The 105,156-nt window shown below is 42.2% G+C and overlaps 3 protein-coding genes and 1 pseudogene across 3 annotated transcripts; 1 reads left to right on the top strand and 3 right to left on the bottom strand.

Annotated features, from left to right (window-relative positions):
* Positions 1–26,488: 26,488 nt before the first annotated feature.
* Positions 26,489–45,682, bottom strand: LOC134490171 (adhesion G protein-coupled receptor L3-like; annotated as a pseudogene).
* On the top strand, positions 45,661–57,739 carry PPP2CB (protein phosphatase 2 catalytic subunit beta). The gene is made up of 7 exons (XM_063294788.1): positions 45,661–46,024; positions 51,067–51,276; positions 51,438–51,611; positions 53,943–54,032; positions 54,239–54,400; positions 55,696–55,814; positions 57,112–57,739. Exons 1-7 carry the CDS (start codon positions 45,923–45,925, stop codon positions 57,182–57,184), a joined length of 930 nt encoding a protein of 309 aa, XP_063150858.1. The 5' UTR covers positions 45,661–45,922; the 3' UTR covers positions 57,185–57,739.
* Positions 57,740–59,383: 1,644 nt separating this feature from the next.
* On the bottom strand, positions 59,384–77,338 carry GSR (glutathione-disulfide reductase). Its single transcript, XM_063294787.1, has 13 exons — positions 77,077–77,338; positions 70,977–71,003; positions 69,276–69,364; positions 68,158–68,227; positions 67,155–67,302; positions 66,839–66,893; positions 65,181–65,280; positions 64,260–64,346; positions 62,526–62,687; positions 61,340–61,451; positions 61,029–61,160; positions 60,043–60,176; positions 59,384–59,596 (listed from the first exon to the last, which is right to left on the bottom strand). The coding sequence occupies exons 1-13, from the start codon at positions 77,299–77,301 to the stop codon at positions 59,447–59,449; spliced, it is 1,491 nt and encodes a 496-aa protein (XP_063150857.1). The 5' UTR covers positions 77,302–77,338; the 3' UTR covers positions 59,384–59,446.
* Positions 77,339–82,655: 5,317 nt separating this feature from the next.
* CST7 (cystatin F) lies at positions 82,656–87,879 on the bottom strand. The gene is made up of 4 exons (XM_063296682.1): positions 87,759–87,879; positions 85,999–86,180; positions 84,579–84,698; positions 82,656–82,762 (listed from the first exon to the last, which is right to left on the bottom strand). Exons 1-4 carry the CDS (start codon positions 87,826–87,828, stop codon positions 82,685–82,687), a joined length of 450 nt encoding a protein of 149 aa, XP_063152752.1. The 5' UTR covers positions 87,829–87,879; the 3' UTR covers positions 82,656–82,684.
* Between the last annotated feature and the right edge of the window lie 17,277 nt (positions 87,880–105,156).

Raw genomic sequence — 105,156 nt, 5'->3', positions numbered from 1 at the left:
TTTAAACAGCAGAGGTTCTGATTGGTTTCTATCCAGAAGGCGGGGGAATTTCTAGAAAAATTCAAAGGAGAATTGGAGGAGATTCAAATGGAGGTGTCAGAGGAGGCGACACAAAAACTCTTAGCAGGTGCAACAGGAAACGGAAGGGGATGATACTGAACTAGGCGCTACAGGTATCGATGTTTCTAAATTTTTGGCTTGATTGTGGAGTACAAATGTTTAAGGTGGAAGATAAATGGAGCAAATGCTCCTCAAAAGAGGGGAAAAATCATTATTTGAAAAAATTAAAACAAGATTTAATTCGCCTACAAGAGACACATATTAGAATAAAGGGTAATAAAAGATTTGATTCATAAAAATTTGGGTGAAGAAACTATTTCAGCAGGAACAAAAAAAGAGAAAAGAAATGGAGTTGCTTTATATATGAATCCCCAACTAAAAGCAGAGCTTCTACTGACTGATGACTATGGTAGGTGGTAGGATGGAAGTTACTTTGCATGGGACTAAGACTTCAATACTAGGAATTTGTGCCCCAAATGAAGACCAAGGATTGTTTTCCAAATGACCTATGGAGAGATTAATAGGTTTTTCTTAAGAAAATTGGTGATTGCAACGGCGTGATCTCCCCAGAACTGGACCGAGCTTCTGAGGAAAACATTAAAACCCCTCAAGGGAAATTACCAGAAGTTTTCTTTGATCTGATGGACAGTTTAGGGCCGGTTGATATATGGAGACAGAAAAATGGTAATTCAAGAGAGTATACTTACTTTTCTGAAAGACATAGATCCTTTTCAAGAATAGACATGATTTGGATTTCAAAGAACTTGACTCCTAAGGTTTCTAAAGTAGAGATATTACCAGAGACTTTTTTGGATCATAATCCTGTGAGTTTGGTTTATAAAAGGAAATCTAATTCTTTCAGATGGAGACTGAATGAACTGTTGCTACAGAAAGAAGCAATAGTGGAGGATTGTTCAAAGTAATTAAAAGGATGTTTTGAAAATAATAATGTGCCCTGGATAAAGGCACTGATTTAAGAATGGTTTGGGATGCAAGAAAAGCTTTTATTAGAGGTTATTTTCTACAACAGAATAGTTGACTCAAAAAGAAGAGTCAAGAGGAAACACAAACTCTTTTGGGTGAAAGAAAGAGAAAAGAAGAAGAACTAAAGAAATTTCCAGAGAAGATAAGTATCTCTCCACAAATTAAGCTTTTACAACGACAAAAGGAAGAGCCATCTCGCTGGAGAAAATAGATGAATATCTAAAGAAACAAAATGTACTGAGGATTACAGAGGGACAGAGACAGATTATGAATGGACCTATAACAGTAAGGGAAGTTTCTGGAGCTATAAAGAAAGATTAAACTAGGAAAGGTGCCTGGAGCAGATGGGTTAGCGGGTTCTTATTACAAATGTTTTGAGGATGAACTTTTACAACCTTTACAAAACAGGATGACTTCTATGTTACAGGGAGGAAAAGTGCCAGAGAGTTGGAAAGAGGCCAGTATAGCACTAATACCTAAAGAGGGACAAGATTTGACTTTAACAAGAAACTCTAGGCCAATATCATTATTGAATAATGACTACAAGTTGTTGACAACCATTTTAGCTGTCAGGCTGAAAATAGTTTTGCAAGAATTTATTCATGAGGATCCATGTGGGTTTTTACCTAAAAGCAGTTAAAGGACAATGTTAGAAATATCTTGGACATTTTGGGACATTCAAAGCAACATAATGAAGAACAAGCCGCACTGATTTTCTTAGATGAAGAAAATTGCCGTTTAACACTTTGAAATGAGCTTTCTCGTTCAAGGTTTTGGAAGACACGAATTTTGGAGTGAACTATCAAATGGGTAAGAACGATTTATACACCAATTCAGAGGATTTTAAAGATTAACCTACAATTGAAACCAGAGGTTTTTCTCTTGAGATTGATGGACAAAGAGTTGAAAAAAGTCATGGAACTTTGCTTTTATCATGATAACTGCAGCAAGACTGTTGTATGCACAAAAATGGAAAGATGTGGCACTACCCACAATGGAAGAATGGTTGGTGAAGATGATGGAACTTGCTGAGATGGCTAAATTGACGTCTTTGATCAGAAAAAAGGCAATATCTACGTTTATTGCGGACGGGAAACGTCTTATAGCCTGTTTGCCTGAAACAGAAAAAAAGGAACTTACGATTTATGGTTTTGATGATTCGACAGAATAGAATATAGAAAGAAGAGAGCTATGTTGTAACCATAAAGTAAGAGGTAAATCTATAATTGTATTGATAACTGCTGTAAAGAAGATCAGAAGCTCCTTTGTATCTTTTTTCTTTCTTTTCTATTTTTCTTCTACTTTTTTTCCTTTCTTTTTCCTTTCTTTTTTCCTTTCCTTTTAGCTTTCTCTTTGATTTCTTCTTTTCTTTTTCTTACTTTTTCTTAGTTTGTATTAGTTTTTATCTTCTTTTTAAAAAACCTTTAATAAAATTATACAAAAAAAGAAAAAAAAAGGACTACTTCCACTGGAACCCCAGAGGGCAGGAGGGATAGAAAGAGCTTTCTATTCCTCCTGCCATCTATGGCAACCTATGGCCCCCAAAGATCCCTTTTCCTGCGTCTTGCAAATTAGCTTTTTAGCTGAGCAATTTTGCTGTCTTCCACCAACCTCCTTGCAAACACTGGGCTGACCCTCCCTCCTTCTGTTTTCCTCTCTTTTGTCCCACTATTATTGCAAAAATAAAGTATTTCTTTAAAAGATAGCAGCACCGCCTTGGTTTTCTGCTTCGCATTGCAGGATTCCTGTAGACAGACTTGGTGGGCCTCCCAGATGCAGTTGAATCAAGGCACTGTCCCACCTGATCCTGTGTGGATCAGACCTCGCCTCGAATATCGAATTAGCTGGGCTGCAAAGGCTGCAACAGAAAGGCCACCAAGAGAGTCGGCCACAGGGCTGCCCGGCCACTCCTGGCGCCAAGAGAGCCCCCATCCTTGTGGAGGTTCAAAAGTGGCCGTTGAGGCGGTTTCCCCGGTTGCCGAGGGAACGAGGTTCCGAGCCCGCCTACACAGCCGCCAGCTGGGGCCCGGGCTGCTCTCTCCCTCTCTGGACTCTCCCGCTGGCTAGCAGGCACTCCCTGAGCCTCTCCCGCTGGGGGCCTCTCCTCGCGCTCTTGCCTAGAAACTCAGGCACCCCGAGTGTGGCGTGGAGCTGATAAAAAACTTGGTCCCTGAATTTGGGAGAGAGACTAACTTTGCAAAGTGGCTTTTTGCCTACCCGAAAAGACGAATCACACAGTAATTCCTTTCAAGTCCTTTTCTAGGGCACAGAAACAAATGATACATACATTTGGTATATGTGATACGTCAGAAAGCAAGTAACCAAACAATAAAAACATTGATTACATGTGAGAATTGAACAATAGGAAACAGATTCTAGATAACATTCCATAAGTGGCAAAAGGGGGGGGGTTGTCAAACCCTGGTATCCAAGGCAAACAGAACCCTTGAGTTCCAAGTAAGGCTCTCACCTGGCACTTGAAAGCGTTCCCTTCAAAGTCAGGCACCCCGAGTGGCGTGGAGCTGAAGACCTAGTCCCTGAATTTGGGAGAGAAACTACTTAACCTTTGGAAAGGTGGCTTTCTTCCTACCCGAAAACACGAATCAGAAATGTATTTCAGGCAAAAGCAAAAAGCCCTTATTAAGGGGGATCAAACCCTTTTATAGGGCATGGAAACAAATGATACCTACGTTCAGTATATGTGATATGTCATAAAGCAAGTAATCCAATAGTGAAAGACATTGATTACTTGTGAGACTTGAGCAATAGGAAACATTGATTCGAGATGACATCCCACAAGTGGCAAAGTTACAAGTTACATCACTCCCTTTCCCAGCCAGGTTTGCGTCTTTAAAACTTGCAAGTGTGTTCAAGGACTTTTAGAATATGCTCCCTATTGTGGTACCTGGAATTTTTAGGCTTCATTATTAGCTTTTTAGGAAAGGTGATACTGGCATTTCTAACATGGCAGTCTAGGCCTCTTTTCTAACTGTAGGAGAACATGTTTTTTCTTCTGGGCCAAGGCCATTTCTTCTGGTACGTGAGAACTTGCCTTTTCAGCAACTAAACAATAGGGAGTGTATTCTGGAAGTCCTTGAATACACTTGCAAGTTTCAAAAGATACAAACCCTGCTGGGAAAGGGAGTGATGTAACTTGTAAATTGATTTTTGTTGACTTACAACTTTCTCTCCAATGGCTTCTTTTCAGGCCACATTTTTTTACAAGAAAAGGAGACTACCGGAACTTTGCCCCAGGGACCATTTCCATCTAACTACTGCCGCAACACAGCAGCTGCCAACTGGAACTTCACTCCACCACCACCACCACCACCGCCTCCAAGGCAGGAGCTTCTTGTTAACTCTGTACCAGAAGAGTGTATGGGAAGGGAAGGAAACGGTTAATGGAGCTGCAATTTTGCCTATTGAACATTCTGATAGAGGTGAGCCTTATGCTATATTGCAAATTGAAGGGGAAAACTTGCAGGTGTTTGCCTGATGCAGAGCTTCTTGTTTTTTGTTGACCCTGCACCGGGGGAAAGCTGATTTTGAACTGCAAAGCCTGGGAAGGGTAATTGAAATGGGGGGAAAGGGGTTTGATGTTGAGAAATCTGTGCATTAACAACACTGTTGGTACATTGTTTTTAAAGTATGCCTTTCTTTCACCTGACAAGTTTGTAAAAAAAAGAGAGAGAGAGAGAGAGAGCCGCCATCCACTGTATTCTAGGTGGTCCAAACTTTTCCTTACCATCGGAGTTATCTGTCACCTTTTCTTTACATTGCTAGTAGAGCCTTTTCGATTATCTCCTCAACTTGCAGATGTTCCTGAATCACTCTAGGGTTGGTCCTCTACTGATGTTCCATTAAAAAAAAAACAACCCTGCTGAAGCCTACCACAGAGACCCAAAGACTTGACTCTTTAGTTCCACAGAATAGGATCACAAGGCTTCACCAGCCAAGCTAGTTTTGCTTGCCTGAAGTGGCTTGCATGGACTATATTATACCTCCTGGCACAAGAGAACGTTTCCCTACCAGAGTGGATGCCCTTCTTCGATTGCCACTGCCTTCTATCAAGTGCCAGGTGAGAACCTTAGTTGGAACTCTAGGGTTCTGTAGGCCTTGGATACCAGCGTTTGACAGACTGACTAAACTTTTTTTTTTTACCCTGACTGCCAGAGAGGGGCCTGTAGCCCCCTGTTCTGTATAGCTGGGCCCTGTTGCTCGTGGTGCAGTAGGATACCTGAGAGCTTTGGCTGCTACTGTCCTACCAGCTCAAATATCAAAAGACGAGTTATGGGTTTTCAATTAACTGTTTGTTGTTCCTCATGAGGTTGCTGAACTCAAGCCTTTGCCCATCAGCGTTTGGCCGCTTATGAAGCAGACCTTCTAGCTGCTCCAGATGTGACTTTAAAGCAGTGCACGACTTTGAATCCTGCAACTCTGCTTCCTGAGACTACAGATGAAGGAAGTTACCAATATGACTGTTTGCAGACCACAGCCTGGTAGAGAAACCTTGCTCAGATCTTACAAAGGTGTCCCTACAGAATCCTCTCTTTGAACTCTTTTTGGATGGGTCTTCCTTTTCGGTTGACGGAGTCCATTTAACAGGGGCGGCAATTTTATTTATTTATTTTCATCTGCTGGGCGGAACCCTTGCCACCTTCTTTGGGGGCCCAAGCAGCTGAACTTACTGCCTTAATTCAAGCTTGTTGTATTGCCAGAGACAAAACTGTTAATATCTTCACCTTTGCAAAGGTTAAGTTCTTTCTGTCCCTAATTCAAGGGATAGGTCTTCAGCTGCGGGCCAAACTCGGGGTGCCTGAGTTTACAGGCAGCAATTGTTTAGTTGCTGAAAAGGCAAGTTCTCACATACCCAAAGAAATGGCCTTGGCCCAGAGGAAAACATGTTTTCCTAAAGTTAGAAAAGAGGCTTAGACTGCCATTGTTAGAAATGCTAATATCACCTTTTTAAAAAAACTATAATGAAGCCTACAAATTCCAGACAACAGCGCCACCCACCTCTTTCCCTGCAGGGCCATCCAGCCTCTGCTATGGCGCTACACAGGCACTTCAGAGTGAGCTCTCGACCACCAAAAAACGGGCAGTGGGGCGGGGGGAGTCACGGGCCCCGACTCTCTCTCCCTGGGTCAGGTCTCTTTCTCTACCTTCAGAAGGTAGACCACAGAAGGAAATTTGGGGGACCAACAAGAACACTGTGGGGGAGCTCCTCCTAATCTTTTTCAAGGTGACAAGATTGTCCCTGAAGGCACCAAGATGTGCTCCGCCATGGTTGAGAGAATGATGGTTCCCTTCATCTCCCAGAGCTCAAACCCACGAGAAACTGCTGTCCTGAGGTCTCCTCGCAAGGAGCAGCCATCCTGAGCAGAAGTGGGTGAGCTCCCATCCTCTCCTTATCCAGAGAGGTTCCGAGGGACTGGACTGCTCGCTGGTCCTTTGTGCCCTGTCCCAGCCCATGGAAATCACTGACACACAGGGGAGTTTGATATATTTATTAAAAAGGTTTTTAAACAGCTCTCTAGTGGCAAAAAGGTTTGACCAAACAATCATAGTCCCTCACGCCCAAAGTATCCAGCTGACAAAAGCACAACCAGCATAAATTAGAGGCAAGAGAGAGTTCAAGCCGTAACAAGGTACTAGAGGGTCAAACAAAGGTGGTATGAGGGTCCAGGGTCACGACTTGAGAAGGCAGGCTAAGCAGCTGAAGAACACAGCGGTGAGGAAAACGGAGAGTTGTCTCCAGGGGATCTGTGAGGTGCGCGGCTCCCCTTACATAGGGGCAGTGTGACCCAGATTTGCTCATTTGGCAGGGTGGGGTTCTTTCTGGCCTTTGCATTGGGGGAGGTGTTAGCTCTGCCTCTTCGACTTCTGAGGCCAGCAATAACCGCTTTCCCGGTTGTTAGGAAATGCTGCTTTCCCTGCCTGCGGCTCTTTCAGCTGAATCCCCTCAGGCCAATGACTCTCCTGTAGGTTGAGGCCTGGGCTTCTCTGGGTACCGTCTATGGAACAGTGGTGTGAGGCAGAGAGCATGAACATCACTGATATTTTCCCAGGAACGCTCCTCTGGTCCATAGCCCTTCCAATCCACCAGATACTGGGGGCGGCCCCAGTGGAGCCGGGAGTCCAGAATGTGGGCTACCGCATATTCAGGTTCCTCTTCCACCATGATGGGGTGGGGCCAGTGTAGAGGAACAATGAGAATTGGAAGGTGCAGCAGGAACCAACAAAGAACGATGGAATACAGGATGAACATGCAAACCGGAGGGAAACTTGAGCCAGAAAGCAACTGGGTTGATGACAGTTTCCACTTGGAATGGTCCCAGGAAGCAGTGATCCAATTTCTTTGATGGGCGACGGATAGCAAGGTGCTTAGATGAGACCCACACTATGTCCCCCAGGGCTATCGGTAGACCTGCCTGACGACAATGATTGGCAAAGCATTTATAATTATCCTTGGCCTTTTGTAACCAATTTTGGAGAACTTGGTGAATTGCTTGTAGTTCCTGCAAGAGCTGATCCGAGGCTGGAACAGAAGAAGCTGGTGAAGTCAGTGGAAAGGATCGGGGGTGGAAGCTATAGTTAGCCATGAATGGCACCATTTGGCTGGAGGTGAGCGTTATCATAAGCAAACTCTGCCTCTGCCCAGTTGTCTTGCTGGTAGAGATAACAAAACATTTGACATATTGCTGCACAATCCCATTCATCCGATCCATCTGTCCATCTGACTCCAGTGATGCGCAGAACATCAGTAGATCTGAACCCCTAGACCTTAGAACGGTTCTTGCCAAAACTTAGCAGTGAATTGTGGGCCACGATCTGAAACCATGGTCAGGTAAACCACGTAAACGGTAGATACAGTTAGTCCTCGCTTAATGACCATTCAAAGTTATGACAGCCTTGGAGAGGGTGCTTAACATGCCCATAAAGTACTTCTGGCCATTGTAAAAGGTCACACACATATCCTGTGGTCACGTGACTGCATTTTGAGTGCTTGGCAAGGGGCTCGCGTTTCCAACCAGTTGCCAAGCGCCCCGTGATCATGTGATTGCCATTTTCAAACCTCTCTGCCGGCTTCCACAGAAAGTCAATGGAGAAGCTGGTAGGGAAGATTCGAAAAGTAAGGGGCGGAAGGGAGGGGAAACCCTTTGGCGGGCTACAGGAACAGAGCTCAAATCCTCAAGATTTGAGTTTCATTCCTGCAGCCTCACAAAGGATTTCCCATACGTGCATGGAGGGGAGGAAAAAGCCTTCGGCAGGCTGCAAGTAGTCATTATACATCCTGAGCTCCCCTGATTTTTTCTTGACAGACAAGACCAGAGCAGTTGCAGGTGAGGAAGAAGGCCTTGTAAACCTCCTCTTCAGATTTTTCTCAATTAAGTCCTGCAACGTTGCTAATTCTGGCTCTGAAAGTGGGTAAATTCAGGCTACTGGAAGCTTGGCACCAGGAACCAGGTCAATGGGGCAATCAATCTCTGGGCATTTTTGGCGGCAAGTTGATCCATGCTGATTTCCGTTGCCACTTGGCCGGTAGTTAATTACTCTCCCGAGGTGATTGGGAGGTCATCTTCCAAGGAATCTGAGCTGGTCGTGACACTTCAGTCTTAGTCGCCGTCGTCTCTGCTCTTTTGGAGATGTCTCAACTCGCCGTTCTTCACCCAGAAGCTCACTCATATCAGCTGTTCTGATCACTAGAAAGATGGCAAGAGACAAATGAGGGGAAGAGCCATCACAGGCGGTCCCTGTGTCTGTTTGTCACTGGGCCAATTGTTCGTTAAATGACTCTCTCTCTCTTGTGCTTTTCTCTCTTCAAGATTCAGTTTATATAGAAACTTTTCTACCTGCATGTTTTTTTAAAATAAAATCTAATTTTTATTTCAAGTACAAAGAGTACCGGTTAGTGTTCATTGATAGCGGGACTAAGCAAGCTATCTACATTCTATATAGCTATATTACTTAAATTTTTAATGGGTGGTTCTGCTACTTAATTACTCAGTATTCTTTTACACTCTCTTTACGGTCAGGAGGATATCCTCTTACAAGTGTTCCTGCTCAATTCAGTTTTACAACATGAGGGCTCCTGAGTGGGAAGCAGATGAGATTTCTTATTTGCCCATAATGATTCCCGTTGACTATTCGACATGCTGAATACCTCTTTTATACAAAACAGGAAAATCAGAAGTGCGCAGCTTCTTCTGGGCAGGTGACCAAAGCTGCCGTCCTCTCTTCTCCATGGCTCACAGCTTGCTGCATCTGGTCTCCGGGCCTTTGCCTGCTCTGGCCTGGGTCCTTCTCCATTCAAAACCATCCCAACCAGCGATACGAATGAAAGGTGCTCTAAATATGCGAGGGAGAAAGGGCTCTGTGTGAGCAGGGAGAGAGGAAATGGTCCCTGGGTCTTCTCACATGAACCTGCGTGATCTCTCCTGCCCACTGGGAAGGGGGTAAGGGCACTCATTGTCCCAAGGCGGGTGGATTTGCTCCTCAGCTCCAGACCTGCCTCCCAACGGACTGACATAGAGAGCAGCACTGATTTTGCTTCCTTCTCCATGCTTAGCAGTATTTCAACACCAGCTGGCTGAGTTTTACATTTTTACTCTTTGTTCACTGATGAAGAAACAGAATGGACCAAGCACACGAAATAACCTAAGCGACATGGTCAGAAGTAGCATTTCACTATGTCTTGAATAACTTTAACCCATCAACAGCCATGTTAGGGTAAACGTTACTACGGGGAACGTAAAGACCCCACCGGCCAAGTCCAGCGGCGGATTTTTTTGAAAGATTTCCTTTTATCCCACCTTTATGATTTTTATAAATAACTCAAGGTGGGGAACATACCTAATACTCCATCCTCCTCCTATTTTACCCACAACAATCCTGTAAGGTGAGTTGGGCTGAGAGAGAGTGACTGGCCCCAGGTCACCCAGCTGGCTTTCATGCCTAAGGCGAGATTAGAACTCACCACCCCCTGGTTTCCATCCAATTCCGTTAACCACTAGACCAAACTGGCTCTGGGCAAAATTCCTTCCCAGTCCTGTCAACGGGCAACTGACTTTTCTCCATTGTGAGGGGATGGTATGGTACCCTAGCTGTCTTTCTCTCTGGTGCTGCAAGATGTTCCCTGGTGTGGGAAAAAGGGCTCCAATTCCTGAAATGACAGAGATATCAGGCAGTTGGTTTCTCTGCTCGCAGGCCTTGCCTCAACTTCACTGGGAGGAAGCCCATCAGTGGACATTCCTCCCTTCATGGGAAGGTCCTCTGCTTTTGGCCCCCACCCTCACAAAGCAGACTCAGGCCATGGCAAGTCCCCTCCCATCAGAGGAAAACCCTGGCCCTCTTCCCCTGCTCTCCCTCCATTGGCCTCCATGCTACACCTGGGGAAGCTGTTACCCAGTTTCCCTCACCGGTCCGTCAGGCGGAAAGGCTGTCATATTCAGGGGGGTATCGTGGCCGCCTACAGCCTGCCACCAAGCGCCGGAGGGCAGCCACCAGCCCATCTTGGGAGTGGAGGGAGAAGGCCTTTTCCACCAAACGTTTCGTTCTCTGAGCGACTCGCCTGACTGCAGGGTCCTGGTCACCCAGAAGCTTTTCCAGATCTGCAAAGACAACAGTTAGACCAGGGCGTCAAAATGCATCCTGCTTAATACCTCTTTCCCTTCTTTCCTTTCTTCCTTCCTTCTCCATGCTGTGAACCCAAAGGTGTTTCTCTTATCACTTTGCACAGGCATTACTTACAAGCAAGGTAGATGGGAAGCGTCCCTTCAGTGAGGAGGCTGCCATTCAGATGAAGCAGGTCACCTATAGTGGAAAGGAGGGAGCAAAACACACCACTGTCTCTTTCAAAGCCCGCTTCTCCACTTAATGCAGCCGTAACTCCAGAATTCCCCACGCCTTTGATCACGGGGAAACAAGAAGCTTAGCAAGAGGACTCCAGGCTCATGCCTCGCCGGGCCTAAAGGAAGGTCCATGGCCCAAACAGGCCAGTGGCTCTATGAAAGACTGTAGGGGGTGTGCTTTTTTGGCTGGAACGTGGCTTTCCCTGAGCAGGAGAAACCCTGAATCTGGGGGATGAGACCTCCCGCCTGATTGCCCACAAAGAGCCTTCTCTTTCCATTACCAATGAACATAACAGCCGTTCTCCTCACTGAAGCCTGCTTGCTCTTACAGTATGAAAGGCAGGTGAGCACCTCCATCTCCAACTGCCCCTCCGAGAAGGAGAACCGAATCTAGGAGAAGAGGCAAAAAAGGCAGAGATGGGATATCGCCAAGGGCTGCATGCACCATCCATGATCTCACCTCTAGAGGAGAACAGGAAACAGAGAAGGGCTCTTACCAGACGCTTGGCGATTTGATGAAGAAGCTCCTGCAGGCTGTAAGTCCCCCCCACCTGGAGGGTGCCCTCAACGTCCCAGCGGAGAGCCTCTGCCAGGTGCTGTAGTGTATCCTTTGCTGCCTTCAAAACAAGAGGAGAGAAAAAAGCTGGTGCTGTTCCTCTACTGCTTTCCTCAAGTGAGTCAGCTAGCCAAGCTGCAACCCTCTTTTCCCAGGCAAGCTGGGCCCTCACCTTTGCCAGCTCCTTCTCAAGATCTTCCATGTGCATCAGCACCGCAATGAGGGTGTGGATGGCTGCTGTCCCCTCAAGATCTTTCCGGTGCTACAGAAGAGGCCAGACGTATTTCAAGGCTGCCCATCAAATGGTTGCCGCCTCCTAGGACAGACCAAGGAAAAGGCTGTTTTTCCTTGCCCTGCAAGGAATGGGTCCCATGGAGCCTCCCAGTTAAGGTTTCCATTGACTTTTTACTCCTCTTCCAAGGAAGGAGGAGCTGAGGACTCACGTGGTGGAAGAGCGAGCGATACTGGGCAGCCAAGGAGGCATTCAGCGACGTCCAAACATCCTCCTGTGTCTGGAGGCCGAGCTGCTCCGCCAAGCCCAAGAACTGCAAGATGATGATTTGGCTGGAACTGCAGAGCCCACCGAGGATGGCATGACAGAGCTCCTCAGGGGTCATCATCTGCAGAGAAAATGGGACATTCGAAAACTCTCCTCCAATGAAAGAGAGAAGAGAAACCTAACCCTAAGAAAGCACGCTGGCTAAATCTGTCCAGGCCAGCAACATTATTGCTGTACAATAATGGTCTTTCTTCTTCCTTGCAGCCATTGGCCACCAAATGGGAGTTGCTGCATCTGTGTGAGTTTGTCCCTCCACCCCACCCCAAGGGTGTTCTGGAAAAACACAAGGGCCAGATTCCATTTTCTTTCTTTTCCTTAAAGCTTCAGGACAGACCTCTGGGAGAAGCAAGGCACCCAAGCTGGGAGCACTATGTGCTTGAGAGCTTTTTTTCCAGGGGTCTATGCAACACCCGGGCTATCCCAGAAGAGGACTTGCTGGGCCAGAAGGGCATTGCTAAACCAGAACTTCTGCTTGGTTCTGTGAAGGGAAAAGGGGGAGGAACCCGGAGGCCCAAGAAGGAGAAGGAGGTTTCTCCTTCCCAGTGCCGGATGTTGATGTTCATAAGAGAGGATTTGAGGTTCTCAGTTTCAGATTGTTGAATGAGGGCTGGCCATACTGACTAAGGGAGGCAACTCAAGGTCCAGGGCATCTGGCAACCAGTTTGGAAAGAAAATTGCACCAAGTGGCAGGTGCAACTGTCCTCGGTTTACCCACATGGAGCTTTCACTGGAAAGAGGAGTGGAGAGGACACTTTGCTCTCTCTTTGCCATCCCCTTTTGCAAACCCATCGGTGAGCTAAATTCCAGCCTTGCAGAGTTCCCCATCTATCTCGGCTGGTTGAAACCACCAGGCCTCTGGCAGCACTGGGCAATGCAAAGCAGCAGAAGGAGGATGAAGGAGAAACAGAGGGAGCAGGAATACGCTTCCAGAGCGTGTCCATGAATATCACCCTGGCCTCCACCACTGTTCCATCTGCTGACCTATCTTCAATCCCGCAGAGAGGCCATTGCAAGAGTGAGGAGCTGGTCACAACTTACTGATGGGGTGGAGACCTCCTCTATCGTGTAGAGCCCCTGCCTCGTCTATCCCGCCCCTCACATACATTTCTCATAGCCTTTTTTCTGTGGGACGGCACTGCAGCCGCCTTCTTGGGGGCTTCAGAATCCCTCAGTGAGAGCAGGTACCTTGCCGAATCGAGAATGGACTCCAGATCTTCCAGGCTCTGGGTCCTGGAGACCCCCTGGACTTCCATCGAATCCTGAAAATGACATTTGTTCATGTTAAACCATAAATCCAAAGCTCTCTGCGTCCCAATAGGATGGCTATCTTGGAAGTTCCAGCAAATCCAGCACACCTCAGTTGCATGTGAATTAATATGCAAATTAGGTTGTCCCACAATGCAACTCTGAGGAAGCTCTTTGTTGCCACTCCCGCTTCCTCTTTCTCTCTTCCTTCCTCTCCACCAGAAGCAAGCACACGGATGTGTGCTGCTCTCCTCCATTCTGGGCACCGTGTGGTGGGCCTGGAATTCCCCTTTCTTCCACACAGCTCTTGGCAGCTGTAGGGCTGAGAGTTTAGGGCAAAACTCAGTCTTTTTGAAAGAAAAGAAGAACAAAGGAACTTCATCTTTTCCACCAAGATGGATGTAACAAAGCAACAATAAAGTCAGTCAGATTCTTTTTACTTCTTAACCCAATATGTCTGAGCGTGTGATTCGAATTAAGATTCGGGTGGCGTGCCTACTCATGGTATGATAAAGTTAAAGTTAACAAGGATTTTAAAGATCATTTTGCTAGGAGTGCCATACTGAGAATCTGGAATAAATGTAAGGGTGAAGGAACCGTCTGTCGTCTCTGGTGGACTTGAAAGAAGGCTAAAAAGTTCTGGGATCAAATATGTATCACTCTTCGAAAGATCCTTGAGGTTAATATACAGAAAAACCCAGAAGTGTTTCTTCTGAGCTTGATGGAGAAGGAGTTAGAGAAACAACATGGAGTTTTGCTTTTATACATGATTAAGGCTGCAAGACTTTTTAAAAATTGACTTTGGAAAGATCCACAAATACCTACCGTTGAAGACTGGATTGTTAAATTAAAGGACTTGGCTCAAATGGCTAAACTAACAGCACTAATAAGGGAACACTCTGTTTCTGGATTTATATCTATTTGGCGACCGCTTGCTTGTGGTAAAAAAAGTGAAATTTTGTTCTTGGGCTTTAGCGATTAAACGGTTTGTTTTAGTCGAAGTAATGTTACTATGGTTTAACTAATGGTAACAGATTATATTTGTAAATTTAGGATATTTGTTTGTTTGTTTATTTCATAGCTTTCTGGTCAATTAGCTTAATTCTGGTTGAACCTTTCTATTGTTAATCAGCCATTTTTGTCAATTTTTCAGGATGGGCTTAGAGGATAGGGCATGAAAATCCTGCAGAGCATTCCCAATAATATTTCTTTGCAGGCTGGAAGGCTGTGTTGAGAGAGAGTTGCTCCCTGTTCATTTAAGGCCAAAGCTTGGGCTGCTGAAGACCCTCCCTGGATGATTTCTCAGACCAGCCCTAGCAGGCCATGCCATGCAAAAGCCTCATGCTCCAAGGACTTGCACGCAGATTGGCTGCACCTGTAAATGCTTAGAACGTTTAAAACAAGTAATTGCCCCTGAAATAGGGTCCACTTTAGAGTAATCTGTTTTTGATGCTTTCTTTCTTTGATGCTTTCGTTTTTTCTTTTTAGACACTGGCTTAGGCCCCGAGGGACCTACATGTCCATACTGAGAATTAACCAATTCTCCCAGGGCCAAAACAGCCACCCGTTCACATGAAGAGAGTCTCATGATGCCGGGCAACAGTGGCCAAATGCAGAAAACGATAAAGGACTCAAGGGGAAGCATCCTCCCAGTAGCCCTGCAAAAACAGACAGCCTCACTGGGCACAAAGCACCGACTTGTTAGCAGGGGGCAAAAATCTGAGGGGGAGAGACAGTGCATCCTTAAGAAGGAGATGAGACTAAAGAGAATTCTGTGCTCCCTGTTGGAGGAATCCATTTCACGTGCCACTTTTCCACTGCCCTCCTCTTACATTGCATTGATGCTCTTTACAGAAAGTGCCTGTGTTTGTAAGCAAAATGGTAACAATTTGGCACAATTTGGGACCATCTCAAGATATGAAGAAATTCCCTTCCAGAAAGGGGAAAAAGTGGGAAGAAATGCCCCCAATAGAGCTCGCTTAGTGGGCCCAGAATGCTGCCTGACTGTTAGGGGACAACCAGAAACGAGATGGAGGACAGAGTATTTGGAATCCCGATCAGAAGTCCTCTGCAGCGTAGCAGTTTACCATTTGCATTTGTTCTGCCCAGTTCCAAACTCAGGTCGTTGGCTCCTCCACTCTAAAGAAAATTGGGTAACAAAAATAAAAATAAAAATCAAGGGTTGGTTCCTCGGTACTAGGGAAATTTCCAAGAAATGTGGGAATTTGTAAATTGGCACACACACACACACACACACACAAACACACATACACATGCTCTCTCGAATTATCTTGGATTATATTGAAAATTAACAGAGGGATATTGCACCGGTTTATGATGGCAAATAAATCAATTATTTTAAAAGTGCAACTTTGGAAGGATACCCATTCTCTGTCAATACCTATAAACTCATGTCATGATTGTCTCAGTGAAGCCAATTCAGTGGCCTGCTAGAACCACTGAAATGGAGCAGAGCTTAACACAGCTTAGAAGCTGGGACAGAAAAAGAGAATTATCTTAGATAGCTTCAACGAGCATGCCAGAGAAACACAGGTTATTGCTCTTACACATTCAGCCCTCCCAAGCATAAAGAATCACACGCTTAGACACATTAGGTTGAGCTAAGTAAAGTAATTTCTTACTGACTTTATTGTTGCTTCTGCTACATCCATCTTGGTGGAAAAGATGAAGTTCCTTTGCTCTTCTTCCCTTTCTAAATTACATAGTTTGCCCTAAACTCTCAGCCCTACAGCTGCCAAGAGGTATGTGAAAGAAAGGGGCAGAATCCCTCATCAAGGCCCAAGCACATGGTCCTGATGAAGAGAGCAGCATCCATGCTGCTCTCCTTGGGTGGAGAAAAGGAAAAGAGAAAAATAGGAGGTGGGAGTGGCAACAAACTGCTTCCTCAGAGTTGCATTTTGGGCAACTTAATTTACATGTTAATGAGGCGTGCTGGATTTGCCAAAACTTCCAACACTCAAATCCTGCATGAATCATGCCTACACAAGATTTAATTCACTTCGAAGGCCTTGATAGACATCCTTTGCAAATGGCTTTGTCAGGATGTCAGCGATCATGTTCTCTGGGGGACAATACTCCAAATGTATTAGTCCTGTCTCCTGTGCCTCTCTAATCGCGTGGTAACGAATAGCCATGTACTTCGTCTGCCCTCCCACCCTCTTTGAGAGAGAGATCCTTACACAGCTTTGGTTGTCCTCAAAGACTCTTATTGGAGCAGGAACAATAACCCCCAGGTCCTCAAGGAGATACTTGAGCCATCCTACTTCTGTGCATGTCTCAGCCGCTGAGGCATACTCCGCTTGAGTAGTTGAGCGTGCCAATATAGTCGGCTTGCGACCAGCCCAGCTCACGGCCCCTCCCCCAAACAGAAACACATTCCCACTAGTGGATTTGTGGTCAGCTGCATCTTCTGCCCAGTCTGCATCAGTGTGCCCCACTAGTTCAGGAGAATCAGCTGCTGGCAGCTTAAGCTTCAGGTCTGCAGTCCCCTTCAGGTATCTTGCCACCCGCTTAACGCCTGTCCAGGCCCTTTGGGTGGGTGCGCTGGTTTTTCTGCAGAGGATCCCCACTGCAGTTGAAATATCTGGCCTTGCTGTGGTTGACAGCTATAACAGCTTCCCCATGGCCTCTCTGTAGCCATTGTTCTGAGGCAACAGTTCACTAGTGTCCTTGACTTTGTGAAAGTCTGTTTTAATTGAAGTTGGCATTAGTTTTGCATCTTCCAGCCCCAGACTCTCCAATAACTCTAGAATCTTTTGCCTCTGACTAAGGAGAAAACTTCCATCCTCCTCTCCGTCAGTTTGTATCCCCAAGTAGTAGCTCGCCTTCTCAAGGCGTTTCACCTCTACTTCTTTGTTCAAATTGGATACAATTTCATCAATGTCCCTTTGATCCTCATAACAGAGAATCAAATCATCCACAAATGTCAGAATGAACACATCTCTGCCATTGTTGTGTCGTGTGTAAAGGCAGGGATCAGCCTTGCCCGGAGTGAAACCTTGCTTTATTAGCATCTGGTTTAATTTCACATTCCAGGCCCTTGCTGCTTGTTTCAGCCCATAGATCCCCTTCTGAAGCTTACACACTAAATGCTGGTTCTTTGGATCAGTGAACCCTTCAGGTCGTTGCATATACAACTCCTCCTGAATTTCCCCATGCAAGAATGCTGTTTTAATGTCTATATGTTCCACTTGCATGTTTCTGTTTGCTGCTAGACTTAAAAGAAGTCGAATTGTTGTGTGGGTCCCAACAGGTGCAAAAGTTTGGTCATAATCTTCCCCATACTTTTGCGAATAGCCCTTGGCTACCAGTCTAGCTTTGTATCTTTGGACTTCTCCCTTCTCATTCTGTTTGGCCTTAAAGACCCATTTGCAACCAATTGCCTTGTTGCCAATAGGTAACTTTGTGAGTGTCCAAGTGTTGTTGTGTTGCAGAGCCTCAAACTCTTCTTGAGCTGCTTTCCTCCACTTACTTGCTTCAACTGGCGGGAGCTGTTGCACCTCCTTCCATGATGCAGGCTCTTTCGGTGATGCCAAGGTAGGACAGTCGCTTGGCTGGAACTTCCTTGTTGGGTTGCGATGAGCGCCTCAGGTCCAGAACAGCACTCAGGTCTGGATGACCCTGCATCTCTACCCCTTCTGTTCCTCCTGGCTCCTCATCATCTGACTCAGGCGGAGTCTCCGTCTCGATGTCCTCTCTCTGGGCTTGCCTGCTCACTGCGTCTGGAAATACTGGGTAAGGTACTTTGAACAAGTCACCATCACCCCCCCCCTTCTGCAGTGCTATTGGTTAGAGGACTTTTGTTTGGCTCTGTTCCATCTGCTGGTGATCTACTCTGTAGGTAAGTGACTGTCATTGCTACTTCCCCCCATCTGTTACCCCCAACAGATGCCTGAATTGGCCCACACAGCTCAGGGTAGATCTGCTCCAGGGGCTGCTTGGAGCACCTGCTGCTTTGTTTTGGAATTGCAGGCCTTGTGGCCTTTCCCTGCATGCAGGCTTGGCGCTTTGCATCAGTCTTACCACAGTCCTTGCTTGCCAATCCATTTTTCTTCACCTGAATCCCTGCATTGAAATCGTCTGTCCCAGGAAGTGGCGCTGTTGTCCTCCCTTCCTCGGTGACTAGCCACGCATGCCATGTCTGGCCTCTCACAATTGAGAAAAGTCAAACCTTGATCTAGAAATCCTGCTAAAAAGACACCTTTTTGATCCATTATTTCGCATCTGTCACCTTTAAATCGAAGGGTATGCCCCTTCTTCATGAGGGCAGATGCGCTAATCAGGTTCATTTTCAGTCCTGGAACATACAGAACGTTAGTTGCAATTATATTTCTCTGCGTGGTCCCATTTCCACACCTTAGGGGAGCGTGCCCCTCCCCTTCTACTGGGATTGTCCTTCCATCAGCCAAACCGATTTCTTCCTTTGAACTTGGGTGCAGTTCAATAAAGAAAGAAGGATCATTAATTATGTGCATACAATGATGACTGAACTTTGGAAATATGCTCATCAATATCTCCATCTGGTTGCAGCTTTGCGTTGGATAACTATCTCACCAAATTAACAACTTGGGAGTCTCCTCCTTCCCCAAAGAGTTTGAACAATTCCTCCATCATTCCTTTTGCAGTTTCTCTGTGCTGATCTGCATCAAGATTGATCCACCAAGGAACTCATAATTAGTCCTTGCAGTTTCAGGTTACCAGCTGCCCAGTTTGCATAGTTTTCTGAATCTAGATTGGGAGGATCTTCCCTTAAAATATTATACAGATTCAGAATCTTTGCCTGCCTCTCCACCCAAATTCTCCAGGGATAAAACTCTCCTTGTTTGAGTTTAAAAATCAATGGATTGTAAGGCAGCACACTGGCCATCTCTGTCTCAGCAAAAAGGATTTAAAAATCGCTTCAAAAAGAAAAAAATCTTCACTTTATGCTTAAGGCCGTTTTCTTTTCTTTTTGTGTAAGATAACTCCTCAGTAGCTAGACTAAGTATTCTCTCAAAAACAACAGTGTTCATGCAAAAACAAAAGAAGCCCCAAAATAAAATTTCTCTTTCTGAAAAAGCCTGGGCCCATTACCTGATGAAGCCAATGTAGTGGCTGCTAGAACCACTGAAATGGAGCAGAGCTTATAACACAGCTGAGAAGCTGGCACAGAAAAAAGAAAATTATCTTAGATAGCTTCAGTGAGCATGCCAGAGAAACACAGGCTATTATCTTACACACTCAGCCCTCCCAAGCATAAAGAAGTACACGCTTAGACAGATTAGGTTAAGATAAGTAAAAGAATGTCTTCCTGACTTTATTGTTGCTTGTGTTGCATCCATCTTGGTGGAAAAGATGAAGTTCCTTTGTTCTTCTTCTCTTTCTAAATACATAGTTTGCCCTAAACTCTCAGCCCTACAGCTGCCAAGAGCAGCGTGGAAGAAAGGGGCTGAATTCTTCATCAAGGCCCGAGCACATGGCCCTGATGAAGAGAGCAACATCCATGCTGCCTGCTTGATCAGTGGAAGAAAGGGAAAGAGAGAGACAGGAAGTGGGAGTGGCAACAACTCAATTTATGTGCTAATTCACATGCTAATGAGGCATTCTGGATTCGCCAAGACTTCCAACATTTGCCCCCTCTCAGGGCTTGTCATACGCATTCCTGCTGGCCTTTTCCACGTGTTCAGTATACACAGATAATCTGAAGACCTGAATAAGATTTATCTAAGTATGAGTTTAATGCTGGAACACAGAATGTTAGAGCCTCATCGAAGAAAGGGGAGGACAGGGATGTGATGATAGAGTTTCAAAGCTGGAATGGAAAGTAGCAATTCTTTTTTTAAAGAAGTGGAGAGCAGGAAGCTAGAAGAAACTGCAGAGGAACAAAGTAACTGGTCTGCTGGAGCCCTGGTAGCACTGGTAGGGATGAAGGTTAGAAGATGTTTGCCTGAGTTTAAAAACAATCCCCTTTCCCTCTGCTACGTGGGGATCTTTTCAAAAGAAAGCAAAAAGAAGCTATCCATTTGCCCATTTTTCTGAACCCCTCCTACATCGCTATATAGCAATATATAGGTTTAGAACTATATTTAGGCTTCAGACTGCCAGCCAATCTTAAACCTGCTTATAGTAAGATGTAGTGTGGCAGGGAAAGGCCTAGGGCAGGGATGGACATGTGTCCATTCCTTGCAGAACTACCTTTGCGCATCCCTAATGATCGACCAGGTTAGCGAGGTTTGCTGGAGTTGTCGTTCAGCAAGATCTAGGCTTAAAGACAGTGTGGAGACAGAAGTTTACCAGCATCCTTCTTATAAGGAATATACGTGTTCAGCTAACTGTGTAAGCTGTAAATATCACAGAAGATAATGGCTTCCTTGCCTCAAGAGCTCCAAGGCTCTCCTGGGGGATACGGATGCCTAAGAATAAGTTGGAATGTGGGGGGCTGACAAGTACATGACAGGTATAAGTTGGAAGATGGTACAAATGGAAGATAAGGGAAGGAACTACAAACCAGAACCCGCAGAAGCCGGTAGAAGATAATACAAGAATGCAAGCATGCGCACATGAGGGATATCTTGTCCGAAAGTAACCTGGCAAGTAATTATACTGTTAAAATTCCCTCCCACCATGAGATAATTCCCCACCTTAGGGAGGGCCCAAGGTGGAATTTTACACCCAAAGGAGGGGAGGACTCCCAAAATGGTGATGGGTGTAGATGTAGTGTATAGTTAACACAGATAACACCAATGTATGTATGCCTATGTACCTTGTGACAGAAATTGTCCAATAATCATTTTATGCTTGTAACTGTATCTTATAGACAATGGCATAAAAGATGCTGTCTACTAACACAAAGGGCTCTCCTTTTCAGAGGAGAGACCCCCTTGTTACTTGAGCGCTCAAATAAAAGGGTTATCCTATTTCTCGCTTGGTGTGTTTATTGGGACCCATACCAGGTTTAAGGGACTCCGGTCCTAAGCCGTGATTGCGGCCCTTCAACAGAAAGGAAAAAAGTGTAATTGTGCCCCCCCAGCCGCCGAGTTCCTAGTTTCCTGCCCTGAGTGGAATCCTGAGCAATAGCAATTCTAAATGGTTGGCATAGATTGCAACACTTTTGTTTACAAAGACCACTTATCACTTGAATAATTATGTTACTAAGGTGTTTTGAGAAGACTCTGCCCCTAATTTACGCTTCTGGCTCCTGGATATCTAATATACAGTAACAAGGCTTTGACTGTATGTTTGGAAGGTGGTGTCTGTGCAGGCAGACGTTTCAGGAGGTGCGGCCAAATAATCCAACAAATCAGAGAGGGGGGAGTCTTAAGGTTCTGTCTTTGGTTGTGAGCTTTACGTTCAGCGTTTAAGCCCTGCAGAGTCAACGAAACGGCTCTCCCTCCACCCAGGCCAGTGTTTCTCGACCTTGGCAGCTTTAGGACCCGCGGACTTCAACTCCCAGCATGGCTGGCTGGGGAATTCTAGCCCTGGAAGCCCATGCGTCTTAAAGATGCCAAGGTTGAGAAACTCTGACCGAGAGTTTGGTAGCCCGGTTGAGCCCTGTGAGTTTCTGAAGTGCCCCCCAGAGCTGAGTCGCATACTCCTTGATACTTGTAGATCTTTCAGGTAGCTTCCTGACTGGGCTTAACTCGCACAGAGGGACCTTCCTTGCCATAGAAGGTGCAATGGCTGCTTCACCTGCTGCCTTATCGAAACCTTACCCCTGCGTGCACGACAGGAGAGCGGAACACCTTCTGTTGGTCACGTCTGCGGCTGAAGGGGAGCCAGATGAATGATCGACGATGGATTGGGTCTGCACAGAGCTGAGCGGTTGCGGACATTTGCACACTTGCGTGGGAAGAGAACACGGGAAAAAGAGAAAGACGACAACAGGCGGCGGTTCTCTGGAAATCCCTGCTGCTGGTATTAGTGCACCGAGGTAAGAAAAACGCAGTAATAAAAGAACTGTCCTTAGCACCAGACCATCATCACTGATGAGCATTTCTGCACTGTGCATTGTTTGGGAGACGGGAGTGGTGGACAAATGTCATTTCCCTCCACACACTGATCCAGTCTTGATTGTCACCTGCACAGGGCTGGAAGACAAGGATATGGAAAATATTGGTTGGCTTCCATGCAGGTTCAGGGAAAGGTTACCTGAGATGTTCCTAAAAGCTGGAAGAATGTACACAACACTCACAAAAGTGATGGATTCTATTGGTCACATCTCATTTCCTGAGATGCCCTCTTTTATTTTCTTTCCTTATTCTAACCGTTTCCTAATCGAGCTACCTAAAAGTAATTAACGTATGTGTCTCAATAAATCAACTTCAGATAGAACTGGTGGATTTTAATTTTATTTTGCAAAATCCTGCAAGCAAGTATCAACAAAAGAGCACTTTGGTTGGGGCTGTATGGAATAGCAACGGGATTTTATCCACGTCTCTCCAAAGGATACAATTCAGCACAGCTACTGGATCTTCTCCTGAAATTTAGAGGGCTTTATTAATGATTAAAGCCTGTTAAAGTAACCGAGAGTAATATTGCCTTTCCAGGGAATTAACAAGGACCAAGCAGTAAAACGAGAACAAAAGATCCAGGAGAGACTGCAAATGTGTTTGTGTTACTGTTTCACAAAACAGGCCCATTATGTGAATGCCATCAGTGCAAATAATGTGCCCTTCATAGTAGCGTCAACCAAGGAAGAGTTGGAGCATCCTTGAAGCAGCTGCTACTTCTGTTTCAAGGAATTCATCAAATACTCCTGAAAATGGAAATAATGTAAGCGTTGGGATTTCTCTTGGGATTATGATAGGGAGAAGAGAATTAAGCAAATCTCAAAGCTGTTCAAGCAGCCCCTTGCTCTGTAGACAACGTCCAAGCCAGTTCTGGTATTCTGAATGGCTTTAACAGAAAGACTTGCTTAATTCCAACTCTGTCACCTGCGAGTATCATAAGGGCTGTTGTAGTTGTCCACAACTACCAACATTAATTCTACCAGCCATTAACTCTAGGAGTGCCTGCAGCTTAGGCTGACCATACGTCCTGTTTTGAATGGGACAATCCCGTTTTTTTAACATTTCCAGACCATAAGGAAGGCTGAGAGAAGGAAGATAGATGCTTTTGAACTGTGGTGTTGGAGGAAAATTCTGAGAGTGCCTTGGACTGCAAGAAGATCAAACCAGTCCATCCTCCAGGAAATAAAGCCAGACTGCTCACTTGAGGGAATGATATTAAAGGCCAAACTGAAATACTTTGGCCACATAATGAGAAGACAGGAAACCCTGGAGAAGATGCTGATGCTAGGGAGAGTGGAGGGCAAAGGAAGAGGGGCCGACCAAGGGCAAGATGGATGGATGATATTCTAGAGGTGACAGACCCGTCCCTGGGGGAGCTGGGGGTGTTGACGACCAACAGGAAGCTCTGGCGTGGGCTGGTCCATGAAGTCACAAAGAGTTGGAAGCGACTAAACAAATAAACAACAACAACCCGTCGTTTTAATATAAATGTCCATTTTGTCCCGTTTTCTTAAAAACCTTACTTAAAAATTTGAAAGTTCCCGCGAACCTGTCAGAATGCAGTCTGACTTTGAGTGGAAGGAGGGGGAGCTCAGCAGAAACATCTGGAAAAAAGCCACAGAGCTCAACCTGTCGGGAAACCTAAAAAGAAAAAAACAGGATCAGCTGATAGGCGGTGATAAAAGGGTGAGCTGATTGGCTCCTGTCTTGAAACGGCTGGAAGAAAAGAACGTAAAAGCACAGCTGGAGGAGGAACGGCTTGTCGAGGTCAACCGTTCACTAGACTCTCCAGCCCAGCCTTGCCTCTCGCAAACGAAGGAATCCAATGATTCCCAGCCCAAGAAAACCGGCAAGTTCCTGCCTGCTGATCCAGCCCGTTGCCCAGCCCTGCCCCGTTTTGCCATCCCAGTGTCCCGTTTTTGTCTCAAGGAAATATGGTCAGCCTACTACAGCACTCACACAACATCAATAGTGGAACTAAGCGCCTTCGGTTATCTGTTGGGATTACCTCTTCAAAATGTCTACATAGACATACGTAAAAGGTGTCCAGGGACTGCATTCGTGCCACTGTGTGATGGGCTGGTATGATCTACAGAGACCTATCAAACAGCCAAAGCTACATACTGTATAAATATGGTATAAAATGTATGAAATGAAAAATTAGCTCCTCTTTTTAGCTAAAGCTAAAGTCAGCATGTCCCCAGCTAAACGCCGGCTCCTTCCTTTTTATGCCTGCCCCCAAACTCTAGATACCTAGTTTATTTCCTTCTCTACATCAGTCTGTGCTGAATAATCCCTTCATTTGTATAGCTGCCTTCAGCACTAAAAGAACTGATATTCTTTTGCTAAAGATGGAAAGGGAGATAAATCAGAAGAGACTGATTGTACAGGACATATAAACAGTGCCTTCTAAATCTTAATCAATTGTTTACTGGTTGGCAAACAAATTCCACTGTTACAACTAATATTAGAAATGAGGTCATTCAACTGGGTGACCATACAAAATGGATAATAATAATAATAATAATGTAAAATCTGTGCTGCTAATTTACCTCTGGGGAAGGTCTACATCACTTTAAATCTTGTCCAATAAATACATTTCCTGTTAGGAAAAATAATGGAAGGGTTTGTATATTTTTTACCACTTCAAAATAGGCTTTTTAAAATATCTTTGCTATGAAGCAGTCAGTTTTTCAAACCATTGCAGTGAAAGTTCATAGCCTGGAGTTAGATTTTGTCCCCTGTAAAGGCATTATGTTCATTGCAGAAGTCCCATTATGAAATCCTGACTACTGGAGGAGGACATAAGGCCTAGGGGAAGGGGCTGATGGCCACAAAGGCTGCTGCATCTCATCAGTTGTGCCCTGGAAACATACGGGTCAAGCTTCTAATCTGAGAAAAGAAACTGTTGGCAAATTTGTAGATACTGTAGTAGAAACAGAGTATATTTTGCGTGTGTGTGTATGTGCATTTATATATGTTGCATATACTGTATATATAATTATAGATATACAGTACACACACATACATACACACATACACATACCCCAAGTGTGATATCACATAACCAATAAGTAAATGAGAGAGAAAAAAATGGCCAAATAAAGGATACATGAAAAAAAAATGTTTCTATTGGTAGACAAACTTGCAAGACCAGCACAGCAGAAAAAGTTTTATTTTTCCATCACATTAACAGGGACGCAAGTCCTGGTGAGTAAACTATATGTGCAGTGATAGTATCTGTACATTACATAGGAATTGTCCCATTTTTTCTGCCATTAGAATTATCATCAGTTAATACAGAAAACATAAAAATACACCATGTAGCATACCATTACCAACTTTCCTTCTATTTCATTAGATTTTGTTTACTCCACAGTTCAGTGAGCTTTGGCTAAATTAAGTGGTGAGAGACACACATACAGAAATAAACCCAAACAAAAAATAAAAAAACAAAACCCCCAAACTATTATTTAGTAGTAGTATAACTTTATTGATTAGTCAGTTGACCATATCAAACCAAACTGTTATGTGATACAGATTCAGAATAAACGGCTTTGCTATTTTTGCTTCGGTTTTGTGCAGCACTCCAGTTTAGATGCATCGCTAGTAGTTTCAAATGCATGTTTGGCCTTTTGTAAATCAGGTCCTTGGTACTAAGAAGACAGCACCCAAAAATGCTTAAACAAATACAGTATAATGTGAGAAGGCCACACAGTGGACCATTTCCTGTTGTATCCCTTTCATTAGCATATGGTCTCTCTGATGTGAAGCCAGTGTATGTGTTCAGTGAGGGGGAACAAGAGGCAGTTAGCCTTTTTCCTGGGTGGGCCTATAAATTCCATCTCCTGGGTGGGCCTATAAATTCCATCTCCTGGATGGGCCTATAAATTCCATCTCCTGGGTGGGCCTATAAATTCCATCTCCTGGGTGGGCCTATAAATTCCATCTCCTGGGTGGGCCTATAAATTCCATCTCCTGGGTGGGCCTATAAATTCCATCTCCTGGGTGGGCCTATAAATTCCATCTCCTGGGTGGGCCTATAAATTCCATCTCCTGGGTGGGCCTATAAATTTCATTAAAACAGTTATGAGAACTGTTGGCTGTTTAGAACAATATGGAGTAGGGGAACACACAATATTACCACTGCTTGGATTTAAATCCAGACAATAATCCATATGTTGAATAGCAAGTATTTGTTTTATTAAAAAGTTTACTTAGTGTTCTACAGATTAGTGACCAAGTGAGCTGGTCCTTTTAAGGTTTCTTCTGTCAGGGTCCCATCCCTGTTTGGTGGAACTATAAATCCATCACTACTGCCCTGTCCCAACTGATAATAAGTGTGTAACTGTTGGATAATAAGTGTGGAGCCCAGGTTTGGCATACTCTTGTAGTATATATCATCGCCATCGCCACCTTTAGTTGATGGGGGATCGGTCTGAGTGCTGCTGGTGACAGTTTCTGAGCCTGGCATGCTGGCCAGAGCAGGCATACTAGCATAAAGAGAATTCCTATTTGATCTTCTGTGTGCTCATTCGTTAGCAAGGGGAAAAAATGTTCACTGTTGTCTTGTGGAATCCGTCTTTTGCTATAACAGTGAGGCTGGTGGTTCTCTGCAGAATATGCCCTTGGGAGTAACAGTGGAGCATCTGATTCCTCATGAATGAGTTCTAAGCCCAGGTCCTCTTCCTGGTTAAACAAGATGATGTCATCGAGAACAATGGCATCATCGTCACTCCCACTGCCAAGATTATTGACAAATTTGTTCATCAGATTCCTACTTTGTTCATTAGAATACTCGTGTTTGTTCAGGTAGGAAGGTATATAGTTGGAAGTCAGTTCTTTCAGAATCTTTTTCTCTACGGCAGTCTTGCTGTGGTTATAGCTATGGTCAATTATTTGCACACACTTGCTCAAGTACTCACTGCCAGCAATGCTGTAGCTATTGCCGTGATTACCATTCAGTGGTAGAATATCCATGACACTTGTATCCCTGGCATCGTTCAGTAGCCCCTCTGAAAAATATCACACAAGAAAATTTGATTTGTACCAAAAAGTATTTGTATGTAGTCTTGATCTACATGGCTACTGTCCTACCAAACAATAATATACTGCTCATTGCAATATACAGTAACCGTGTAAAAGAGGGAATACAGAGAAAGGAAATTGAAAGAAATTATATAGGGTTTCAAGACATGGAAAAATATAGATTCAAATCTTATCCATTCATTATTATTTCAATTTATAAATTGTTTTTCTAATAGTACACCCAAGATGACTAAAAAGTCAACATGTAAAGTACAAACAGTTGAAATCCAATTTTAAAAACCCCAAATTATTACTACCTGAACTCAAAAGGCCTGGCTGAAGAGAAAGAGCTTGATTCCTTTCTTGTAGGCTAAAAGAATGGGAACTAAAAGCAATTGACACAAGACAAAATATTTTGCTCTATGCTCAACAAATGGGGCTTTGAAAACAGTGGCCTTCCTTGCTGATATCAATGTCTGGACAGTTTCATACCGAGAAAGACAGTCCTTCAGATAGTCTTGCCCTAAGCTCTTTAGAGATAAAACCAACAATTTTAACTGTGCTCAGAAAACAACTGGCAACTACAGGTCTTTCAAGAAGGCCTAAGTTAATTCTAGGGCTTTGCATGCTTTGAAATAAACAGGACCATAAGCCTAGCACTGCTTTAAGACTTCTGTGCAGATCTGCAGAATGTAACTCATGAAAGCAGCTATATCATTTTCCAGGCTCGTGCTGAAGTTTTGTTACTGCTACTGTTAAATTATTAAATCACCCAAAGATCTATCAGAAGATCCAGACTTACTTTCTTTCCATTCACAAATTAAGGCATACAAAATTCCTAAGTATTATGAACTATCACATAAGGGCATTCCCTTAAATGCCAAACAGGTAAAATGCCAAGAAACCTGTCATTGGATGTTCCACAATTTTTGTTTTAGAACAGGGCAGGGATGTGCCAATGGGTGAGAGAGAGGATGAGACTTGGGAGGTAGCACTGAGAGGAGTGATTTTAATTCTTCCTCTCATATGATTTTTCTGAATGAAATAATACTGCCCCTGCTAACTAATTTATATTCTGGAATAGCTTCTTATGTCTTCTCTTTAAACACTTATGTGTACTACTATAATTCTGAGGAACACAGAGAATGTTTTCCCACTGTCCCTTTCACCATATTCCATACTTTGCTATTGCTACAATCTTGACATGTTAATGAATACAACAAAACCTACCTATACAGCTTTATCACCCAGATAATATAGTTGAAAAATTAAAATAATAATAAAATGAGCATCTATGACCATATCAACAGGCTGAAATCAACAGGCTGAAATACTTGGTTGGTGTAGTCAGGATGATAATTCAAATCATTCCCAGCTAAACTGTTCCTTTAATTTACATTTGTACTCCAAATCAACTCAAATTGATTCATCTTCAGTTAATTGCCCATTTCAATCATGCTCCTAAATAGCAGCCTTTCGATCCATTATTTCATTTGTATTTACAAATCAGAAATAAAAAAGAAATAGAATGCGCCTAATTTTGGGTGGATGGCCGATTCTCTGATAAGGTAGCTAAGGCAATCTTTGTTTTTACTGAATTAATGTAAAGGCATTGGAGAAGACAACCAGCGCCCAACAATTCCTTCCCAACAGCAGTGGTCCAAAACAGCTTACCATCTTTAAAGCTGTTTTTGATGCGAGGAAAATCCTCTACTTTTCCTGCTACTGGTGGTCCTTATTCTCCCTCCTGGGCAAATTTCCCAGTGGCTAGTCCTCTAGCTTCAGCAAAGGATTGTTATCTTGTCGTGGTGCTGGAGCTTGAGCACTTCAATGACGCCATGAGCTAAACCATGAAGGGCCACCCAAGACAGGAAGGTCATGACAGAGAGGTCAGACTAAATGCAATCCCTGGGGAAGGTAATGGCAACCCACCCCAGTATTCTTGCCGTGAAAACTAAATGGATCAGTACAACCAGAGATATGTCGGTATACCATCGGAAGATGAGACTCCCAGGTCAGAAGATAGTCAAAATGCTACTGGGGAGGAACAGAGGATGAGTTCAACTAGCCTCAGACGTGATGACGCAGCTAGCTCAAAGCCGAAAGGACGGCTAGCAGCCGACGGTGCTGGTGGTGAACGGCGAATCCGATCTTCTAAGGATCAACACACCATTGGAACCTGGAATGTAAGATCTATGAGCCAGGGCAAATTGGATGTGGTTATTGGTGAGATGTCAAGATTAAAGATAGACATTTTGGGTGTCAGTGAACTGAAATGGACTGGAATGGGCCACTTCACATCAGATGACCACCAGATCTACTACTGTGGACAAGAGGACCACAGAAGAAATGGAGTAGCCTTCATAATTAATAGTAAAGTGACTAAAGCAGTGCTTGGATACAATCCAAAAAATGATACAATGATCTCAATTTGAATTCAGGGCAAGCCATCTAACATCACAATGATCCAAATATATGCCCCAACCACAGATGCTGAAGAAGCTGAAGTAGATCAGTTCTATGAGGATCTGCAGCACCTACTGGACAACACACCTAAAAGAGATGTTTTTTTCCTCACAGGAGACTGGAATGCTAAGGTGGGCAGTCAAATGACACATGGAATTACAGGTAAGCATGGCCTGGGAGAACAAAACGAAGCAGGACACAGGCTGATAGAATTTTGCCAAGACAACTCAATGTGCATAAAAAACACCCTCTTCCAGCAACCTAAGAGACGGCTTTATACATGGACTTCAGATGGACAACACCAAAATCAGATTGACTACATCCTTTGCAGCCAAAGGTGGCGGACATCTATACAGTTGGTAAAAACAAGACCTGGAGCTGACTGTAGTTCAGATCACGAACTTCTTCTTGCACAATTTAGGATCAGACTAAAGAGATCAGGGAAGACCCACAGATCAGCTAGATATGAGCTCACTAATATTCCTAAGGAATATGCAGTGGAGGTGAAGAATAGATTTAAGGGACTGGATTTAGTAGATAGGGTCCCGGAAGAACTCTGGACAGAAGTTTGCAACATTGTTCAGGAAGCGGCAACAAAATACATCCCAAAGAAAGAGAAAACCAGCAAGGCAAAATGGCTGTCTGCTGAGCCCAAGAAAGAAAGAAAGCAAAAGGCAACAGTGATAGGGGGAGATATGCCCAATTAAATGCAAAATTCCAGAGGTTAGCCAGAAGAGATAAGGAATTATTTTTAAACAAGCAATGCGTGGAAGTGGAAGAAGACAATAGAATAGGAAGGACAAGAGACCACTTCCAGAAAATTAGAAACATCGGAGGTAAATTCCAGGCCAAAATGGGTATGATCAAAAACAAAGATGGCAAGGACCTAACAGAAGAAGAAGAGATCAAGAAAAGGTGGCAAGAATATACAGAAGACCTGTATAGGAAGGATAACAATATCGGGGATAGCTTTGACAGTGTGGTCAGTGAGTTAGAGCCAGACATTGTGAACCGTGAGGCTGAATGGGCCTTAAGCATTGCTAATAACAAGGCAGCAGGAGACAACGGTATCCCAGCTGAACTGTTCAAAATTTTGCAAGATGATGCTGTCAAGGTAATGCATGCGATATGCCAGCAGATTTGGAAAACACAAGAATGGCCATCAGATTGGAAAATATCAACTTATATCCCCATACCAAAAAAGGGGAACACTAAAGAATGTTCAAACTATCAAATAGTGGCACTCATTTCACATGCCAGTAAGGTAATGTTCAAGATCCTGCAAGGTAGAGTCCAACAATTCATGGAGCGAGAATTGCCAGATGTACAAGCTGGGTTTAGAAAAGGCAGAGGAACTAGGGACCAAATTGCCAATATCCGCTGGATAATGGAAAAAGCCAGGGAGTTTCAGAAAAACATCTATTTCTGTTTTATTGACTATTCTAAAGCCTTTGACTGTGTGGACCATAACAAATTGTGGCAAGTTCTTAGCGGTATGAGGATACCAAGTCATCTTGTCTGCCACCTGAGGAATCTGTATAACGACCAAGTAGCAATGGTAAGAACAGACCACGGAACAACAGACTGGTTTAAGATTGGGCAAGGAGTACGTTAAGGTTGAATGCTTTCACCCTACCTATTCAACTTGTACGCAGAACACATCATGCGATGTGCTGGGCTTGAAGAATCCAAGGCTGGGGTTAAAATCGCTGGAAGAAATATTAACAATCTTAGATATGCAGATGATACCACTCTGATGGCTGAAAGCGAAGAGGAACTGAGGAGCCTTATGATGAAGGTGAAAGACGAAAGTGCGGAAACTGGCTTGCAGTTAAACCTCAAAAAAACCAAGATTATGGCAACCAGCTTGATTGATAACTGGCAAATAGAGGGAGAAAACATAGAGGCAGTGACAGACTTTGTATTTCTAGGTGCAAAGATTACTGCAGACGCTGACTGCAGCCAGGAAATCAGAAGACGCTTAATTCTTGGGAGGAGAGCAATGAACAATCACGATAAAATAGTTAAGAGCAGAGACATCACACTGACAACAAAGGTCCACATAGTTAAAGCAATGGTGTTCCCCGTAGTAACATATGGCTGCGAGAGCTGGACCATAAGGAAGGCTGAGAGAAGGAAGATAGATGCTTTTGAACTGTGGTGTTGGAGGAAAATTCTGAGAGTGCCTTGGACTGCAAGAAGATCAAACCAGTCCATCCTCCAGGAAATAAAGCCAGACTGCTCACTTGAGGGAATGATATTAAAGGCAAAACTGAAATACTTTGGCCACATAATGAGAAGACAGGACACCCTGCAGAAGATGCTGATGCTAGGGAGAGTGGAAGGCAAAAGGAAGAGGGGCCGACCAAGGGCAAGATGGATAGATGATATTCTAGAGGTGACGGACTCAACCCTGGGGGAGCTGGGGGTGTTGACGACCGACAGGAAGCTCTGGCGTGGGCTGGTCCATGAAGTCACAAAGAGTCAGAAGCAACTGAACGAATAAACAAAAACAACAGTCCTCTAGCTATTGTTTGGAAGGGTCTCCAGATCAGACCAGTGCGAGGTGCCACAGGGATACGCTTCCTAGGACAATGATTTTAATGAGGACAGTCAAGGCAGGGAGGCAAGCCTCTTTTACACCTTAGCAGTCAGGGTAATAACTGCTCTGGGCTGACATTTGGCCAGCTGTTCTACTCAGCTCTTTGAAGTGGCTGCCTTATTTCACCGAGCTATAGGGCTGGGCCTGCCTTCCAAACTACCCTGGTGTGAAAAACATCTTTTGGGTGCATGCAGTTCCCTATTGTTATGGTTGCCCAACCCAAATACTCAGACTCACAAGAAGGTGCTAAATGAAATCTGATTTATTAGGGATCTTAGGACAAATACAGAGAAAGCTGAGAATGAGCAAAAGCGCGCCAAATACAAACTTAAAACCCTCGTTGCAAACATACCCCGCCTCCCTACCAGCAGAACCGCCCGTCCCAGGTGCTGGCAACCGTCAGAACTGCTAGCCTGGGAAAGTAACCTTGAGCACAAGAGATAATCCAAATACATTCCAAAATCACAGCCAAGAGATAAACCCCTCTCATCCTCCCGTGAAAGATGAAACACGCATCCAGCTAATGACATGCGAAACGTTATGATGTATCAAAGACATTGAAACGGCGAACATGACATACCGCCTCCCCAAAAACAACCTTAGGGACCCGGTTTAGTGGGGTAAGCAGAATGGAAATGGGTAACAAGGACAGGAGAAGCCACGTCAGAGGCAGCGACCCATTCTGGATGAGGGAAATGCTTCCAACGAACTAAATATTGCAGAGTATTGCGAAGGCGTCTAGAATCCAAAATTTCTTTAACTTCAAAGTGTTGCTGACCATCAATCATGATGGGGGTTGGAGGTGGAGGTTGATCATGCCATCGGTCAGAACGAATACTTGGTTTGAGCAAGCTGCAATGAAAAACAGGATGTAAGCGGTTCAGATTATGTGGCAAGTCAAGTTTAAAAGTCACAGGGTTAATTTGAGCGGTAACAGGGAAAGGACCCACAAACTTAGGCGCCAACTTCTTGGAAGGTTGCGAGGACTTAATAAACTTAGTCGATAGATAGACCAGGTCACCGACTTGAAAAGCAGGATGAGGGGCACGTGTCTGATCAGCATAGCGTTTGTAATCCGATTGGGCGTCAGCCAAAGCCCTTTGAATCACCGGCCAAGAGTCTGCTAGTTGTGTCGACCAATCTCCTGGCGAGGTCGACCCTCCCGAAGGTTGCGGCAGCTCCGGGATGGGCACAAAGTCCCTGCCGTGTGCAACGCGAAATGGGGTTTGACCGGTGCTTTGATGAACAGCATTGTTGTAGGCAACTTCAGCAAACGGAAGGAATTCAACCCAGTTGTCCTGCTGATAGTTTACAAAAGCCCGCAGGTATTGCTCCAGCGTAGAGTTTAAAGCCTCTGTGGCCCCATCCGTCTGTGGATGCCACGCCGTGGACAGGGCTTGTTTAGTTCCCAAAAGTTTGAGGAACACCCGCCAAAATTGGGAGGTGAACTGTGTGCCCCTGTCCGAAATCAAGCGAGAGGGACATCCGTGTAGGCGGTACACGTGTACTAAGAAAAGACGGGCCAACTGGCGGGCAGAAGGAATTGACACGCATGGGATGAAATGGCCTTGTTTAGAGAAATAGTCTTTGACAACCCAAATCACTGTTTTGTGCTGGCTGGGTGGTAACTCTACAATAAAGTCCATAGAAATCTCATCCCAAGGGCAAGCTGGGCTAGCCACAGGTTGCAGGAGTCCCTGATGTTTACCTCCCTTGCGCTTTGACATAGCGCAGACAGAACAGGAGGCGACATACTCCTTGACATCTTTGTGCAGGGTGGGCCATCAGAACTGCTGCCGAACAAGGTGCAAAGTTTTTACAAACCCAAAATGTCCCGCCACCTTGTCATCGTGTGCACGGAGCAGCACATCTTTTCGCAACTTCTCAGGGACATAGAGACGGTTAGATTTCCAAGCAAAACCGCGGTCAAAAGTAACATTGTCTTTATTTGTGAGCAACCAAGTATCAGTTTTCAACTCCTTTAGAAACTTTTGTTGCAACTGGGAAGGAATTGACAAAGCGCTCGGCGGTCCGGAGTCCGCAGCGATTGGCTGCTGCGCCCGCGTTTGGCTGCACGTCACAGCCAGCATACCCAACTGTGGCGTTGTCCACAGAGTGCTGACCACTTCCGGTGCCACACAAGAGTCCTGGGGTTGCTATGACAGTGCGTCAGCCAAGAAATTCTTTTTCCCTGGAATAAACTTCAACTGAAAATTAAATTGATTGAAGAACTGAGCCCAATGGACTTGTTTCGGGCTCAATTTGCAAGGGGTGCTGAGGGCTTCTAAGTTCTTATGGTCCGTCCACACCTCGAAAGGGTGATTTGCCCCCTCCAATAAATGTCGCCAAGATTCTAACGCAGCTTTCACTGCGAATGCCTCCTTCTCCCACACATGCCAACGCCTCTCAGTCTCAGAGAACTTGCGGGACAGGTAGGCACATGGCTTGAGGCACCCTGCCCCATCAGCTTGCATCAATAATGCCCCAATGGAATAATCGGAGGCATCAGCCTGAACCACAAAAGGTTTAGAGGGGTCAGGGTGTTGTAAAATTGGCTCTTTGGTAAAAGACGCCTTTAGCTGCTCAAACGCCGCTTGACAGGCCGGCGTCCACCGAAGCAGCGCCCCTGGATTCTTTACTCTTCGAGTATCCCCCAGTCCTTTAGTTCGAAGTAATTCCGTTAGTGGCAAGGCAATTTCCGCGAACCCCCTTATGAATAACCTGTAGTAATTACTGAACCCCAGGAAACTTTGGAGTTGCCTGCAGGTGCGGGGTCTTTCCCACTCCACGATAGCCTGGACCTTGGCAGGATCCATTTCAATGCCCTTATCTGAAATTCTATATCCCAGATAGTCAATTTGCGTTTGGTGAAAGGCACATTTAGACAGTTTGGCATACAATTCAGCTTTCCTGAGCTTGCAAAGCACCTTTTTTACCAAAGATACATGTTCCTCCATAGTTTCAGTATAAATCAATACATCATCCAAATACACCAATACCCCTTTAAACAGATGTTCATGGAGTACCTCATTGATCAATTGCACAAACACCCCAGGGGCCCCAGCCAAACCAAAAGGCAACACCTTATACTGGAATGCACCCAACGGGCAATTGAATGCCGTTTTCCACTCATCGCCCTCCTTGATGCGTACACGGTAATAGGCTTCTCTCAAATCAAGTTTGGAGAAGATTTTTCCTTTGGCCAGATGTGACATGTCTTTGATCAAAGGCAAAGGATATTTATTGGAAACGGAGACTGCATTTAGCCCCCGGAAATCTGTACAGAGTCTTAATGTCCCATCCTTCTTTGGGCGAAAGAGGACCGGTGCCCCCACCGGTGAGTTAGCTGGCTCGATAAACCCACGAGCCAAGTTTTTGTCCACAAAGTCCCTAAGCAAAGTTAATTCCTTTTGCGTCATGGAGTAGATTTTTGGCTTAGGCAATTGAGTGTTGGGCACCAGCTCAATGGCACAATCCATTTTCTGATGAGGGGGCAGTTGATCCTCTTCCTTTTCTCCAAACACATCAGCAAACATCTGGTAGTCCACCGGCAGGCCCTCCAGAGGAGGGGCCGGGCAATGCGGAGTCACAGCTGCCGCTACCCCCACCACCTCCTCTGGGGTATCCCTCCCCTCCAGTGCTTGATAAAATCTGTCCTTAAAGGTGATAGTTCGATAAACCCAGTTTATTTGGGGATTCTGCTGGACCAACCAGGGCACTCCCAAAACCACCAAGGGACCCCCCACCGGAGCTACCACAAATGACAACCCTTCCCGATGGCTGCCCAGCTGCAAAGCCACCAATCCCGTAAAATGGGTGACCAGTTTGCCACCTGCCATGGACCCATCCAACTGCGTAAAGGCGATGGGCCGTTGCAAGGGGAATGTGGGTAGCTCTAGAGCCGCTACCACATAGGGGTGCATCAAACACCTGGAACACCCCGAATCAATCATAGCCCACACCTCTACGGTCTTGGATCGGGAGCCCAACTTTAACTTCACCGTGAGAATACGGTAACTGCCACTCACCAAGGTAGGCTCGCGCCCTTCTTCCACCACCTGCCCTGCGGCGCCCTTTAAAGCAGGTGGCTGCCGTTTCCCGCTGGCTGCAATAATTCTGGCTCCCCCTCGTCTTCATAGAACGGCACGCTGTCTCCCTCACTTTCGGCCACCGCGGCTTTCAGTTTCCTCGGCAGGGAAGGGGACTTCGCCGTCGTCTTCCCTGGGCGTTCTTCACCCTTCGCCTTCGGACATGCCGCCGCTCGATGCCCCTCCTTACCACATCGCAGACACTGTCCCTTCGCATACCGCCTCTCTCTCTCCTCTTCCCAGGGTCTTTGCCCGGGCCGTCCCCCGGTGCTCGCCGGGCAACTGGGTTTCACCTCTTGCCCCGACTTCGCTGTCCTCCGCTGGGCGAATACCTCATGTGCGTGCTCAGCCCTTCCCGCGAGCTGGATCCACTCATACAAAGTGTACGGGTCGTCCCGTCCCAAGGACCAGCGCAGCACCTCTGTATTCAGGCCATCCTTGAACAGCTCGATGATGGTGGCTTGGGACCAGTCATCCACCTTTCCGGACAGCGCCTTAAACTCCAGTGCATAATCAGCCATGGATCTCGACCCTTGCTTGAGGTCCTTCAGGGCACACTTCGCCCTCTCTTTCGCCAAGGGATCCTCAAAGTGCTGCCTTAGAGCCCAAAGGAACTCGTTGAATTTCTCCAGTTCGGGCGCTTCTGACTGGCACATCTGTACATACCAGTCTGCCGCCCTCCCTTTCAGCTTGGTAGTAATGGTGATGATCTTAGCTTTTTCTGAGCGAAAAAGCGACCCCCATTCCTCCATGTATGCCTTGGCATTTGTCAGGAAAAATGAGAGTTTTGTCAGATCCCCATCGAATTTGACAGGGAAGTCCCTCAGCCCGACGGGCTGTGCCCTCCCACCGAGGGCTCGGTGGGTTCCACTTCCCTGGCCGGCCGCCGCTCGGGAGCTGGTGGCGTCCGTACGGGCGGCGACGCTAATTCCACTCGGACAGCCGGTTCCCCTTCCCGCGGACGTGCTGCCCTTCTCCGCTCCGGGGACTGCCCATGGGATGAAGGGGTCGAATGCCGTTGGCTTGACCCTTCTCGGGTTTCCTTCAACGAACTCAGGTCCAGACTCATCTGTTTCAGGATCGTTTCTAACAAGTCCATTTTAGACTCTAAGACCCGGATACGGTCCGGAGTAGGAGAACCCTCTTTCGGCTGCACCTGTAGGGGACAACGGGTACCTCTGTCTCCAGGATGGGCCCCCCACGACCGAGACATCCCCCCGAGTTTCATCCCAGGTGACCAGCTCACCCGGGGTGGTTACGGTAGTCTCCGGCGCAGTTTTCATGCCTCCGGCTTCACCCTCTGACCCAGAACTCGCCTCTTCCAGGATCGCTGAGAGCTCCCCCAGTTGGGGAGGTCTGTCGGGGCGCATCACGGTCGAGTCCGGTTCCCTTTCACTCGACTCCCCACTTTCCAGTAGCATGATATCGGGTTCGGTCATCGCTGGCACTCTCCCTCACAGGGTTGGACAAACTTGCCTTCTCCTGGACAGGGGCCAGCGGAATTTGGATTTTAGGATTCTCAGCTTTATGTAATGGTTGCCCAACCCAAATACTCAGACTCACAAGAAGGTGCTAAATGAAATCTGATTTATTAGGGATCTTAGGACAAATACAGAGAAAGCTGAGAATGAGCAAAAGCGCGCCAAATACAAACTTAAAACCCTCGTTGCAAACATACCCCGCCTCCCTACCAGCAGAACCGCCCGTCCCAGGTGCTGGCAACCGTCAGAACTGCTAGCCTGGGAAAGTAACCTTGAGCACAAGAGATAACCCAAATACATTCCAGAATCACAGCCAAGAGATAAACCCCTCTCATCCTCCCGTGAAAGATGAAACACGCATCCAGCTAATGACATGCGAAACGTTACGATGTATCAAAGACATTGAAACGGCGAACATGACACCTATCCAGGCTGTTTAGGAAAGAAGGCTTCCAGGCACTTCTTAGTAAGCATGCAGAGGATTAGATAGTCCTAAATCCAGCCAGTGGCAGCCTGTGGCTGATCTGGTCTGGGCTCAGAAGTTATGCAAGGCTAGCCCAGTTAGTAGTTGGATGGGAAGCTATGAGGAGGGAACACCAGGGCTAGATAGGGAAATCAAAAAACATCCAGAAGAAGGCAATGGCAACCCACTTCAGTATCACTGCCAAGAAAACTATATGGATGATTCCATGTAGCAATTTAGAGTCAAGCTCAAAGTGAGTGCACTTTGGTAGGTAGTCCTGGGATTATGATGGCAATTGGGACTGGGATTGCTGTTGCTAAATAATACAGTCATAAAGTGTGATGTCACATGACCACATCACTTAGTGATGGCAATCCCAGCAGTCCCAGTTACCATCATAACCCCAGGACCACATGGGTTGTTAACCAAGGACCTCACATGATGACCTGGGAAGAGGTGGAAATCTTAGGCAAGCAGGCCGGCAGGCTAGAGCTGCAGATAAGACCTATGGGTGGGTGGGTGCTGCAGGCAGGCACTATGGAGCATGGGTGAGTGTGCGGGTGCTGTTGGTTGGTGCTATGGAGTGCAGGCAGGTGCGCGAGTGCCATAGGCAGGCAGGCAAAAAAGTGGCAGGAGCAACTTGTGACCACGTGCTGGCCTCCTCATTGACTTTATGGGAAACTGGCAGGGAAGGTTGCAAAGAGTGATCACGTGACTGCAGGACACTGCAACTGTCATAATTGTGAGCCAGTTTCCAAGTGCCCGAATCGCAATCATGTGACTGCAGGGATGCTGCGATAGCTGCAACTTTGTGGACCAGTCATAAGTCCCCCTTGTTCAGTATCATTGTAAATGGTTGCTGAACAAGAGGTTGTAACCTGAGGACTACCTGTAGTCTTTGTGTTTGATCATAAAAAACGTTTTGGAAGAAAGCAGTGGGCAACTACTTCTATGACACTGCCAAGAAAACTGCATGGAAATGTCTGTGAAGGACCTGAACTTGACTTGAGGGAAGCTTTCATTTTTCTGTCAGTCAACCCAACTGCAGGATATTTCCAGGAGGAATTCCAAGGATACATGCGAGATGCCATCACTTGGAGGTAAGTCTCAATGGACTGAACAGAATATGCATACATAAAATTTTCCCAAAGCTCTTCTTGTAGCACTTTTGAATGATTCAGGCTCCTACTCCCGTGCTCCCTTCTCTAGAGAGTACAGCTTGGGCTTTCAGGTGCAGTCTGCGGCCATTCTGTGGCCTGCCTTTTGTGGCTAAGAGTGAGGTGAGTTAAGGCCCAGCAGTTCAGTCATGCTGCCAGAAATTCTTCTGCAGCCATACTCCTTTTGGGGCCAGAGACCTATTTTTTTTAAATTTCTTAGCAGCAGCAGCAGCAACTAGGATGGAGGTTGGTGTTAATGTTTTCTACTACAGATTAAGGTTACTATGGTAACTAATCATTTTGACCAGGTGAAGAGGTTGAATTCAACTGTCCCCTTTTCGAATGTTAATTTTTGCACCTGGGGGGAACAACTTGCCTGGACTTGTTTTAGTTTCTGTTTCCCTTCTGTGTAGGCATGTAGAGTAGAGTTAAGCAGCTCTCACTGAGAGCCTGAAAGAATGCAGAAGCTTTTAAATATGTTTTGTTTTCTGTAAATAAAATTATTTTTATAGAAATGCCTGGTGTGTGACTTTTCTGATCTCTCCTGGGCCAAAGGTTTTCCTAGCAATCTGCCAACAGGTTATGGGCCCAGTGAACAGCCCAGTAAGCCCAGTAAAACCCAGAGAGAATAGAGAGATCAGCTCCACACCTCATGCACAATTTAAAGGCAGGTAGCAAAGACCTGTGAAGATTTTCTTTGGAGCCACCTGGAGATTTTCCAGCAACTGCCGGTCTACAGGACAAAGAAGCCAGCTGAGGTGACTTGCAAAAGAAGGAAGAAGCCATGGCTACCTCCCAGCCCTCAGCGATGCCTCTGGAGCGCCTATCAGAGACCAACTATTTGAATTGGGCCCTGAAGATGGAGATGTATCTTCGCAGAGAGAATCTTTGGCTGCCAATTGGTGAGCAAATCCCCCAAAATCCCAGTGCTGAATGGCTGAGACAGGATGAGCGGGCTAGAGTTGAGGACAATCAGCTAGTCCACGTGCGAGGTATGCAGTCTGAAAAGCAACTTTGGGACGCTTTAAGAGACTTGTATGTAAAGGCAACAGCAGGGAGTAAAGTTACCCTGACAAAAAAGCTGTACAAAGCCTACCTTGCAGAAGGAGATAGCCTTCCTGAGCACCTGCATTATATTCAGCAGCTGTTTGTTGAGTTGCAGGAGAGAGGGATGGAGTTTACACCTCTCACAAAATCCTATATCCTCCTGTCCTCACTGAATGAAACGTGGGACACGCTGATTTGTACCCTGGAGGCTATGCCTGAAGCAGACCTCACCCCATCGTATGTTACACAGCGCTTACTTGCTGAATGGGAGAAGAGAGAGGAAAGATCCCCCCCATCTCTTCTGGAAAGCTGCAAGACCAGAAAACAAGGGAAAACAAGGGAAAGGAACCTGAGGCCACAGCGCTAGCCAGCCAGCGATGCTTCACTTGTGGTTCAGCTGGACATTTGCAAAGAGACTGTGCCATGAGACCCAAGAGTAGAAAGACAGAGAAGAAGAACACAAGGGCAACACAAAAGAAGGCTCTTCAGACAACCCAAATTGCACAGGTTGCTGAGAAGGGTAATTCTGATGTATGGGTGTTAGGTTCTGGGGCCAGTTGTCATTTATGTAATTGTAAAAGCTCTTTTGTGTCACTGTCTAAAACTGAAAGACAAAGTGTCTCTTTGGCTGATGGGTCTGTGACCAAAATTATGGGACAAGGTGACTTGTATTTATCCTGCTTGGGAGAAACTGTAAAAGGTATGCAACCCCCTGGCTATGAAAAAGGGGAGAATCTAGTCTGTGAACTGCAAAAGTCAGTCTATGGGTTAAAACAAGCTGCTAGATCCTGGAACCAAAAATTAGATGAAAAACTGCAGAATTTTGGTTTTGAAAAGGAAAAGCAGATCCATGTGTATATATGAAGAAAGACAGACAAGGCTGTATGTATCTGTGCATTTATGTTGATGATTTGCTGCTGTTCACACCAACAACAAAAAAACAAAGGCTTGATTTTGAAGCCTGCATGAAAAGTCATTTCACATTAAAAAGCCTTGGAATTATAACAACCTAGGTTTAGAAATACACAGGAAGAAGGATGGTAGCTTTCTGTTAAACCAAAGGGGAGATAATGTTAAAATAATGTGAATGGAAAGACAGAATTGTCAAAGAAAATTGGTTTGCATCTTATTCTGTAGTATAAAAAGGGGAGTGTTAATGTTTTCTACTACAGATTAAGGTTACTATGGTAACTAATCGTTTTGGCCGGGTGAAGAGGTTGAATTCAACTGTCCCCTTTTCGAATGTTAATTTTTGCACCTGGGGGGAGCAACTTGCCTGGACTTGTTTTAGTTTCTGTTTCCCTTCTGTGTAGGCATGTAGAGTTGAGTTAAGCAGCTCTCACTGAGAGCCTGAAAGAATGCAGAAGCTTTTAAATATGTTTTGTTTTCTGTAAATAAAATTATTTTTATAGAAATGCCTGGTGTGTGACTTTTCTGATCTCTCCTGGGCCAAAGGCTTTCCTAGCGATCTGCCAACAGTTGGGATATGGAAGTGGAATGCTAATATAATATCATGCAAGTGAGCAGAATTGTTAGTTTCAGGACACTGGGGGTTAATGGGAATCCTGTTCTGGTGGTATGATTCTGGGGCACGAGAAGAGTTTGCCTCCTGCAGATGTGGCTACTCCATCACTGGCAATTTTTGAGGAAAGATTGGAGAGTCATTTGTCCAGGATGGTCTGAGGATTCCTACACTGGGCAGGGGGTTGAACAAGAAGATCTCTAAACTCCCTTCCAGCCCTATGATTCTAAGATCACAAAGAGGGCCTTAAGCTGTATGTGGTCAGGTGCCATAGGCTGCCCACCCAAAGACATCTGGAAACCCTCAGTCCAGACAGAGAGTTCCAGGAGATAAACTGCTAAGGTTGGTCCTTGCCATCTCCTCTAGTGTCCCTGGTTCCTCCCTGCAATACTTGCAATACTGAGCTGCAATCCACCATGCTGGGAAGCCAGACGCAGAGAAAAAGAATTACCATGGAATCATGGGGAAAATCCTGCACCCTCCCCCAATAAAATGATTCTGGAAACAGGAATGTTTAGAGGGCATTCTGACAGCATGCTGGCTGAACTATCTTTAAAACAAAATGAAAAGTCCACCATCCAATTTGGCTTGTGTTGGCAAGGGCTATAAAAATGGCCAGCAATTCAACTGAGACCCAGTGGGATTGAGCATCACATGAAGTTCTATTATCTTTGTTAGTCTGAAAATATACCAGGAATTTGTAAAGTATGCCCAACCCTGCTATTTAACAGCAGTCATTTTGAGCAGTGTCCTTAAGATGCTTATGACACAATTATTTATCTGATAAGTTTGAGTCAGGTGTGGCTCTGCATGATCAGAGTGAATGGTGATCTTGCTGAATGGGCTGGATTCTGGTAGAAGATTCTGGAGGAGGATGGTTCCAAGATCCTAAGACTGAATCAGTTCTGGAGCCTCTGGAGTCTTCTTTCCTTATTGAAAACAACCATCCTGCTTCAGACCTGTGCGCCTGTGGCATCCTGCAGCGAGTCCCTCTTGCTCCTTGCCCTGCATTCAGACCCCTGGTTTGACTCATGGACCAATTTATGGAACTCTCTGGCTCTAGTCTTGACTTCTGGACTGCTTTGGACTACTCTCTTGTCTCTGCCTCTAAATGCCTCCTGCTAGCAGTCTCTGAACTACTCAAGTACAAGATACAGCAGCTAAACGCTTTGATCTCATCAAGCTTTAAGTACTCTCTGTTGAAATATTTGTCTTATCACTAGTTACTGTTAAAGGGTCTACAACAATGCCACAAAGACTCTGAGACTTGTCATTACTCTGCTTTCTGGTTACATTGGCTTGCATAGGACAATTAGAAAGTGCTGGTGTTATATCTCACTTATAGTCAATCAGTCTTTTGTTACCCATTGAGACATGAGGTCTTTCCATTTGGTTTGCTCTGCGGCTCATGAACAGCCAAGAACAGTCATCTTTAGACTGCAGGAGATGTAGCCTTGGTCAATGGTTGGTCCTTTGATAACCTCCGGGCTTTATTGAGTACAATATAGCCAACTTTTGCATAAGCATTTTCATGTGCAAACACCTTTCACTCTTCACATGCTCAGCAGAATCCCAACATCAACTGATCAAGGAGCCTAAGTGGGGAAGAAACCACCTGCAGTTTCAGAGGTACATGTGCTGTTTGCCCTATCAGCTTCCTGCCCAATTTCCCTTTTCACAGCAATCCTTTTCCTCCTGCCTTAGCTGTGTCCCTGCCTTTCTTTCTTTGTACTGTTCAAGGGGAAAGTGGCAAGAGTAAATGCAAAAGGATTAGTTTGTTAAACATGCCTGAGAAGGTGGTTGGCAGAGTTCTAACTGAAAGAGTACAGAGGTGACAATGAGTCAATGAGACAATGACAAAGAAAAAAATTGGGAAGCGCAGCGTGGCTTATGCTAGGCAGAGGGTATTCAGCAGATTTTTGCTCTTAAGAGGTCATTCAGAAATACATGAATATGAGACAGAAGGCCTAATATACGTTATTTTTAGAGAAAGTGTATGATAAACCAGACAGGCATAAAATATGGAATGTTTTGCACCAACAAAGACTGGATTTGGCATTTTTATCCACCCATCGAGTCCTTCCCAAGGACCTGGGATGATGATAATGATTATATACACAACAATGTGAAATCACAGCTGCCCGTTCTTTAGCTGATGTTGGCTTTCATTAGCACTGAGTTCTTTCGAAGAACCTAGGATGTCATAATGTATCAGCGTAGTATATGTGCAGATCCAAAAAAGTGTGGCCTTTTGTAATTGACAGATGGAAATTTTGTCAATATGCAGATTTTCTAGGTGCCTTCCAAGATTTTTTGGCATGGCACCCAGTGTGCCAATAACCACTGGGACCATCATAGCTGGTTTATGCTATTTTATCTTTCAACTTCGATTTTCAGATCTTGATACTTTGTGATTTTCTCCAATTCTTTATCTTCTATTCTACTATCCCCTGGTATTGCCACATCAATTATCCACACTTTCTTCTTCTCAACCACAGTTAAACCTGGTGTGTTATGTGCCAAGACTTTATCAGTTTGTATTTGAAAATCCCACAATATTTTAATCTGCTCATTTTCGACTTTTTCAACTATACATTCCCACCAATTTTTCATTACTGGCCCATGATAATTTTTACAGATGTTCCAGTGAATCATTCTGGCGACTGTGTTATGTCGTTCATAATGTTTGTGTGTTCTTGCATGAGCTGAGTATATGATCTACTGTTTCTTCTGCTTCTTTGCACCATTTGCACTTTGATTTGGTGATTTTTCACTTCTGGCCTTGATTGCATTAGTTTCAATAGCTTGCTCTTGAGCGGCCAAAATCAAGCCTTCGGTTTCTTTTTTTAATGTCCCCATTGTAAACCATTGCCAGGTTTTATCTTTATCCACTTTCCACTCCATCTTTTGTAGAAATTGACCATGTAATCTTTTCCTTGCCAGCATTTGATTCCTGATTTTATTACATTTTTTCGATATTCATGTTTTGTTTCCAGTACATTCACGAAGTTCCAATTTTTAACTTACATCAGTGCTTGTTTTTGGCAGCCTTTTACATAATCAGCCAAGGCATGCCCTCCTCCCCCTCCCTGGACTGAGAAATGATTCTTGCATGGGAATGACTTTCTTCCGCAACAGTTTTCAGGGTTTCCTCTCTTGTGATCCTCAAAGCAATTTACAGAAGACGTTAATGAAGGAGTTGTAATCTATCTATATCAGTGTTTCTCAACTTGGGGAATTCTGGGAGTTGAAGTCCACCCGTCTTAAAGTTGCCAAGGTCGAGAAACACTGATCTTGATGAAAGCTTCTAGCCGCCCTTCACTGATCTCGAAAAGGGTAGCAGAGAAGGACCCCTTAGTATCTGAACTACCACACACCGGATGCTGCAGCCTCAGTTCCGACCTCGGAAAACTTCACCGACATCTCCTTTCGCCGACCAGGACCGGCGCTTTGTTCGAAGGTTCTGCAAGAGTTCAACCTCCTGCTCGAAGGGGGCGCTAACCACCCTTTTGACGTGAGGCGTGAAGCGGAAGTGCGCAATGCCGTGACCATCGGCGTCCGCCATTACACGGCGCCGGAGAGAGAAGAGGGGAGGCCTGGGTTCTCGCGCGCCCTGTCGAGACGGGCGGTTGGGCCTGTGCCCGTTGGTCCCTACCCCTTTCCTGCCTTCCGCGCGTAGGCGGCCTTCTCTTCCCCTCCGTCTCCCTCTTGCTGCTTTTGGGCCGCCCCGAAGCACGCCGCCCTGGCTGCGCCGCCCAGCGCTCTCTTTCCTCAAAACTGAGCTGGCGGCAGGCGGCGGGCCGGCATGGAGGACAAGAGCTTTACCAAGGAGTTGGACCAATGGATCGAGCAGCTCAACGAGTGCAAGCAGCTGAGCGAGAGCCAAGTTCGGAGCCTTTGCGAGAAGGTGTGTAACGTATGTAATGCGGAAACGGGCTCTTGGTTGGGGTGTGCTCCAGAAGGCTCTGGGTCCTCGCTCGGCGCAGTCCGAAAAACGTCTGTGGGAGTAAGGGAAGGGTGGAAAATTAAAAGAGGCTGAGAATTACTTCATAAAAGACGTCGGTTTCTTTCTTCCTGCTAGTAACCCAGGGACATTGTAGGACAGGCCCTGGCAGCCAAGGCAACAGTTTCAAGAATTCTGAGACAATGTTCAGGACAGTGCGGTTTTATTAAGAAAGGTCTTGCCTTCGTGATATAAATAGAAGCTTAGAGGACAGCCTAAGAATCATTCTCAGACGGTACTTTATCCTCTGCTGTTAATTCCTTGAAAAAATGCATACTTTGTATCCGTTGTCTTCCTGAGAATGTTTTGTATCCTCGTTGTTCTTAGAATCTTGCTCCTGGGATCTTGTCTATGACCAGCAAAGATAAGACAATGAGGAGTCTTAAATTTCTGTTTTGCCAGTCAGTTGACGTGTATGGATGGAGAGTCAAGGTCAGGCAGGATAAAATTGAAAAACTGTGGAATGATCTCCATGATCCATGGTATAGAAAACAAAATACATAAAATTGGATGGGATAGATCCCTCAAATGTAGCTGTGGCACCTCAGAATGTCATTTATCTACTCTCACTTGTTCACTTTTTATTTCAGGTTTATAAACAGTCCTGATATTTGTTGGAGGAAAATAAATAGAACACTGTCATGGGACTTCCTGCATCATAATAAAATAATGAGTATCCTGGAAGAGTTTAACATTATTTTTAATTAAATTTGGACTTAGGAAACAGCTTATGAAAAATTAATGATCATGCTAGCCTCTCAAATAGATTTGGAAAAATACATGTTGATTTTTCTTGCCTCTAGATTACTTCTCTTCCTTTTGTTCTTTACAGCCTATATGCAAAACACTGAAGATTCACAAAGTGAAATTTGTTTAAACATACAATGCTTATTTTCACAAACTCTGAACACCACAGTATATGTTATATTTATAGATAGAGCTACTGAAAGATTATCAAGGTACAGTGGTTGTGTACTCTGTGGCCTTCAGTGATCCAGTCACCTTCATTTGTGTAACACTCTCTCCTATCAAGATAAGGCATATGCATGATATACAGTGCATTTGAAGGTTTTTTTATTCAAAACTATACTCCTTGTAGTTCCCAATGGTAAATAAAACTCGTTTTTACTGAGGTGTCAACCAGTGTGGCTTTCACCTTTCTAGTTTTGAATTAAATGAGTGCTCCTTGAATTTTTTCAACAGAAAGTGCTAGAGTATAGCAGAGGGTTATATGCATATATCTGACTTTCCCCTATCTGGCACAGCTGTGAGGAGATGAAAAATATACAGTTTTAAACTAATTGGATTCTCCCTAAGTTTGAACATAATAAGGCAGTCTGGTTTATGATTTGTTCAGACAGATCAGGATCAAAATATGTCTTATATTAACAGTCTATAAACTAAATTTCTTAAGAATTCCCTGAGATGAGCTGTAGCTTGGACATGTATTTAGTTTAGAAGTCAACTTGAAAGCTTTGAATTTCTTCATATTTTTATTAGAGGTGGGAGAAACATGATTCTGCAGCTAGACTGGCCTTTTTTCTTGATGCTCCTCTCAGGTTCTGTATACACACAGTTGCTTAAAGCTGCTGTCCTGAATATCCTTGCTATGGAATAGCCTGATGTGGCTTGAAGAGGCTCATTTTTGGTTAAGATGCCAGTCCTTCAACAATGACATCCTAATTTTATTTTACAACAACAAATCTGGTTATTTTCAGCCTCTGGCTTTAAAAAAGTTTCTTATACCCAGAAGCTGTCATTGGGAATATTGTTTGTTCCTAATAAAGAATGTCACAATTGACCCTAGACTATCCCTAGGACCTTACAGACTACCTCTTTTTGCTGGAGCTTGTGTTCCAAGACATAAACCTGAAACTGAGAAATGAAGCGTAATTTACATGGGCCTCTTTGTAACAGAGCAAGCCATATTGAAGCTGGAAGCCTCAATGGTGGCATTCCCATCATTTAAATGTGGAAATATTTGGAAGTTGGTGGTTGCTAGTTTGAGTCTTCATAAATGCAGCAGTTGTTCCCTTGCTCCCAAAGAAGGAATGAATATGAGCTAGTGATAGTTGAAATAGAAACATGTAGACTTTCAAGTTATGCAGATTGTTTTCTATGTAGCTTAAAGCTTATGTATTTCCATGTGATCTGGTTGGGCCAATATTTGAAAATTTTATTTGTTTGTTTGTTTATTAATTAGATTTATATTACCGCCCCTCTCCCCCAATGGGGGACTCTGGGCAGTTTACAATAAAAATGATAATAAAAACATCTAAGCCTCAGTCACAATTTTAAAAACATAAATAAGATAATAAATACTAAATCCAAGGGGAGATGGAATCCGGATCCATAGGCATACTATGGCACCAACCATCCCCAGGTGGAGTTGTTACCCTCCTCATCCCAAGCAAGGCGGCAGAACCAAGTCTTCAATTTCTTCCGGAATTCTGGGAGCGAGGAAACCCGTCTCAACTCTGGGGGCATGATATTCCAAAGGGTGGGCACTGCTGCAGAGAAGGCCCACCTCCTGGACCCCACTAGATGAAATTCCTTTGTTGATGGGGTCCGTAGCATGCCCTCTCTGCCTGACCGGGTGGGGCGGGTCGATGTTATGGGGATGAGATGGTCCCTCAAGTAGCCTAGTCCCATCCCATGCTTTAAAGGTGATAACCAACACCTTGAATTGGATCTGAAAATCCCTAATTTTTTGTACCTGTTTTCTTTTTGCAGTATTGGAGCAGTGTTTTTAGCCATTTCTAGCAAAACAGTAACCAAAAATGCTGCTGATACAGGCTAACAGTGCTAACATGATGCCTTTATCAATTCTGTTGTTAATGAGATTGAATTTCACATATATTATCATCTTTTAAGAATTATTTTTTAGATTGCTATATGAGTATAAAATAGATGTATTAATATTTTAAAATTATTCTGTAGTATTCAAGTGGCACTTTGCATACTTTGCATACTTTGACCCAGGGATCTCCAATTTTTTCATGCCAGTGGCATATTTAGATGTTGAAAGCATAATCAGTCACAACATATTCATTTATCAGAAAGTTAAACAGGTGAAGTAATACAGTACCACCCTCCCTAACAATTGAGGATGCTCTCTACCACCTTAGTTTGCTTCTGTCTTTTGCTGGGGCAGGTAGATATATTCCAAACAGGTTCGGCTGTAGGCCCGTATTATTTTTATTTTCTAACAATGTCTCTGCCCAGAAGCAATCTTGGAAATAATTTGTGTTTAAGATTGGCATTTTGTATACTCACTTCCTGTTTGTGTAGGTATGCATTTTGAAAGTAAGCAACCTAAAACAAAAAAACTAAAATCAGGTAAGGAAGGATCAGCAGAGTTATCCAATGGCATATAGGCACTTCCATATACTGATAGGGTTACCTACCAAATATGCATGAAATGTGCAAGTAAAAGTCATATAGCATTCATCCTAATTACTGATTATAGTTAGAACAAAACATTTATTATTTTGTCCTAGACTGCTGTCTTTCATAATGGCAACTGCATAGAATCAGTACTAAGTTCTCAATTTGATACAAGCTTTTTGGAAGGATTGAGGATTGAATGAAGCCCCTTCTGGTATATTCTATTACATGGAAAACTATTTCAGCATAGCTTTGGGAGTTAACAAAGTAAACAAAAATCAATGATTATTTAAAACTATGTTTAAATTAAATTGGATTTTTAAAATTTTAGATTGGCTTTTATCTTTAAAAATTAAATCATTAATACTATGGCATATTTCTCATTCTAAGTATAGATGTATTAAATCATTAATAGATATTTCCTGCATATATAGAGTTCCTTGCCAGTCACATGGGCATTCATTTTAGATTTCCAGTCATAAATTTCAGAGATGGAGGAGAACCATTTCCACAATAAATAGTTACTAGTTTTGTTTGAAAAAAATGTTTCTATTTAATTTGTATAAATCATTAGTTAAGCACTTGAAATAGAGTTCCTTTAGTTGTGAAACCAGTTTTTCACAAGAGGTTAGACAATGCTTTCATCATTTAATATTAATTAATTAAAAATAAGTCATCACCTGAGATAAGTCCTAATTGTAGAATTTTAAGGATATAATGATGTGAAGACTTTCTGATAAGAATTGATACATCTTGAAAATTAAAAACAAACAAGAACAACTCAGGGAATTGCTACATTTGCAAATATATGTAACATTTAAGATTTATTCAACAGAAGTATACTATATTGATGAATGTGTAACTTGGTTCTTTCTATTTCTAAATAATACTATGTAGTATTTCTAAATTAAGAAAAGTAAAAATTACATACAGTATAATGATAACTCTAGATACTATACTGAGTTGTTTAAGTAATATATGTAGAGCTATCAGTAGCTTATTAGATTTATAAATCATAGATTTTTAAATCCAGTAAACCAATCCACCCTGGATTTTATTGCTGCCAGAAGATGTGGTTGGGGGAAAAAGTTCTAATTCCTAAAAGTTTTTTATCTTTTAAAAGATACCATTGGTAAAAGATACCATCTGTTAGATTTTTTTTTAAACTGTTCCAGCCAATGTTTAATTTTTGTCTTCAGTCTTTCTAGCCTGCTGCCAGTGAAGTTCAGCTTTGTATATACATTTATAACTAAGAACCTTCCCTGAGTTTTTTTTTTTTTAAATGTGCTGACTTTCATTCTTGTAATTGTATTAGACTGTCATAATTGCCAGTTACAGATAAGAAAATGAGATTGGAGGGAAACTAGTTGTTGGTGAGTAAAATTATAGATGAGGCTGAGCAGGATTTTGAATCTCTATCTCTGTAACATGAATTCACAGGAATATTCTAACATTTTTGTTAGAGGAATTTTCCTTGAAGCTTATGATTTAGATGCAAATAAAATTTAGGCAGGTTTCCCAACTGATCAGCTGTTTGTTTGTCTTTTTCCCTTGTTTAGGCTAAAGAGATACTAACAAAAGAATCAAATGTTCAGGAGGTTCGTTGCCCTGTCACAGTGTGTGGGGATGTTCATGGGCAATTCCACGATCTTATGGAGCTTTTTAGAATTGGTGGGAAATCGCCAGATACAAACTATCTATTCATGGGAGATTATGTTGACAGAGGCTACTACTCAGTGGAAACTGTGACACTTCTTGTGGCATTAAAGGTAAGTTTGTAAAATTGAGGTTATTAAAAGCCTATCCATAGTGTATGTTTTAGATTGGGATTTTTAGTATATATTATGTACAAATACGAAAGCATACAACTTGGAGTTAAATGATATAACTGATTAATGGATTATTAAGTCTGTTCATTCTCTGTGGTTAGGTACGCTACCCAGAACGCATTACAATTCTAAGAGGCAACCATGAAAGCAGACAAATTACACAAGTATATGGCTTTTATGATGAATGTCTACGGAAATATGGAAATGCCAATGTTTGGAAATATTTCACAGATCTGTTTGATTATCTTCCTCTTACAGCTCTAGTAGATGGACAGGTAAGCAATGGAATACAGCTGTGTGGTCTCATTAGGTTTTATTAAATGAAGTTTGATCATTTGATAAAATAATATTTACATAATTATATTTGCGTAATAAATTAGAATCTGGTATGCTCTTTTTTGTTGCTGTTGGAAATCTTTCTGAAGAATAATGCAGGTGTGTGAAGGCTAGTATAACAATTGTCTAATGGTAGCATAACTGCCTAACATGGTGCCTCAAATTTTATGTCCTCAATTCAGGTTATTAAATGAAAATGCCTGTGTACACATACACTGTGTGCACAATTATTAGGCAAGTGAGTATTTTGACCATACCATCATTTTTATGCATATTTTCCACCTCCAAGCTGTATAAACCTGAATGCTTATTGCATATAAGCTTATCAGGTGATGTGTATTTGTGTAATGAGGGAGAGTGTGGCCTAAGGAGATCAACACCCTATATCAAGGTGTGCATAATTATTAGGCAGCTTCTTTTCCTCTTGCAAAATGGGCCAAAAAAGAGATTTAACTGACTCTGAAAAGTCAAAAATTGTAAAAAGTCTTTCAGGGGGATGCAGCACTCTTGAAATTGCTAAGATATTGGGGCGTGACCACAGAACCATCAAACATTTTGTTTTAAATAGGCAACAGGGTCGCAAGAAACATGTTGAGAAAAAAAGATACGAATTAACTGCCAAAGATTGGAGAAGAATCGAACATGAAGCTACCAGGAACCCATTATCCTCCAGTGCTGTCATATTCCAGAACTGCAACCTACCTGGAGTGCCCAGAAGTACAAGGTTCACTGTTCAGCGCTCAGAGACATGGCCAAGGTAAGGAAGGCTGAAACTTGACCACCACTGAACAAGACACACAAGTTGAAACGGCAAGACTGGGCCAAGAAATATCTGAAGTTTTCAAAGGTTTTATGGACTGATGAGATGAGAGTGACTCTTGAACGGCCAGATGGATGGACCCGTGGCTGGATCAGTAACAGGCACAGAGCTCCACTTCGACTCAGACGCCAGCAAGGTGGAGGTGGGGCACCAGTATGGGCTGGTATTATTAAAGATGAGCTAGTTGGACCTTTTCAGGTTGAAGATGGACTCAGAATCAGCTCCCAAACCTACTGCCAGTTTTTAGAAGACACTTTCTTCAAGCAGTGGTACAGGAAAAAGTCTGCATCTTTCAAGAAGACCATGATGTTTCTGCAGGACAATGCTCCATCGCATGCATTGAAGTACTCCACTCCGTGGCTAGCCAGGAAAGGCCTCAAAGATGAAAGAGCAATGACATGGCCCCCTTCCTCACCTGACCTAAACCCTATTGAGAACTTGTGGGCCCTTCTCAAACGGGAGATGTACGGTGAAGGAAAACAGTACACCCCTCTGAACAGCGTCTGGGAGTCTCTGGTTGCTGCTGCACAAAAAGTTGATCGTCAACAGATCAAGAAACTGACAGACTCCACGAATGGAAGGCTTATGACTGTTACTGCAAAGCAGGGTGGCTATGTTGGTCACCGATTTTTTGTTTGAAATGTCAGAAATGTTTATTTGTAAATTTTGAGTTGTTTGTTTATTATTCTCACTTTAACAGATGAAAATAAACGAGTGAGATGGGGGAATTTTCGTTTTTCATTTAGTTGCATAATAATTCTGCACACTAATAGTTGCCCAATAATTGTGCACACATAGATATGCTCCTAAGAAAGCCAAAACCTCACTTTTACTTTCTTAAATATTCAGGTTTGAGGTTTATTAACATTTTGGATTGACCGAGAACATTGTAGTTGTTCAATAATGAAATTCATCCTCAAAAATACAACTTGCCTAATAATTGTGCACGCAGTGTATACAATACATTTATCCATAATAAAGGGTAAACATTCAGAAAACCCTATAGTTCTAGATAAGGCATAACTTCTAAAATACTTAATCTAAAAAAATCAAATGTGTTGTTAGAGTAGCTTAAACATTTGAATACCCAGAAGCTATACTAGTTTACTGTATTGTCTGAACCTGAACAGTTATGATTAAATGTAACTATGATTAGTGGAAAAAAGTAAATGTTATGAATTTCAAAAGGCAGTATCTATTAAGATAAGCTACAATTATCCAGGTTTGAACGACATTATCCAGGTTTGAACAACTTGACATTGAGATTCAGATAATCTAAATCAAAAGTGAAAATTGCCATCATCTTTCATATTGGCATGCCAGGGAGAAGGAAGGCTGCCCAGAGTCACACACTCTGAATTGGGTGGCCTTAAAAATCAGTCAATCAATTAGAAGAGTTTTAAGACAGACATTGCCTGCATATGTATAATTTGGTCTTCTCTCTTATTAGATCTTCTGTCTCCATGGAGGTCTTTCTCCTTCTATAGATACACTGGATCATATTAGAGCACTTGATCGTTTACAGGAAGTTCCACATGAGGTAATATTATTGAAAATGACTTAAGTTTTTATGGAGATTAGGATATTTTTCCATTGCTCAAGAACTTGAATTGCAGAGTGTTAAAGCAAATTATCAAGTTTTTAGAATTGAAGAAAGTAAATTTAACTTATAACAGCTACTACTGTTCCCATTTATTGGAGTTATATACATATGTACAAACTTCTTTTTTCCCCACTTTTAAATAGGGTCCAATGTGTGATCTATTATGGTCAGATCCAGATGATCGTGGTGGCTGGGGGATTTCTCCACGTGGTGCAGGTTACACATTTGGTCAGGATATTTCTGAAACATTTAACCATGCCAATGGACTTACATTGGTGTCCCGGGCTCATCAACTTGTAATGGAGGTAAAATTATGTTGTACCAATCAGTTGAGGATTAAGATAATAATAAGTGCCTTACTCTTTTGGAAAGTTTACATGAAGGATGTGCAGTTATTTGAATCTGAAATGGGAGAGGTGTTTCATATCTGGCATAGTTGCACTAACTGTACCTATCAGCAATCATGCTTTTTCTTAGTCTTGCATGGTAGGTATGTATTCCCAGGTAAATACATGTCACAGCAGTCACACCATGTCATTGCCTCTTCAATGCCTCCTGAACTGAAAGTTTTGCATATTTTTGTGGTACTATGCATTGCTGTGCAAGACCAGGGAAAGATGCAGTTTCTTTAAAGTTCTGCTGACTGGTACAGTGAGCACATCCACATCTCATTGGAGGTACTTACCTGTCTTTGGATATATAGTCTCAGTATAATTGCTTTTTTCCAGTAGGCAAAAGTAAGTCAGTGCAATCTGTATATGAGCAAATTTCAACTAATGTATTAATCCAGGCTCCTCTTCAGACCTTGTAAATCCATTCATCAGTCACTCCTGCAATATCTCTGCAATTGTTACTGGCTTTATATTTTACCAGTTTGAATGGACAAGTCTCACGTTTACAGACAGCTTTTAAATGAGTGAATCGGAGTTTTTTTGTTGTTGTTGTTAAAGACGGATAGTGTTTAGTACTTCATAATACAAACAGGTCAAAGGGTTATGATATTAATCACAGGACCTAAAGATAATGTTTTAAAGAATTTTGTCGAAGACATAAACACTTCAGATTTTTATCTCAGAGTGCATTAAGCTCACTGTTAATGTCTTACAGGTAGTCCTTGCTTAATGACCGTTAGTTTAACGACTGTCCAAAGTTACAACAGCCTTGGAAAAAGTGCCTTACAACCTGTACTCATGACCATTGCAAAACATTGCACCACCCCTGCAGTCATGTGATCGCAATTCAGGCACTTGGCAGCTGGCTCACATTTACGACCAGTTGCAGTGTCCTGCAGTCATGTGACTGCGATTTGCAACCCTTTTTGCCAGTTTCTGGCAAAAAAAACATCCATTGGGGAAGCTGGATTCACTTAACAGCCATCATAAAAATGGTCATAAAATTGAGTTCGGTCATGTGGTGATTCACTTAACGACCACATTGCTTAACCAGTTTTCTGGCCCCTCTTGTGATCGTTAAGTGAGAACTACCTGAATTACATTTCAGTGAAAAATATGTGCAAAAGATAAAGCAAGGTCTTTTATTGGTTATCTCTTAGTTAAGTCGTGTATCTTGTTTAATTAAAACTGTTTTTCCCCTATTACAGGGCTACAACTGGTGCCATGATCGAAATGTAGTCACCATTTTCAGTGCACCTAATTATTGTTACCGCTGTGGAAATCAGGCTGCTATCATGGAACTAGATGACACTTTAAAGTATTCCTTGTAAGAACCTTCAGTTTTAACAAAATGTATTTTAACAGAAAAATAGAGAGAGTAATTTCTCTAAACTAACCCAACAGGTTGTAATTTTTGCTAAGCCACAGACAGAGAAAAATCAAACCAAATGAACTAAGGTAAACACTAACCAATCTTAGCATGGCATGTGCACCAATAGTTGCTAGGCCTTAACTAAACTAGTTGAACATTTTATGTGAACACAGTTTGTGAAAGACTGGATAGAATTGAAAAACAACTAAAAGCTGCTGTTACTTTCACATAGTTTTGATTAGGCAAGGCAACCTTATTAGAACAGGACTTACTAATTTTAGAGTTATGTAAAAATAAAAAGTCATTTTTAATTTTTAATGGTACCTTTTGTTGCAGTTAGTACAAAATATTTTATGATTGTATTACCAATCAATGCTTCTGTTAATGCATGGTATTTAGTCCTGTAACGAGTAGCTAAAAATATAGCAGGCTAGAGAACCTACAAGCAAGCTGTATGTATCCCCTCCCCCCAGCATCCCAAGCTCATGTCTCTGAAATTCAGTGGTAAAATAGCTGGATTTCAGCCTTTTTTTTTTTTTTTCCCCCAAGGATCTAGGTCAGGGTTTCTCAGCCAGGGTTCCATGGAAGCCTAGGGTTCTGTGAGAGGTTAGTAGGGGTTCCCTGGGAGATCTCAACTTATTTAAAAAATTATTTCAACTTTGGGCAACTTCACATTCAAGAGGTAGTAACTTTCATTCTTTATGTTTAGTTTAAGAACACTGTTAGTGCATATATACAGGCCTACACATGAAACAAATATAATCATTTTGTAACTTGCGGCCAATATTTGAGACTGCATGTGCAGGGGTTCCCCTTGGCCTGAAAAATATTTCAGGGGTTCCTCCAGGGTCAAAAGGTTGAGAAAGGCTGATCTAGGTGATTGATTTTAGGTTTGGAATGGAAAGAGCTGTCTCTGAGTTGCCATCTGTTTCCAACCCACCCAAAAACCCTGTCTGCTCAAAAACTGATAAAAAAAAAATCTCATGTCAGCATCACTGGATGGCTTCTCACACTCCTCCAGAAAACTCCTCCTCCTCCAACATTGCCCATTTGTGGCATAGCACTTTTTTACTTAAAAAAAAACTGTTAAACCTATTTTGACTTGATGATATGCATGTAGATTACATAAACTAGTATTATATTCACTCCATATCCTTCAGCAAGCTGTTGAGAATAGCATAGAAACGAGTTTTTATATTAATAATGTACATCAGTTAAAAGTAAAGGAAGTGGTTTTGTTTTCTTTCCACAGCCTTCAGTTTGATCCAGCACCTCGCCGTGGAGAACCTCACGTTACTCGGCGTACCCCAGACTACTTCCTATAAACATCTCAGCCTGGCCTTCAGCAGTACTAGTATACTTGGCTTTTTTTTAAAGCAACAATTATTTGATAAGTTGAGGTCTGTCCTAAAGCCTCTTTATGGACCAAACTGTGCCAGAATGAGGATGAGCAGTTTTGAGCACAACGTGAGACTGACTTCACACCCTAAACCTTTATCAGTCAATCCAACAGCCAGTTTGCCTGCTGTAACTGTAGTAACTGGACTGTTCAGTGAGAAAAGGTAACTAATTTCTCCCTTTCTTGCTTATATGTACATTTTAGCTGTAGTGTTCAACTGGCATGTATTAACATTTTGAAGTTTAATGAAAATGTACAAACTAATGTCCCTCTTAAGCCTCTTGCCCTCTATTTTATTGACATAAGTAACTTAACTGGAGAAAAAAATCTCTTGGGAGTATATTGTCATAAGCTTTCTTTCCATTTAAAATAGGTCACTGTTCTGTGTTAATTCCTCTTTTTCTGTATATTTGTCATGAAAGTGCTTGCATCTTATTGATGTATTTGAACAAATAAACCCGCAGATCATTATTCCAAACAGTTGGATATGCTGAACTGGAATAATTTATCTGTCTGTGTTTCTCTTGAGCATGCACACAAATAATTACCTGCCTCATTGCATAAGATGATCAGGTGACAGATTATGACTGGAAGTTGAAAGAGCTGGGCCTGATATTACCACTCTAAGGATGTGTTTGTATGACAAACTTCACTGGAAACCTTAGTTAGTACATAGAATTCTTCAACTAAATTTTCAGGCCTACTATTTAAGCGAAATCCAAAATGTCCACTGCCTTGTATTGTTTTAACCCAAAATATGATGTATTTAAGTTTGGTAAATGTAATCCAAGAGAGTAAAGACTTCAGATTTAAACTAGTACATTTAAAACAGTAAGCTTGAAATCCCAAGTTATAAAACTGCTTTAAAGTAAGGGGCAAAATGATGCTATGGATTTACCAAGGAGTCTAACCGAACATAAAATGCAGAGAGCCTAATCCTCTTAACAGGAACACAAGTGTAGTGAGAGCTCATGCATCCCACTTAATTTAGTATTTGTGAAAATGCAATGAGACAAATTCCTAGAATAGTGTTCATTAGTCACATTATCTCATAATGAAACACCTGTGTGCAAGTGTATTTTAGAATTAACATTCTGAATTAAATATTTTGTAGAAGTGAATAAATATCATCTTACCAATTGTTGATTCAGAAATGCAATATGAATATATAGTTGAATGTATCACCTAGGATGCAGCCATCTCCCTACTCCACCTTTTTCAATTTTCATAATTTTGAGAGATTAATACTGCTTAATAAGTTATGTCTGAATGGGAACTCTTACCACTATGCTTTACAGAATGTGATATTAATTCTAGAATTTACTTTTTGTGATGAAAAGCTTGTTCCCTAACTTGTAGTTGCAAATATCTATATATTGGTAATTCCTGTTAGAAACAAATCAAAAGAATAGCTGTAGGAGAGTACATGAAATAGCCTGTATATTGGATTTTAATATGATGAGGGGACAGGACAAATTAAGCAAAACTAAGGTGGTTTAGAGTTTCACAGAATATGGATTAATACCGTAGTCCTCTTGCTACTCTTGTGGGCTAAGTCCTACACTAGTTATACTTGCACTTCCCAATAGGCAGGAAGTGGCACTTTCACAGTCCAGAGGCTCATTAAACTGAAATGCTAATTATTACAGTGCTTGAGATTGTAGCACTTCCACCGTTTGTTCCTACATTGCCCCAAGATGGGTTTCCTTCCATTTTACTCTTCTTAGATTTTACTTCCCTCTGAGGTTAAGTGTGAAGATTGCGTGATAGTTTGCTACTCCAGCTCGTTTTACCATTCGCAAAGTCTCAATAGGCGGCAACATCTGACTACTTTTGTCTGAGCTCAGAGGCTAAGCAGGGCTGAGTCTGGCCAGTACTTGGATGGGAGACCACTGGGAAACACCAAAACAGTAGGCTATACTGGGAACTTGAGAACAACATGCCAGAAAGCAATGGCAGATCACTTCTATATTGATGCCAGGATCACTACATGAATATGAATATGTCCAAAATGTCACAATCAAGCTCAACTAAGGATACTTTTTAAAATTTGAAATTTTTTAAAAGTATAATATAAATTATATCCATGTATATAAACCGCAAAACAGCAAAATGAAAACATGTCTTGATCTGCATGATTTTATCAAAAATGGTACTTCTTTCACAGTGAGAAAAGATTATGTACAGTTTAACGAAGTGTAACAAGTTCTTCTGCAGAAGTTGGATGAATAGCCACAGTCTGATCAAAGTCGGCCTTTGTTGCTCCCATTTTGACAGCTACTGCAAACCCTTGGAGCATTTCATCACATCCCAAACCTTGCATGTGAAGTCCTACCACCTTGAAACAAAAGAGTCATAAACAGGTTAAGGACGTGGCTTCAAAAGGGCAGTTTTTTCATACTTCGCAGTTGTTCCTGTCTTTCTAGACTAGGAGCGATATTTTGTATACATAACAAGGTTTTTGTGTGTTGCTCTGTCATTTTGGTAATTTTATACAAAATCTTGATGCATCATGCCTAGAGGAGTATTAAACACTGTACCTCACTATAAATGCTTCACACATTGAGTAAATATTGGTTTGATGTGGGTTCAGTTTAGTGAGTTGTGAGCGCCTAGCCAGTTATAGTTTATTCAAGAAACAACAGTTCAGTGTGATGTATCAACTCAGCTATGTTAAGTAACACTGGTAACCCCTCTTCCTGTCTCACTTCTTTACCTTGAATAGAATATACCTGAAAAGCATTTTTAACATATAGCAACTTCACTTCTCCCTGCTTTACCTACCTTTTCCTGCTTAGTGGCACACACCAGTTTCATCACACATTTTGTTTTCCTTTCCGTTATTGCATGGTATATTGGGACAAAGGAAGTTAAATAAATTTTCACATTCTCTCTTCCATATGCATTTATGGCCTCCGCTGGAACAAAATCATATGACATCAGATGTATTTGAATACAGGGGAGAAAAAAGCAAAGAATGTCATGCAGTTGTCTTTCTGACAGCAGTACCTAATCATATACTACATCTCAAAAGGTCTAAATACTGACAGGTTTGGGGATAGGTGAGCTGGTCTCCTTCATATGTAGCCCAATCAAGCACCTCAGTGGTTCTAATTATGAAAGGACTTGTCCAAAAGCATTTGGAGATCATTAGGTTACCAATTCAGGGTTTATTACATGTGTCACCTCTTAGGGTTGGAAGTATTTGATGTGTATTTTAATTTTAAAAAATAATCCAAGTAAGCTTGACATCAGTTTGTAACTTGGGGTTCTGAACTCCTATGAATACAGACTAAATATAAGCGTACTTTATTCATACTGCCCATTGGATTTAAAAAAAATGTTTGAACAATAAAACTGATAGCATGATGAATAAGTGTTCTAAACTTGGGAATTCTTTCAAATATAATAAAGAGAAGCAGAGGGAATGTGTGATCATTCCCAGGCCATAGTCTACTTTATATTACAGTATCAGAGGTAGGAGGGACCTGTGCATCTACAGCATTAGTGATAGAAATTCTGCTTATATATGCTTGTTTATATCAACATCTTGTTAATATAAAAATTCAGAGCATATACATCCTTACCAAGCCACTCTTGTAGAAAATGTCACCAAAAAAAAAAGTGGGAACCTACTACTCTCCAGTCACTGTTCAATACAATTCCAATCTATCACTAGATCCATAGATAATAGGGGTATTTCATGTTATTAACAGTTTCACTTGTATTTCTCTCTCTCATTTTTCAAAGAGTAAGAAACAAGATCCTACCTTCTGTTAGTCCCACTGTTCCAATAGGTGGATGACTGAAAACCACAGTAGGAATGTTGGTATAGTCAAGTTTGAAATCTTTTTTATTTTCAAAAAGCCTATGTGCCAGTTTCCTTCCAGCTGCAATTGCAACTGAAAAATGCAATATTTATTGTCAGAATAATTCATTTAATAGGTTTTATTACAGAGCACTAATATATAGTCAAACCATACTTCCCATGTCTTCACAGCCCTTCCTCACCCACTTCGCTTTGTTCTGTTTCAGAATCCCAAATTCACGCATTTGATACAGTCCTTAAAAAAATGGTTACCTGGTGTGAGGAGTGCTTTCCCACATACATCTCCAACAGCATAGGTCCCCTTTCTGCTGGTATTTTGGAACTCATCAACAATAATATGACCTTTCTTGTCTACCTTAATATTCTGATAGTAAGAAGAAAAATTAAAATCAAAGCTGGCATCCTGAGAAATACCTCCAAGACAAAGATTGAACAGTATGCTATCTAAATTATGCAACCTTTTAGTGCCCACATACAAGGAAGGAAGGAAATTATTTCAAACAGTAAGCAAGCACTCAGCCAATGCTTAAGGTTAAGAGCTTTGAAAAAGCAGATTTCCATAACCATTTTTCATGCAATCTAAACTTATCTAAGCAATATGAACAAACATGTAGCTTCTTGTTAGTTGCCGTTGAGTCATTTATGACTCATGGTGACGCTAAGTATAACAGAGTGAAGTGCTGTTTGGTCTTGTGCCATATGCTTGACTGTTCCAATGTTTGCATCCATTGTTGCGGTAATTATCAATCCATCACACTGAAGGTCTTCCTCTTTTCCGCTGGCCCTCGACTTTACCAAACATGATGTCCTTTCCAAGCGATCAGTCTTTCCTGACGATGTACCCAAAGTATGAGAGTCTAAGCCTAGTTATCTTCGCCTCTAGGGAACATTCTGGTTGTATTTCTTCTAAAACTGATTTGTTTGTTCTTCTGGCAGTCCATGGTATTTTCAATAATCTTCGCCAACACCACGATTCGAATGCATCAATTCTTCTATGTTCCTTTTTTAATGTCCAACTTTCACAGGCATATGTGGCAATTGAGAAGACCATGGCGTGAGTCAGACAAACCTTTGCTTTTAAACTGACATCTTTACTTCTGAAAACTTTAGATAGGTCTTTGATGGCAGATTTTCCGATATGGGGCACAGGTGGGCAACTGGGCCATGAACCATCAGCAGCCTCTGCCCCCTCTCCATATTTTAGTATGCCACCCAGTTACCTCATTTGCTGCATCATTTGTTCTCTGTGGCAGGAAAAAATAGGGAATAGCAAGTAACAGCAAAGTAAGGAGAAACAATAGCATTCCATTCTCTCCCATGACTACTATCTACCTCCAGCTGACCCTAACTACCACATGCCAACTGCAATATAGTCTGGATTATGAATGCCATGCACAAAATATTCCGTATAGTGTCAAGAAACAAAATTCCCACTTACTAATTGGTCAAGGTTTAGCTCCTCAGTATTGGGCTTTCTACCAATGGCCCACAAGAGACAATCAACATTCTCAATAGTGTTCACGGTGGGTTTTTGATTAGGAGGAGAGGATGTGACAGTTATTGCCAAGAGTCCTGAAGCTGATTTTGTAACTGATTGGATCTGTTGAGAAACAAGATTACTGAAAAATGCTAGAGCAAGATGACACAACAAATTGTTCAGGAGGAGTTAAAAATAAAAGCCCTGGTTTCTTCAAAAACACCCTTCTCGTTTAATGTCTGTGTTTTGTTGAGTACATACACAGTATGGTTAGAATTAGGCTGTATGCAGTAATGATGTCTATTTTGTTGAGAGACTCCACTTGTATGTGAAGAAAAAGAGCAGATGTAAAGGCAACTTCTGCTGAAGTCCAAAAAGCCAGAAGGAAACCAGCTATGTTTACTGTGGTCAGATGAGGCTTAAATATCCTGCATTGCTCTAGTGATGAATTACTTGTTTCTGCCTTCTCTCTTATAGCAGTATTATACACATGTTCAAAGAAGAAAGCTAAGTGCAGTTTCTCAAACTTATGTATTACATTGTTTTCAAGATAAAGCAATAGAGCACAACAAAATGGAAGCTTCCAATTAAAGTTGGAATCATTTAGCTGCAGTTTAAGAAAAGATTATGCATACTCGAGGTATTCCTCGAGTTATGACTCCTCAGTTATGGTGGTGCTGAACAAATGGTAGTTACGCCCAGTCCCTGAAGTTATGGCCGCTGCAGCATCCCCATGGTCAAGTGATCAAAATTCAGGAGCTTGGCAGCCCACCCATACTTACAACAGCAGAGGTGCTTCAACTACCCCCATCCGCCTATCTCTCCCCCATTTCTGCCCTTTTGACTGCCCTGCGCACAGCTGCCCATGCCAGCCTGCTGGCCATACCAACCACCCAGCCCACCACCCATGCCACCCTGTACACGCTGGCCCTGCCACTTCTGCTGGCCTTGCCACCTTGCGCTCGCTGGCCCTGCCACCCCTGCGGGCATTGTCGGTCCTGCCACCCAGTCTTCCTGTCCCCAGCTGACCTTCACCATCATCTTCCTGCCACTGCTGACGAGGTGCACCTGGTCTGGCCCTTCACGAGGCAGCTGCTGGCTGTGCCAGGCCTTCTTTCCGAGGCCGTGCCCACCCCTTGTCCAAATTGCATGTGGCCTTCTCACAAGGTTGGAAGGCAGGCACACGAAAGGAGGACCCAGCCAGGGCCTTCTTTCATACTGGTACAGCTAGGGCCTTCTTTCACATGCCTACCTTCCAAAACCTCGCAAGAAGGCCGCGTGCAATTTGGATCTGGAGGTGGCAAGACCGGCAGGGATGGCAGGGCCAGCATAGGCAATGGAGTGCAAGGTGGCCAAAGAAGTACAGATGGGGGGAGGGAAGGTGGGGGGGAAGTTGAAGAGGAGGCAGTCCCTTACCTTACCAAGGCTTGGGGCTGGGAAGGACCAAGCCCGGAATGGCTTGGATCAGGGTGGGTCCTTGGCTAACAACAGGTAGGATTCAGTTAACAACAGCAACTGGGACTGCCGGGATTGCCATCACTAAGCGATGTGGTCATGTGATGTCATGCTTTACAACTGCATCGCTTAGCGATGGCAATTCCAGTCCCAACTGCCGTCATAACTCAAGGACAATCTGTACATGAAAATTCATAATTAATCATTACAACTGGGCACAGAAGAGAAAGCAGTAATTACCTTGGAATGTTTCCAGACTTCTATTCCACTATGTTCCAATTCCTGAGTGCAGTTTGAACTGATCATTGAATCAAAATTTCTCAGCACCTGCATGGAAAAAAATATTTTATCAGACTGCAGGTAAAGTCTTTACTTTGTCACTGATTAACTCTAGTATAACAGAACATCTAAGTCATAAACCTCACAAACCTGAACTCCCAAATACAAATTTCTCTCAAATTTATCACTCCACAATTAAACTGACAACTGCTACAGAGTTACTGCAAAAGTTACAGAGAATTAGTATCACACATGTGTAATTCAAATTTCATAATCTCAATGTAAGACTGAATAATTTAACCTAAGAACACACAGTGATTTTTATGCCTAAATACAGATTTGAGATTAAATTCGCCTCACATCTATACTCAAGTGTTCTAGCTGCTATACCATACTGGATTGTACAATCAGAAATATGCCACAGACTTCAATTTAAAGGAAAGACAATGTGAAGAGGAAGAGATGGAGAGAGTGAAAATGTGTATTGGAACAAATAGTAAACATACAGATATACATAGCTGGGCAAGAACATAATTAGCAAATGCTTCTGAGTTTCCAAACTCAGAAGGTTTTAAAAGGTTTTAAAAGGAGGTTTAATTCTAGACTATAGTCAAAAGTGAAAAAATAACTAATAGGTTTTAAAGATTTTTGTCAGATTATCAACACTTTTAAAAAATTAAATCAAATTTTTTAAGCATCTGTGTATGCTAAAAAAACAAGGAAAGAGTGGGTAATGCAGTCTGTGAATGATCTGCTACTGATGTAAATATGGACACAAACTCTGCCTTTTTGTGAGGTAGTATTTTGCATGTGCATCTCTAGTTCCAACATGAAGTACTTTTTACTGTCACTTAGGAAGGCGAACAAGCGTGTGCCCCTTACCTCATTATAACGTATCAATAAGGATGTCTTGGAGCCTAAAGCTGAAAGAATACCAGCTAATTCAACAGCTATATATCCAGCACCAACAACAACACTACGCCTAAGAGAAAGAAAATGGATTATAAGCCATATCAATCAAGTGCATGCTCTCTTCCACAAATTTACTCTTTGAAATATATGTTAGCCACTGTAGGAAATCTGTACTTCTCCATATGCTGTTGGATTCAAATCCCATCATTCTTTGACCATTTACTATGCTGCGTGGGCCTAATGAAAGCAGTTAATTCAATAATCCCTTTAATGCTTTTTACCATGAATGTTCGTTTTGAATTGTGCTCCCCCAAGAATCTTTTGATTGCAATGGTACAGAAATCTAACAAATATCTAAAGGGCTACAGCTTTTCCCATCCAATTTATAACCTAAGCTATTAGATTTTGTGGAGAAGGGTCTTCACTTAGCTTTGATTAAATCAGAAAGGTTAAACAGAAGTGGTTTAATCAATGAAATACAGTCGGGCTGAATATCAGTGTACATGTGTCTTGTCAAGATTTAACAGTCCCATACATTTTTCTCAGAAAAATAGTTTTACTAAGTTCAGTGTAAGTATGATTGCATATTTACAGTACATCCTTCAACCTAGTCCTACAATTGTTAAATTAATAGAAGCTGCAAGTGTTTAATATTGGCTGATCAGGTTCTTGGTTTGATATTTTAATCTAGCTGACTAAACCTGATGAGGTACAGGCTCATCTGTACACCCACCTGGATGTATGTTTAAGAACTCCTGCCTCCACATCATCTTTCACCTTGCCTTAGGAGCAAGGCCAATACAGTTGCTGCCCTGAAAAGTAATGCCAGTTACTTTTCAGGCAGTGTTTGATCTTCTGCAGTGAGAAAAAAAGGCCTTGCAGAGGGAGAAGCCATGGCAAACTCTGAATTTAACAGGAGGAGGAAAAATGATAGGAGGGTTGCTCTCCACAGTGCTTTCAGCAGAATAAAAAACTAGCTGCCTGCTGCTTTTTCCCAGACCAGAAGCCATCATGTACATCAGTGTTTCTCAACCTTAGCAACTTTAAGATGTAAGGACTTATAAATAAATAAAATGCTGGCTGGGGAATTCTGGGAGTTGAATTCCCCAGCCAGCATTTTATTTATTTATTAAACAAATCTATATGGCCGCCCAACTCACACACGGTGACTCCAGGTGGCTTACAGAATTAAAAACTATAAAAACACAAAACACACCCCATGGCGGCAGCAAACGCATTCAAATCAACCACTGTTTTCCCTCCAATTTCCCCAGAGCAAACAGCACTTTCCTGCCAGGTCCCACTGTGTCAACTTCATCCTACCTCAGCAGTGGGCTAGAAATGAAATAGAGGCTCCACTATGAAGATCTGCCCTCTGCAAAAGGTAAAGGTGAGGAGGGTATGTGATGAGCCCTGTACCTGGGCTGGTAAGATGCCATACAGGACCTTTAATCTGAAAATTGGGACAATTACCACAGCCTTGTAGCAACGCTGGCTTGCTGTCTACATCTCTTGGTAGGGAATGAAAGATTGGAATATAATAATCCCTAGATGTTTTACAAAATAATCTTCACTGCAATGTGGCAAATTGAGAGTACTTAAAATGCTCAGAATTCATTGCAACTTACTTAGGCAACTCTTCAAGTTCAAAGAAGCCATCACTAGTGATTCCCAAGTTGGCTCCTGCAAAGCAATGAGACATTATCTTCAATATTCATTTTAGCTTTATATATAAATAGATGTACTGTAACTTGCACAAACATTCACTTTTTCTGACAGGTTATTCTCTAATTATTTTTTAAAGTATACTACTAAAACAGCACAAATGAAATATTACAAGGCAATTATGTACTACTGAATCTTTGGCAATGCTAAGGAAAATATGTCAACTCAGCTGCACCCTCTTTCTTAAAAATAGGGCAAACAGCATCATAGAAGCCATACCTGGTATCTCACTTTCACTGGGAATTGCAGGCCGTCCACCAGTAGCAACCAGTATGTGAGGTGCTCTGTATTTTTTGCCATCAACTTCAATTGTAGGTTCAGGATCAGATAGAAATGATGCATGGCCATGAATGGTCTCCACGTGGTCCTAGCAAAACCAATTTTTGATTTAAAAATTAAATCAAGTTATATACTAGAGAAGGGCATCTTACAACAGAGTGTAATGTGGGCCAGTACATGATATATTTAAATAATTGAGTCTTTTGGGCCATTCAAAATGAATTTTTGATAAATTTCAAAAACAGAAGAGTGGAATAAAAGATATTATTTATACTTGGGATTAATCTCACTCCCACATTTTCTTGACAAGAACTAAGGATCTCTAACATGTAATCCTTAGACCTCACAGAAGCAAACTACACAATTCACAGGATGACTAGTCAAGACCATGAAAATTAGAGATTAGAAATGTAGACTACCTGCAATGAATAAAGTGTGTACCACACAAGTGATCTGGACAGGATTCTTTTTCCCAGGAGAGGGGTGGGGGTTTATCTATTCATCCATCCATCCATCCATCCATCCATCCATCAAATTTATCACCGCCCATCTCCCCAGAAAAGGGACTTTGGGCGGTTTACAATAAAACAACGGTTGTCTTTTCTCTTTAACCATATTGTACCTACTTTACATTTATGCTACTGTTTTCATGTGTTTCCCATCTTTAAACAATGGGAAACTGAAATCTGGTTGTGCAGTTGAAGAGCGCTCTTAGGGGTCCAAGTTACTTAACAGTCTTTCATGCAATTTGGGATTGTTAAAAGGCACGTTTTACCCAATGACTTGCTCTGAATCTTTTTTTAAAATCGGCATGTACCTCAGTGCAAATAAACAAATGAATCAACACAAGGTTTCCTTTTTTCAGCCTGTGAAACTTGTGAAGGGTTTACAGAAGAAGGGGGTTTAAAATTGGTTGAAGTGAAAAATAAGGCCATTTACAAACCTTATTCAAATTATTTTGATAGATCTCATTCAGTTTCTTCACATAAGCATCGCGCTTTGCTTTAATTGTTCTACAATAAAAAGAGTTTTATTAGACTCATATCCTGCTTCTCCCCCAGAAGTAAACATACCCCCCAAAAGCAAACCTGTTGGGCAGGTTGGGCTGATCGTCAACCACCAACCCAAGTACCCAGTGAACTTCCACAGCTGAGCATAAACCTGAACCCGGGTCTCCCAAGCCTTACTCCAGTGGTTCTACCTCACTGGCTTAAAGATTTACATCTCAGACATCTCTCTCTCTTTCCACAGACCAGATTAAAACGCACCGTTGTTTAACATAATGGGTAAATCCATTACAAAAGCTTCCCAGTAGAGGGATTGTTTTTGTATTTTGCCATTCTGTATGCTCCAAATCTGCATAGGTAGCTTTTTTCTAAGTAATAAACGCAGATATAATGCAGAAAATTATCAGTCCTGTTTCAGAATTTAAAAACAAGATTTCCTTGCAGTGAAGATGTTTATGCCATCCAATAGTTCATGATACCATCATACAATAGAACATTTGTTTGCTATGGCTAAAACAGCATTTCAGGCAGTACAAACTGCGTGTCTTAGAACATCACACATTTTTAGCGCATAATACAGGGAACACTACTGTCAGAGCAACTACCACCATTATATGAACTATTAGCAGGCTTAGAATTAAGTTCTGAACATGTACTGTTTAGATTTTTCACATCAGTCCCAGTCCAATCATAATTTCTTATAAGAATTTAAGAATAAAGCTGCACAGATAACTCAAAAAATCAAAGAGATTCTTTAGAGAATAAAAACAATGTCACTGTATCAAACCATATAGCCTTTAAGTTATGAACACTAGGTAGTACGTAACCAGTTTTGGCCATAACTGAGATTCTTCAGACCTGGAATCCCATAGATAAAATCTGGATATGTACAGTATGTCTGAAAAGTCCTTATTATATAGGACAAAATCAGTCATGTACTGCCTCCTGGAGGTCATTTTAACTGACATTGTAGTTTTCACTGTTGTTTCAAATTAGGAACCATCCTATCCATTTATTTTACATAAGAGGTATTCCAAATTTTAGGTCAACTTACTGCCAATTAAACTTCACATCAGCTATTTTAAAACCATAATCCATATGATCATGGATGAATTCAGAGTGGACAGCAGTATTCCACATCACCTGTTTCGAAAGAGGACATCCAGAGTTTAATATAAAAATATATGAACAAATAAATACAAATAATTATTATTTTATGCCACACAAAGTCACTACTTTTATTTTGCAGGGAGGGAGAAGTGTAAACTTTGAAGTTCCTGTTCTGAGACAGTGGACTGGACAGATCAGGGCTCATAACTCATGACTGCCATGACACATGTAATTCAGTAGTTACCCTACATATTGTGGCCTACAAAGAAGCAAGCTCCTTGCTTTGTAGTCATTGGAGGAGAGCAAAACAGTCATCTTTTTTCAATATACCCGGCAGGCCAAACCATATGTGGCTGGCACACTGTTTAGTTGGGCCTATTGGAACACATACAGGCCTGGCCAACCAGCTTACCAGCTCCCTGCATCTTGGAGGAAGAGGAGGAGGAAATATTTGATACCATTTTTTAAGTCCAGCCTGATGAAAGGAACTAGAAAGCAATCAACTTCTTTCAAGAACCCAGCAAACAACATATCTTCTATTCTGACCAGTGTAAGTCACCTTAACTATTCCAACTAACATTTCCTCTTCTAGTCCGTCTATGAGACTGATCTCTTTCTCATATTGGCCAAATACAGTTGGGGGGGGATTCATGTTTAGTATGAAATTAGGTGTGTTTCGTCAGCAGCCAACAGAAAGAAAGGCCTCATCCAGCACTAACAGGTGTTCCAAAAGGATGGAACAGACAATTCCCATTTATCAATTTTGCTGCAGCTGTTCCAAAGCTGCAAAGGTAAAATGGGATGGTGGAATCAAATCAGATTTTTAAAATTGGTATCAATTTTAAATTGGTAAGATCATCTACCAATCTAAGTTCTTTTAAATCTTATTCTTATCATCTGTCATTTTAGTACAATAATTTCATGCAATTTGGATTATGTTAGATATGTCAGACTTCCATATGAAAAAGGAGATATATTTAATCAATTATATTTTCTTTCCAACAATAAATAACATTGTTCCATGTATCTGCTCATCAAACCAGGACTATTAAAAAGGAAAACAGCTATGGAAAAAATGCAGTAGTAAGTATGTTTCATGACAAGAACCATATCCATCCCTTCCTTGAATCTTGAGACAAAAAGTTATGAGGTAAGCAAAGGAAGAGGTACTTTTTATGATCTGGTATTTTTATTATATATTTTGGTAAAGCAGAGTAAAACAGCAACACTATTCTTCAGATAAGTTGCACTACAATTATCTTGCTCCCCAAGCAACATGGCCAACATCTGCTAGAAGTATTGTTTTGCATTCCAAATCAAAGATGGACATACCCATCCATCAACAATTTAAAAGCATATTTTAGCAGTTTTTGAGGATTAGTGCCCACTTTCATGTTTTTATTATTTATTTGTTTTTATTAAACATCTTTCAATGGTACCACAATCAAAACAACTCTCAGACTCACTGCCTCATATCAAAACAGCCCTACAATACTAGGGAGAAAAAAAAGGTGGCAACATCACATCAGATCAGGGGAAGTTCTCTGAAACAGCCTGGTCTTCAAGCATTTCCAAAAGATCAGCAAAGAGGTTCAATGAATTTTTTAAAAATTAGCAAATTCACAGCACACATAAATTCCTTTACCTTTTTAGGTACACATCCAACATTCACCTAAAAAGGAAAAAAGATATATTTACTGTAAACATCAAATACCAGCACTTTTAATATAAACAAATGTTTATATAAATGTGCCAATGTTACTTATAGACGAACATCCAACTGTCACGGCACAAGTAGCCAGATTCTGCACAGCTGCTATGAAGATATGTCAGATTATCATTGGAAAAATGTAGTAATGTACCCCTTGCAATAACTTTGTGGTCTATATATCACACTTTATATATATTTTACTCTTTTTATCACTCTTTTCAATATTTTACATAACATTTATATTTATATCTGATAGAATATTAGTCATGATAATGCAGATTAATAAGATTGTTTTTAAATTTGATTAAGGGGCTCATTTACATTGTGATCTAAACATATTTTAACGTTTAATTGGAACTTGTAAATTTAAATTTAAAATTATTTTAAATCAGCTGGCTCATATTTTAAGGCTAAGGCTAACGTGTATATCTTTATAGAATTGTATCTTGTACTGGTCAGTGACTGTTAATAAAACTGAACTAATATAAACAAGTACAGTATTTAGAAACTATCTATGAACACACTGAAACCTTACTAATATAGGATTATTTTTATTTTCTTAGTATCAGCAAAATGTGCATTATCTTGATGGATCATGTAGTATGCTTATGGTATATTTCAAGAAGGGATCGTATTACACTATACACTGAAACCTGCCTTGGATGCCCAATATTAGGGATGGAGGGAACATTTTATTTTCACTGCAACAAGGTCCACAGAAATAAATTGAGTGAACCAAAGAATTTATTTTTTTATTTATTTTATTTATTTATCAAATTTCGCCACTGCCCATCTCCCCCTGAGAGGGACTCTCCCAATTTCATTGGGAATAGGAAAAATCTTCTAAGAAAACACTTGCATCCTGCATCTCATTAGCTTAAGAGCATTTCTTAATCATGATGTAACATTATAACATCTTTGAAGCAAATTTCATTATTTAGTTAGGTAGATATTGGGCTGGTCAGTATCTGGATGAGGTCTGCATGAGTACCCAATCTTTCTAAGTACCTATAAATAAATAGTTTACATCTGATTAAAGTTTGCATGAAAAAGCACATTTTATCTTGCACTTTGAAAACAAAGATTCCCTGAGAGATTTTCCTGCCCCTTGGTTTCTTCTTAAAGAGAATCCTTACTAGTTCTCAATGCAAGCCATTTTATAACCCAGTCAACAAATGCAGCTGACACTTCCATTGATTCCATCAGCACTAAATTAAGGGCATTCAGAATTTACTGTCTTTAGTGGATATTTCATTCTAGTTAAATCGTTTCCAAGTTGGACTCCTCCAGATGTTTCAATAGCTGCTTGACTGATTACATGCCAACAAGCTGGCGTGGACTCTTAGCAATCACATAGATCATCTCCAGGATGAGCTTTCCCCAATCTGGAGACCTGGTCCTTCAGGTCTTCCAACGGCATACCCACTGCTGCTGCCATCAAGTCCATCCACCTTGCTGCTAATCATCCTCTTCTTTTTCCTTCCACCTTTCCCAACATTATGTAGTTTCAACACTACAACTCCCAGAATTCCCAGCAAACATGGCCAAAGGATGGGAGCTACAGGTATTGCAGCCTCACAACTTTTGAAGGGTTATTAAACTGGGGAAGGCTGCTCTGTTTAATGACAGATAACATTTTAGAGTTAAATTCTTTGAACATATATTCTAAACTTGGCTCCTTATTAGCCCCTTTCACTGGAATTTTATTCACTCATATTTTGCATCCTTGCATCATTAGCAAATCACCAACTTTAGTATTGTCTACCCATTCCCTTCACAACTGATTTGACATTTTTCTTCAACAGACCACAACTTTAATGCCAGTTTCTCAAATAACAGTGCCAAGCCACATATTAAATGTTAAGACTGTTAAGCTTTTTAAATTAATAAGTTCCTCTTCAGGCACAATCTATTGCCACATCTTAAAAGTTTAGACTGTTAAACTTTTCAAATTAGTAAGTTCCTCTTCGGGCACAATCTATTTTATTTCTTTCTATTCAGCATGGTGGAGGACTAACGATTAATTATCTCATAAGTTAGAGGTAGCTATCGTTCCAATTAGGAAAAAATAAAGTTTAACACTTGGGGACATTCTATTAACACTGATACTGAAGAGCTTGTTACAATCAGAAAAGAATCCATGAATTATAATGCAGTGTTGTTGTTGTTTATTCCTTTAGTCGCTTCCGACTCTTCGTGACTTCATGGACCAGCCCACGCCAGAGCTTCCTGTCGGTCGTCGACACCCCCAGCACCCCCAGGGACAAGTCCGTCACCTCTAGAATATCATCCATCCATCTTGCCCTTGGTCGGCCCCTCTTCCTTTTGCCTTCCACTCTCCCTAGCATCAGCATCTTCTCCAGGGTGTCCTGTCTTCTCATTGTGTGGCCAAAGTATTTCAGTTTTGCCTTTAATATCATTCCCTCAAGTGAGCAGTCTGGCTTTATTTCCTGGAGGATGGACTGGTTTGATCTTCTTGCAGTCCAAGGCACTCTCAGAATTTTCCTCCAACACCACAGTTCAAAAGCATCGATTTTCCTTCACTCAGCCTTCCTTATGGTCCAGCTCTCGCAGCCATATGTTACTACGGGGAACACCATTGCTTTAACTATGCGGGCCCTTGTTGTCAGTGTGATGTCTCTGCTCTTAACTATTTTATCGAGATTTGTCATTGCTCTTCTCCCAAGGATTAAGCGTCTTCTGATTTCCTGACTGCAGTCAGCATCTGCAGTAATCTTTGCACCTAGGAATACAAAGTCTTTCACTGCTTCTACATTTTCTCCCTCTATTTGCCAGTTATCAATCAAGCTGGTTGCCATAATCTTGGTTTTTTTGAGGTTTAGCTGCAAGCCAGCTTTTGCACTTTCTTCTTTCACCTTCATCATAAGGCTCCTCAGTTCCTCTTCACTTTCAGCCATCAAAGTGGTATCATCTGCATATCTGAGATTGTTAATGTTTCTTCCAGAGATTTTAACTCCAGCCTTGGATTCCTCAAGCCCAGCTTGTCGCATGATGTGTTCTGCATACAAGTTGAATAGGTAGGGTGAGAGTATACAGCCCTGCCGTACTCCTTTCCCAATCTTAAACCAGTCCGTTGTTCCATGGTCTGTTCTTACTGTTGCTACTTGGTCGTTATACAGATTCTTCAGGAGGCAAACAAGATGACTTGGTATCCCCATACCACTAAGAACTTGCCACAATTTGTTATGGTCCACACAGTCAAAGGCTTTAGAATAGTCAATAAAACAGAAATAGATGTTTTTCTGAAATTCCCTGGCTTTTTCCATTATCCAGCGGATATTGGCAATTTGGTCTCTAGTTCCTCTGCCTTTTCTAAACCCAGCTTGTACATCTGGCAATTCTCGCTCCATGAACTGCTGAAGTCTACCTTGAAGGATCTTGAGCATTAGCTTACTGGCATGTGAAATGAGTGCCACTGTTCGATAGTTTGAACATTCTTTAGTGTTTCCCTTTTTTGGTATGGGGATATAAGTTGATATTTTCCAATCTGATGGCCATTCTTGTGTTTTCCAAATTTGCTGGCATATAGCATGCATTACCTTGACAGCATCATCTTGTAAGATTTTGAACAGTTCAGCTGGGATGCCATCATCTCCTGCTGCCTTGTTATTAGCAATGCTTCTTAAGGCCCATTCAACCTCACTCTTCAGGATGTCTGGCTCTAGCTCACTGACCACACCGTCAAAGCTATCCCCGATATTGTTATCCTTCCTATACAGGTCTTCTGTATATTCTTGCCACCTTTTCTTGATCTCTTCTTCTTCTGTTAGGTCCTTGCCATCTTTGTTTTTGATCATACCCATTTTGGCCTGGAATTTACCTCTGATGTTTCTAATTTTCTGGAAGAGGTCTCTTGTCCTTCCTATTCTATTGTCTTCTTCCACTTCCGCACATTGCTTGTTTAAAAATAATTCCTTATCTCTTCTGGCTAACCTCTGGAATTTTGCATTTAATTGGGCATATCTCCCCCTATCACTGTTGCCTTTTGCTTTCCTTCTTTCTTGGGCTACTTCTAGTGTCTCAGCAGACAGTCATTTTGCCTTCTTGGTTTTCTCTTTCTTTAGGACATATTTTGTTGCCGCCTCCTGAACAATGCTGCGAACTTCTGTCCAGAGTTCTTCCAGGACCCTATCTACTAAGTCCAGTCCCTTAAATCTATTCTTCACCTCCACTGCATATTCCTTAGGAATATTAGTGAGCTCATATCTAGCTGATCTGTGGGTCTTCCCTAATCTCTTTAGCCTGATCCTAAATTGTGCAAGAAGAAGTTCGTGATCTGAACTACAGTCAGCTCCAGGTCTTGTTTTTACCGACTGTACAGATGTCCGCCACCTTTGGCTGCAAAGGATGTAGTCAATCTGATTTTGGTGTTGTCCATCTGGTGAAGTCCATGTATAAAGCCGTCTCTTAGATTGTTGGAAGAGAGTGTTTGTTATGCAGAGTGAATTGTCTTGGCAAAATTCTATCAGCCTATGTCCTGCTTCGTTTTGTTCTCCCAGGCCATGCTTACCTGTAATTCCAGGTATCATTTGACTGCCCACCTTAGCATTCCAGTCTCCTGTGATGAAAATAACATCTCTTTTAGGTGTGTTGTCCAGTAGGTGCTGCAGATCCTCATAGAACTGCGCTACTTCAGCTTCTTCAGCATTTGTGGTTGGGGCGTATATTTGGATCACTGTGATGCTAGATGGCTTGCCATGAATTCGAATTGAGATCATTCTGTCGTTTTTTGGATTATATCCAAGCACTGCTTTAGCCACTTTACTATTAATTATGAAGGCTACTCCATTTCTTCTGTGGTCCTCTTGTCCACAGTAGTAGATCTGGTGGTCATTTGATGTGAAGTGGCCCATTCCAGTCCATTTCAGTTCACTGACGCCCAAAATGTCTATCTTTAATCTTGACATCTCACCAATAACCACATCCAATTTGCCCTGGCTCATAGATCTTACATTCCAGGTTCCAATGGTGTGTTGATCCTTAGAACATCGGATTCGCCGTTCACCACCAGCACCATCAGCTGCTAGCCGTCCTTTTGGCTTTGAGCTAGCTGTGTCATCACGTCTGGGGCTAGTTGAACTCATCCTCTGTTCCTCCTCAGTAGCATTTTGACCATCTTCCGACCTGGGGGTCTCATCTTCCGATGGTATACCGACATATCTCTGGTTGTACTGATCCATTTAGTTTTCATGGCAAGAATACTGGGGTGGGTTGCCATTACCTTCCCCAGGGATCGCATTTAGTCTGACCTCTCTGTCATGACCTTCCTGTCTTGGGTGGCCCTTCACGGTTTAGCTCATGGCATCATTGAGGTGCTCAAGCTCCAGCACCACGACAAGGTAACGATCCTTTGCTGAAGATAATGCAGTGTTATATTCCTTTAAAGAAATCCCCATGGACATTGAAGAGGTAAGTAAGAAATGTAAAATTAAGGCATCCAGTACTTCCTCCTTCAGTAATAGAAGGGTAAAGCCACACCAGCCAGGCAGAGGAGAGAAAGGGAAAGAGCAAAGCACTTCCTGAAATTTCAGTGAAAAGTGAACTGGCATACAAGCGCTGGATCTACTGAGCCACATTCTGCTTGCCTTCTCTTGAGGGAAAGAAGAAAAAAGCATGTCAGATGCAAGACGAACTGATATGATATAGGCAGGGAGTTGCCGCAACATAATCTTACCCCGGGGGTAACAGAACCCAATTGTATTCACACGCTAAAACGAAGGCTGGGTTTCCTACAGCAAGCTGAATCGCAGACCCACCATCGTCTAGCGTAGCGTGTTGAGCAAACCTAGAGCCTCAGAACAGTTCATGAAGACCAAATAAATGATGGTGTCAGAGTTTCTGCCCTGCCCACCCCCACCGGTTTGTGGGAGAAGAAGTAAACTGCTACGCCCTCGGTCTCTTGCGGAACTCACTGCAGGCATAAGCGTGTTCACCAGGTCCCCCAAGAGTGAGCTCGCATCCGCTGGCAGCCCCCGCTTCCTCTCCCCACTCCCACGCTCCGCTCTCGACTCACGCAGGTGCCTCCAAGCCGTCCTCTTTCAACCACAGCAGCCCGGGCTCCCAGCTGCGCGGCGCGCCGGGCACTGGCCAACCCGCCCGAGCCGCCCCCCAGCACCAGATAGTCAAAGGTGGTGACCGACGAGGAAGAGGCTCGGAGCTGAGCCATGGCGGCGGCGGCGCGGCGGGGAGGGCAGAAGGCAGCTGGGCTGAAAGCAAAACGCGGGCGCGGCAACCGCATCCCGCCCCTTCCCTCGCCCGCATCGAAAGGGTTAACTTTCCCACCCTCGGTTGTGTCACGACTTACGCTACCTCGAGACGGGCAAAACTCTTCCAGCCTCTCTGATTGGCTGCGTCATCAGTCAGTCTCCAGCCGACGTGAAGAGAGAAACAAGCTCCGTCTCGGAAGGAGGCGGGCATACAGTTGCTCCCTCGCTGGTCCCGCCCGCGAGGGGTTGTAGTGCTGCTGCTTTCAGGCTTCAGCTGCTTGCCCAACGCTGTAATGTGGTTGGGTGGGTGCAAGGATAAGCACTCTTTTCAAAGGAAGCTCCTAACCGGAAATGCTTGCTTAAGGTCCTCCTCTTCCGATAGCCGGGCGTTGAACTGAACAGAAGGAGCGAAATTACCTGCTGCCGGTGAGGAAAGCTGATCAAAAGGAGCCGTACATGTTGTGCAAGCGCAGAAAGTTGAGTCAACTACCCGCCCGGGTCGGGCAAACACAGCATAATAGTTACTTTGTATACTACCTTTGATCTTAGCCGAGAGGCTGGAAATCGTCTTATTTTTTTCAGCTCTCCCCATTCATCTGGATAGTCTTTGCCGACGACCTCATCCTCATCAATTCTATGCTGGCTGTTACATACTCCAATTTTCTCAATTAGCAAGAGGTTTTAAGTTGGATAAGGCTTTCTTTTGGAGGTGAGATTTGTGAAGGCTTTTGTAGTGTTTATGTACAAATACAGCACAGATGATGGCATGCAGAATGAACAGTCCAGGGAGCAAGCAGATTTATTTCCAGGAGAGATGCCACCCAGGTTGAAGTGTTCTCTGCCCCTTCACTCCAAAAGAAGAGTGCACTTCCTTCTACTTAAAAGCCTTTTGGATTACATTTGTTTTGTTTTAAACCAGTCACCTGTCCTGATTCCCAAAATTGCAGGGGAAATTTTATTTATTTATCGTATTTATATAGCTACCCATCTCACATAAAAGTGACTCTGGGTGGCCTCCAACAAAATGTCCAGTGAGCTTTATTTATTCATTGGAATTACATTAGATTTATATTCTGCCTTTTGTTCAGAATCTCAAGGGAGCATATTTAGTGCTTGCTCCTATTTTTCTCTGCAACAACTCTGTGAGGTAGGTTGGGCTGAGGGAGGGGGATTGCACTGTCTTCCATTTATAACCCTAACCCATATTTTCCAATCACTTTGGTTTTTTCCCCTTACATCAGTTAAAGGAAAGACAGAATTGCATTGCTAGCTTTGGTTTACCTGGATCTCCCTTTGTTCTATAATACTGTTTTTCATTTTTTGTGGCTGCAACACTCTATACAAGGCACTTCTGCTAAAGGTTTCAGTGAATCAATACCAACCAGTGATGGAGCATGAGGAGGCCGTGTGAAATTACCATAATGAGCTCTGCACATTGCACATTAGGCAGATTGTGTGGAAGTAACCAATTGCACAATGCCTTTTGTCAGGTAATACTAGGAGCCATCCAGTGAATCTTCCCATTTTTAATACGAAGGAATGGTAAAAAATGACTTCTCAAATTACAGTCACATTCTAAGTGTGTTTTAGGAAACCATACTCCTCAGTTTCCAATCTAAATATGTTTTCCTTGGCCTGAGTGCTCATTGAGAAATTATTCACCATCTATTCTAAGCCACCAAGCGGGTAGCAAAAGTCTTGATTACAGAAATGCATTCCAAATATAGTATAGGCCCCTTTTGGGTGTATCCAGTTGAGAATGCAGTCACACAATGTTTCAGGTGTTGTGATTGTAGTTGAAGCTCCTTCCTCAGGGACTCTAGGAATATCTGTATCAGAAGTTCTTGGTGCCTTCTCCTAGGCTCTGCAGTTCTCTGTCATGAAAAGCCAGGCTATTCCCATAGCAGAAGTCACTTGTTCTTCTGCTGCTTGTGACCTCAGAAGAGGGAATCTATTAATGTGGCTTAGACAGACTGCTATTTCTGGGTCAGCCTCCAAATTAGGAACACTCTCTTGAAGATCAGTGTAATGGTTGCCTAATCCCAAATACTCAGTCTCACAAGCCAGGGCTTAAAGATAACTGATTTATTAAAGGAATAGTATGCAAATACAGAGAAAGCTGAGAATGAGCAAAAGCGCGCCAAATACAAACTTAAAAGCCTTGCGTCCAAAGCGGTCCCGCCCCCAATGCTCCTTAGCAACCACCCCCCTCCCAGGTGCTAGCAACCGTTACATGCGCCTGGGAAAATAACCTTGAAAAGAGTCAGTAACTCAAACATACATTCCGAAGTACAAGATAAAGAACACAGCAGAAATGGAAAATACCCGCAAACGTGCAAGCATGTAATATACGAGTTAGAGGTTTGACAGGTTTGACATGAGAAATGTTACGATGTTAACAGAACATTGAAATGATGAACATGACAATCAGGAAATCCTAATCTTGGAAGCTCTCCAAAAGCATAACAGTGGCGGGTAGGGCTCCAAATCCAATGGCTCCTGAGCTGAATTCTTTACAAAAAGTGGCAGAGAAAGAACTTCTACTTCATTTCTCCGGACTGTGCTGCATTATGCTTCACTGCACCTTCTGGAATACATCCAGCTTGTTGATGAATTAGACTTCAAATGCTATTATTTGTACACTGTATTGTTATGTACAATATTTACATTTTATTTATGAGAACCAGTTTGGTATAGTAGTTAAAGGCACTGGACTAGAAACCAGGAGACTGTGAGTTCTAGTCCTGCTTTAGGCACAAAGCCAGCTTGGTGACCTTGGGCCGGTCCCTCCCTCTCAGCCCAAACCACTTCTGGAAAACTTGTCAAGAAAACTACAGAAACTAGACCATAGAGTTGGCTGGGGAATTCTGGGAGTTGAAGTCCACACATCTTAAAGTTGCCAAGGTTGAGAAACACTGAGATAGATATGTACTTTAGAAATAGAATGGAAAATGTCACTAATTCACCTTTGTATAAATGAGCTTATGTGGGTTTTTAGAATTACACAATGACCAGCCAGCCATTTAACTGCAGCTGTTAAACATACAAGCAATTCAAAACAGATTTTTTTAGTTCTCTGTTAAAATATTTGTCCCTTTTTGGATTTTCTAGTGTTTTTTACATCTTTGCCATTGTTGGATGACTTTGTTTTTGAAATAAATGGAATAACTACCAAACTTTGCTTGTTCATTCAGACTCCATTTATGTATCAGTAGGATCCTGCGAGTTAAACCGCTGAGCTGCTGAGCTTGCCGATCGAAAGGTCGGCGGTTCGAATCCGCGTGGCGGGGTGAGCTCCCGTTGCTAGTCCCAGCTCCTGCACACCAAGCAGTTCGAAAACATGCAAATGTGAGTAGATTAATTGGTACCGCTTCGGCGGGAAGGTAACGGCGTTCCGTGAGTCATGCCGGCCACATGACCACGGACGGGTCCTTACGGACAACGCCGGCTCCAAGGCTTAGAAACGGAGATGAGCACCGCCCCCTAGAGTCGGACACGACTGGACTTTACGTCAAGGGAAACCTTTACCTTTACCTTTAGGATCCACACGAAGCTCTCTAATAACATTTAGCGGCAAAGATTTGCAATTTTTTTTTAAAGGGCAATTTCTTTTTTGCAGAACTATATAGATAACAATTACTAGGCAAGCAATGTTGGAATTGTTAGCAAATCAGTATGCCTCAATTAGCATATAAATTTTGTTCTCAGGATTCAACTCTCTCCATGCTTGTTAGAGGAAGCTGTTTGTTGCCACTCCCACTTCCTCTCCTCTTCTTCCTTCTTCACCATCAGGAGCTAAGCACACAGCTGTTTGCTGCTCCATATCTCTGGGCGCCATGCGGTGGGCCTGGAATTCCCCTTTTCTTCCATGCAGCTCTTAGCAGCTATAGGGCTACGGGTGAACCAAGTATAGGTAAAGAACAGAAGAAACAAGGAATGTTGTTTTGCACCAAAGATGAATGTAACTGGACCAAAGAATAAAGTCAGTAAGACTCTTTTTCAATTTACTTTTGAACCTACTCTGTCTAAGCGTGTGATTCTTTATGCTTGGGAGGGCTAAGTATGTAAGATCAATAACCTGTGTTTCTCTGACATGCTAATTGAAGCTATTTTAAGATAATATTCTTTTTCTGTGTGCAGCTTCTCAGCTGGTTCTAGCAGGCCACTAATGGCTTCAAGCAAATGTCTTCTTGGCTTCTTAATCAGTGAACTTAATCAGATTGTTGCATACATTGAAGACAGAAGAATCTTAAACCATATGTAACTATAGAGAACAGGATCTGATGAGTGTGTCTCCACTAATTAAATTGTGAACACTACAGAGTTGGAAAACAAGGGGTTGCAGAGAAGTTTTTTATTGTTAAATTTAGTTAGATAATATTTTATTCACTATTTTTTTTCCAAATAGTAGTAGAAACTACTACTACTTGACACAGCATTCTAATTATGTTGCTAGCTATAGCTAGATAAAAAGCATGGAAAAGTGACAGTAACATTAAGTCTTAGCAGCAGACTCATCTGCCTCCCCCATTCTTAGATCCTAGTCTAAACACATAGCATTACAATTTGCAGGAACCCCAGCTTTAGACATGCTGACTGGGAATTGTGGGAAGTTGTAGTCACAACACATCAGGAAAACACAATTTGAGAGAAGGTTGACCCATGGTTTGTGCTTGAGATAAGCTCTCTGGATGACTTGAATTCAATCTCCTGGTAGTTCTTGCAAAAGGAAGAGGTTGGCATGCTAACAGCAGCTCTTGTGTATAGCTCCTTATCACCACATTGTCATGTGTTCCTGTTTCCCTTTGTAGGTCCCCTCCCTCCTTCAGTGTGTATAAGTAATCCTGCAGTGTTGTGCCTGGTCCAATTTCATATCTAGATCCTTATTATCCTTGTTATGTGTGCATTAGCCCTATATAATGTCTGTAACTGTTCTACCACAGCTGATCTACTGGTTCCATCTTGTCTTGGAGGCATCTGTAGGATCCAATGCTTTCATCAAAATGACCAAGGCAGCCTCATTCCTTTGTGTTACACGTGCTCCCCTTTGGTACCTGCGTGCAATATCACAGTGCCTCTATAAAAGGGGTGGAGCTGATGGCAAGACACAGTTTTTGTCATTTGCCCTCCTTGGGCCTCCCTGCCAAGACTTCCATAGCCTGTTCATGAGGCACGAAAGCTGGGATGCATTGTGCACAACAACTAATCTTTTCATCTAAGGACTTACTGATACTTTCTCCACAGCAAGACAGGTGGGAAAGGGGTGATCATGTATACTATTGCCATTCTCCATTAAAAAATATGCAAAGAAAAGCAAAAGAATCCACAGCTGTTGGTGGTCTTTATGGACAATCTGTGGTGTACCAGTTGATAAAAAATAAGCATGCAACATCTATAGACTTTATTAGGGAGAGGTTAGTGGCAGTAGATGACTGGGACATGGACTTCCTGCTGCCAAGGTATAAGCCGGATTTCAAAATAGCATGTGAATATCTGAGGAAAAAAAAGAAGAGATAAAGGGATTAAATCCGACTAAAGAGAAAAACCAGAAACCTGCCTTGACCCTATAACATTTCTGTCACCAGCTATTAAAAATATTAGACAAGAAGATGTTGTATTTTTGATATATGATCTTAGCAGTCATATATCCAATGTGAAAATAAGTGACTTATTGCAATGTCTCAGCTTAGGAAATGACAGCTTTCAAAGGAATTTTTCTACATAATTTATTCTAAGAGTCATTGGGAGTCAGGCAGCATATAAATTTAATAATAAATAAATATTGTATAATAAATATTAGTACTGTATAATCCTTCTAATATACTTTAGAAGGATATTGTCATGAGTACTGATGGTGAGCAGGAGGGGGCCCCTATCCAGGGGGGAAAACGCATGCGTAGTACTGAGGAGTTGAGCAGCCATTCAAAGAGACACAGATCAGACCCGCCTTAACTTTTGGGGTTTATCTGTCTGGGTTTTTCCCACGCTTCTTCAGTTTGTTAGGATTTTCTGTCTAATGTAGCAGTAATAAAGCACTAGAGACCTATTCCTCGTCTCAGCATGGTTCCTGGCTGTTAGGACAGATATCCCCTGGTTCATCTTCCTTTTGTACGTACGAGCACAACTTCCATTGCGGTGACAGGACACTGCAGTCAGAAGTAGTTCCAGAGCTGAAGAGGCCTCAGCAAAAAGCCTTCTCTGATGCTCTTCCCATACAGGTAATCCTCACTTACCGACCACTTGTTCAGCGACTGTTTGGAGTTATGATGGTGCTGAACAAGGGGATTTAACAACTGGTCCTAGAAGCTGCAGCTGTCACAGTGCCCCCACAGTCACATAATTGCAATTCAGGCACTTGGCAACCAGCCCACATTTCAGACTATTACAGCATCCCACAGTCACATGATTGCCATTTGCGACCTTCCCCACTGGCTTCCCATAAGCAAAGTCAATGGGGAAGCCAGCAGGAAGTCACAAGTCACAGTCATGTGACATCCTCGCTTAACAACCACATATTTACTTAACGACGGCAACCAGAAGTGCCGGAAATGCTGTCGTTAAGTCAGCATGGTCATGTGGTTTTCTGCTTTACAACTGTGTCGCTTAGTGATAGAGTTGCTGGTCCCAATTACCGTCATTAAGCAAGGACTACCTGTACTGTGGTTTTCTCTGATGCTGTCTTACCAAACAGCTATTCATCCAAGTTTGTTTTATTTTTTTTATGATGCCCCCCCCCAATTTTCCATTTAGCATCCCTCCACTGTGGGATTCAAAACTGTTGCATGAAATCACTCTTTGGTTCACTTGGAGAATAATTTGGGGCAATTGCCTGAGGTCACACAGCAAACCTATCCATCCTGGAAGCAACACAGCTCCCTGAACCGTGGACAGTGCAGATATCAGAAAGAGATGCAGAGTGTCTCATGTTTCCTTAAGCCGTTCTAACATGAAAAAGAGGCTTCAAGGCCATTCTAGTTAAGAATTTAGTAGGAGATTGAGCAACACTGTTGTTTCTGCCAAATGGCAAGAACTAGAATTATTAGTTGACACTGATAAAGCCCTGCGTCTTCAAACTGTTAGTGTGAATCCCATGCAAAATGAACACTGTGGAGAAGTAGCTCTCTGGTTGTTGCTACCAATTCTCCTCTGCAAAAATCCAGACAACTGGTAGAAGGCAATAAGGGGACGAAGAAAACTATTGCTCTTTGCTGCCATCTAGTGATTGTCCAGGTTTTCGTAATCCAGATCTGGTAGCCCTACCCACCCCTGATTCCTCAGAACAGCACAAAGAAGTCTGAACATATTATACTTTTCTCAGTGTCTTGTTCTTCTGGAAATCACATCTGTCCAAGTTGGGATGTGGTATTCTTTTGCTGCATACAGTCCGGCAGATATTGACACCCAGTCTGTATTTCACTCCTTTCACAATCTAAAGAAATGTTTCCATATTATTAAAGAGCACCCAGAACAGACAAAGTAAAGAGAACAGAGGCCAAAGGGAGGTCAAAGAGTTGGAAAAAAATGGTGGGGAAACTGCAGGCAGTTGAGTATACACATCCTACTGTTCACAGGATGATCTCCAAATAAATAATTTATGTAATTATTTTAAAAATAAAAATTACAAAGGACAGAGGCTAGAAAACAAATTCTTGTCTATCCTAGGTCCATTTCCCATTTTCTAAAAACTGTACTGTAGCCTAGCCAGGCATGGGAGAACTTGGAACAAGCTTCTGGTTTCACATCCACCCAAAGCAACAGCAGGCAAAAAGTACGGCTACCATCTGGGTCTATCTGGCCATCAACACAGCTGTGGCAGCTGCTGGACCAAGACCTGAACAATAGCTCAGTTTATTCCTTTAGCTTTCAAAAAGCCTGAAATAAGAACACAACCACAGACTGAAGCGTGGGGGTGGGGGCTGAAGGGAACCTTCCACCCTGCCATATGTGCAAGAAGAGTTTTGCAGCAGTGAACACCAGCCTCTCCTTTCCCTCCTTCCCCCAGGGACTTTAAGACCTCAGGAGGAGCCATGGACCATGGGCCTGGGCCTCCAATTCCAAAAGGAAGAGGCGGGTGGCATCTGAGCATGGGGGGAGCCTGTTGGAAGAAGTTTTGTGGGTGGGAGAGGAGGACAATGCAGGGGAGAGGGTGGAGCAGCTGCCAGGATAAATGGCAGGGCGGTTGGTGATAAAGAAGGAGGTAGGGTGGATTCCAGCACACCAACAGTGGAACAACTGAAAGGGGAAGCAGAGCTGCTGGTAAGATGCCTTCCTTTTCGCCCCCACAACACCGACTAGAAGACTGTGCAAAACCAAGGCTTAAGCTGCAGCTCAGTATAGCAGCTGGCAGCAACAGAACCCACCTAACTTCAAGGAGGCTAAAGAATTTGTTACGGCCCAGGCAACAAAGGAGAAGAGAACTGTTTATAGGACTCTCCAGGATTCAGGTTCATAAGACACATAGGAATAGACATAGAGCATAGCATAGAATCTGTTCAGTGATCAAGTTAAGTCTGAAGTTAAGAAATAAGTTTGTTAAGCCTTGTGTGCATAATAAAAGCTTTCACAGGGAAGACAACACTGGTCTCCTTGTCAGCGGTCTGTTCCATTTCTCACAGAAAAAAAAATGACCCTCCCACCATGACAAGAGCAAAAAGCAGGTTATGCTCTGCATTTTTAATCAGCAAAATAATTAATTGCCTTTATTGCCAGAAAAATCAGGCAGTACTTACCTGCATCATGGCTTTATTTATGTGAGATTCTTTGAACAAAAAGAGATCATTTGATCTGTTGTTGTATTTATAAACCCCAAGCCTAGCAGCTCTTTGAACTTCAGGGTCATTTGTCTTTACAGGGACAAGAGATCCAGGTTGAACCGATAAATCAGGCAACTGCCCAGCCAGCAGATATGCATCTGTGCAAGAATAACAATTTACAAATGGACAATTATTTTAAGCTCTCAGCCTGGGAAGAAATATATTCTATCAGAAGATTTTTTTTTTAATAGAACATATTTCTTAATTCCACCCACCCACCCACACAGACATATAGGGCTCAAGGTTTCAAAGTTCAAAGAGAATACACTTCCAGAAATCCTAAATCTTGGGATGCATTACAAGGGCATGCCCGCCTTGTAAACTCCAAGCGACATATGGCAAGCCATGAATTGGAACAGAAGTCCAAATGTGAAGATATTCGATACAGTTTTTGCATTTAACATGCATGGAGTCTCCCATCTGCTCTTGAGGAGTCCAGAAACAAAATACTCTCCAATCCCTTGTGTTTTGAAAAGGTCTCACCCTTCTCTAGACTGCCTTGAAAAGTGGTGGACTCTCCTTTTCTGCAGGTGTTTAAACAGAGGCTGAATGGCCATCTGTTGGGGTTGTAGTGATTTCCTGCACTAGGCAGGGGGTTGGACTAGATGATCTCCAAGCTTCCTTCCAGTCCTTGCGTTGTATGGGCAATGGCAAAAATTAATAGTAGAAGGACTGTGGGAAGAAGATCTGAGGAAATTTACAAACAAATTACGGGTCAATGTTTCAGTTATATCTCTGCCTTATACTTTGTGGCTGTGTTTGCAGAACACAATAGTAACCCATGGTTTATTAAACGAAATCTATTGCCTGGTTTTGCACAACACACTCAACCATAAACTAATCACCTTTACTAAGGTAAAGTAGCACGTTAAGCTAAAATGTAGTTGGCTACTTTGTGGTTCAGTATGCCCTGTGAGTACAGCCAGTATTAGACCATAAGCAAGCCACCTATCTGCCTGCCTTGCTATTTGCTATCAGTAAAACATATGGTGCAACTGAAAATATTAAATTAAAGAATTTAGTGGGCGGCTCACTCAAGTATCGATTTGCATCAGCATTTATTTCAGTTCCTCTTCATCTGGAAAATGCCATTTATGCTCAAATATTAAATGTTCCTTCCTAACATCTCAAATGACATAAATGCCGGTGTTATATTTTATTTCTAATGTACCTTCATTTCTTCTGTACATTAAAAAAAACTACAATGGAAGGAGTGAGATAGCAATTTATCAAATGGCAGATGACTTTTAAGCTTCACACCTCTGCTTTTTCTGTGCGTTCTCATCTGATATTTAATTGTTTTGTGGATGAGCAATAAAAACAAAATGCTGACCTCCTCTGGGAGGAAGAATTATATATCACGATAATAGTATAAAAATAATGACAGCACAACAATATGAACAATGAGCACCTTCTAGCTGGGAGTCTCCTATGTCCCAAGGTGCTCATCAAGTTTTCATACTTTTTAAAAATAAAATACTTGAAAAACCCAAATCTAGCTGTTACGAGGACACCTTGCAAGAGCGTGTCTTTGCAAATGGAATTATTCAACTGCTTGCTATCATAAGCTCAGAATCCACCCAATATTAAACCGCATCCTGGAATTTAGGAAGATCAGCATTTCCTCTGTTATGCAAACACTATAGCAGAATATTCAAGTTACTTTCTGATCTTACCAGTTGAAGAGTTGGGTGCATTGTAGAGAAGCAGAAAGCAAACAGTAATCACCTTCCATCCAAAGAACATTGCTGTCTTGCTTTATCATAAACAGCTCTGCAGCAAAGCGAGAGCTTTGTACACCCAAGAGAGGAAGTGGGGTTTCCACTGCCTGTTCAGAAATTCTCATTGGTCAGGAAGAGCCTGTTTGGGGTTATGTTTTTTTTTTTAAGTTTTAACTTCTCTTAGCTTTTCTTTTTTTCACACTAACAATTGTTACCAGGTATCTTTCAGAGTAGAGTAAAACAAATGCACAATGGAATAATTTGCATTCAAATGCGATGATCCATTTGTGCTGGATTATGAGTTGGCAGATAACTACCCCACTTATAAAATGAAAAACATGCTTTGGGGAGGCCATTAGGACTGCAATGGCAATTTCCATGTGATGTCCTGACTTCTGGGTAATTGCCTTTGCAAAATCCATACTTTAAGAGCAGAAAAGGAACTGGTAGACAACTGTTGCACACAGTTATAAAGTTTGGTTTGTTGGTTTGAATGATATCCTGCCTTTCCTACAGGAGCTGAAAGAGGCATTAATTTTCCCCCCAAAATACAATCCTATGAGATAGGTTGGGATGAGAGTTAATGAAGTTTTCTCCACCCATTCTCAAATTGGCAGAAAACTATCCCATTGCCCTTGATTATTTCTGTTTCCAGATCTCTGCCAGTCAGCTGACATCTTTCCAAGAAGTGAGTGATGAAGCCTAACAGATTATATACAGTTTGAGGCTGGCTTTGGAAATACTAATTAGCAGATGAATGGTCAATTTAATCTCTTGAAGTAAAGGAGGAGGAGGACCCTATGCCCTTTGAATGGTCAGCAAATTTATTATGGCATAAGCTTTTCTAGACTACAGTATACTTTACTGGATGAGTAAAATATTTGGCAGACTTTATAAAGGTACAAGAGGGAAATGATAATACTGTATGCTAAATATTTAGCTAACAATTCAGTTACTTTTAAATAGATTTCAGATTGGACCCTCTGCTCATTTTACCTATATTTAAGCTTTAATTTAATTGTCAATTATTTTGCATTCATCATCATCTAACTCCATAATTTACTATTTCTCCCCTGTGGGACCATCTAATGGTAACATCTGGATGCATGAAAATCACTATTACCAGCCTTCCCCAACTTGGTGCTAGAAATGCTCAGCTCACAACTATCAGAATGCAACGCCAGCGTAGCTTAGACTATAGGTCCTAGCGGGAACTAAATTGGGGAAGAGGAATTTATGCCACAATACATTTGATAACTTTAGGATGTTGCCACACTGTTGTCTCTGCTAAATTACAAGAACTAAAATTATTAGTTGACCCTGATAAAGCTGAATATATTCAATTTATCAATAATGGGAAACATTAGGCAGCATGAATCCCATGCAAAATGAGCTGATAGTGGGGCACAGTCCTTCAGTTGTTGCTGAATAGTAATTCCCAACATATTCCCAAACTTTTAGTATTACCACTAAATGGTGACAAAGGGATACAGAAAATGTTGTCCAGATCTCATACAATAACTGTATCCCAGACCTGACTTAGGAAAACAGCAGAGTTATGTCTGTACATATTTTACTTGTCCTATTATACTGTTCTTCTGGAAATCAAATCTGTCCAAATTGGGATACTATATCAACAGCACGTTTCTCTTTTATGCCTTCACAATCTTAATTAAATCAGTTTCCATATCACAATACAAATAATAATATCAATGCAGACTTTCACAGCCAGCATCAATCCAGTGGTGATGAGCTTCCAGGCCAATAGGCCATGATTTGATATTTGGTATTGTGATGTTTTGCCAGCAGCTGTAGTTGGCATCGTTAAAGTGGTCCACTCTGTAGAGCACTTCCTGGCAGCTCCCAGGCATCTGAGCAAGAACTGACTGAACTCTAATGCTTGTAACAGAACTAATGTCCAATTGGACCATGTCATCAGAACTGTGGAAATCCAGTTTCTGATTGGCTCTTCATCCAGTGAATTTGTAATTGGACTGATTTGAAGAAGTTCCAATGGAACCAATTTTTGATTGATCTTCTTTTGAAACATGCTGCTGTTTATTATTTTTCAGGTGAGACTGCTGAAGAGTCTATATGGCATGGGTTAATTAAGGGCTGTTTTATTTTGGTGTGACATAAACCAGACTTTATTAACCTTCAGACTCTTTTCCTTCATGTTATAGTTACTGAGATGTTTATAAATCTCAATAGTTTCTCTATGGAGTTGCGCATGATTTGACACAATTGGTAGTGTTTGTGTGTCTTTAAACTGAAATTTGTGCCCATTATTTAGCAGCACATATGCAGCTACTGCAGATTTTTCAAGTTGTTCTAGACGGCAGTATCTTTGAGTGTTAATACTATATTTTGTAGTTCCAATGTACACTTGTCTGCAGCTGCAAGGTGTATGATAAGCTCCTGATGATAAAAGTGGACTTCTGCCTTCCTTAGGTGATTGAATCATTTCTTGGATTTTTCTCATTGGTTTGTAAATAGTTTTTAAGTTGTGTTTCTTCAGTAATTTTCCAGTTTGGTCTGTAACCTTTTCAATATAAGGGAGAAACACCTTTCTTACTGGGGGTGGTTTGTTCTTAGTTTTATACATGATGTTATTTTTGTTGCGGGATTGCATTACTTGTCTGATCTCACTTGTCTGATCTCATTAGCCTGTAAAGTGCTGTCATGATATCATAGCTCATCAGATAATCTTTTAGGCTCAGAAATATATTGAGCACAATTGGTGAGAGTTTTAATGATACTTCTCTTCTGGCAGGGATGACGGTTAGATTTTTTTATTTAAATAGCAATCCATATATGTTCATTTCCAGTATACTCTATGTCCCAGTTGTTGATTTTTTCCTTTAATGCAGGGTTTCTCAACCACGGTTCCGTGGAACCCTTGTGGTCTGCAAGAGTTCCCTGGGAGATCACGATTTACTTAAAAAATATTAAAATTCGGGCAACTGCACATTAAAGAGGTAAGTTTCATTCTTTATTTTTAGTTTAAGAACACTGCTAGTGCATATGTACAGGCCTACACATGAAACGAATATAATAATTTTCCTGTTCGGGGGGGAGATGGGTGGTGATAGAAATTTTAATAATAAATAAATTAAAAATAATTTTGAAACTTCTGGCTTATATTTGAGCTTGAATGTGCAGGGTTCCCCAAGGCCTGAAAAATATTTCAAGGTTTCCTCCAGGGTCAAAAGGTTGAAAAAGGCCACAATAATGATTAAAATGTGCAAAAAACCAAGTTGGCCATCCTTCTCCTTTTCCATTGTAAATTGAATATTTGGCTGGATGCTATTAAGATGCTCTAGAAATTTCTTGAGTTCTTCCTCACCATAACTCCAGATCACAAAGGTGTCATCCACATACCAAAACCAAACAGATGATTTTAAAGGTGCAATGTTTGGTGCCTGTTCAAATTTCTCCATATAGGAATTGGCTATAACTGGACTCAGCTGGACCCATGGCAACCCCTTCAATCTGTTCATAGAATTCATTGTTCCACTGGAAATAACAGGTAGACAGCCAATGATGGAATAAGTTGATAATGTCTTTGGAAAGATTTCCTTAATATATTAATAACATTTCCTTAATTGGCACTTTGTAAAATGGAAAGCACATCAAAACTGATCAATCTATCACCTTCTCAGATTGAGTTTGTTAAGTTTTTCAGTGAAGTAAGTTAATATAGGTTAATATAGGTTGATGTAAGTCCAAGGTAAGTTTGTAAAAGCGCAGCTAGGTGTTTGGAAATATGGTATGTAGGAGAACCAATGGCACTCATGATTGGACATAATGGAACAGACTCTTCATGGATCTTTGGAAACCCATACAGATGCAGTGACAAGGCTTCCTTCTTGCAAAGAGTTTTATGCATCTTAGTTTTCCATAAGACAGCTGCTGGATCATGTTTAAGTTTCTTAGAGTTGCCAGGTCTAAGAGGCCCTGGACAGTCTTTTGTACTCATAACCACTGTAGCATTTCTCTTATTTGCTGGCAGAATCATGATATTCTTTTCTGCATTAAGATTCGTTAAGGCACGTTTCTCCCATTGTCAAATTACTGGTGGGGGGAAGGGAATGACTTCTCTTTAAAAGTCTGCCCCTCCCATGTCTTATTTCTTTCACAGCATTGATAGGAAGATTATGAATAGCTGCTTCAATATTTGAAATGATGTCTTCGGTAGTCTCCGCTGATGGCACAACTGCAAAATTCCCTCTTTTGGCTAAAACTGACATCTCATTACTGTTGAGTGGGTGATTGAAGAAGTTAATGACTGTACTTGCTGTATCCAATATTGGTTTTAAACAGCTATGTTGATAGCCATCAAATTTGCGTTTCTGTTTCAGAGGATAATACTCCATCTTACTTTCCATTTTTCTGTGGATCAAAATATCAGTCTTGCTCCAGTCTTCCCTTGTCATCTTATTACTGACTTAGAGATGTAGCTGAACTAGTTGTTTATCCACAAGAGCTAATTTTTTTTCATATGAAGTGAATCCTTTCGCACAGTAAGGCACATTCCTTGCAGTCCTATATCTGATAAGATTGTGGATCTTAAAAACCCTTTTTACTTTTTACTTTAAGAAACTTTGGTATTGTCTGGGAATCCCAGCAATGGGGTAAAAGCGTAAGAGAAGAGAGAAAAGGAACTTCTTTTTTTTCCTGAAGAGCTTCCAGTCTACAAATCTGATAGAAAAAACTCTGCCCATGGAAGAGAACAATATTGATCCAGGCTGTCATGCCTAGTGTCAATCCAGTGGTGATGAGCTTATGGGCTAATAAAATGCAGCCACTGGGATGTTGATGGGAACAAGGCAGTTGGAACTATATCACTAATATTGTAGGAATGGGGTTAGTTGCTGATGGTCCCCTTCTGGGCCTAATGTGAGGTGTTAGTGTTGCCTTATAAAGCTCTAAATGAGGCTTTATGAAGGGTGCTTCTTCTATCTCCAGATACTAGTTCAACAGTTATACTTCCTCTCCTGGAAGAATAGATGAAGTAAGAGTTGTGATAGCATGACATCTGCATCCCGATGACATTGTAATTCAAACTTTCACTTGACTTTTCCCAGTGAATCCATGGGAGTTGGATGGCACCATACATTCCTTTACAAGGACACCCACTCCGATTAGCAGACTAGTACTTCCTGTTCTGGCTTCACTAGCCCCATTAATTTCAGTCCTCTGCGGACAGCCTGTTAAGCCAGAAAAGCAGGAAGAGATTTGAGGAAGAGCCAGTTTGGTCTAGTGGTTAAGGCTCCAAGCTAGAAACCAGGAGGCTGTGAGTTCTGGTCCCGTCTCAGGCATGGAAGCCAGCTGAGTGACTTTGGGCCAGATTCTCTCTCAGCCCAACTCACCTCACAGGGTTGTTGTTGTGGGGAAAATAGGAGGAGGAAGGATTATTAGGTATGTTTGCCCCCTTGAGTTATTTATAAAAATTATAAAGGTGAGTTAAAAACAATCTAAAAAAGGAAAAAGGTGTTCTGCTGGGGTGTTTGAACAGCTACCGTCTCTCTCCTTTTCACTTTTGGTTAGCTATTTCCCAATCCACTAAGCAGAGGAGGGAGAGATTAAAACTCCCCCCTTGATCTTTCTCCCCCTTTGCCACTGCTTAGCTGATCATGAAACAACTGTGCATTAGAGAACAGGGAATAGCTGGGCACTGTTAGTTCAAGTGCTCTAATCTGAACAGTTTCCTTCATGCTTTGCCTTGATGGGGTAGGACTTCAGCATAGGGCAGTGTTGCTCAACCTCAGCAACTTTAAGACATGTGGACTTCAATTCCCAGAATTCCCTAGTCAGCATGCGCTGGCTGGGGAATTCTGGGAGTTGAAGTCCACACATCTTAAAGTTGCCAAGGTTGAGAAACACTGGTATAGGGGAACCCTGGCAGGCTAAACTGAGAGGTTTGGAAGGCCAATGTTTTCTCCTCCTTGCCCTATGATACCCTGGCTTAATGCCTAAAAAACAGAGGAACTACCTGCTCGTATATAGCTTTTCCTGTTTTAGCAGGTTTTTGTCTTGCTGGGCAGATGAAGATGATGATGATGATGATGATGATGATTTGGTAATTTTAAGAACAGTAAACACTTGCTTTAACAGATCTTAGTTTAGCACACTGCAGATAGAATGGACAGGTTTCTTTCTGACTCAACTCCGTTTAATAAATTAATGCCCATTAAATCAAGGTTTTACTGCAAGTGATATTGGTTATGTAAATTATATAATTACACAAATGACATAAAGCAGTGCAAATGCAAATTTGGATTTAAGAAGCACCCTGAATGGTCTGTTAAACTGAAGTTTTACTGAAATTGTATTTATATCTGCTTCAGCTGTTTTTATTTTACATGGATTATTACACTGTGGCATTGTGATTTTAACTGTTATAAGCCTCCCCATTATTTGGAGAGGGATCTAAGTCATGGAAAGAAACAAACACTCTACAACCCTGAAATAAGTAACTACTCCTGATATCTGAGTGCCCAAGAACAATAGGGAATGAGCAGAAGAAAACAGACAAAATAGTAGCCAGCAACAAGGGGAGTTATGAGACTTTGTGGCTGTAAGGAGTTAGTAGCTATAGTAGCTCTGTATTAGCAGATAAGAGAAACAGAGATGGTGTTTGAAAGCATAATACCCAAAGTGTAACACCCATCTTTCTCTCTCTTAATTCGCTCCCATACTGTACACATATACATGCGTGTTTTAACACTCGGATTCAATTTATAAGAGATTAAATGGCTGCAGAAATTGAAGGAAAATTTCAGTAAACCCCAAGGATCAGGGGAGTGCTGCAGCAGAAATAACTTTCTAAGAACTTGTGGTCAAGTTAGAAGGAGCCAATTTGTGCCGCTCACATCCAATAGACTAATACAGATTTTATAGCTTAAGAATAGTGTGCTATCCACAGGTAAACCATAGCACAGAATCAGTAGCCTCCTTATGATTATCCATGATTTAAACTGCATCTTACAAAATGAAGCAGAATCCCTAATAATGTATAAAAATGTGATTATAGAATAGGGTAGAGAAAAATCAATTACTTATTGCTGTGGATTTTGACTATGCTATAAATTAAACTACAAATACCAATTTGGTAGGTGTAATGTTGCTGTCTCTTCTATGCAAGAGAAATAATAAATACGGCCTTCTACCTGCATAGCTGCTCCTCTCCAAAGGCTTGATTTTTGCATCATCATCTTCACTCTCACAGACGTATCACTAAACAATAGGCCACAGGGTGCGGTTTAACCACATTTGAGTGACACACAATTTTCTGATAAGGAAATTAAATGCAAAGGTGGCAACTGGAACAGGAACCACTCTGCTTGATTAAACAATGTAATGCTCAGTGATTTAGTACCAGAAATCAAACACTGCAGACATAGGATCTCGGAGAAGACCGTATGGGAATCCTATACATACAGCAACAGAAAGACAGAAAGACATTATTGTAGTCAATTATTACTCTAGCATAACAACAAAATGTAGATGTGGAATGTGAAGAAAATAATTGGACGCTCCTCAGATAAGACGTGTTTTTGAACCAAATCTACACTGATTGAATGGAAAGATAAGATTTTAGCCTGGAAAAATCTTAACCATAACCTGTGGATATGGTGTCCAATTAAGAACACAGTAAACCTCTTCCTCCAAAGCCTAGTATTATTCTGCAAAATATTATTCAATTATGCATCATAAAGAGCTTAGTTTCCAGTAAAGTAAACTATTTTTTCCAAGCTTGCAAATACCCAAAGCTTTTTCCATGGTGAGAAAATGAGAGATACTAGGTAGCACTTTTAAAGGACAGGGAAAATGAAATTTCCAAGGACAAATTCCCAAAGAAAGGGTTGAAAAGAAACTAGGTTGAGGTATTCATATGGCTCTTCCTTACAGCTCTGAGCCACCCAAAACCTGCCCTGGTAATCCCTATCCTGCTGCAGGCAAGATGGCACCTGACGGTGGTTCCTTATGCAGCACATGATGAGGAAAGTGATTGGAGGATCCTCCAGCGGTGTGTCCCTCCCCTTCCACTACATATCACCGGCCAACAGGAAAACATCCCCCAATCACTCTCCTTAGCATGAGATGGGGAGGAGGCAAGCGCTGAAGGATGGGCAGATCAGCAGGTTTAGCTATCTGTCAGAATTCACTCCAGGGTTTGTGTAAGTGCTTTGCCTGGGTGACTTCAAAAGTAGTCTCACTAACAGCTGGCAGACGCTCTGGAGGGGCTGTTTGGTGAAGCACGAGGGGGTTCTCCTGCCCTATTATTCAACCTTCCCCCCATATCTGTAAGCTCTCATTTCAAAGTGTGTGAAATCCACATTTAAAAACAGCCTAACAGTTGATAGATGTATGGGACACTCAGTGGAGCAGTATCTCCCTCCTGTTGCACCTGCCAGCACCTCTCAGCATTTAGGTTGCTGACCTTTCTTTCAAAGCCAGGTCACTGAGAGACCTGGTGGGATAGGGAAGCCCAGTTTGAAAGATCCCTCAAACTAGAATGCCCCTGGAGGGCAGGGACCAGGGACCGTAGGGGAGGGGCACATTCAACCTGGCCTGAGGCAGACAAAGGAGCTGAGCCAATTAAACTCCCTATGAGTCACCGGACTGTGCCACTGAGATAATGGTCGGCGAACTATATCTTGCACTGTAATTATGGCAAAAAATGTGTCAGGATCAGAGGGAAATCACTAACATTGGAACAACTAAGGACAATTTTTGGCTGCCTCAGGAATGAGCTGGGAATCAGAAGGCAGTATCATGAGGACTTGCTGGAAGAAAGAGATTGCCAGGGTAAGTTTGTGCTATAATTAGGTGCAAGTGAGGAGAGGCTCACAGACCGTTTTTTCAGTGGATTACTTTACTTTCTGACAGGAGGCCAGATCTGCACTTTCTGTTTGGCCCATTGCCAGTACTGGCCACTCACCCCTTCCTGAGTACAGGAGCAGATGATGTCGTCCTCCCCCCATTCCCAGCCCACACCCATATTTTCCAGCTTTGATTCAGAATGGATGCTTTTCAACCTGAGCTGTCTTGAGCCATCTTGTTCAGCAGCCTGTTCAAATCTAGCAGCAGCTCCAGCTCCAATTGGCTGAAGTGCCTGCGTGCCTCCTTCCCCCCATGGCTGGTTGGTGCCCTATGCAGTGATTTCATCCTGGTCTGCTGAGCTGCTACGTTCTCCACTAATGGGCAGTTGCTATTTTTTAAAATAATCTTGGAGTTGATCCTCAACAGTAGAAGCTCATGCTCCATTCAGTCCTTTCATCTCCCATCCTTTTGATTTCTGCCTAGACTGGATGAAGCATGCTCCCCTTGCTTTTCTACCCTTTGCCCACAGTTCTGCAAAACTTCCCTTCTTTTTCCTTTATTTTTTAAAAAAACATATTTAAATTTCAAGTAGGAAAGTTGTTGTTTTATTCTATGAAGCTGAACTATCTGTTCTTCCTTGCTACAAAATTTCCATGGGGAACTTCTTCCTCTTCCGCTCCTTCTTCCAATCTGTATGGCCATCCAGTTGAGATATGACTCTGGGCAGCGAAGAATAAGTGAAAAAAAGCAATAAAAATATTCATCTACAGAGACTGTAGGAATGAAAGAACAACCTGTTCCTTTGATTATTGTAGTAACAGTGTAGTAATGAAGGGAAACAAGAGTCTATGTTAGCATCTGGGAGATAATGAGGGAAGGGAGGGATGAAGGCATCCATGTATTCAAATATCTGGGAAAACACAGACAAGGCACAGGGACTCATGGGGAGGGAACAATCCCTAAAAGGAAAAGGTAGACTGGTCCACACCGGAGACAGCCATGAGGCTTGCCTTCCTTGCATGGATGGGAATGGCAAGAAGCAGAGGAATGACCAATCTGGTCCTCCAGTGACTGTAGTCCAGGCTGAGCACCAGCTGGTCCCATTGCTAATGCATTGCAATCCAGACAAATTTCTGAAATTGGCTTAAGAAAGAGCCAGGAGGAACATGAGACAAATAGCTTAGGCTGCAGTGCAGAATTACCTTAGGGATATAACTGCATTAACACATCACAGACTTAATAAACTATAGATGCTACATATGTAACCACCAAAATGGGTGACTTTAAAGAGTGTATCACAGATAATATGAGGCAGTGGATTTTATAAGACTAGGCCAGGACTGAGTAACTTTTTAATGGCTAGAATCTGTGGAAGATAAGGGCCCATTGGGCAAAGTAGTGATATACAGAAACAGTATTATGGTTTAGTATGTTGCATGAAATCAGCAACTTGTGATTTATTCAATAAACCATGGTTAAACAGGCCATTTGCTAAAGTGTTAAAGGCAGAAGCTGTCTGGCATGGAACATACGGGGAAAAGTGATGCAATATTCCAAACTGGTCACAGTAAGTTGTGGTTTCAGTCTTTACATCCAGGGTTAGAAGATCATTACCACTGTATCAAAATATAAATTATGATGGAGAGGTGTGACTGTAGACATGTTTACAGCTATCAACTGTGACAGGTTCTAATACACATTGAGACAGTGCCATGGGAAGGTGGATTAACCTTTTCTCCCTAGTTTTTCCAGATGAAAGTGTCTTTCACTCCCAACTATAATTTGTTTCAACTAATAAAGGTAAACACCTTAAAAGAATAGGCCAAGTATACTAGTTTCAACCGTTGAATCTAAGTCCATACAACACAGACAAGCATAATCCAACAGAGGGCAGTATTATCCTTTCCAAGCAGTTGGTCGCAAGACCATCCTGTCATCAGCATTCTCTGCTTCCTGAAGTACATTAAGCGTTGCATCTATCCAAGGAGACAGAAGTTCACATTTTCCCATCCTTGTAGTTCTTTGGAATGTTGCTTTAGTAAGTACAGGGCTGTGCAATGCTTGGGATTCAAAGGGGGAAAGGGTGCTTTACAGTATACAAGGGTATTGATGTAGCCCCTCTCAGCAACCTTCTTAAAGCAGCTCCTCTTTTTCCTTTGTGGCTGCAGGTTGACCCCTGGAAAAGGACTGACAGGTACTATGAGAGCACCAAGCACCCTTTTGTGAACTGCAGAATCCTGGTAATTCATACACCGTGCCACTTGCTAGGCCATCCTTGCAGAGTCACAGGTCTGAATCACAGGCAGATCGCAGTCTAAGCTAGTTGTGGGGGGTGGGGTTCACACACCACCTCAAACCTGGCTTGCCCAGCATATGACATGGCTATGCTCAGACAAATCTACCACATTATGGCTCGATATACACAAGAAGCCAAGAAAATAGCTGGATTCCCACAATATGCTGAAGCACAAACTCCCCAACTCTATTTTTTGGAATCTGAATTACCTTTACTTCTCCCCACTCTTAGCATGACTGCTTTTGCAGGACATAAAGGACCCAAACAAGCAAAGCCTATTTTGGTCCAATGGATTGTATGCACCTGGGCCATGTGGTTATTTATAGTTCAATGTATCATGCAAATGCAAAAATTGGATTGAGAAAATCATCATTTATGGGCAAGATTGTTGGGTGAAGACAGTCCCTGTTAGGCACTACCTGTAATACAGACTGAGCTCAAGAAAATTCAGAGATAAGCAATTCAAGAATAAAGTGCCTGTATCAGCTGATTAGATAATATGCAATAATTTATCTACCTGGCCAACTTTATTTCTAATAGATGACTTGTGCCTTGTTACTGCTAAATGTAGGAAGGCATTCAACTGGTAGAGCTTTCCTCTGCATAAGTAGTATAGCAAGAGAAATAAGGTGGCAACCTTGTTGCTGTTAGGAACAGTGAGAAAGCAGTTTGATTCTGCTAGGAGCAGGTGGACCTAATTACTCTTAACCAATTAAAGTTTATCTGCAAAGGTCTGTTTAAAACCGAGAGGCTATTTAAGTCTACTAAACTCAAGAGAGCCATTACTTTGAGTATATTTTTCCACAGAAGCCGCTAAATCTTGCATAGGGAACAGCAAGGTTGTTATTCTTGTAAATGAAATAAACCAGATGTCATAAGGAAAAAAAAGTCGTATTTTCTAGCCCTACAGTTAGTCAATGAAATTTATATAAATTGAGACTTACATGTGGCATTTATAGCCAATTTGGTTCTGCAAAGCAAGGTTGCCAAGAAAAGACCCCCAAAAGGGCAGCTAATGTTATACCAGTTAGGACTGGTTAGAGGTTTTTCAACTATCCCATTGCCCATCGTAAGTCTGAAGTAATAGGGGAGAAGCCTAGACCTGATTTAAAAAAAACAAAACTCAACAGTGTAGGCATGCAAGCATTGCCAAAAAAACAAAGACAACATTTAAAAGGGCAAAAGAAGACATTTTTAGAAGCAAAATGGGGTGTAGATGAAAATACAAAAATAATTATTTAATACAAAAATGCAAAGTATCTCATTTTTGTGATCTTCGTCTACTGGGTGTGCTGTCCAAATATTAAGTCAGAGATCCTCCACCTTAAGCTGATGGGCATTTTGGAATTTTGGGAAGGCTATGTGGTCATTCCCACAAAATGGCTGTCAGGGAGGCTTTCCCATTTGTAAAATGCTTGTGAAGGAGAGGGGAAACATCCTTAAAGCATAGATTTATTAGATGCCTATCTGCCTGGCATGAGCACAGAACAGGGGCAACTTAAGGATGCAGTGTAGCTATAGAAGGAATAAATTCAAATTTGAGTTTGAGTTGCCCACCTATTCTTGACTTGACAACTATGCCACCATTATCTTTGCAGACCCACTGCCAATCCCCCTATTGCCTCAGTTGCTCCCAGTTCCCTGACTTTTCTCCAGGATAATAGATGGCAAAGTGTAACCAATTCCATCTTGAAGCTATTCTTGGACTGTTTGGAATAAGAGGGGGAAATGCTACCATAACCCCAGTAGAGCTAACAATGACTTGAGGCTGTTTCCCTAATAAGCTGGGGACAAGATGAAGGCAAAGTCATGGGGGCAAGGGGAAAAATAAGGGTTGCTTGGGCATGATTGTGCTGTGGTTAGATGCACTTGGCCTATGACATGCTGCTGAAAACTCTGCTGCCTCTTGTCCTTCGTTAATTTATTCTGAAACAGCTTGACCTGTACACTGGTTTCTGATACAGAATCCATTAGTGTATGCTCCAGTTATCCAGATTTATCTGCCCAACTCACATTTAATTTGAGAGGCCCAGGTAAGGAGTAAAAAAAACTGGAGAACTCTATTTTATGTTTGCACAGGAAATAATTTTTAAAAAGATGAAAGGCACAATAAGAAAAGAGCGTAAGTTAGCTTGCAGTTTCAGGTCAAATACTGGAACTTGTAGACATGTAGACATATCAAACCAACATTAGGGATTTAAGTGACAGTTCTATACCCACAAAGGAGTATCTTCCATTTAATTTAATGAGAGTGACTTCTAAGTACAGATGCACTGAAATCTGTTTATTAAATTATGTGCAAAAGAGTTAAATTGTATTTTAATGACACACATTTTATAATTGTCCTGAATTAAATGACTTTTTTACAGCTGCTTCTGAAAACCCTGTATTGAAATTTGATTTTGTAAATCACTTGTGAAACAATGTACCCTACATATATTTTAGGACAACACATTCTGCTGGTCTAGGCCTGTTTGCAGGCTGCAAGCTTTTTGTCAAAAGAGACCCATTTCATGATTGTGCAAGGGATTTTCCCTCCCAAACATTGCAAAGAATTGTCTGATCAACTTTAAGCAGGATATGCAATGACCATGTGGCTACACTTAAAAAAAACATGTGTTTAGCCTCTAAGGGCCAACAACATAATGATGTTGAAGATTGACATTTTGGGCCCAGGTTTTGATAGGGGTAAGGGGCACAATGGGTACAGTAGCTTAAGGCACTAATTTTCCCATTTTTGTAGGCTTTAAAAACATCTTCCCAAATAAAGGCTCTATGTAGATGCCCCCAGAAGATGATGCCATGAAAGCTCTACCTTTCCCACCTGGGCATCCCAGAATTATCAGGCCTGCAGTTCCCAGAATTCCAAGCCAGCATGCTGACTGGGAATTCTGGGAACAGCAGTGTCTATAAATCTAGAGGATGCCACATGGTGGTGATATACAATGAAAAATAACAGGACCTTATGCATTTCTGCAGCATTCATGTGCGAGATACTATGAATGAAACATTGAAATTCTATAAGACCATGCTAGTCTGATGTGCCCAGAGACACTTGCCTAATATATGTATCATATGAACATGTTGTCTTTTTGGCTTAGTACATTGTGTGAATCCAGCCTTTTTAGGGGTAAAACACATAAAGGAGAAGGAATGCTGTGAAAAATGAGCTTCAGAGAAAGGCAATATATAAGAATATATTTGTAAAGAATACATTCAAAGAAAGCAAATAACATTAAAGAAGCAGGGAAGAGAGAGAGTGATTTTGATGGAAATAAAAAATAAGCTTGGAAGTGCAAGACGAAGACTTTAACAAGAAGCATCGAGAATTGTGGCTGGAATTAAAAATGGGATGAAATTAAAGTGAAGTAGTTTAGAGATTTGCATAGAAATTATAGTGATACATCAAGGAGTGAAACTGAAACAAGTACTGTAGGTGTTAGTCCACAGCAGTGTTTCTCAACCTTAGCAACTTTAAGATGTGTGGACTTCAACTCCCAGAATTCCAAGCAAGGCTGGGGAATTCTGGGAGTTGAGGTCCACAGGTCTTAAAGTTGCCAAGGTTGAGAAACACTGGTCCAAAGCAAAAAAGATAAACGGAAGTCATAAATGTTGAGAAATGGCAGAGGGGAGGAGGAGATGGAGATGGGGATATGTTAAAATGTGAATGCAGTTCACTTATGGAGTGGCTGCGGGACTTGTTTATCGTGTGTGTGAAAAGTGAAGTCTGCACCGATGCCTGACAATTAGAGACATGCAGTCATGGATCCCCTAGTCAAAGCTGGAGGGAGCAAACTGCAGGAGAATGTGTTTATTACGTGTGCCTGAGGAGGTCTTTGGCAGAATTCTGACTGACAGGGTATGAGAGGTGACAGCAAGTGGATTTCTGGAAATGCAGTGCAGATTTTATGCTAGGCCGGGACGGGGGATGTAGGCCAGGTTTTCATGCTGCAACAAGACACTGAAAAGTGCAGAAATGGGAGAAAGGCTATTGCCTATTCCTTGATTTAGAGTGAGCAGCTGATAAAGAAATTGGCATGATAGGGAAAACAGGAGGAGGAGGGAGTATAGGGATGTTCACTGCCTTGAGTTATTTATAAAGATAATAAAGGTGGGATAAAAATTAAATAAATAAAAAATGATGGAATGGCTTGTGCAAATATGGATTTGATGTTTGGTGGCTGAATGTGGTAAGAGCAGTATATGATGGAATTAAGCAGATGCAGGAATAAATGTGAATGGTTCAACATGGAACAGGAGGTAAGACAAGGATGTGTGGTATCTCCCTGGTTGTTTAATGCACGTATGGATAAATGTATAAGGAAGATTTGTGGTGATGACAGAGGTTAGTTGGGTGGGGAAGTGAACCTATGTGCAATTTTTTTAAGCAAAGGATGCTGCGTTGTTGGCTGAAACACTGAATGATTTGCAGCAAATTATTCTGTGATGCATCAGGGAGTATGGATCTGAAAATGAATGCAATAGAGAAGAGGTTGGTTCCCTTAGTCCCTTAGGAAAATGAAACAAATGGATGAAAGGTATACAGATATAAATGACAAAAACCTAAAGCAAGCAGATAAATTTGCATACTTTGGTAGAATGTTTACTAAAGAAGGAAAAACAGAGGGAGAGATTTTAAAATGTACAAATGCTGGTGGGAAGATAGTGTAAAACATACGGTCTGTTCCAAGTAATGAATGTTTGTCAAAAGAAAGGGAATGAGCTGAATAGAGTAGCATGCTTTTGCCCACTTTGTTACATGGAAGTAAGAGCTGCATATGTCAGGAAAAACATAAACATTGCAAACAGTGGAAATGAGGTACTGAAGCATTATGGTACAAGAAGAGACAGGGTCAAGAAAGAAGGGGTGCTGAATTAATGTGGACCAAAAATGAAAAACTTCCAGGCAGTTAATACACTTTGCTATAGATGCACCCTTACAGGTGATTTGTGGTTGTTCCACAGCCTCTGATGTTGAGAAATCTATACCCGTGTTTTCAAAGTTCATAATGGTATTTAAATATGTAGAACCTGGGAAGTCTTGAGTTGGAACCAGTGCACCAGTGTTGATAGATCTATCACTGTGTGGGATAGTTTTAATAATTTCCAACATGAGATTGTAGAATCCCACAAGCACTTGTTTGAATAAACTGTCCCCCCACCGAAGTATCTATGCATATTTGATTTAGCGGTAGCATACTGGTGGCTTGGGTTTTTTGGGATGGGGCGGGAACTGGTGCAGCAGTGTCTCCTAATATAGAAAGAACCTATGTAATGCCTGAGACATGGCTTGCAAAGCAAAACCCAGTTCAGGTTCATGTGGAAAGGCTCCCCTGAACTGACACAGACATCTTGATAGCCCAAGACCAATGGCCAGAGGGCATTACCAACAGTGAAAGGGCAGCTAGTCAGAACCAAGGCATTTACCTTACACTGAATGAAGCCTTGCAGATGGATCAAACAGCATGGCTTGTGCAGCAGAGCTAAAAGCAAACAAACCAAGGCTCCCCCCCACCTTCTACTTAGAAGGAGAACAACAAGCTACGTGATGGGAAAGAGGTGAGCAGAAGACAATATCCTTCATGTTCTACAGGCCTGTTCCTTCAAGCATGGCAGGCCTGCATTTAGTGAGTGGTGCAGAAGCGTACACAAAATACAGAAACAAAGTTGAGAAGTGCCGTTTCTGTATTTGAAAAGCTCTGCGCTTGCAGAAAATTAATGCACCAGAGAGGAGGGAGCACAGACCTTTCCCTCAAGTATGAATTTACTACATGAAGAGATTTTCCACCAGGGACAAGTTTTAAAATATGACCTCCCCAACACAGCTGCAGTTGTGGAATGTTCTGGCTCCCAGTAAGCTTCTGCCTTTGTTACTCAGAAGTAAGTCTTACTGAGTTCATTGGGGCTTCTCTAGTAGCTCACACTATCCACAAAGTCAGGATGTGGTTTGCTGGGCAGTAGCCTAGTGTGCTGTGTTAAGCCAGCCTGTGTGGTTGTAAAGCAGGCTTACCTACATCTAGCTAATATTGTGATTTTTTCAGTAAACCCCAGTGAGGCACGCCTTGCCTTATTGTTCGGATTGAACACCAAGCTTTAGTCCACCCTGTTTATTCTGCCTAATGGACCAACTCTCTTTCACTCCCGCAAACCACCAGTTGATGCTACAGGCAGCTAGCAAACTGGCGGACGCCGTGTAAGCAGCCGGGAGCGTGTGCGTGCGCTCAGTTG

This window comes from Candoia aspera, chromosome 2 (assembly GCF_035149785.1).
Source record: "Candoia aspera isolate rCanAsp1 chromosome 2, rCanAsp1.hap2, whole genome shotgun sequence".
NCBI classification, from domain to species: domain Eukaryota; kingdom Metazoa; phylum Chordata; class Lepidosauria; order Squamata; family Boidae; genus Candoia; species Candoia aspera.
Note: the sequence above shows the minus strand (reverse complement) of the source record. Positions and strands in the feature narration are given on the sequence as shown.

Bases quoted from the DNA above. Each gene is read 5' to 3' on its own strand.
- PPP2CB (XM_063294788.1), top strand. From the start codon at position 45,923: ATGGAGGACAAGAGCTTTACCAAGGAGTTGGACCAATGGATCGAGCAG. The intron at 51,612-53,942 runs GTAAGCAATGGA...CTCTCTTATTAG, and splicing joins CAGCTCTAGTAGATGGACAG to ATCTTCTGTCTCCATGGAGG. The intron at 54,033-54,238 runs GTAATATTATTG...ACTTTTAAATAG, and splicing joins TACAGGAAGTTCCACATGAG to GGTCCAATGTGTGATCTATT.
- GSR (XM_063294787.1), bottom strand. From the start codon at position 77,301: ATGCGGTTGCCGCGCCCGCGTTTTGCTTTCAGCCCAGCTGCCTTCTGC. The intron at 66,894-67,154 runs GTATGGCTTCTA...ATTGCTTTGCAG, and splicing joins CAGTGAAAGTGAGATACCAG to GAGCCAACTTGGGAATCACT. The intron at 61,161-61,339 runs GTAACCATTTTT...TGCATTTTTCAG, and splicing joins GAAAGCACTCCTCACACCAG to TTGCAATTGCAGCTGGAAGG.
- CST7 (XM_063296682.1), bottom strand. From the start codon at position 87,828: ATGTTCTTTGGATGGAAGGTGATTACTGTTTGCTTTCTGCTTCTCTAC. The intron at 86,181-87,758 runs GTAAGATCAGAA...ATTCTTGCACAG, and splicing joins TGCACCCAACTCTTCAACTG to ATGCATATCTGCTGGCTGGG. The intron at 84,699-85,998 runs GTAAGTACTGCC...ACATTTCTTTAG, and splicing joins TAAATAAAGCCATGATGCAG to ATTGTGAAAGGAGTGAAATA.